General features: G+C 33.3%; 2 protein-coding genes, 1 non-coding gene and 1 pseudogene across 4 annotated transcripts; 2 read left to right on the plus strand and 2 right to left on the minus strand.

Moving 5' to 3' along the window:
• The first annotated feature begins 11177 nt into the window (after window positions 1-11177).
• LOC136419426 (neural cell adhesion molecule 1-like) lies at window positions 11178-120267 on the plus strand. Of its 2 annotated transcripts, XM_066405716.1 has the most exons (11): window positions 11178-11338; window positions 49474-49558; window positions 56016-56090; window positions 100586-100720; window positions 100774-100911; window positions 111205-111327; window positions 111382-111522; window positions 117915-118096; window positions 118871-118964; window positions 119015-119212; window positions 119262-120267. In XM_066405716.1, the coding sequence occupies exons 3-11, from the start codon at window positions 56039-56041 to the stop codon at window positions 119453-119455; spliced, it is 1257 nt and encodes a 418-aa protein (XP_066261813.1). In that variant the 5' UTR covers window positions 11178-11338; window positions 49474-49558; window positions 56016-56038; the 3' UTR covers window positions 119456-120267. The 2 variants fall into 2 exon arrangements, with proteins under 2 accessions (XP_066261813.1, XP_066261814.1); XM_066405717.1 differs by lacking the exons at window positions 11178-11338; window positions 49474-49558 and adding an exon at window positions 55898-55946.
• On the plus strand, window positions 68660-68767 carry LOC136419575 (U6 spliceosomal RNA). Its single transcript, XR_010753124.1, has one exon. It is a non-coding gene; the product is annotated as a U6 spliceosomal RNA (small nuclear RNA).
• On the minus strand, window positions 68751-68850 carry LOC136419574 (U6 spliceosomal RNA; annotated as a pseudogene).
• LOC136417485 (tigger transposable element-derived protein 4-like) lies at window positions 92498-95015 on the minus strand. The gene is made up of 4 exons (XM_066403193.1): window positions 94563-95015; window positions 93397-94425; window positions 93071-93346; window positions 92498-92662 (listed from the first exon to the last, which is right to left on the minus strand). The coding sequence occupies exons 1-4, from the start codon at window positions 94581-94583 to the stop codon at window positions 92498-92500; spliced, it is 1491 nt and encodes a 496-aa protein (XP_066259290.1). The 5' UTR covers window positions 94584-95015.
• Window positions 120268-127151: the final 6884 nt, after the last annotated feature.

A 127151-nucleotide genomic window follows, 5' to 3' on the forward strand; every position in this document is an offset into this window, starting at 1 on the left:
AAGGCAATTAATACAGTCTTCCTAGTCATGTTTGGTTTTTTGTTTTCTTCTAGATTGTTCTCAGATTTTGTCAGCTCTGTGTTTATTCTTTATCTAATTACTTCCAAAGAGTTCACGCCTTTCGAACTGATGTGTTTTTTTCAAGAACGCACACAAATAGCATACTCAGAACCCACCAGCAAACTTATACAATTTTGTGATTTAATGTCGAATTTCTGCATTTTCAATACTACTGAAACCAAATATTCTAAATGGACAATACTGAGAAATCGTCGTACAAACCAGAGCTTTTACATGAGCGACTTAGATATGCCATTGGATATGACTTTGAATACGGACTTCATTCTATTTCCATGTGGCCCACTAGCTGAAATAAAAGCGAAATATGATACAGATGAATCGTTATCGCCAGAACAAAAAAATAATAAAATTTTGAACCTTTCCGAATTTAGCGGGTACAACCTACATAATAATTCAACCTAAATAATAGGTAGGTATACCTAAGCTCTGTGAACTCTAAGGTTATGCGTCTGATAATATTACAATTCTCTGTTAATTCCAGCATATTTAGAAACTGAACACAATATGATGAATAGTTCACAAACTCATGATAATTCGAAATGGCTGCATCCCAATGTTTTATTCAGTTGCAGTTTATTGCTGTTACGTCAACGCTGAAACTCGAGTTAGTTTATTATATAGTTTACCCGTACGGTTTGAATTATTAGTTCATTGCGTTGAACGTTTAGTGTCGCATTTTATTACTAATTGGGTAAGAGATGTTGCAAATATCAATGCATTTTCAGATGAAACAAAGTTGGTTTTAATTTAAATAATGACCATCTGAATGGGAGACAAAGTCTTATCCATACCTTTACATGGCGACCTGTAGATGCTTCTTCGTGCGAATTCGGAGAACCAACTTCGGAGGAAGGAAGAAGAGGTGACAGACGCGAAAGGCCGTAAGATGAATCTACAATGGGTAAAATCGGGGAGTACCTAGACGCGGGCCTACCGAAAGAGCGACCTATTGTAACATCAGAAATCAGCCCTTTGGAACTAGTAGGATCATAGATAAGGACGGCCATACACAAAAGGGGTATGGATGTCTCAATGCAAAGGGAAGCATTTTGGAAAAAAGCGAACATGTAGAAATCATTTCAACTGCCGATGAAGAAAGCAAAAACTTCTATCCAATCTATAAATCAGGACTCGTAACACCCCACTACGAGATCAAAACGGCATACATAAAGTGATTGGAAGAAGAAAGAATGGCGTAGCTCCGTAACTTTAAAAGAAAAAATCGAGCAAAATCGAGCACATCGAAGGTTCCCGTATATAATATAATATTCCCGTATTAGTGCCCCTGTGGAGACAATTTGTGGTCAGAAATGGGTTACGTGTCGGTGCAATCGACGCATATAAGACATTAAAGACAATGATGACGTGATTCCCTATGATTTCTCCGCCATGGATTAGTGTCTCATTTGCTAAAAAGGGGAAATAAATTGCACTAATTCAAATTGCCTGTGTAATTCGCCAGTGAATGGTTCAGTATACCAATGAAAAACAAATACTGCTTTGTTGAACTATCAAATTTGAGAGATAAATGCAATTCTCTCTTAAAAATTCTGCAAATTCAATATTTGAAATTGATTCTTTTAGTTCTTCGACATACTGTAAATACACCCAAAAACTAAAGATTGCATGTAGAAAATGAAACGTGAATGTATCTGTGTCGTATTTCTTTTGACTTTAACAGTATATTTTTCCCGAGTACTCTGGAGCCTTACAGAAAAAACACTACAATCTACTTATCTTTTATTTTATATTCATACAGGAATATTGATTGAATCATCCTATATGATAAGCAAAGTATATTTATAGTGAATTATTACACATTCACCTTAAGTCAGTTTGTGAGTAATATTCGATAGTTGCTCGAACTCCGGTTTGTATTGAATTACTTACGTATTTCTAATTTCGGAAATTCAATTTTGTTATTAATCACTGTTTCCCCTCTACGTTACTTGGTCCAAATAGGGCTTTAATAGAAATTAATGGTCATTAGCTAAGGGCATTTGGGGCCTGTCCACAAATTATTAGGAGAGTGTTAAAGGATTATTAGAAGACACTTGTGAAAGTGTCTTCTAGAAATATTGTTTTACAGATATTTTGAAAGTTGTGTTGTATGAATTTATTTAGGTCGTCTGAAAAGATGAAACGTTTGAGAACATTTAATTGTTGAGACAATCGGAGTTTCATCATTGATGAAGAGAAGTTTACCCTTAGAGTTTGTAACAAGAACATATCAACACTCTGCACATATACAGATTGCGGCGACGATTAATGTCTATATCTATATATATTGTGACGTTGAATGTCTATGAACGCGCATCCACGTCGCGCATCCGGTACGATCGCTCTGAAGAAATTCCCGTACCTCTCGATTATTGTGGGAAGGACAGTCATCCTGTTGAAACCAGACGTTTTCTAATCGAATCTCTGAGGTATTAATAATTTTAGTTGGGAATTAGTATTTTTATTTATTTTCGATTTAAAAATAAACGATGTTGTCTATACGCAAATTTTTAATAGCGCAACTCAAAATTTACTGCATTATTTGGCGAGCTATAACACACTTCCTTCGAAAATTTTGGGTTTACTAAATTCAGTTCCGTCGCCGCTGCATCACAGATCGTACCAGATGCGCGACGTGGATGCGCGTTCATAGACATTAAACGTCACAATATATATACATATAAACACTAATCGTCGCCGCAATCTGTATACACCAAGTATATGGTATTTTTCGGGCCATACATCTTTTACATCAGGAAGTTTATGTTCACTGATGCACAATGCCAAAACAGAAAACAGAAGAAATAACGTAAGTAAATAACTTTTCCGTGGATTAATAGTTTGTTTAATGTACACAAAATAGTCGAAAATCGATCGTTAATGATCCACTTTAATAGTCAATTTTTCAATTGTTATTTGACAATGCACAATTCTATTATAGACAGGCATATAGTATACACAAAATCAACAAACACGATAGTATTATTATTACCTATTTGTAAAGGTTAATTACAGAACTCTACGTATTCACTTAGTGTAAAAATTATTGTAGTTAACATTAAATTTCGCTTTTGATGTTACTTTTGAATTAAGTAGTAAAATTGTTGCCCTCTGTTATTACAGATTTATCAGGTATTATATAGGGTTAGTTTTTTTCGATTTTTGCGAAAAGGTCTCAAGAACTAATAGAATTTCGAAGTCGGTAAAATGGGCAAAAATTTATAATTTCAAGAGACCAATTTATTAGGTACTTGAATAAATTCTCGCTGTTTTTTCGTGAAAATAATTACTTTATTGAGGAAAATTGGGAAAGAACTTATCATTCAAAATATTGTCCATCACGAGCCACCACTTTTTCCCATTTTTCGGGACGCATACTAATTCCATGTCGAACAGGCGAAACGTCTTTTGAAGCCATCCAAGAAGCAATTAATTTTTTGGTATCTTGATAAGAATCAAAGTACTGTTCAGATGGCCACGTGCCATGGATCAGAATAGATGGTAGTCAGACGGAGCAATATGTGGTGAATACGGTGGGTGGGGTAGGATGTCCCATTTGAGTGTTTCTAAGTATGTTTTGACAGATTTTGTAACATGTGGCCGAGCGTTATCATACTGTAAAATCACCTTATCGTGTCTCCGTTCGTATTGCGGCCGTTTTTCTTTTAATGCTTGGTTTACACGCATCAATTGCAACTTGTAACGATCTCTCGTGATAGTCTCGTTGGGTTTGAGCAGCTCATAATACACCACGCCCAGCTGATCCCATCAAATACAAAGCAAGAGTTTGGAACTATGGATATTCGGTTTTTCCGTTGATGTTTAAGCATGGCTGGGCTTATCCCACGATTTTTCCACTTTCCATCGCCAGTCACGATACGATGTAAGAAGCCATTTCTTTTCTGCCTTTGGAGCAGTTGTTTATATGTAAACAAACGTCGCTCGACGTCTCATGATTTCAATTCGTACGGTACCCAATTTCCTTCTTTTTAGATCATTCCTAATGCCATTAAACATTTGGAAACTATTGTGTGGTTAACTCCTAATGATCCTGCAAATACAGCTTGTGTTTTATATAGGTTTTTATCAAGTAAGGCCTCCAATTCTTGGTCTTCAAACCGTTTCGATGTGCCAGAGCGTGCTTTGTCTTCAACGTCAAAATTATTGTTTTTGAAGTGTCTAAATCAATCTCTGCATGTTGGTTACACTGTGGCGAACTAGCAAACACTGAAGTTCAAGTTTATCAACAGTACTTCCTTGTAGATGGATTATCATCTAAAATTAAAGGTATCTAGTCTTGATAATGCCATCTGATACAAAACAGCGAGAACTTATTCAAGTAGCTAATAAAAACACATTTGTTCTTTTGAAGAAATTGATGGCTTATTAGATATTTTAAAAAATGTCCTTTCTTTCTATCTTTAAAATGATGCCACATGTAGCTTTAGAATGATGTCACGTGTTTATTTTTTAATATAACGGACTTGCAGTCATTTGTTTTGTTTTAAAGCCAAATTTTGACGTAGTGTGCCATGAAATCAATCAAAGTCACTAATCTTCGGTAGATAATGATCACTGAAATACTTTATGCAAGATAAAAACTAAATTTTGTTTGTAAATATAGCAATTTTTTTAAGTTTTGATGAACTGCTTCTTCTAATAAAATATATTTTTCTTAATAAAAAGTTTGCATTTTCACCAAAGTTGTAAAGTTTTCTCTAGCCATCCTTTCATCCAAATTCTTTGCTTTCTGTTTTGTTTTCTGATGTTAACATGCTCATCATTTACGACACACTAGATGCTGGGACGATAATAATAGTTGGAATAGCACTTGAGGACATATTTGTCATTCCAACTCAATTTCCAACTTGTAACTAACGTTTTAATAAAATTAAATCAAGTGTATGAAAAATGTAATTGTGTAACTCAACGTTGCGTAATAGTTCGATGCACAATTTGTTTGATAAAGCATTGTTAGAGCTTGTGTAGAGGACAGAATATGCGATAATTGATTTAATCTATTAGTTCGATAAGTTGTATTCTACATAAGCCTAGAATTAAATCCGTGATTAGTATGTAAAGGACCTATGTGCTACGCTTATGAACATTACTCCTTTTTTTGCCACTTTGCCCGTATAACCAGATATTGGTACGTTTTTCATTTGAATTTAAACTAACTATGTAATAAAACTTCTCGCCGACCTTTTGTGCGTACCAGAATTTAGGCACATACTCCATTCTGGTCTTAACCGCCCTGCAATAAAACCCAATGATACTGTTAAAGTTAGGCAAGTTACAAAGACAGATCTAGAAGAAGTACTGATGATGACCTCCTGGTTTTTGGTACGCCTATGTGTGCTTACCATTAACTTTAGTATTTAAGATTTTGCAAGAAAAAAAAAACCTCTCTTCTTGTGCGTCTCCATCGACTCTTAACTCCATACTTTGCACGTTACTCGTACGTGAATGCTTTACTCACGGTTCCTATACACGGTTAATTAGTACACTAGTTAACTTATCACGGATATTGTTACTCCCTTTGTTAAATTGCTCGAAATTGTTGGTGAACAATAAACCTTAGTTACCGTTAAAAGGGTTTTTTGTTTTCTTCATTTGTACGAACACGGTGTCTCTGAGACCGCGAACTCATGGTGGTCCTTCGCAAGCATTCAGTCCATTGCTAACTAGACGTATCAAGAATTAGGCCACGTCTAATCAACATCTTAGTACCACGAATTCACGAATAAACAACATGGACCTCTTTAGAGAAGGGACTGAAATTCATTTCATACTTGCATTAGGAAAATGAAAGTTTTTATTGAACAGATAATAAATATGATAATTTCATAACGTACAATGATACTCGACATGTGCCAGTCATAGCATTCGAACAATAAATTCTATATTTATTTCCTTTATATGTTTATTATATTTATTGTTCTATATAGTTATATATATCTAAGCGTAGTATAAACTTTGACTAAATTAGAAATACCAAATATTACTTGGTTAGTTCTTTTATTCTAGCTGAATAAACTTTTTAAACTGAAAAGTTCCCAAGGATGCAGTGTTCGAAAAACCAGGAAATTCTCATTCAAACTGGAACGTTCGACCTCTAAAGCACCCTTTATTTCGCAAGCTTGGTCCGTTGCCAGGATCCATTTTATTAATAAATAGGTCAACTTCGGGCTTATATTTATAACAATTTTGGGGCAGAACTGTCTACTAGTATTAGAAAAAACATGGTGGTTATTATGAGTTTTGCAGTAAAAATTCATAAATTTTCGGTGGAACTCGACCACCCAAATTTTACACTACATTTCCCTGCAACGTTTGCACATCGGAAATCAGGCAATTTTGGTTTATGCGCATTCATATGCCAATAAAATATAAACCGCAGATGTGTGGGGATTAATGAAACTTGTCAGCTTTATTCAAATATCGCTGATGGGGTTTTTTGTGATTAAATACGTATAAAACACACATAAAGCGTGGTTTAAACTAAGCAGAGATTATTTTCCAGGCACGCAGGTAATTTATATATTTCAAGTTCATATTAGATATATGGCTTAGTTGATACATAGTGGTTGAATCATACTTGGTAGATACATGGCTGGATTCGTCTTTAAAAGAAAATAAAAAAGGGTATGAAAAAGGGAAAAAAATATTTTATTTGTTCTTTTGAAAGTTATATAAGAGACGATTCAAAATATATAGAGTGTCCCATTAATAAAATCGTAATTGTAGTTAATTGGAACTGAAACATATGACCCAGAAAAAAACTAACTACGATATTGGATTCTAGGACAAAAAAAACTCTTTAAAAGTCAAGTTTTTCTTTTTCGATATCTCGTCAGAAAAATAAACTACAGAGGAACATTCCACAATAAAGAGTTTTAAAAAACACCCTGTATGTATGAAGCCATATTTATTTTAAATAATTCTGAATGTTATGCTAAATACTTTAAGTTTGACTAGACCGACTGTAAATTCAAATATTTAATACCCTGCATGTTCTGAATTTTTAGATTTAGGAACTTCTTTATTTAATTCAAGAATTATGTGATTGTGAACTGTGCTAATTTTTTTAGAATGAAAGAAAAATGGTGCCTCCAGAATGCTATTTGATAGATAAAACTACGCATTTTCTAACGTTACGAAACAGCTTTTCATTTATATGTATATTTTAAAATACTATGTGTCTGATGTCTAATAATAACCTCTTCATTTTAGCCCAATTATGCTTACGATCTACTGTTGTCCGATTTATCAATTTCAAGATAACATTGATTATTACTGGCCTGGTTTTATTGGTACGGACATTAAGGACTTCAGTAACAACGTATTTCCAATGTTAGAAAGGGAGTCTTCGGAATTATGGGCAAATTTTCACTCGATTGATCGATTTTCCATTTAAGTAGATCCGAGTTTCCTTGATTGAGATATACAAAGTAGCAAACGAGCCAAGTTAGGTGGGTTACGAAACCGCAGATACGTGTATCAGGCCTTTGGGAGTCGATTCGGATAAATTTCAAGATTTGCAAAACTAGACACATCGATTTTCAATATATTTTAATGCGATTTAGTCAGGCCAGAAGAATTTTACTGTAAAATTTAAAACATGAATGCGAGCTTATCTTGATTTTAAGGAAATATTTGCATTTTGATAATTGGGTTTTTGAAACTTCCTCGTGTCTGATAAACTTATTCCCACGTTCTCCCGGATACGAGATAAAGTTTATGATATTCGGAAAGTTCCTAACAGTTGTCGAAACAACTGGCGACGCTTGAATTATTATTTGACTTTATTTCAGCATATCCAGTTGCTGTTAGTTTGAGGGGCAATTTGTTATAAAACGGGTTTTGATGAAGTAGTTCGCGTGTTAAACCTTATAAATGACTTAAACTAAAGCAAGGCATTTTGATGTCACTGACCTCATAATAGTGTTGCATATTTAGGAAAAAGCGTTCACAAAATGTCATTAAACATAATTCTAAGGTTTCAGGCCTTTCTTGATTGTCTAGGCTAAAAATTACTTAATGTATGTTTTCTTATAGAACTTATTTCTATTTATTGAACGATTTTAGCTCCCAATATGATGATATTAGTTACTAAGGAAGAGATGGCTATTACTATATGATTATTGTGTAGGATGGAATATTTAACACGTGTAAAATATACAAGATGTCCTAGATGCAAGTGTCAACAATCAACGCTATAATACAGCATCTTATAAGGTATACAAATAAGTTTTCACCGTTTGACAAAACATGGCCCCATCAGAAGATTATCTTGAAATTGTCGGATATAAAACGTACTATCGCAAGTTTGGTCGTCTAGTAACAACTAACTAACTTGAACTAACCTTGAAATATTAGTGACTTCTTATCAGCTTCATATAATTTGTTTCGTTCAATAATGTCAAGTTTTGCGTCAAATAAGCGTCATTTGCAGGAACTTTTAATTTACTCCTTTAATTTGAAGAAATCTGCAACTGAGGCGCATCGATTGCTTATAAAAGCATATGATGAGACTGTTTTAAGCAAGAGAAATTGTCGCGAACGGTTTCACAAATTTAAAAACGGTGAATTTCACGTGAGAGACAAAAAACGCAGTCAAAGACCTAAAGTGTACGAAGATACGGAATTGGAAGTATTATTGGAGGAAGATTCATCGCAAACGCAAAAAGAACTTGCACTTACGCTAGAAGCGACTCAACAAGCAATTTTGCATCGTTTAAATGTGTTGGGAATTGGGTTTCTTATAAATTTAAGCCGAAAGACGTTGAACGCCGATTTTGCGTCAGTGAAATGTTTCTTGATAGGCATAAAAAAAGGTTTTTTTTTACATCGAGTAGTCACTGGCGATGAAAAATGGAACTATTACGATAACCCAAAGAAGAAAAAATCACGGGCTTCAACATCGACAGTCAAACCAAATATTCATGGAAAAAACTTGTGTATTTGGTGGAATTTAATTAGCTTGGTGTCATATATTATGATTTGCTCAAACCGAACACAAACATTACTGGAACTCTTTACCGAAAACAATTAATGAGATTGAGCCGAGCACTCAAGAAAAAACGCGCCTATTACTACTCCAGGCACAACAAAATTATTCTCCTACATGATAATGCTCGTCCGCACGTTGCGGTGTCGGTCAAAACCTATTTGGAAACACTTAATTGGGAAGTCCTACCCCACTCGCCATATTCACCAGACTTTGCTCCATCCGACTATCACTTATTCCAGTCGATGGCACATGCTCTGTCTGAGTAGCGCTTTGTTGAATAAAACAACTCTAATGACAATTAGATTTGAAGTTATTATACTTAAAATAAGTTTTTTGATTACTGCTTTCAAACAACTCAGTTCGGTTATTTATTTCGGCTGATCTAAAGCGGTTGTTGTTTGATTATTTTTCGGTGAAATGATTATTAGGCAAAACGGCATCACAAGCCAGTCCGGCTCCAGCAATAATCGGAATAAGCATAACATAACGAGAACAATCCTTTTTTGTAATAGTAATACTTTTATTAATAAAATAATTATCACTGTGTTCATCATTATCCTTTTTTCTGGCAAATCGCTTTACATCATATGAAGATGCCAAAGATTGGGTCGATTCGTGGATAGTTTCAAAAGATGAAGAGTTCTTCCGACGTGGTATTCGAATGCTGCCAGAAAGATGGGAAAAAGTAGTGGCTAGCGATGAACAATACTTTGAATAAAACATAATGCACCGTTCTTCTACAATGAATTCCTAATTTTTTATATCAAACGGCGGAAACTTATTTGCACCTTTATATATTTAAAAAAGAAAATTAATAAAATTTTGGTCCGTAAGCGCTCGTTACCAATATCATGGTGTTAACGGTTAAAGACTTTTTTATTGTTTATTTACTTATCGCTCCTAGTGTTTTCATGATAATTTATTAACTAAACCATAATAACACCCATATATCAGGTTAAAACAAAGAAATATATTTTTTATTTTTAGGAAAATTTCAGTTTGTTTCGAATATCTCCGAAAGCAGTTAAGATTTTTCAAATTTTAAAACAGTATTTCATTAGGCTCTAAGATACACAATTAAGGTCTAGGGAACACACCCATAGGTCGTCATCTCTGTTACCTGCTCAAGCAAATCGATAGAGTGTGATACAATGTGCCATGTTGTGGGCAATACTTATTTCCTAGACACTACTTCTTTTTCCATTTAATCAACTTTATCTCGCCTACTGTTTGCAAGATTATTTTGCTGTTCCTTCTTATGTGGAATATCCTGAATATGTTTTAAGAATATTCATCACACCTTTCCATGTAAAATAAATTTATCTACTTTTTATTTGAACATTCGTCGTAAACGCACTGAAGAATTTTTTGAGATACTAAGAAAATATATTATAATAATATTATATATACATAAACGACAATTTAATTTAAATAACTTTACGCCATTGGAACACATATTTCATAATATTATACTTTAAAATGCCTCTCGCCGATTTCCTAACAAAGTATTCCAAACACCTCACATGTGATGATCTTGTCGCTTTATTTCCTTATCATATTTTTTTACATGAGTCATAGGGATTTTAGTGTAATTTATTTCACTATTTTTTTCCTTAAAACGAACCATAAGGAAAACTATCTAATACGTATAGTCGTTATTTATGAGGAGTTTTAAGTGCAGTTTTTCAACTGAGATTGCTTGTGACAAGAACAGTTTGCAACATGGTTGAAATGGAGTTTTTGTTAAACGTTTCTAACACAACGTCATTAGTAATATCAATGGAAAAGCACTACCAAAGCTATCATCATAGAAGGTAATTATTAAAACTTTAATTTAAAATAAAAATTATACTTGGTAAGTAATTTTCCCGATTAATTATTAAAAATATATATGTATATATTTTACAATTCTATATGAGTCTTTGACAGCATTGGCTAGAATAAGATCTAACTAGACCTTAAACGGTCAGGAAGTCATCCAAATAAATAAGTGCTATCTAGGACTGATGCCCAGAGCCTTGAATGGCCCACTGTGCGCCCCAACCAGAGATTTCGACTGTATCCAGGATATCCATGTGGCGCCAGTCGCTCTAGAGCGCTCTAACTTTCATCGTCTCCCTTTAAATTGCGCAGATAGAGCCGCATTTTATTCGTAAGAGTTTTCTTTCGCGCGCGGTAAAAGTTTTGTTCCGCCGGAGAAGTTCCGAATAACCCTTTTGGGAATATTAGTTATGGAAATTTGAGGTGAGAATAATAGCCTTTTAGGGATTAGCTCCTTTAAAATGAGATTATATCGCTAGTATTTTGGGGTAATTTGTTTCAAGGCTTATAATTATAATATTAAACGATTTTGGTATGAAAAACTTTTCGAGTTCATCATTCTGACTTGGGTAATGTTGAAAAATATTGAACAAACTTGACACATGTAGAGAGTAAAGAAACTTGCATTGCATTTCCTTGAAATTGCTATTCCTAAAGTGATGAAATAATAATGAAATTTATTCCCTTGTTTTCTTATTTCATAACTCTTATTTAATAACCTTTGTCTCTCAAACTACATTGATTTCAGCTATATTAATCAGATTTTTTTCTATTAAGATGCCCTTATACTTATATTTTTGCTATTCCTCCTTTCTAAAATAAAGAGTATCGACCATTTACTTTTCTAGTTTTGGTAAATAAATTCACAGTAGTATCTTCATTTCTTATCTCAGTCAATAAATGGGAGCAGCAACAACTATTGCTGCATTTGACACAGCCAGGATGAAGTTTGAATATATCACAATGTACAGTTTGAATTCACACCTACGATTTAAAGTACTTAAAAGGAGCCGGCGTGATTATTTCGACCACTTAATATAGAATAGTTAGAACTAATACCCCAAAACGGTGTTTCAGGTTCTCTAAAAGGGTCATGTTAACTGACACATTATAAATATGTAGGTGGATACATTGCTACTTCTAAATCTGTAAAAAAATTATAGTCTATCACTTTAGGCGTAAATTCTTCAACTGTCCTTAAAGTTGAAGATACTTGAAGAGTATCTAAGATACTTTAATTCGTATTTAGTTATTTTTTACAAATGTCTTACTAGGATATTTTCATAAATTATTTAAGATACTTACTTTTTGAAAGATAAAAAAACTGTCTAAAATAAAAATAATTAAAAATTTTGAATCTACATACTTTAGACTATCTTTGAGCAGACAATTGAAGAGTAAATTCGAAATCCAAAAATGCGAAAAAAAAACATAGACAATTTTTACACTAATAATTGGAAACTTCAACAAAGCTTTGACGGTATTTCCGCAAATTTTCATGAGCATTCAAGTAATCTGATGAAATCAACATGTAGAACCTAGATGGCCTAATGTTCTCTTTCACTTCTATCTAAATGTTCATGAAATTTTGCGGAAATGCTGTCAACAGTTTCTCAATAAGTTCAATTATCCGCGCAACCACTTCTTAGCTTGAAGCATCCGACGGCTGGTTAGCCAAAACAGGTATCCATTATAGTACTATCGTGGAGACACTGAATGAGTGCGGATGGAAACATTTTGTGGGAATCCACAAAATGGCTGAGTTGATACTTACCTATCGTTTCCATCTTCTTTTTTTTTCATCGTTTCCGGACTACACCCGCATGTATGCCTGTCTTCGGATATATGGCTCATAATATATGTGTACCTCTTTTGTACACACACATGCCTAATGAAACTAATAAGTAAAGGCATATATCTCAGGCTTGCCCAACATCTTCTTTCCTTTCTGCTTAAACGCCCATGAAACTTTGCGGAAATGCCTTCAACAGTTTCCCAATAAACATATATAGATCTGGAAATGGCTTGTTAGTGATTTGAATATGGTAGACAATAACGCATTATTAAATGAAAATTTTTAGATTTCCAGTGCTTCTATTTAATTTTTTACACGGTTTTACTTTTTCTTTGCTTGCATACCCTTTCCTACACCTTTCACAAAAGATTGAAAAAACTTACCTATGTCATGAAGCCAGTAATCACCCTGTAAATTGTATGCTCCAACTGAGATTTTATTTATACTCGTGAGAGTAGAACTCCCCTAAATTTGAAAATATCTTAGAAACTCTAGGAGTTGTAAAGAAAATAGCAATTAAGAACCAGTTTCAATTTCCGGACGTATGTTTAAATTGATCGAGTAACCTAGTTCACAATAGCCGGAACTGGACCAAATGTTTTAAAGATGATTATGGGAGATGTATGTTTTTTATACCCAGTTACAATCCGAAAATGAATTTGCACTTTTCACTTACTAAGAATATGGTTCCTTTAATTTTCTGCGTAGGTACACATTGGATGGAGTTTATAGAGCGATCTAAGTTTGGCTCTAGTCAGAAGCCAAAACGAGTACTTACATGATTTTTAATACTGATTTCTTATTTGTTCAATCCAATGTCTTTAAACAATGTTCTATAAAATATCAGCTCTCCTCAAATAATGGAAACTTTGACTAAATACCATTAATAAAAACCACGAAACTGATCAATGCTCTTCGTTTTAGTATTTCCATGTATATTTTCCTCTAGATCAAGTTGCCAGGACTGTGATCTATTAGTCATAAGATTTTTTACTGATTACTTATCTTGGTTATTAACTATTTGTAACGAATATGAAAAAGTGTTAAAATTGATGAAATTTTGAATACAAAAAAGAAAACGAAGTTGCGCCTATATGAAATCCTGATAAATCCAAAAGGGTTCATAGCATTAATGACAGTTGATACACTTTATACATAATGTATAATATATATATGGACAATAGTATTATACGATGTGCAGCCTTCCTCGGCATCAATATAAGTATTCTATAAATGATCCGGACAAATTAATTACCGAAATCATATTACTATCAAATTCAGTTTTGCATTGAACAATAGATTTGTCTGGTTTGATAATCTCCTAACTCGCATTGTGGAAAATTTCTGTTACATTCACGCTATTTTTTGTGGAAAATTGAGCGCCGTTGGCACACATCATGCACAATCGGGATGCAATTAAATTACAGTTGATAGTCAAAACATCTCGATGAATCCCACAGACATTAATTGAGATTTAATTGCAAAATTGCTCAGCTTATAGGGTAGTTCAGGTTTGCAATTATTTCAGCGAACGAGGAAATGAAAACAAAGGGGCTGTGTTTGAAATTGATTTTAAGCAAGCTTGTAATGCATCTCTAAGGTCCTCATATTTGACTTCGACGAAAAATCGTAGCATTATGGACTTATTCTTGAATCAGGTATGAAGCGAAAGCTGTGTTTCAAGCTACTGTGAATAAATAAGGGTTGGAGAGTCTCAAACTCGATCCCAGCCTCTAAAAATACAAAATTTGCAGGTGAAAAATTTCGAAGAATAATTTTAAAAATCAAGAAATCTCCAGTCCAGTTCCTCCACTCATCTCCAGTTCAAAGCAAATTTTCGAAACCAAAATTCAGTTGACATGAGAGTTCGGAAAAGTACGGATTTTAATATGTTCCAAGATAAAATAGCCGAGACTTAAGTTTTACGGTGAGATCTTAAGTAGCAAAATCATGATGGAAATATTCTCTACTTCAAGTAGACTTTAATCTTAACTCTAAATCATTTGGCATAATATATCTCGGAAGCTAAGAGAAATAGGTGTATTAATCCATATAAAAATGTGCACTGCAGTCTGCAGGTGGGTGTAAAATTGTGAGATTTTGCATTTATTACCTGAAAATTTTTATCTTTTTTCAAAGACATCGATGTAAAAATAAACAATCGCTGTCTTCATTAGTCTATTGTGTGAGCACTTTTTTGAAGCACAATTGCTTCTTCAGCTTCTTCAGTCAGTTAATCAGCAACAATTCATTCCCTCGAAGTGTGAAACAGTTACTGTTACGGCACAACCATGACAATCGATATTCATCGGTTCTTGGTCGCCATCAGAGCGCACTAATCATACTCTCATTAACGCCCGGCTTACTCATTGGATGAAAAGTTTTTAACCGTTGTATGGAGCGGTTTCTATCGATCGCCATGTTTGCGATAAAGCCATTAGGAACGAGATATCCAGCAGAGGCACTAAAAAACGCTATAAAAAGCCCTTAAATCCTTTTGATAAAAGTCAGTAAATATTTTCGGTTTAATACAAGTGCCCTGTTTCGTATTGGAAACCTGTTCATGTCAAACACACTGCCATCGGTGGGTTTTCGATGGTATATAGGCTATTTATTTTTACCTATATTTCATAAATTCAGTCAAATATAGCAGTCTTCTAGCCAGGTAATCATTTAGAGGACTAAAATAGGGAAAGGGTTTCCAGGAATGCTAGAATTTGTTACAATTTGAGCAGCCTATCTCTCATGAATAACCCCCTTTTTACTTATAGTGTGATTGTAATTCAACAGTCTTTCAGGTGCTTGAGCAACTGCATTTTTTCCATTCAAATGTAACAACGAGTTCGTTTCGTGTCATAATAGGCACTTTCATGCCTATTGTAATCTCTTTTTTACTTCTTCTAAATGCACTTAATGCGTATACACCACGTTTTTATCGCTTAAAAACAATTGTTTTCAAGTAAACTAAAAGCTGCCTACATTTGCAAAGAGATCACACGCAAGATAAATTAAGTGCTAGACTCGCTTGTCACACTTTACAAGCCCCACAATAGCTAATGTCTGAACAAAACATATTGTATATCAGGTCTCACATTAGGGCCCGAGCACAGGAAAATTAATGATTTGTTATGCGTTAACTTCAGGGAATTTTCGTCGATAGTTATGTCCTAGTTAGGGGTGTTTTCGTTTCCTTTCATGCAAATTTCTAATATTATGTGAATTTATTTTCTTGAGGTCGCAATGGCGTAACGTTCCGCCAGAGGAGCGGATTTTGTTTGTAAGTTCGTAGAAGCCAAATTGAATAAATTTCCTTTTGCGGCCTCCCATTGTATCATTTACCATTGGCACGTCAAATAAGTTTTTAACGTGCGTCATAGGGCCTTCAGTGCATATATTTCTCTGTTTGTTCAACATTTATTCTTTGAAGAAGGTTCATTAAAAATACAGATTTTATACCACTCAAAATCAAACATAAATGAGAGTACTTTTTTGCAAAAAATATCAGGAGTAATAATGTATAAATCCTTCGGCAATAAGATCCCATAATTTTGTCAGAGATATGAACAATTAACAATAAAACATATACAAAAGACCAAATTAACAAACATTCCTGATTATTCCACATGCATAAAAAAGAAGCAATAAATCACATGTCGAAACAACGCTATGATAGACCGATTTTTTTCCTCTATTATTACCTATGGTGTCTGACCGATGTAACACTGCTCTCTTGTTAAGGCTATTCGTGCCGAATAGACAGATTTTCATGGTATCTTATTAACATTTTATACACTAAATGCTATAAGTTTTTACGCTCTTTGTGAAACTGTATATTTTTGTAATTTTCTGAGTGACCGAGCATTATGTATGCGAAGGATAAGAGAAAAACGGTTACAGGTATATGAGAAGTTCACATGTGAAAATTTGTTATTCTTCTAAATGCTAGATACAACCCAAAAATAACAGCATAATTCTTTTGTGTTAAATGAAAAATATTAATAAATAATCCTCGCTTGGAATTTGCCATACATCAATCTAGTCATTTTCAAGATAATTTTCTTGAATTATAATATTTCATTCTATTCATTAACAATCTAAGTTTGAATTTTTAGCACTCAACAATGTATACTTAACAGATGAGCTTTAAATAAAAAAACTCTTGCGTGGTAGGTTTTATTTTATCAAAATAACTGCCACAGATTTCTAAATATGATTAGCAAATAATCGATAAAAGATTAAAAGAAACCATCAATATTTTCTTTAAAAAAAGTTTTTGATGTATTTGATATTTATGTAATTTCAATTTCCAATTGTTTTTACTGATCCTCCTCCTTGTAATTATAAAACATATCAAGCCCGCAAAGATAGTCAAAGCGGCTATTTCTGTTCTCTCTTAGATTTTTCCAAAGTACTTCCAAAAAATGTAAATTCAATTTTGTATAGAAACTCATGATTAAATTTAAGGAAAATATATACCTTTTAAACCACCCAACTTAGAACATGGTATGAGATGAGACTAAGTGGCATTCAGCGCTTTTGCCGCTTGAAGTCACCGCAAACTGCATTTGAATACACACACATATGTGAGGTGCGTGTTTTCAAATTATGTCTCTACGTAAAAGTTGACATTCTGTTAATTTGGCTGTTAGTTTATACATATAGACCCAACAACACAGCATATCATTTATGGCTATGCACCAACATTTATGTAGCAGCTATCTGTGACTGTGAATCTTTGATACATAATATGTAGGCAGGTACGAGACACTATATATAGTTTTTCACCCCCACTTTTTGATCGGTTCTAAGAAATTTCCTTAATAAGGTAATTTGATTCACTTCATTAAGATGTACTCTGCATAACTTTTTTATCGTTTCTAATATTATTTATTGCATCTTGAATACGTTACCATAGTTGTTCTTCATTATCGAGTTTTGTCTTCAACGTATAAATCTTTGTATGCGTGCAAATGGTGGACACTTTGAACAGCTTTTATGATATTTTTATTTCTTTGCATTTATGTTATTGTAATTAAGTTTTCTTGTAAAACTACTGCTAATTATTAAAAGTTTTATCAAGAGTACCTTTTTTGTAGTAAATAAGTTGTTTAATCTAAAATCTTACACTTAAATTACTAAAATGCATTTATCTCGTAAACGGCTCCTCCTAGCAACATCAATAAGGTATACCTTTTTTACTTAAAAATGATGACCAAATACATTACTGTATTCGAAAATCATTTATACTAGGAGACAAAAAAGATTCAATCAATTAAATACATGCTGTGGGCCGTAAGTAGCGCCTTCTATCAGATAAGTGCAATTTGTCAGTAGATATGATTTCGGCATCTTAAAAAACTTCCCTACACTAACTTCCACGTTTTTATGTTGTACAGCATAGAAAATATCATAAAAAATGTATTTTTAATTTTCAACTTTGATGTTCTCTACCGCTGTTATTATCAACTTTTGGATTAGAATAAATATGGCTAAATCTTCTTGTTTTGATCTGAAGATCTGTGGTAGAACGTTGTGAAGACCGTTTACAGACACCCTGTATATGTACATATGATGAATAGCTAACAAGACCCAAAATGAATTGCTCTTATTTGAAATGATCTCTTATTCCATCTGGAAAACCCAAATATTAGAACTGAAGTCATCTGATGGACTTTGATAAGGAATACATTCAATTTGCCATTTACACGAGTTTCCGAGTATTTACTCTTTTCATCACACAATGGCAAATTTTCTAAATTAATCATAAACTCTTGTTGAAAGGCGGGAGACGTTATCTCGATACTACGCTGCTTAATCAGGCTAAAATAATTAGGGCGATAAATTTAAACCCAATTTTAACGAACCAATATTTTCCCAATTTCCAATTTGGGGCTTCATCTCTCGCGGCGGCTTCTAGAAGCTCGTAAGCACAATAGGGGGCCCTCGAACCTTCAATTTAGTCAGTAGAACATGCTTCAGACCGAGGACGCAGTTGGTTTTTATGGCTAGACAAATTGGCCAGTTTTCCGAAGAGATCTATAGGTAGGGAGGTTCTACGTAGGGTGTTGTTACATAAAATATCGACAACACTTTCGGTAAAACCCGCCAAGATAAATAAGGGCAGCTTTGTAAAGCTTCCAGCTATTATCTCTCGCTTTTTCACGACAGCGCAGGCATGAAAGAAATTTTGTTTATTCATTCTAGGCTGGAAATGATGATTTTGCTGCAAAGGAGGAGTAAACTGGAATATTTCAGACACGTTATTATGCGAAGAAAAGACATCTAAGAACAGAAAAATGGGGCGGTGCGACGTCGCATTTATCAATTCTTAAAAGGGAGAACTTGATTTGAAATAAAACCTAATTGACGCATTGTAGCCAAGATTCAAAAAAGGTAAATAGTTTCTTAGAGCTCCCAGAAATAGACGACTTCGTCGCGCCAATTGGTCTCTAGTTACTAAATATACTAAACACAACGTTAAAAGCTTTGTACCCCCGTTATAAAAAAGATTTGGATGATTATTGTTGTATTATTCATTGTTTTGCAAAAAATTAAATTATTTTATTAATAAACAAGGTCATAAACGTCAAAAGGTAAGAAAAGTTCTGATACTTTCTTAAGTTTATAAATATTGTATTGTTACGTGCAAAATATCAGGACTTGAAATTACCGCATTTAGTAAGACTATAAATGTTGCTTGGTATGGAACTGGTCATTCAAATCATAAAATATAAAATCTTTTAGAGATTTCGAGATCAACCATTATTCAAATTGTTCAAAGATATGACGAAACGGATACAGCCGTGAAGTGGACGGTCACGGCCTCTAAATGAAAGACAGGACCGGTACTCGCTCCAATAAACAGGTTGTTTTTAGATTTTTAGAAGTGTCCGATATTTCAAAGGACGATTCCTCGGGTATTTTTAAGATAGAAAGTCCATATAAGCATGAGTCTGCAAGGACTTACTTGTCGAGCTATAGAGTGTTAAAAATTGATTTTTATTTTTGTTTTTTCTAAGTAATTTTTGAAATAGTATCGAATTTGGACGAAACTTGGTATTTAGGGGTTTTGTAACATGAGAAACTTAAATTTTATCTTTAAAATTAATAATTAATAATATTATTTTATCTTTTTTTTTCATTTTCAACATTTATTGTGATTTTTATTTCATTTTTTATCAATGTGTTTCTTCCTTTATTGTTGTTTAAAAATTAGCGTTTAAAATTTTTATGTTAATTAAAAAAAATTATTTTACAGAATATTGGAGTTTCACTTTTTAAAAAACACATGCGTCGATTACTTTAAATTAAAATACACTCACTTTCACATGAAATGCACCACCCAGTAATAATAATAATTAAGTCTTGTAATTTTGGCAAAATAATGCTTCATCATAGAGTATCAAATGATCAGACTTTCAATTAAAAGATACAACATTTGATAATGCAAAAATTAATAATAAGTGACATCGCCTCGTACGGCAATGCAAGCACGTACTCTTCACGGTATGCTTTGCAACAAATGATCAATATCTTCCTCGGGTATTTCATTCCATGCTACCTCAATATGATGTCGTAGGTCATCCACATTGTTTGGAGGCCTCGGTAAATTTCGAAGACAGCGACTCATCATATCCCAAAGATGTTCGATGGGCGATAGGTCCGGTCACCGTGCAGGCCAAGGCAGTATTTTCAATTGTGCTTCTTCCAGGTATCGTCGAGTAATGTTTGCACTATGTGGCCTTGCATTATCCTGTTGGAAAATGCCATTTGGTAAAGTTTGCATGAAAGGTACTAATACTGGCCTCAGAACATTGTCAATGTAGCGACGTGCGTTTAGGGTGCCTGGAACGAACACAAAAGAAGATTTTCGGCCAACACATATCGCACCCCAGACTATAACACTAGGTGTTAAAGCTGTGTGGCGCCTTTCAGAAAATTGCAAATTTCTTCTTTCACCTCGGTATCGTCTGACTCTTCTACGACCATCATTGATCCATAAACAAAATCGCGACTCGTCACTGAAGACGATATTGTTCCACTCATGATTCCAATCAATTCGTTCTTGACACCAGGCCAATCTGGAAGCTTGGTGTTGGGCGGTTAGTGGCAGTCGTAGATTTGGGCGATATGAATGCAGGCCAAAAGACGAAATTCTTCTGTAAACTGTTGCCATCGACACCCGACGATTTAGATCTCCCATCCAATCTACTGCAACAGACATTGTTGTTTGAAATCGATCACCAATGGCCATCCGTCTAAGAAGTCGATCTTAGCGTGCGTTGCTGCTACGGAGAGGACGTCCAGCTAGACGATGTCGCTGAACCCTTTCTTCAGACCACGAAGACCATATTCTCGCAATCGTGGTGTGGTTCCGATTCATTCTTCGGGCAATCTCACGAAAAGAAAATCTACCCTCCTTCATGCCGATAATTCGCCCTCTATCAAAAACCGAAACGTGGGAAAAATGTCGACGCTGTCTCACTGGGGGCATTTTGAGATGTCTTGTTCACAGTTCAACAACAAAATAAACTGATACTTCCATGTAAATATTATTTTATTTATTTATAATTGAATAAAAAATCTAATAGGTCGATGACAAAAAAACCACTAGCATTCTTTCTTTTTTACTGAAAGTCTCTGAAAACTGACTCTCTGAGTTCTCTGAAGTCTGACTTCTCTGAAAGTCATTTGATACTCTATTATGAAGCATTATTTTGCCAAAATTACAAGACTTAATTATTATTATTACTGGGTGGTGCATTTCATGTGAAATTGAGTGTATTTTGAAAACTGTTGTTCATAGCGACGTTTAATAAAAATACTTTTTTTACATAAAAATAATAGAGGAATTGAATTTTTAGCTAAAAAATGTGATACAAGCATGCACGAAAAAGTTATGACTCTTCGAAAGAGAAAAAGACATGTAGATAGCGCCCTCTATATGTGAGAGTGAAACTAAGATAAAATTTAAGTTTCTCATGTTACAAAATCTGTAAGTACCAAATTTCATCCAAATTCGATATTATTTCAAAAATTACTTAGAAAAAACAAAAATAAAAATAAATTAACACCCTGTAGCTCGATAAATAAGATCTTGCGGACCTATGCTTATATGAGATTTTTGTCTTAAAACTGCTCGAGGAATCGTCTTATGAAATATCGGACACTTATTAAAAAACACCTTGTATACAGGGTATTTCAAAACATGTATCGGAAAATGAAGAGTGTGATTCTTTGGCTCATTTTAATAAAAAAAGTTCCTATTATATTAATGTCGGCTGCAAACGTACCGTTTTCTAGATACAGGGTGGCAAAAAACAGTTTTTTTTGTCAGTTTTATGATGGTAACTCAGAAATCGTTTTGAGATACAGGAGTCACATTTTATATACCTATTATCATTAATATTAGTTACGTTTTGAGCGCTACTTTAATTTTTCCCCATATGCCAGAGGCAGAGATTTTAGGGTTGCGTGAGATTTTTTTGCTCCTAATTTTTACGTCACTGGGAAAATTAAGATTTTAGAGGGACGTCAATGTGTTCTATACAAAAAAAGCACTCATGGTCAAAAGCTAAATTGCGAACCTTTGTCGAGAAAAGACATTTTGTGATGAAAAATATGTAAAAAATTAGCAACATGATCAAAAAAATTTATTTATGCAAAACTAAGAAATTAAACAAGAATCACAACAATTGCTGAAAATGGCTTCATCCTATGGTAATGCATATGGGGAAAAATTGAAGTAACGCCCAAAACGAAATAATATTAATGATAATAGGTGTACAAAATGTAACTTTTATATCTCAAGCGATTCCTGAGATATCGTTAAAAATCGAACAAAAAATATTTTTTGACACTCTGTATCTCGTAAACGATACGTTTGCGGACCCATATTAAGAGGAACTTTTTTTTTTAATGAGCCAACGAGTCAAACATTTCATTTTCCGACACATGTTTTGAAGCACCCTGTATATTATATACAAAGTATATGTATTATGTATAATCCAGCTCCGGCCCTTAGAAATGATGTACATTTGGAACATTTTACCTTGCTTTATCGACCTCTATGGTAAAAAGAAGACTTCATTAAGCAAATCTTCGTGTAAGAAGGCATTTAAGAGTACCTACTCTATGTTCAAGACATCCATTTCAAGATAGCTTAATTGTCACGGTATCAAAGGAATGGAACAATATTCCTGAAGAAATGATCAACCACTTGATTGTGTCAACGCACCGTTATGTCAATTTGTTGATGAATAGAAGAGGATGTCATACAGTTTTAATTATTGATGTTTTGTTTTATTAATACATTAATAAATAAAAATACATTAATAAATAATAATTTACGATACACTTCATATTTCATTTACAATTTAAATAATTTAGCAATATCAAAGGGGAGGGGGGCGATCCAAGACATTTGACATTGTGTGAGTCTCCAAACAAGTGTGGATCACGTAGGGAATAAGTATATTGTGTATCTGCTCTGGCATAATATATGAGCATGAAATGATGCTAATTTGACAAAATGGTAATTTTGTGCAATTTGTATACGATACTTTTCCTACGACTATAACAATTTATGAAAAATAAAAGGGATTTAGTGCTCAAAGCTTCAAAATTCAATAACATTGTGTTTTGTTTTGCCTTACTGATGCAAGATCAAGTTACGCTGAACGAAACATTGGGAAATAAGCTAATTTCCTTATCGTTGTTTAACATCTTGGTATACCTAACTTAACCACTTCTATACTACTTTAAACTACTATTGACAAACCATTTTTCACTTACGTAAGGCCTTTCGATGTTACCAATTTCAGCTACATACGCGAAATCCATTGTTGACAAAAATGTCGTTTTCCTCCTTTATGTAAACTGGCGATGGGAATGTCAACATCATTTTGAACATATTGAGGCTGCAGGCCATAGGGCTCTTAGCTCGTATATTTTAAAACGTCGGCTTAAAAAGCTTATGCTCCTGAAGGTATTGATTCACATGCGACACACAACCCTGGAGTATTCCTTGAATATTCATAGCCATGCATAAATCCTCATTCATCCAGGTAGACACTATAAACGTCACGCCGCCATTAGAGGTTTCACATGGGAGGAGCAATATTTACTTCAAGTCCTGCCGAACTTATTTAAGCCAGATAACAGCAAAGTAAGTACAATCTAATTGCACTTTTCAAGCAGTTCGCAGTCCGTCACGGTTTCTCGGTCCCCACTTTTTAGTTTACCGGGACGCGTCTCTTCCATTTATCCCTTAAAACCCGATATGGGTCTTTTCCAGGTCTGATAATAAAAGTTTAACCGAGAAACGCAGTTGGTTTTTATGGCTAGGAGAATTGGTGAATTTTTCTAAAAAGGTCCTACGGAGCAAGGAAGTTTTGTGGGCACCCTGTGGCCGTACATAAAACATGCGTTCCGGGCCCTTAAAACGTCAAACGACACTGCAAAGTTTTATTTCAAAGTCCTATTTCTAGGCAAATAAAGTTTTCCCTAAGATGGAAAGTAAACTTCTCTGCTTTATGTGTCCGCACAGTCTTCCTCTTTACGTTTCATTTTACAGTAAAAAGGGAATTTGTATGCTTTCACGATTTCTTTTTTAGCTTTTGGTTGGAGGGTAAAATGTGAAGGGCTTCGTCAATTTCATCATCATAGAATAAATTGGTTTTAGAAATTTTGTTGTGTTCACGTCAACTTTAGTGCAGGTAATTGCTAATAAACTTGCTTGTGACACAGCTACTTATTTTCACACAGTCCCATTATCATACCAAGACAATACAAGAGCAATTTATAAGTTCCAATAGGAAACCCATTGAAGTTTTTGCGAAGCCTCTTGCAAATGCATTGAAACACCTTGAGTACACTTTAAAATTTTATTCGAAAAGATTTCAACCCAGCAAAACTCCACAAATACATCTGTAAGTTCGACAATTTGATCCGTGGACTTGTTAAATCTTCTTTGTTTTATCGAGGCGAAACTGCCGACGAGGCCCATTAGGTACCCTGTTTGTTAAAGTAAAATTCAACTCCGTTTGATAAAACTAAAATAAGTGAAATGGATTTGAACAAGATAAATAGCTATGCTGAACTGTAATTTGGTGTTGCTCTAATTCCCATTGCGACGGTAGCTAACGAGACTGTTTAACTTTTGTCAAAGTCGCAATGTACCAACAATCTGAATTGGTTTAACTTGAATTATATATATTTTTCGTCTTAAAAATCCTAAAAATAATTTTAAACTTTAACCTCATGCATCTCTGTAAGGGATCTGTGGTGTAATTATTAAGACCTATGCCTTATTAGAACCTTGGCAACGTGGCAACCGCGCTATTCGCCGCGGAGCGTTATTTTTATTATGGTTTTGCTTATGCATCTACCGACATAAACATCCTTTTTTAGGGACATCGCTGGCATCACTTGTATCGTGTAATGTCTCGTTACCGACTTCGTCACATTTTTGCTCAGATTTATCGATATTTTTTAGTACGTAAATCATTACTGTTCACCTTAGCGTTATCCTCAATAAACCTTAGCTATAGTTACATAGGAAGGTAATAATGTTATACAGGGTGTTTAATTTGCCGATACACACTCGAAAGAGGGTGGTTGGTAAGATTATTTTGAAAGTATTAGATTATATACCTTACATCTCACGACACCAGTGATATGAAGGAGTGTATGTTTCCGAGCATACCGCTATGGCGAAGCTGAGCTCTACAATGTTACCGACTTGCTTTTAAGCAGCCAGGTTGCTTGATTGTTATTTGAAGTATGATATCGAAATTATTTCAAATAATTTTTCTTTTCAAAATTAAATAAGAAAATAAATACAACTCTTAAACATGAAATGAAATAAAATTCTAGAAATAAAGAAAAATCAACAAAAGGTCAATCAATAGAAATTTAAGCAAAAACCAAAACTAAATTAAATGCTCAAATCGGCTCCCTTTTTGTACAGAACAGTAACCGAGCGAGTCATAAACATTTCGCCGCAAGTACTTCTGGGCTAATAGTTTGCATGCAATTTCGAATTTCAATTCGCAACTCATCCAAATTATTAGTCCTATCACTTTCATATCTATAAATTATAGATTTAACATAACTCCAGAAGAAAAAATCTGCAGGAGTTAAATCAGGGGATCTCGCTGACTACAAAATGTTAGCTCATATACTTAACATTATGTTTTTCGAAATTGTCTCTCAAGATTTTTTTTAGTAAGAGCAGCATTATGGGCAGGGCAACTATCTTGCTGAAACCATACATCTCCTAATTCAACTTCTAATTGTTAGATTGCCGGCATAATTTGTGGCTGGATTAAGTCGAGGTATCTCAATCCACTTAAAGTACGTTCAATGAAAAACGGATCAGTAACATGGTTATCTAAAATACCTGCCCAGACATTAAGTTTTTGATGGTATTAGATTTGAACATTGTATGTTGTGTGCAAATACTCCCTTGACCAGTAACGACTGACGGCTGAATTAACGTGACCCAATAATGGAAAGATCGATTCGTCCGTGAAAAAGATGTTTTCGATGAAATTTTCATCATTATTCATCCTTTCCATTATTACTTCATAAAAAACAACCGTTTCTTTAGGTCTTCAGGAAAAATTTCGTTGATTTTTTTCGCCTTGTATGAAGTATCCCCGTTTTTCCTTAAAATTCTATGGCCGTTTGTACATGATATATCTAATTGGTCTACTATTTCAAATAGGGACTGCCCAGGATTTTCCTCAAGACTGACACAAATCATAATTTTCTACTCTTTCCTTTCATTGTTATCTTGTGGAGGGCGTTTATGATGCAGGAGCGAAACTCATCCAATCGTCTCGAAATTTTGAATGACACGATACACTGTATCAACACTAGACACTAGACACTAAACCTAAAAGACAAGTGATAATCTCTTCTAAGAATTACCCTGAATAAAATCATTTAACTATGAAGACTTTTTCTTCAAACGTAAAAATTTTCATTTTATTATACTTTAATTCGCTATTCTAACAATACGCGGAAAATAAAATTATTCCAGAATTTCGATAGCAAGTGAAGAAAATATAATTCTATAAATTTAAAAAAACATTGCAAATACAATATCGAAATATTAATTATTTATATAATTATACAGGGTGGTCACTTTTACGACGCATTCTATGGGGATTTTCGAAACGGTTAAAGATACAAGGTTGGTTAAATGGAGAAAAAGTTTCGTATTTTTATGCTCTGCAAAAAGGTGAAAGCAAAATTGAAATATCTTATGTAATTACTAAGATATCAAAGAAATACCAAAAAAGTCGATTTTCTTTTTTTGTCTATAACTTATTTATTTTTCATACAATCATTTTGAAACTTGGGTGTTCTATATTTTCCGTCAGTGTCTTCAATATGGAAAGGTCAAAAATATCCTAGGCCTACTAGTTTACGTGAAAATAATACTAACTTTCGATTTTCTTATGGACGCCATATTGGATTTTCGCATTTTTGAAAAACACGAAAAATTTCCGTTTCGGCGAGGTGCAACACAAGGGTCTTCTGAACTATTTTACAATAAAAATTAAAATATTTAAATATTTAATGAAAAATTCAAGTAGCACTGAATTTGTCAAGGTCATAATTGGTTACCAAGTTACTGACTGTCTTTGACACATAAGTCAAGTAGTCAATAATACAACTTTTAAATAAGTAATAAAAAAAATTATCAAATTTATTTTCGAAAATCAATAACACAAACTTTAACATTAACTAACATTAATTAACAAAGAAATTAATACGAGGAGAGAAAATTATATAAAATGTTCAAAATGACCGCCACTATGAGTAATACATAATGCCGTTCGCTCATACTACATATTTGAAGTAGCTCTTCTGATAACAACTGGGTCAATGGTCCGAAAGAAATTTGTAATTGGGTTTCTAAGATAAGATAAGCGTTTTTTGAATGTCTTATGTACACATTATACATGTCTATTTTCTCATCTTTGGAGAAATATCATCCCATTTTGATAAAAATTAAAATTTACTTAATTTACAGAAGAACAAAACTCACTTTTTTACTAAATTTCTTTTTAAATAAAATTATGTTGACATAACAACCAATAATATTGGCTACTTGACTTATGTGTCAAAGACAGTCAGTAACTTGGTAACCAATTATGACCTTGACAAATTCAGTGCTACTTGAATTTTTCATTAAATATTTAAATATTTTAATTTTTATTGTAAAATAGTTCAGAAGACCCTTGTGTTGCACCTCGCCGAAACGGAAATCTTTCGTGTTTTTCAAAAATGCGAAAATTCAATATGGCGTCCATAAGAAAATCGAAAGTTAGTATTATTTTCACGTAAACTAGTAGGCCTAGGATATTTTTGACCTTTCCATATTGAAGACACTGACGGAAAATATAGAACACCCAAGTTTCAAAATGATTGTATGAAAAATAAATAAGTTATAGACAAAAAAAGAAAATCAACTTTTTTGGTATTTCTTTAATATCTTAGTAATTACATAAGATATTTCAATTTTGCTTTCAGCTTTTTGCAGAGCATAAAAATACGAAACTTTTTCTCCATTTAACCAACCTTGTATCTTTAACCGTTTCGAAAATCCCCATAGAATGCGTCGTAAAAGTGACCACCCTGTATATGTAGGATCCGTTAGTCAGATCACTTTAATCCTTTTGTATATGTATATGTAAATAACTTCCTTATTTTCCAACAAGGTCGAGGCACAATCGAGAAGTCGCTAAGTTATACTTAGTGATAACCTTAGTATTATTAGTTAAACCTTGAATTTGTAAGCTAATAAAAAGAAAGATGTAAATGAAAGAGTCGTTCAAATATCTTTAAGAACTTCTTTGATTATTGCTCTTTTGAATAATATACTGAAAAACGCACACTTAACGTTTCATAAGATATTTAATTAAAAAAGGAAAATATATTGCAGAAAAAATGCATATGGTGATTTAATAAATTAAATTAAAAAATAATAAGTAAATATTATTTGTGCATTAATTATACTATTTACATATGATTAATTATCATGCTCAAAATAAGAACCATCGTTTCTAATATAACATCCATGACTTCGTTGCATCTCTGTGATGATTATTCCTAGCTTAATTTCAACTTTAATTACTTCTGCTGTTCCATTAATTTATTGAATTAGACGTTCTTGATTATGATTTTCGCCTTTGTATAACAATTCCTTCATTCGTCTCTAGGTATAATAGTCAACTGGAGTCAGATCCAGACATTTGGCAGGCCATAATATTGGTCCATTTCACCCTATCTATCATTTAAAATCGTAAAAATATAGTAAAATACGTTCAAAAATTATCTTACCGACCACCCTTTTTCGGATGTGTATCGATGTACTAAACATCCTGTATCATACAGTCAAGCCAGTTGGATAATATTTCGACATTTTTGTTAATAGCAAATATATGGGTTTTACTGATTTACTTAAAGTTTTAATAACCCTTTAGTCCCTTTAGTTACCTATAGTAAAATCCTCTTTAGTAAAACCTTTAATTTTAATAACCCTTTAGTTAAGTCTTAACCCTATGTTTCCTTCATCGGTGAGCTGTGACTGATTCGGGCATAATCGACTTTTTTATCCCATATATACTCGTCACAAGCTCTTTGGAAAACGTTGATATTTTCCTCTATAACGCCAAAACGAGTGCCACTTTTCAATGGGTTTCATCTGTCTGTCATAGAATCAAATCGTTTTTCAACTGATGCGATTGCTTCGTATTAGCTCGATGGTTGAATGACGATATTTTACAAAATCCCGACATTACTGCCAACGTTCGGAAAATATTCGATGGATACTTTTTACGTTAATAAATTTGAAATCGCTCTGGGAGATAAAATTATAAAGTCAACAGGGCTGAACAAAATAAACAGGAATACTGGATTACCGGAATTCGATTTTCACGTGTTCATACAATTTGCCTTGAACTGGTAAAGGCAATTCAATAATGGAACACGTATGTACATGCTGAAAGGCTCAATTCCTTTCTCCGCTCAATTTGTCTTATTGCAGCGCCGTTTTTGCGAGATTGATAGCAACCACGTCAGCTGGCTGCTTTCAGTCGAACCGCAATTCTTAGATATGTGACACACCTGTGTTTCATAAAATCAATTAAGACACGTACCGGTCAGCTGCATGTGCACTGACCATAGTTCGTTTCATGGGAAAAACCTCTCTTTAGCCTCGGTTTGGCTAGCGATAAAAGCCAACTGCGTCGCAAGTTCGAAATTTCATCTCGGGATCGGTTTTGCTGCAAGGGCAGACCGGGATAATGTAAAAATAAAAGCTCCAGAATAGTAAAATGGCACGCCATATCGCACTAGAGTCGAAAACTCGTGTAGTAACTTGGAATTAAGATTGCATATTTATTGTTAGTGCTATAATAAAAGCTCCATGTTAGAGAGAATTACGTACATATTTTAAACTGATATATAAATTTGAGGAAACTTGGATTATCATGCAATCCGTAAACATCAAGCTTATTTAATACTTTAACACACACACATTTAGCCCAAAATCTTGCCATTATTCGGTTAAACGCCATTTAATGGAAATTAACATCCATTTCATTGCATGGGGCTAACAATAAGCTTAATAGCACCACAACGAGAAATGTAGCTGCAGTTAAACAGCCAGAAAGTAGTTCATTTATTCAGTTTTGGATTACAATAGATTAAAAACAAGAAATACGAATTGCCTATGTGTAATTTTCAAATTGATTTTCTGAGAAACCCTATTCGGAGTCTTACATATAATCATGGATACTACTCTGCAAAATAATAAAGAAATGCTAATAGGCCAATGGTCAAAAACGCACTATTTTCGACATACAAGATGGCAATATTTCACATTTTTTCTCATATTTTACGTTTTTCTCATATATGTCTTGAGTTAAATTTTTGAAATTTCGTACACCTATTTTCCTTAAGACCCTCTACAACAAAATGTCAAAATCTTAGGTAGCCATAATCAGGGTGTTATGTTTTTTGAATCATTTATTTTTTATGCTTTGTATCCTTTTTTGAACACCCTGTATGAATTATGATACAAAGTTTAAATCCCTTCTTCGGTTCTTTAACTTTTTGGACTCTTGAAGTATTTTCATATCTTTCACCGTTTAGTAGAATTTACAAAAATATCTATCGATGTAACTTAAGAATGTAAAGGAAGTGGTGAAAAAACATTCACCCAGTTGAATTATCAACTATTTGAAGCAGTTTGTAACATTTAATTAGATTTCTTAAAATGAAAATAAATTTAAATGAAAACAAAATTAATTTTTTTTTAATATGCCCCCCCCCCCCCCCCTCCCTCCTATCGACAATGGTGCATTTTTTACCATAGGTCTATTAGAGTATTCTTATTATTTTGCAAATATCTTGATAATGACCCTGTATAGATCCTGTATAGACTGAAAAAATAGAAAGGCAGAGCTTTAAGAGCAAATGAAAACGAGCTTTGCAATCGCTAGATGAATTCTTCGGGCGATCCTCATACGTGTTCTTTTAAGCTACACTATCAAGAGAACAAATGTTGCAGTAAACTTAAAGGGCAGCAAGAGGAATGGTAGAACTGGATAGGTAATTTATTTACCCGGCATTTCCAGAAAAATCGTTTTATCAACTGAAAACAAAATAATGAATAGGACGAACTGTTAATGCCGTTCAATCTAATATACAGTAATGCAGGTTTTTTATGTTATTCATGGGAAAGTAATTCGCTCAAACTTCAAAAGTATGTAAGTTTACAACAGAATATTTAACTTCAATTGGTCACCTGAATGTAATAGGTAACTCGAATTTTAGGGTTTTCTTAGTTATCTATTTATTTACTTACTTCTCAAATTTATATTATCATACAAGAAGTAGGTAAATGCCTCAATTTATTTATTAACTAATGGAATATATGTTGGAGCATAAAGTAAGAAACTATGTTTTTTTTTTATTTTCTTTATTTTTTTATCGTAGAAATAAAATTTGCTTTATTTAATTAATTCTGGTTATTGAAAACATAAGTTATTCAATATAAGCAAGTGAAAGTGCTTTAGAAACCATAATATTGCAATAAATACGAAAATTTTAAATTTTATTAATTTTATTTTTCGTCATATTTCAAAATCCATATTTGTCAAGTTATCTAGTTGTTGCATTCAAATGACTAATTATTCTAGAAGACTCACTTGACTCAAAATTTAAAACTAAGGAATTAATTGTTTTCATTCATCTTTGGTCAATATCGGCGATTTGCTATAATCGAATTTCAAGGTATGTTCTATTCGTAACCGATATTCATAATGAATTGACTGGATCTTTGACTATGAAGCTTTGAAAAATCAACAATGTTCGCCGACATAGTCGGTGTGATAGCCCACCTTGACCTTTTTAAAATCTCTTCAATCCAGCAATCCATATTGGAGATCCAACTGTCCAAATCGATGAATTTCTGGAAACATGTCGCAATAACAAATGATGTGCCTTATTGCCATTATGTGGACGGATTTCTATATTTAAAATTTCTTTAACGTGGGGAAAAGTAGGATTTGTTTTTGGTAGTAAAGCCTCAAATCATATGAAGCTCGTATAGAAATTAACACATCAGAGCGCTTTAGTGGCGAAAATAACACCAATGCTGTGCTAATGAAACATTAGTGAAATGCGCTCATTCCCAAGCACATGTGGTTTAACGTTCTAGAGTCCTATTAGAGTTTGCCATAAATTGTTTGGCGAAACTATCTACGAGAAAGCCGTCGGGATATTTTATTTCGTCCATTTCTCTTAAGTCGATGCCATAGTAGACCGCTTTTGTCAGTTTTTTTGGACATTTCGGCGGAGTAGAAATAATTTTGACTCTTGTAGGGGCATTCCCTCCTATAGCGCTTCGTCCATTATCTATTAAATTTATGTGACATTAGGTCAGTTTTGTCATTTTTTTGGAACACTCATACAAGGTAGCAATAATTTTGGTCTCTGTAGAGTTATTTCCATGTCCACACCCAATCATTCCCTGTAGCTGGTTTAACAAAACAGATTGCCATAAAAACGTCTAGATACTTTATTTAGTTCATTTTACTTTACACTCCTCATGACTTAGACCGATTTTCCAACTTTTATGGACATGGCTATCCTGTGAGATGCCCATAAGTTACGATTCCCCCGGGTTTTTCTCATACGTAACACCAAGTATTTCGTACATTCTTTCAGACAACAAATTCATTTACATTAGTATATAGTTACATCAATATGTTTGTATATTTACATATATATAAGGTAATTCTAGGGAAAGCTCTTTATGTGTGCTCCTTTTTACTTTAGTGTATTCTTATGAAAACTGGTTCCCTTGTGTTCACTTTTTTAGTGTTGGTATCAGATTTCTTTTGTGCAAAATGCCATCTGTATAGGACATTCAGATTGCCTCTTGCATTAGCTGATTGATTTGACGTTGCGTTTCCTGGAATTCCTATATGTCGAAGGTTTATTCTTCATCTTAACTTAATGGAAATCCTTTTTGATTTGGCGAGGGAGGATTGGCTTTCTCTTATTTCCTATATACTCCTCTCTTTTTCCGTTTTTACTTCTCTACATTGCTCCTATTGCTTTTGTATTTGTGTCTTTATATTCCTGTAAAAGTATGAGTGTAGAAAATGGCCTATTTCAATTTTCAACATGGGAATCTCGAAAGCCGTTGTAGATGCAAAGTCAGTTAAATGAATGATGAAAGTTGTGCATTTTTGAGGAAAGAATTTTCTTTGTGTAAAGTAGTATTCATTTTCACTTTAACTCAACTTTTGCAGAACCTCTGAGAACCTTAGAATTACTAATGAAGGATTTTAATCTACGTGGTTAAGCCAAATCTCCAGGAAACTTTCTGTCCTCGGTTTCACTATCTATCTAAAAAAGCACATTCATATGCAAATTTTTAGTCCAGCACTAATCACAGGGTAGTTACCAACAACATCTGTTTATATTTAAATATTAATGTATTTCTGTCCTGCGTGCAAATTTTAATAAGCTAAAAATGCGGGACAGAAAGGAAACAATATAGGAACAACTAGGCAAGCGATCTTAAAAGCTTTCCCGTGTTAACAAAAGATCTAAACTCTAAAGGACCTGATTAATTGAATTTTAGGCTCATCTCCTTTTGTGTGTTAATTCACGTTTAAGGATGATGCTATGGCAATACGGCGATAAGACCTATTACTTTTAATAGGAGTAATCTTTATAAACATGAGCATAATTGCACTGGTAATATTATGTTTGACTTCATTTAATTAACAGTTCAAAATTACTCTTCACGATAGTATGACAAATAAGGTTTATTTTAATTACATTCTAATTATTTATATCCTTGTGTCTTCTCTAAGAAATTCGTCAGAAATGGTCATAAAACGTCGACAAAAAGTTTTGTATATGTTTTTTTACAAACAAGCGGTAAAACTGCTTTACTACACGTATTAGCAAGCCTAAAACTTCACCGCTCCTGATTGGGGTATAGTAAAAAGTTTCCCAAATCAAAGTATCATGTGCTCTTGTCAAAACTTTTTGTTGGTATTTAGCAATGGTGTGCGAAGGTCTTTGTTGCACATATATGTATAAAAATTGTGCTACATATTAATATTTAACTGGACTTACAGAAAATATCAAATTTAAAACGTATTAAACTACTACTGTTGTTGAAAGTAAAAACATCTTTACTGCTTTCGATTATTGACCAAATTCCGCTTGAAACCGTTCGGTCAACAGCATATCGGTGTACGGTAAATTATCACTTTCCAGACTGGTGTGGTAAATAACTATGGTTTAAATTTATCAAAACCTGGTGGGAAGTCAATTATAAACTATATTATTATTTCAAGAACATAATCTGAGGGTGTATGACACATTTTTATATTTTTTTCAGAAAGTTTGAAGTAAAACTTGTTTTTTGTTGTCATTTGTTCAGTAACTTAATTAAGTGAAATTTTCTATCCTCTTTCTACTCTACTGATTTGTTATGCTCATTAAGTCTATAGGCTGTTAATTCGATCTATTTGTTGTATTACACGTAGTAATGTCAGTGGCAAATATTGGGTGATTAACTGTAGAACGAATTTTGGCGAAAATTGTAATTATTCCGAAAGTTTCATATTAACATTGAATTGGTGAATATTCCAAAGGTAGACAATTGCTGATAATAATTAAAGTAGAGCACAGGGTATATTATCCACAGTGATGTGACCAAAAAGTTTATCTGAACATGGGCGAGGAAATGATTAATTTTCGAATTACAACGTCATAAAATTTGGCTTTAAAATATATTTTTTCTATGCTATTATAGGTTTGAGATATTTCGTTGAATATATGAATATATGTTATTTTCAGGATCTGTAATAGTTAGGTGCCGCAAATGTGTTTAAATTGTACAGGGAATCCAAACTCGATTGAATAAATTACCTATCTATTGGCAAATTAAAGCCAAACAGAATGTAATGGGAACAGGAAGCATGTGAAACTTTAATGTCCTGTAATTCGAAAACACGCTCTTCTTAATTATGGTACTGGTACAGTCAGCTTCACTGAAATTCACTAAAAATTACACTATAACTTTAATGTATGGGAGAAATAGTCCATCGCATTCAATTACTATTAACAGTTTTACACATTTTCCTAAAAAATACTTTATATTAATATTTAATTATTTAATAGTTACTGATGCTACAGCTATTCTGTTTTTCTCCTAACGCTTTATCCAACTCATTAGCCAACTATTCACAAATTTCTTTCCTTCTTATTCATATGGGAAATTTTGGTTGTGATTTTGCTCAGTATATCTTTCAGGGGGATTAACAGGCATAAGTTCTAGTTACAAAAATGGACCTCTTAGAGAACGAAAGCCTTTTTATATGTAGAAAAAAAGGGTGTGTGATCGCATAATATGTGTTTTCCTAGTATGCGCATCGAATTCAGTTTATGATGTGATGTATACTAAAATTGAAGGTAAGGAATTGATCAGAATACAGTGACTGAACTTTCACTATTTCTGAAACTGCTGCTAATAAATAATACTTCCTCTGTTCAAAAATGATTGTCCATTTTAGAGAAAATTATTGTTTAAAGTGATTGTCTTATTGATTTTTAACACAATATGCTTCTATTAATTTTAATTTTAATTTAAACAACTATATTACTTATTAAATATCTTTTAACAAATTTTGAGAAATTTCAATTGCTTCCAGAATACATTTTAATATGACTGAAATTGATCAATTTTTCGCAGTCCTTTTTTTCCAATATGTGCTGGCTTATAATTATTGCCGCCTCCAACTAACATAGAATTTTCGAACACTTTCTGAATTGTAAGAAAAATATTTTCGATTTTTTCTACAGGTCATTCTTCCCAAAAATGTTGAACAACGTCAATATAATAAAAAATATTTTTCAGAGACTTTGGATATTGAAGAGACTGAATAGAATTGAAGTAACCGTAAATCGTGCTAGGAGTATTTGAAAAATGGCATTTCTTTCGTCATCACATAAGTTCTTCTTCATTACTCGAGAACGTTGAATTTCCATAAACTAAGAGTATTTGAACCTCCAAAAACAAATACAGCTATTTACTTTTTCAAGCGACAGAAAATTAGGAATTTCAAGTAGTAACACGAATACAACAAAATTACTGTATACTGTATTTTCACTCATTAAAATTTGTTTTTTTTTTAGATTATTACGCACAAATAAATAACATATTATCAAGTTATATGCTTAATTTTGTAAAAAGTGTCAAATGGGACAATCATTTTTAAACAGAGTATGAAATTTTTCTTTTAAAATAAAATTAAATGTCGTTTTCTATTTAATTATTATTAAATACAAAAGATTATTATTTATTTTATGAAGATCACGCCTTCATTCTCTAAATTTCTATTTAATCTAAATTCATTCAAAAAATGCCTTTTTTTAATTGATGCACTATTCTCTAGTCCTCTACCTGACTAAAACACATTAATTAAAATCTTTGGGGATAAAATTTAGTGTTACTGCCTATGTCAGGCAACAATTTCATAATCTTATATTTAACGAGTTCCACAGAAATATTAATTAATCCATCCTTGACATACACAAGAAAAGTTCTAAATTTAACTTCCTATTAAATAGCTCGTTTGGCGCTAAGCAGAGCTCTGTTTAATCTCTCGCTTTAATTATGCATTAATGGCAGGCTGCTCTGGAACCCCATGTGTCGGCACATTTAATATTTAAACAAGGAGAATAATGGAAAAGTATTTTTTTGGATTAAAATAATGATAAATAATTCATGATTCGATATTTTCAAAGAAATCGAGACATATTTGGAGTTAGAGGTCCTCAATTTTTTATTATCAAGAATTGTGTATACCTAGAGCTTGAGCAGCAAGCTATCTGTGCATAAGTAACCAAAAGGGATTTACCTTATTTGGGATTCAGCGGGCTTAAAATGTTCCAGCTAATAGAATTTTAAGCCCTACTCTATCTTTCTCAGCCGCATCCGGTGTCTATCTCAATATATAGAGCCAATTTAATCTGTAAATGGGATAAAACCTTCTATGGGTGCTTGAGTTTTAAGTTTAATTTCCAGATTGGGTGTATCTATCACAACGCATTGTTAAAGTTATTGTTTGGTTAGGCAATTTAGGTAATTGGACTAATAGTTGCACTGGAAGGTAGAGACCTAGCTGAGATATTCGTGATGTAGCTTACATAGGTAATTCCAATTGCAACTTAATTATTTTACTGTTTCTGTCTAAGCCAAGGCACAAACTACAATTAAATTTAATTATTTACAGTGCATTCGTCTCGGTGGAGATTCGAAATCATTTTAATTTTTTTCCCTTCTTTCCATAACAATACACGATTTCAAAGAAGCTAGGTTCTACTAGGAGGAGTTACTGCAAGCTACTTCATCGCATAACGAATGATTTCTTGTAAATCACAGAATCAACACTTAAACGTTGATTTTATGAAATGTAGTTCAATTTAGAGCGTTGATCCATCGATGTACATATACTTCAGAGTAATAGTAGGCCGAGTTTCTGGGACTATCTGCTAATTATTGCCAACGTATAGAAGTGATATGTTTCTATAAGAGAACTGATTCATCTTTAGGTTATTAGCACAAAGTAAATACAAACGAGCTACTTCTGACGAAGAACATCAATAATTGAAAATTATGGATATCAACGATCTCTAGAGTAAATTACGTGTAGTAATTGGCTTATGATTTTGGCTCTTGCCGGTGTAACATATTTAATAGCACCACACAGGCAAGAACTACATAAATCACACAAATGTGCGTGCAAAACCGAAGTTACGCATATTACATGCTATGAAATAGCATGTCGGAGTAACAGGGTGGTTTGACCAATTTGTTCACATAAAGTGGTGGACCGCATTGAGAGGAGGGGATCGGGTAGAATTTATTAAATTGACGTATATTTAAGCGAAACTGCTTTAAAATTGATGTTTTATAATATAAAAGAACTGCTCCCCTGCCACCAATGTCATTAAAATATTGATTTAATCAGTTTTGTCTTGTTCTCTCCTCGATGCGGTTCTTTGTTTTGTATGAATAAGTGCGTCAAATCATCATCCAACATGATACTTCCTAATTTATAATATAAATAGCTTTGGCAAAACCCATAACCCTTTTTGTCAATAACTTAGAAAGAATGGATGTGGCATTTTTTAAGAGAAATCCTCATTCATGGCGGCAAAATCAAAAGAAATGGTTTCACGCCTTATATATGCCTCGATTATGCCAGTAGATGGTATATCTTTAACGACAATATGCCGTCATAGGAACATTAATATATGGCTGTATTCAATGCAAAAATTAGTTAAATTTTAGTTCCTTTACTACGTCAATTTCTTCTGGGTTATTACTTTTAATGATAATTCTTCACCTCACCCTCGACAATGGCAATTATTCTTCTACAGTGGCAACACAGCTGTCACCTCTGTCTGTCAATAGCCAAAGGCCTCCTATGAAAATGAGGATTAATATACTTATATCAAAAACCGTCATTAAATTATAAAATACACGGTATTTACAGCATATACTCGGTGCCCCAAATACCACTATCAACGGGGGGATTTGTGAGGATGATAAGGATAATCATAAGAGTTAGAGCGTTTTTTAAATCGAGACCAAGTTACATTTTTTAGGCATTATTAATATATAGTTTTAACATTTTAAAAATTCTTATTATTTTCAAAAGATATCCTAGAAAAAGCAAATTTGGAAATTTTTATTTTCATTTTTACTGAACCTATTTTAGAAAATTCAGCAAAACTAAGATAACTTCCCTACAACATTTTTCCGAAAACCATAATATAAAGCGATCATTTTTGATATAAAACGTTTCAACTTTGACATACCATCATCAATTTTAAATATGAACGTGGAACCAAAGATGCGTTTTGGGATATTATTTTCTTCCCAAAACTTATATTCGCAATATACAATAACTGTACGCTCAATAAAACCGAAAAAGGCATACGTGCACTGTTGCATTTGTGTAAATGCCCCTAAAAATTATTTATAATTTTCGTTGTACTTGTTATATTATCCTTAAAAATTGATAAATTTGATTTTTCACGGATAATTTTGAAAATAATAGGAATTCACAAAATGTTAAAAGTGGAATTAATTACTATTGAAAATAATAATTTTACCTCCATTTAACAGACTCTTTATTGTTATATGGTTTCCCAGGTGCTCATATTGGAATTAGAATTTGGGATGTTCACTACAGGTTTTTTTTTAAATTAGCAGTAGCAAATGTAGAAAAAAAAAATTTTTTTCCTTTTTTTTCAGAGAACTTAAAAAAAGTATTGATTATTAGTATCTCCCCTACATAGCATTATATCCTTACAATAAGAATGAGGGCGTCGCACTTTGTAAATGCCTCGTTTCAGTCTAAAAATTCACCCTGTATTTGATATTCCACATCTCGCATACTGTAATTCATGTTATGGTAATAGTGCAACAATTTCATCCTATAATTCATGAATTATATTTTTCCAAAAATTTGAAGGAAGCCCAATTTGTTATATGTATATATGATTTTTACACCAAATGACTCATGCAGGAGTGTATCACATGCACTAACTTTTTTACAGTCAAGGGCTACATTCAGTAAATCTTTGTTTTAGATTTATGATAAATATGAAAATTCCGTTCAATAGGAAAAATAGTATAAGGCCCACGTTTTGTAAGCCAACTCATCGCTCCGCATGTCCATTGTCAAACTTGTCGCATTGCTCCATGACTGGTGCAACAACGACTTGAAATGAAAATTTTAAATGAAATTTATACTTGAAACTTGTATTTACGCTGTACGAATGAGTACATGTTTATCAGATCTTTTGAGCAATGTTCCTTATCGCCAGTAAAAAGTTGAAATTTATTATCCCTATAACAAGTCGAGTCAAAATGAAGTTTTTCAGATACCAACTTTGCTAAGTTGCAGCTTTTGTGGGAAAGTTGCTGACATACTTCAGCCGTCTTCAATATTGTCTGTACTTATAACAACTGCGAATGTACTGGAAGCTCATTGTTTTAACTTATCGAGCCAATAGGATTTGCTGACATCAGATTAGTATTACTTTACTCCAGGACTGTATTAAAATAAGTACACTGTCTCTGTCGAGGCTTATACTAGAATAATTTAAGAAACATTTAAGCGCACCAATAAATGAATGTCTAAAAGACTAAAAGGATCTGGGAAATGAAAACTAAAAAGAAAGGTGACAAACATCCTCCACCTAAAAGCATTAAACGCCGTAGTTAAATAAAGTTGGGCTTAATTACCGTAATTACAGTGACAACAATGGAAATGAATGTAAAGGGTGGATTGTATGTTAAGAAACCTCATTAAAAGTTTTAAGGCTAGTAAATAACCTGGAAAGGGATGAGGTCGCAGGCAACGATCATTTGTTGCTTTCCAGGGGTTTAGGCACTGACATAATAACGCATTGGTCACATTATTTTGAAACGCTCGGATAGTCCAAACGAATTTACCTTAACGAGAGGCTTTTTATGCCTGCTGGGACAATTTTACATTATACATTTTGAATACGGTTTAATCAAATCTGCCGATGTGAACTTGTAAATAATCTATTTCAATAATCCGCTGCAAACAGGATTTGCGATTTGCCAATTTTTAATTTAAAACTGAAATAAACCGTAAATTTATTATGCGTTGCTGAGTTTGCGTAATGCTAATAATTAAATCAATGTTGTACTAAAAATAATATGTTTTCTATTTGTTAAATAGGGCAAACAAATTGAACTTTGAATAATGCAGTAAGCCATTAGTGGAAAAATACATATGAGGACTCATATAATCTACATCCTTCATTTTGCGAGTGACTTAACACTAAACGACCCATTTCTTCCCAAAAATAATTATTCTGCAGGCTGTATGTCTCGAGAGCTTATTCTGTTTTTGAAGGGTCTAGAGAGAGTTAGATTTATCATTCAATTCTTAATGGAACCTTCATCTAAAATATGAACCAACTATTGCACACAGTTTAATTGGGAACGTTTTTTTTTGGTATTAGATTTCATAAAATTACCGAATTTGATTTTCCGTGATCACTCATTATTTTTGAACTTTGATCTTGAATTGAATTATTTACGTAGTCACATCTATAATTTTTAGGAATTTAAGATCAAGTTAATTGAGCTTGTACTTAGAAATTCAAAAAATTGCTTATTCAAAAACAGCAGAGAAAAACCGTTGCTTTACTTGGGATTGTTTAGATATTATCCAAATTTCATTTCAGGTCAGGTTGCATCGGTGTACTCATATTTAATTTTCAGTGAGATACCTAAATATTCTAAAAAATCTAATTTACCTTACATCAGGTTGGTTAAAAAATTTGAAAATATCGTTGCAGATCATCAAGGATGAGGAATTGGAAAGTTGATGAATTCGCTTCACTCCATGGTTTGGAAAAATTTTAAATATATAACTGCAAGTCATTTATCATTGTCACGTTATTGTTTTCTTAATAATCTTGTTTCATCAAGCATTTCTTCAAGTGGACGATGGGATGTGCCTCTGTTGTGCTGAACATGTGTCCAAAACGTTCTTGATTAGAATCTGTTATTTCCCACGTCTGTTATTGTTTCCTTACTCTTTGTTGATTTAGCTTATAATAACCTAACGTAACTTGCAACCTACCGTTGGACTTCACTTTATAGTACAAACACAAATCTATAATAGAATTTCATTATAATCTATTAGACCACTTCCAAATTGGGAACAGAGAGTGTTATATGAAAAATTATTTTCGCAGATTGGAAAAATAAAATACCTAAAAATAGAATAAGGATCTTCGTCCAGACAGAAAAGACACCTCTGATTTTAAACTTGAAGTCTTAGTAAAACTAGTAACTCGAAAATTTTGACAAACTTGTTTTAAATTAAACAACTTGAAGGAAATTTTCTTAGTTTAGTTGCCTAGAGAAACCCAATTACCTCAATTTACTTAAATGCAAAATATTTATTCGTAAATGTTAGAACAACGTAATAAAATGATGTTTACCAATATTTGGGCTCAACGGATTTTTTTGTGTGAGTCTGGGGCAAGCTTCTAAAGCAAACATAACAATAAAGCAACTTACAGAGATATTATGCAGAATATCATTAATTGTAAAAATTGAATTAAAATTTAAATTATTGTAGCATTTATAGTGATGATTTCACCACCTTGTAATTTTTAAAACTTCAAAATAAAAAATAATAATTTGTTAGTTTTATGAAATTTTTCATTAAACTTGGAAAAATTCATTTTAGAGAAGTCAGTGGTATCACTTAGTAGGTGTTCTGCTAATCGGCACCCATATCTTCCAAATTTAAATTTTAGGAAAATGCATATAAGGTGTATCAACACAACAATCATTAATTGTTAGAAAAAGCTTTTGATTGTTTTTTGGTTGATGGAAATACCTTCTATGGAATTTCATAATATTCATTTTCATGTTCCGTAGTCGGCGTAAACTGTTCAGCATCACGAACTTTCAAAATAAAATTTTTCTGAACCAAAAAAAAAGTTAGCATGGCGGCGCTCAACGAAGTGATTTATTGTTTCCTTTTATGCATGCCAAATATTCTGTATGTTTATTTATGTTAATGCTTTTATATTTATAACAAAATTGTGGAATTTTGTAGTCATCAAATCTTATTTTAGCTATATAGTAGGCGTAAGGCTGACTGGGCCAATTTCGAAAAAAGGACCCATAGAAAGGTTTCTCTCTCTCTCTCACATTATATGATGTGAAGGGGACACGTAATAGCACGTGTAAAACAGTTTATTTTTATACATCGAAAACTAAATTGCTGTAAGAAAAAAATACAATTTGCATGAGTATTACGAACGTAGTACGAATTTCGATGCGAGCTATTCAGTGAATCTGCACAGCCTGCCCTATAGATTAGTACTTATGTAACTACTAATTAGGACTGATCTTGCCAATTAAACCGCCCCTCCACATTTCGCATCGTATGATGTGAAAGAGAGAAATCTCTTTGTGTGTCATTTTCTCAAAATTGGCCTAGTCAGCCTTAGGTGTACTGCATAAGAAGTCAATTGTTAAGAGGCAGGCAGCCTAAAACTAGCCCAGTTACAAATAAATCATAGATTTCTAGCAAATGTGCCAGACGTAATTTTTTTTAAAATAGTTTTTATACCTTTTCGATTTTTAAACCTTCTTGTAATGCCAGTTGTACACATATTTGAAATACTATTGGAAAATATTTTCACTTTAAGGCCGAGTTGTTGAATCATGCCCTAAGCTATACCTCGTATAGGTATATGAATACACTTAAGGTAATTGGCTTATGCTGCTATATTGCTATTGCTGCTTTTATGTCAGCAACGCATTTCCTATGCACTTCAAAATTTACGAGAGTTCGGTTTAGGTTGATGGTTTAGATAGGTGACTTAAACGATGATTGAATAACTCGGCCTTAGCATTTCATATAAATACTATAATTTTCTTAAAGCACCCTTTATTATCGTCAAGAATGAAATTCAATGAAAACCAGTTCAAATTTTGAAAATGAAATTGCAATCTAATACCGTCTCCAAATCTTGTTCATTGTATTTACATTATGCCTTTTCAGCAACGATGATCTCGACCAACTTAAAACTACAATATAACTGCCCTATATCTGCTTGGTTTACCCGCCATAATGGTTGAGAAAGCCTCTCAATTATTATACAATAATTCTTGACATTCGATAAGCAGGTATGTCGCGGCTATTACTTAATAAAAGACCTTTTCGAAAATGACGATCTAGATCAAATTAATCCTTATCACCTGATTTTCAATCAGTCTGATTCAACTACTGTGAATTTGAAAAAGTATTTTGATAGTAATTGTGACATTCTTATCCATCTAGTGTCCACAACCACCCTATATAATTTGGAGTCTCTCTTTGCCATTACAATGGTAAAACCCAGAAGAAATGTAACAGTTATAATTTTGAGTTGGTCTACAGCTGTTAAGCCAGATTCAGATTTTTGTAGTATTTTGAATTTGGTGTTTGCTCCTATTAGGGGTTAGTTACTTGATATTTGACGTAGTGCCCAAAGCAGTAAAAATAATTTTATTTTAATGTGTATAGTGTAATGATTGCGTGCAATATTCCATTTGCAGAACAAAACGAAATAATAGCACGTTTACTTAATTTCTTGAAAAATACAAAAGAAAGTATAATCCGGTCGATTTAACCTTACGTAGGGTTTAGTTTATGAAGATGTAATCGATGATATTGAAGGAAAATTTGGAATAATTACATTTGGTTGTGTGAACTAACCTGATGCTTAAAATATGGACTCAAGAGTGTCCAACCACTGCCTTTTTAATGAATTCTAAGCAGTTAGAAAAAACGAATAATTATAATATATTGAGGTTTTTTTCATAATGAATTAACACCGTTTTTTGCCAAACCTTGTTTCAAGTTAAAAAATATTACTGATGCTGTGTCGTGCAGATGCATGCATACATGATAAAAGCATAATCAAATTTAAAAGTGTTTTATATCATGTATGTGTGTGTTTTATATGTTTTCATGGAGTCAATCATGTAGGTGAAATTATTCGAACACAATTTCCTTTATCAAACGATTTGGAAAAAACTGGAAAGAAAGTTTTTTGAAAGCTCCTTTGAGACTCTGCTTGCTATAATGCTAATCGTTTTGAGCATTTTAAAGCAATCGATACTAGAACTTTTTGGAACTAACTCTGAAGCAATCGTAAAGTGTCAAGAGATTGTAAAAAAGAAAGAAATTAAATGAGTTAAAAAATAGTGTTTAGGGAAGAGGTAGTATGCTGGGCTCATTTAAATATCCAAGTAGCAACAATATAAACGTGCAAATTCCGATGCATTACAGGCCTAGTCGATATTCAATTCCAGCTCGTTTTACCTGTCACGTTGCGATGTTGTTTGATCTGAATATATGTTGGTTTACGCTTTTCTATTTGTTTTATACCACGTTAGGTACGTTTTGTATTTATACTAAATCGTCAGTTCACGTTGATTTGGGACTATAAAATAATAATTAAATAGAATAAATAATAAAGATAGAATTAATTATTTTAGTAATTATTAATATTTGTTTAATGTTTTCTACTTTTATATGAGATATTTTCAAATACTTCCTGTGCTGAATATTAACTATAGTATTATTGTTTTTTTAGCATTGAAAATGACAAATACAAGATCTAAATTTTTATATCTATATATTAAAACAATTCATTATGTTTTCATTAATATCGTTTAAAAATTCTTGTATCGATTTTCATTTTTCTAGGGTACACGGTGTAAACCAAATGAAAACTTTACTAATATTTTTCCTTGGACATCGTGTACTCTAGGTAAGATGGTAAAAAGTATATAGAGGGTGTAACTGAATGTCTTGGCCAAACTTCACCAGCGTGATCTATGAAACCAAAAAGTAAAAAAGTTGCTATGAACATAAGTTCGCAACACCTCCATTTAAGAGATATAAGGTGTTGAAATGAATTTTTTTATTTGGTTTTTCTTGAATAATTGTGGACAAAGATTTGAGAATGGTACAAAATTTGGAATTTAAGGGTTTTTTATAGCGCAAAATCCAAATATTATCTTCATTTTTTGATTACTAATAGAGGGAGGCACATACAGGATTCTATCACATTTCAACCGGCTCTAACTTTTGTGTTCGACACTGTATATCACTTTTGACTAAAAATATCCTTTTTGTCACCTTTTCTGCTTTAAAAAAGTATACTTTATCGATGTCGCTAGAAACAACGGTTTCTGATAAAAACACATCTAAAACTAATGATGCATGCTGAATGCGTTTTTTTAATTAATAAGTATTTTTGATATGTGCCTAAAAATGCTTAGTTGGAAGATAATTTAATTAAAAATTAAAAACATTCGGTTAAGAAACAGTAAATTTTATTAACAATTAGAGATATTGTTCAAAATATCTTCCTCCGGCAGCAACAAAAATATTTTAATTTCAACAGTCTATATCTCTTAAACCAAGGCGTTGCGGACCTATGTTCATAGGAACTCTTTTTTATCTTTTGGTTTCATAGATCACGCTGGTGAAGTTTAGCCAAAACATTTGATTACACCCTGTATAGTAGAAAAGAGAGAAAAAGTTTACACCGAAATACGTAGCATCCTCACAGAAGAACTATTATATTATAGACGTTGGGACAACTCAGATTAGAAATTTTGTGTCCAAAATATTTGCTTTCAGATCAAATTTCTTCAATTACCTCAAATCTATTATTTATTGTACGCGACTTAAAATTGAGTTGTCTAGTAGGTATCACTTGTCTATGAGTCACACCCCCATGTGAAATGACATTATCCCATCAGGCATTTATTGCCTAAAAAAATTAAAAAGGAAAACATAATATTCGTGTTAATGCTATTTGCATTCATGCTATTTGGGTATTAGGCAAAAAGGATAATGATCCAGATCCAACTTTCTCAATTAACTTAGTAATATTGGTGAATTATTAAACTGAATTAATTAAACTCCAATATAAATTCATAATTGATGTCGTGACCTGTCGGTGGAACGATCACAAAGATTATGAAAAGCTTTCAATATTATCGAACCAAGCCACTGACAAAGTTAAAATGCTAATGTAAACCTTTAAAATATTCCTTCAAACACTGACTTAACTGAATTCCCGGAAATTTTCGCGTTCCTGGCTTAAGACAACAAAATTAAGGAAAACCGATGTCGACAAAAACTGAAAAATGGCTGAGCATTTATTTCTGAGTCTTATCTGTGAGACGCAATCCCTTATTTGAGAGAAGACAATCCCTTGAGCGCGTTTGACATTCCGGAGTTTATTTGGGGTCCTTTGAGTGACACTTTTCTTCAGATATAAATTGTGCCTGATGTTATTTCGACTCTGCCCTAGGTGATAATTGAATTTTTTCTATAAAACTTTCGAGCTGGACGTTCGTCTTTTCGGGCAATCCCTTGAGTGTAGTACATGTGCGAAACCTGCTTTTTTGTCTAGCCCTCAATGCTGTTTAATTAGGATTTTCGTTGTTTAACCCAAAGGAGATTTAGAGATTAGAATTAATTTGCATTCCAGAGACTGTTGTGAATAACAAAGCCACAGAAAACTATTTAAGATAATGGAGTCTTCAGACCGCACTCAACGCCTTGATTGTTTTTGTTTGTGCCCCGCCGCATAATTTACTGAAAATCACGTTTCCAATTTATTTAGCTAGAACAATTCTCGAATTAAACCTATATTCATTTGCAAATATATTCATCCGCAGATGTGCAGAATGTGCCTCAATGTGCCACAAATCCCTAATGTCTTGAAACCTAGCCAGGGGAACGTTAAAGACGTTTATATTGGAAGGAAATTTCATTGGTAAGCTGTCCCCTGATGAATCCAAAGCAAATACTGGCTTAAAGGCTTATAGCGTGCATATCCAATTTGCAGCTTAAGGCAAATAATAAATCGATCTTCTATCTCTGAATGTCTTATACCTACCTTATATAATAGTAATGCAGCAAGAATTAGTCGAGCTAAATAGCGAGCTTTCATTAATTTGCAGATATTAGTGTTTGTGACATGCGAAGCATTATTAGATAGCAGGGGAATGAGGAATATTCAAGTAAATTCTGTTATCAATGTCTTAATTGTTCAACGAAAAACTGCAATATCTTCGATCGTTACTTCGTCAAATGAGAGATTCATGTTCGAAAAAGGCGTTTTAAAAATAGGCATTAAAGTGTCCACATCCATGCATATGAAGTGAAAGCCAATTTTTCACACTTAGATAGTTTTACTTTTATCTTGAAACCAGTATATATTTTTCTGATATTTTTGGTCTGAGCTTACTCAAGAAATGCGTAATATTTAACCACTTAAATGTATAAAAGAAAAACTGCAAGCTGTGAAATTGGCTGGTTGCACGCTAATCCCCTTGCTTAGGTCAACTTGTCAGTTGATGAGCGTTAATACTTACCAAAATATCTAGTAGTATTATAATTTTTGTTATTGTTCGCTATTAATCGTTTTATTTCCTTTTTTTGGGGGAGGGGTGGCTATATATAATACAGTATTAGAAAAGTTATTTTTTCTTTAGTTAATAGAGTAAACTTCTAATGTAGTGAAAATCACAAAGTTGGCTATCAATTGACGCACCCCAGTATGAAAATCATACTTCCAAAGTTCATCAAAAACGGGATTAGTAGTGTTTTTGGTGTAATATTTCTCTAATTAACTATTTTAAGTTGTTTTTTTTTATATTCCAGAAAACATCATAGATAAATCCTCTTTCATGATGAATCCATAATAGCATTAAAATGAGCAGCTTTTTCTTAATTTATCCAATCCTGTAACTCTTACCGCTTCAGATATTCCCATAGTGTTTATTATAGAAGTGATCACCTTATGTTTTCGAATATTAGAAAAATACAATTATCAAAAATACAATATAATATGAATATCAGAAATATTCAAAAAAGAAAAACATTGTTGCTCAAATTGCTACCTGTAAATTACATTTTTCTTCCTAACACATACTTATTATTTCTTCACTGGCCTTGTTTCTCCTCTGGATGATAATACCATGAAAATATTTAATGTCACGTTTTGAACATTCGGAACCATCATCATGTTAATTTGTTAAGCCCCTGATCTTCTAAGTAAAATGCACTTGTATTCAAATACCAGTTTCATCCTAAAATTCAACATAATTAGTGCGTCCTAATTGCTATAAGTATCTACAGGCAATATCAGAGATGCTTTGAAAAACAAATCTAATATCTTCTTCAAGAAAGACATCAACTGCATTGCTAGTATTTTGTCGATGAAACGGATGAAAATAGTGTTCAAGCCGGATTATTTCAATTAAGTTGCAGGGCAAAACTAACGAAATAAATACGATTGGATGATTTGTGAAGTGAGATGTTTTTAAAATGAAAGTGAATGAAATAAAAAAACGAAGGGTTTGTGAATTTGTTAGGAGAGTATATTGAAATCTTATCCCTGAGTTGGCAGCAAAAGACTCATGGTCTGGATTTTTGGGTAAACACACGACCACAAATTTAATGGCCAAAAAAGTCCAAAAGACCAATGTCCTAGAGACCAAAAGTTTACTTGAGTATTATAGCTGCACAATTTGTATTAATCTTGTTTATGATTTTCTCAGATCATGCAAGACTGAAGAAAAAACGTCACGTGCAGACCAGGCTTTAGACGATATTGCATAAGGGCTCTACTTCTAGTAGGAATAGGTGAGTAAAATTTTATTGCAGCCTCACTTTCACATGTTCCTGTAGAATTAAAACTCAGATAGACAATAAAAAATTACCATCCAATTAAGCCACAGTGATTTAAACCACCTGGATATCAGTCATATACAGACTCCGGACTCGAAATGTGTAGCATTTCGGGGCTCCACTTTTTGATATAGGAAGCGATAGGGGAACAGGGCTAGTGGCAATTGGATTCGTTATTAAATGCAGCTATAGAGATTAGAGTCCCGAAATGGATATATCTATCTCCCAACGTAGGAGTCCCAGATTGTTGTTTATGGACATACTTACTTAAAGTCTAAAGTGGATCGTTAAGTACAATCGATGAGTTGACGAATAGTATAAATCAAGAGGTAAAATATATTTCTCATGGACTTCGACACGCAGTTTATGAACTAGTTGCCAGAATATATTGAAATATACCGTCTAATGATGGCTCTTAATAATAATTTTAAGAATAATTTTTGCATATTAAAATTTAACTCTAGTATCATACGAAACATCACATTCCTGGCTGGACCTTATATTTCACGTAAGAGACTTTTAGATATGAATATTTAATGAACTGACAAAAAACAGACGAAAATACTAAAATCATGATGTACTATTATACTGTGTTTATCAGGAAATCCCATCCCTGAAATAAAGCCAAAAGTACAGCTTTTAAGCCTTAATGGAAACGTCATGAAAGCTCCCTGAAACCGCGTTTGTCAACTTCTGCACTTATATTAGTGCAGCTGTTCATTGTTTATATTATATTATGTAGTTTGCCTTGAAGCACTTCAAGTCACAGAAGCATCATTATTGCTGCTTTAACTATGAATGAAAGGCGTCTGAATTTATAGTGAACCAAGTAAACTGCTTATAAAGTTTCAAAAGAGATCTTTTTGACTTTCCCAGAAGGCGCTTCAAAGGAACCTACATAATAGACATGACCTTTAGCTAAAAATGTAAAACCGTGGGATCATCAGCAACGTATAGAAACACTGCATGTTATCTCTTTAATATCCAGCCACCAGTAAACTGTAGTATACACTAAGCTCCTCGCTTATTTTCCCTAGGGCTTGAGCCTCTAATCCAACCCCGGCTATATTTTTTTTCTTTTGTTTTCATAACTTTTAATAAAATATCTGACAACCCCTGAATCAATTTTAACATTCCTGAAATTTTACGCGTTGTTTATAAACCCCAGAAATATTGTACGCTGTTTTAAACTACAGGCTTGCCAAAGTTATTATTTCGAACACTTCTTCCTAAGAGTCTCATATTTGACATCAAACATTCAAGCAATATAATTGAGTAAATTTTCATTAATTCTGGAAATTTATATCATTTACCTTAATTACAACCGAAGAAATCTAAAGGACATCGTTACTAAAATTATAGTCATTGCCTTCTGGACGTTCCAGTTTTCCGCTCCTAAAGAAATGCATTCACTCTGAATTCATGTCAAGCGTACAAGCAATTTGACGGTTCCAACATAATCCGACACATCGATAGACAGTAATATGCATAGGAAATACCTTCTCAGCATTTGAACTTGTACGTAAGGCATAACACATTTATTCGTTGGGACATGAAAAAGACCAATTCGAGAAATAAAATTGTAAAAATGAGGCTGTCGGTTGAAATAAGACTTTCTTCCTTTTTCCCTATTACTATGTTGAGGAATAACTCCTCACGCACACACAAGTTGTTGGGGTTGTAGGACCCGTGAAATTTCGCGCTAAAAATACTTTTAACATTCCTTGTCTTTATCGTTAAGGAATGGCAGTTTTTGACTGAAGGTATATTATAATTTTGAAAAGTCGATTAAGGTGTTTAGTTTTTATGCTTAATTTAATTTGTCTTTTAAAACTTTAATAAAATATATGCAGTTTCTTTGATAATTGTTTCTTGATGACATTATCAGCATGTTATGGATACAAGTTCTTTGACATAAGTTTGACCCATGAAATTCTCTATTTTCAATGTAATTCTGATGTTTTTGGATTATCTTTTTTAAAGGTCTAAAGTTTTCGCTAATATAAAGTTCCTTACATTCGCAAGGAATCTTATATACAGGGTGTGCCAACTAAAACTAAACAAAGTTGTTTTCTCGGTTGATGAAGAAGTTATTCAAACATCCTCGGACACGTCAACTTTAATATGGAGGGGGAAAGTTTTTTTATTAAAAATTGACGGTAATTCTTTTCACCTCCTAGGCAGAGAAAGAATCACCCCCAAAATTTTAAATGATAAGAAAAGTCGAGTGATACATCAAATTAAAGGTTTTTTGAAGGACTTTATGGTGATATCAAAATTTCGTACTTTGAGAAAATCGTTAACAAGTAAATCGTTTATTTCTGTATAAACACTACTATGATACATAAAGTGCAAAAACATCTACATTAATTATTCACCATGCTACCCATTCATTTCCTGGCAGTGAAACAAGTTTGCTTTGAAACACTGTCGCACCTTCTGGAAAATTTTTAAGCTTATTCGGCAACATTTATTGACAATGCGTTCTCGCAATATTTCCAAAGTACCTAGAGGAGTAGCATAAACTTTAAACATTACATAACAACAACAATAACAGTTTAATGTTTTTTGCTATAATACTGGTATCAAATGACTATAGGCACGTTTTTGCCTATAAGTATTTCGAAGAGAAATTTTATTTATTAGTTTGGCGTGTCAATTTATCATTAAAATAGTTTATTCGTTTGCAGAGACGATTGTGATGATTAAATTGTTTTTCCTCAATGGAAAATGTGGAAACCAAGCAGCTAATGTCGTGAACCAACGTCATAGAGACAAGCATGTGAGCCGAAAGTATGTGTTGGAATTAGTAGCGAAGTTTAGAGAAACTGGCTCGGTTGTTCATAAAAAAAATACGTGCACGCCCTTTTAGAATTGAAGCGGTGGAGAAGGAGGTTTTGGGGCAAACAGTTTTAGAACCAACAACTAATGCCAGAAAATTGTTGATTTTCATTGGAGTAAGTGCAATCAGCATTCAGTGAATCCTAAAAGTACACAAATTTCACCCCTGCAAAATTAAAGTTATACAAGAATTAAACGAAGACAATTTTGACCGCCGCTTATAATTTTGCGAACTTATGAGCCAAAAAATAACTGAAAATGAAAAATTAATTTTCAATATCTATTTTTCGTATGAAGCAAGTTTTGCTTTAAATGGTATTGTTAATAGCTGCAACAGCAGATATTAGTCAGATGTTAACTCAAACATCTTCCATGAAGTGCATGCACAACATTCTCATAAACTAAACGTTTGGGTAGATATTTTTGGGAATCATATTATCGGATCATATTTTATTCTCGGACATTTGACTGGTGAAACGTATCTACAATTGTTGAAAGACTTCGCTTATCCACAGTTAGTAGATCTTGTACAAAATAATCGAAATTATTTAGACAATCTTTTAACATTCCAACAATATAGTGCATCATTGCACTATTCCCCTGATCCCCGGTATTATCCTGGCAAAATTTCCTTGGTCCTTGGAACGGTAGAAGGAACACAATTGAATAGCCCGCAAGGTCCTCAAATTTGAACCCATTAGATTTCTTTTTATGAGGTCACCTCAAGCGCAAAGCTTATACCATTCTTCCACGTACCTTGGAAACATTGCGAGAACACATTATCAATGAATACTCTAAATAGGCCCCGAAATATTCCAGAAGGTGCGATAGCGTTTCGAAGCAAACTTTTTTCACTACCAGGAAGTTAACGAACAACATTTTGAACATTTAATTTAAATATTTTTACTTTTATTTCACGGGCAGAAAGACCACATTGGTCGATAGCCCATTTCTTAATTGAGAAATAAAGATTATATATATATATATATATATATATTTTTACTTTTTATGTACCATCGTAGTGTTTATACAGAAGTAAGCGATTTACTTGCCAACGGTTATTTCAGAGTAAGAAATTTTGGTATCACCATAAATCCCTTCAAAAAACCTTCAATTTAATGTATCACTCGATCCCTCTTGCCATTAAAATTTTCAGGGTGACTCTTCTTCTGCCTAGGAGATGAAGGAAATCACCTTCGATTTCTAACAAAATAAAACTTCCCCCTCTATATTAAAGTTAATGTATCCAAGGATTTTTGCATAACTTCTACGTCATCCGAAAAAACAGCTCTGTTTGGTTTTAATCGGCGCACCCTGTATAAAGTTTTGTGTGTGTTCATTTTCGTTTTACGATTTTCTCTTTGTAAACTTTAAATGCATTGGGGTTTCTGTGCGAAAAGCATTCAATTCAATTCCTGATGGTTTGTTCTAGTCTGATTTACCTGCCATATATGATATAAAAAGGTATATGTCGGAATAGCGTTTGACGCGTTTTCCATGTTTGAGGAAAGGTATCTTTTTAATAGCCAAAGAATGAAAAGGCAGACTAGCGAATTCACTACCCCACGACCGCTCTTCTGCTCTTCAATCTATCAACTTCCAGTTCTTTGTCCCTGTTGTTTTAACTTTTCCAGTTCTGGCGAGTCCTTTAAAACCGTGGGAAAAGTACTTACTAGTCCCTATTACAAAGGGACCAATAGTTTAATGTCACCCAAATAACTATCACACATGGCTACGTAGGAGCGTCGTGGTATTAGTGACCTCGCTCGACAATGCTTTTTCTTAAGAAGGCTACCAGCCTGCCCTTCATCTTATTATCTCTTCTAATGTTACATTTGCAGAACTCAAGAACTAATAAATCTCCGACATATGTAATAAGTCTATTTTGCTTTTGCTTCAGTATAGACTATGCGAAATTTTGAATGAATTGAAACATCCGATAATGAGGCAAAGTCCAAATAGATCTATTAGACTCTTTTTTCCATGTATAGCAAATATATCAAAGTAAATCGAAAGATTAGAAAATGAGTTCAATGTAAAGATAGTTTTCAGGATAGAAAGCGCATTACATTCAAAACTTACACAGACAAAACTATACAGAAAATGGCATATAGATTATATTATTATATATTATATTTACATATAGATTCTTTGAAAATATGAAAAATTTTAAAATGGGGAAATGTAGAAATCTTTAAAAAAGACTAGTAAAGTATATGAAAATTGCACTAAAAGTAGAGAATTTCATAGGTTAGATATACACGTCTTTGATAATAGCCACAGAATTAATTAAAACAACACCTTGCATCGTGACCAAGAAACCATTATCAAATGAGCATAAAATAAGATAAAATGCATATATGTTAGTTAAAATAAAATCCGATGGGTAACATCTTGTTAAGTAAGCATCGATAACACTCGATGATTTATACTTGAACAAGAGGTTTAACTCAGACATATTAAAAGCAAGTAAACACTAACTAATAACGTTTAGAGTAATCATTAAAAGCAATAATAAAGTTAAAAAAATGCCGTTAAATTAGGTAAAATGATAAAACAACAGTCACTTACCTCAAATCAGTCTGTGATTTTTTATTAATATACTGATTTGGTGGAATACGTTATGTACTTCTGGAGGCCATTGATGGTAAGCTGTTAATTGGCCTCCAAGTGTAGCACTCCTGATTTCCAATTTACTCACTAAACCACCCTTCCCACTCTCACTCCTGATCCCATCCGGAACTGCTGAAGAGCATTATTTCAAGAGGGAGGAATTTTTTTTTCGTCCTTCTGCAGTCCATTACTGTCTATCCCATGTGACCCTTTTCTTATAGTTTTTTCCTCCTTTTTCTTCTGACTAAATACGTCCCTAATCCATTTTTCTACCATGTTCCAGATCTCCAACATTATATCTACTCTTACCTTGAATGAACCTTTAAGAATAAGGACATGACTTATGTGGAAAAATTATAATTCCTCAGTGATTGATACCAAATATTTTCAGACCGTTTCACATATTTTATGTATTTACAATTCATACACTTTAATTCTATTTTTTTTCTGGACGAAAATTTTCATTAACAAATGTGTTCACAAGTGTTTTTGTCTAAGTCCTTGGTAAGGAGTGAACGTTATTCTCAATTAATTTTACCTAAAAATATTGTGTAACTCCGTGGTTCCAAAAATCCCTACTTGAATGTGAGGCATTATTCCTAAAAAAAAATTAAAAAAGCTCGAACAATCCGTCTAAAGCGTATATCACATGTTTATCTAAAGCTTGGCACAAATTTAAAAATCTGCCGCTTTATAATTTAGTTTAATAAATTGCAATTAAATTGCAATTAAAACAAATATACATGTTAATAATGTTTACTACAGATAAAAAAGCGCCAACTGTTAGGATATCTTTTTCACATAAACAGAAACCAGTTTGACTTTAATAGACTGTAATTTGCAACATATATTTTGAACCATGTAAAATTTACCAGCACTAAACCAGTTTGTATGTATTTGCTTCAATTATAAAGTTATTTTGTGCCTTTGTGCGGTAATATTTGTGTTCTTGTTGCAGATACGAGAGTTTCGAGTGGTGTAATGAAGTCAGCAGTAGTAAGTGGAGGACTTCTTCTTTTGCCGTTTTTGCTAGGTAAGCAACTCGCGCTGTTTTAGATAAAAGCTTCGTTTTAAAATACACCTCAAGGACTTTAATTAAAGTTGCATTCAGTTGCTGTTTTTAAATTTCTGTATCTGCATTGCCACACTCATAAAAATGTATGAAGTGAGTAAATAGTTTCAGTAGCGTGTCCTCTGCTTGATTTATTACTCAGATTCGGGTATCAAGACATGTCTTTTTATTGCGATATACCGCAGCTTTCATTAGATAACGTGACTTCTATTCGAGCAATCTATTATCTGATACGATTTATAGATTCGAATTTATCTATAAATCGTTTGAATGGATTACTTATTTATAGCTCAAGTTGGGATGATATTAAAAATTTCATGAGTATACAGGGTGTCCCAGATAAGGATGAACAGCATGGGGATCTTGGAAACGGTAATAGATACAAAATGGTTTAAATTGGGAAAAAGTTGGGCAATTTAAAGCAAATTAATAATCTGTTTTTATATCGACGAAATTCCGAATGGTTACGAAGATATCCGGAAAAAAACGAATTTGGCGGTTTTCGTTTTTTGCAAATAACTCTTATACGGTTATAGTTAGAGGAATAAAAGTTTTACATTATTAAAGCACTTTTTTGAGAACTGTTTAGCAGTGTTGCCAGTTTTCTTGTTACATCCTTACTTTCGGAGAAAAATGAGTAAACTTTTGATTTTCATATGGGCGTGATATCAATTATTTATATTTTCAAAATCGTCATAAAATTCCCTTTTCAGCCATGCATTACATTTAATATTTTTCTCAGAAACTCTATGAGTTATAGCCATTAAAGCATTTTTTGATAAGTAGGCCATGATTTTGACTTATAGTAATGGTGCACATTAAATAAATGAATGCTGTGGAAACGTCAACATTATTTAAAAGTATAAATATATTACTGGTATCACCCTAAAATTAAAAAAATAATTGTTTCAAATTATATATATAATATATATAGGGTGGATTTTGAAAATACTTACATTGAAATAAACAAAGCGAATTTTGGTATCAAATTTAAAATTTAAATGTTCAAAAATGATTCATTTTGATTATGAGCTCATTCCTGAAATAACATGTTTTGTTTGGTTCAATTTTTCTAGTGCGCTAAGTGCATTGTAATAGTTGCGAAAAAATATCCGAACTCATTTTCCTACATAATTGTGGTTCACCTAATACTAAATAGATTTTTTTCTTATTTCTCTAACTTTTCTCCACTCTCGCTGACCTCGTTTTATAGAAAAATTGCCAATAATTTTTGCATAACGACTTGTTTTCTAAAAATCATATGAGTGATATTATGCGGAACAGCCCAACATCGATAGTGGGGTGCACTTTTAGCACAATATGAAAATTAAAAAATGCAATTTTTAAAGAAAACACTCTTCACTGAAAAATTATCAGATTAATTTGATCCCCAAATATTATTTAGTAAAAAATTTCTGGAATAAAGAAAATTGGCGCCATACACACTGTTTATATAATTTCGAATATTTGTAGGTTCCCTTTCTATTGTTATCTAGACCTAAACGAAACATCTATAATAACTACTGGCAAAATTGAATTTTCACTTGGCATTGGTGCATTGATTGATACCTGCCAAGTACCTTTCAATAGTTAAAGGATAATTATTGAGATCTACTGAGAAATTACCGCTGTAGTTTTCCATAATTGCATTCCTCAAATGGACAGGTAAATATAGAAGGGAAATATTTCCTATGGGTTTAGGATTCGGTGCATCTGAAACCGGCTCACTTGAGAAAATCCGTATACGATTTAGAATTTAAGAGTGTCCTTGTGTGGTTAAAAGATGTTGATGATCGCGAATGTTGTAAGGAACTCTTTTATTTTAATCTTGACAACTACTTAAATAAACTAATTTGACAAAAAGTAACTATTCACAAAATACTCTAAAAAATAATAATAATTGGTGGTTTGCCAGACCTACCTATGACAACAACCAGATTATAATACACCTATAAATGAACTAATTATTAATAACGTAAAACAGGTACTAACAATTAGCACCTGAACTAAATTACGTGCACCACAATACTCCCCCCCCAATAACGGAGGTATAATGTTAAGGGTATTAATCGTTACAATATAAAAATATAATTTAATTATGATTAATAATTTATACATTAGCAAAACGTACGGTTTTATCTTTCTTCTTTGTATGGTGATGGATGATTGGTTGGTTGATAAGAGAATCGAATTGATTATTAATTTTTGGATCTTGTGAGATTAAAAATGCAGGTTTTAACCTATCCATGGAAATATTCACTTCCTTATCTCTGACAACAATTGTAAAATATTTGTCTTCACGTTTTTTAACAAGAAAGGGACCTTCATACGGAGGTTGAAGAGATCTCTTTATGGTATCATTCCGAAGAAAAACATGTGTACAAGTGTTTAATTCAGGAGATATAAAAATTTTTCTGTTAGAATGATGAGTAGTTGGAACTGGTTGAAGAGATTGCATTTTTTGTTTGAGGGTTTGTATAAAAGAAGAAGGATGGTCAACGATATTGCTGTCTTGAAAAAATTCACCTGGTAGTCTTAACGTTGTACCGTACAACATTTCAGCAGGAGAAACTCCTATCTCTTCTCGTAAGGTAGAACGTAATCCGAGTAAGATAGTAGGTAAGATTTCTGTCCAGCGTTCAGTTGCATAAGCTTTGATAGCTGCTTTTAATGTTCGATGCCATCTCTCTACTTTGCCATTTGTATTCGGATGGTAAGGAGAAGAACGGGCACGTTTACAGCCTAAAATTTGGGTTAAGGATTGGAAAAGAGAGCTTTCGAATTGACGACCTTGATCTGTAAAAATTTTAATAGGGGTGCCAAAACGACAAATCCAATTGCTATAAAAGCAATTGGCAACGGTTTCTGATGATATATTGGTCATGGGATAAGCCTCTGCCCAACAAGAAAATCTATCAATAATTGTGAGACAATAAGTGAAACCGTTTGAGGGAGGTAAAGGACCTATTATATCAATGTGAATATCATGGAATCTGGAATCCGGAATTTGAATTTGTTTGAATGGGGTAACAGTGTGTTTATGAATTTTGGCTTTTTGACAGTTAATACAACAACGAGTCCATTCTCGGATATTTTTATTCATTGAAGGCCAAACAAAACGGGATGAAATAAGTTTTGTTGTACCTTTAATACCTGGATGAGAAAGATTATGAAATTTATTAAATATAGCTTGTCGAAAATGTTTCGGTATGAATGGGCGAATTCTAGAGTTACTATCGTCGCAGTAAATCAAATTTTGTGTATTAGGAACTTGAAATTGTTTTAAGGTAAGTGATGTAAGTTGAGGATTTCTAAAAATGTGTTGAAATTCTGGGTCTGTTGTTTGAGCTTTTGCTATTTCATCGTAATCTATGGAATTCGGAAAAGAAATGGTTTGAATTCTAGATAGAGTATCTGCTACAATGTTGTTTTTGCCACTTATGTGAAGTATGTTGGTTGAGAATTGTGAAATGAAATCTAAATGTCTCATTTGTCTAGGAGATGCTTTATCAGATTTTTGAATGAATGCATAAATGAGTGGTTTGTGGTCTGTGTAAATTGTGAAAGGTCTTCCTTCAAGAAAATGACGAAAATATTTGATTGCTGAATACAGTGCAAGTAATTCGCGATCGTAAGTACTGTAATTACATTGAGTTTTTGAAAATTTCTTGGAGAAGAAGCTTAAGGGTTTCCATGAGGAATTTACCATTTGTTCTACAACTGCTCCCATAGCAAAATCTGATGCATCCACTGTTAAAGAAAGTGGGGCTGATGAACTGGGGTGATTTAATGTAGCAGCGTTTGCTAAGTCGTGTTTACATTCATTGAAAGCATTCACAGTTTCGTCAGTCCACTTGATTGGTGTTTTGTCATTTTTCTTACAGTTTTTGTGTAAGTCATGAAGAACACTTTGATGATGTGCAGCGTGAGGTAAGCATTTACGATAAAAATTGAGCATTCCTAGAAAACGTCTGAGATCTGAAATTGATTTAGGAAGAGGATAGTTTGAAATGGTGGATACCTTTTCGGGAAGAGGAGAAGAACCTTTTTCAGAAACTTGGTATCCGAGAAATTGAACTTTATGTTCGCCAAAAACACATTTGTTTAGGTTTATTGTCAACCCATATTGGTGGAGACGTTCGAAAATTGTTTTGAGATGCTCTTTGTGCTGAGCTTCGTTTGTTGATGCAATTAGGATATCATCTATATAAGAAAAACAAAAATCCAAATCTCCAAGTACTTCATTGATGAAGCGTTGGAATGATTGTGCTGCGTTTTTCAATCCAAATTGCATCCTTGTAAATTCGAACAATCCAAAAGGTGTGATTATGGCTGTTTTTGGAATGGATTCCTCTTCAACTGGGATTTGATGATAAGCTCTGATGAGGTCAATCGTGGAAAAAATTGTTTTTCCTTCGAGAAAATAAGAAAAGTCATGTAAATTGGGGACTGGGTATTTGTCTACCACAGTAATTGAATTGAGTCTGCGATAGTCTCCAACCGGTCGCCAATCGGAAGAGTTTTTCTTGGGAACCATATGTAGAGGGCTGGCCCAAGGACTATTTGAAGGACGACAAATACCTAAGTTAATGAGGTGTTGAATTTCTTGTTTTGCCAATTTAAGCTTTTCTGCTGAAAGGCGTCTAGGTTTGGAAGAAATAGGAAAACCTTCTGTGAGAATAGTGTGAGAGATGCTATGTTTTAGTGATGAGGGAGTAGATGAGAATTTTGTAATTTCTGGAAATTGAACCAAAATGTCAAAATATTTGCATGAAGAAGGAATTGCATGAACTGATGATGTAGAAAGACAAGAAATTTTACCATTGTTTGTCAGATTAGTTGTGCTGTCGATAATTCGTTTACTGCCCAAATCTAGTATTATGTTAAAATAGTGGAGAAAATCAATTCCAATAATCGCATGATTTGTTTGTGCCACAATAAAATTCCATGTAAACGTTCTTCGGAGACCTAAACTAACTGTAAGAGTCTTGGTTCCGAAGGTGGAAATACATGTGTTGTTGGCCGCAAATAAGGTGTATTGAGATTGATTTTGTTGTATTTGAAAAGATTTGGGTAACAACGAAACATCAGAACCAGTATCTATAAGGAAATGAATACCAGTTAAAGGGTCTTTGATAACTAACCTGTGACTAATTATATTAATGTTTTTTTGTCTATCTTCGTTGGTGTTCGTGGAGATCTTCACTTGGCAGTCCTTTGTACCCGCGCCGTCTGCTGCCCACGACGACGCGATCGTTAGTTTTCCTTCTTGTAATCACAAGGAGACACACACTTGCGAGCTTTTTCTTGGTAATTTTGATGGTACCAGCACCATGAAGAATTTTGACGATCTCTGCTGGGTGAATTGCGTCGAAATTTAGAAGATCTTAATTTCGAATGGGATCTGATTTGCCTCTCTAATTTATCCAAACGTTTAGTGATGTGTTTGAATTCTTCTGAAGATGTATTTTTGTTGATTTCATTGGGACTGCTTGTGCATACCTCTGACTTGATTTGGGAAACTTGGGAAAACTCTATATCAGCAATTTTATCTGCTATATTCGCCACTTCTGATAATGGCAAGGAACATGCCGTTAAAATGGTCTGCATATTGTGAGGTAATCTCTGCATCCAAAGGGTTTTCAACATCTCTTCTTGAAGTGAAGAGCCTCCCAAACTGTTCATTTCGGATAGAAGTATGGAAGGTTTTTTGTCTCCAAGTTGAAGTTGCGAAAAAAGTTTCTTATACTTTTTTTCTTGTGATTCTACGAGGGCATCCAATACCTTTTGACGAAGGGTTTGGAACTTGTTGTTCATGGGAGGTTTAATAATTAGATCTCTAACACAAATCAAACTTTCTGTGTCCATAATTCCGATAGTAGTGTGGAATTTCAAGTCGTCTGAAGTCACTCCATTGATAAAAAATTGTGATTCCAATTGAGAAAACCACAATTCTGGATCTGTTCTACTAAATGGTGGAGCTTTAATGAAGATTCTAGCTTCTTGATCCATAGAGGGCTCGATGACGTTAGCTTCTGGCTGGATGGTTCTAGAACGTGGCATGATTGGATGAGATAGCTTGTGTTCTAGAGGGTTGATGCGTTGAGTTCGGAATCGGGGTCACCAATTGTCCTTGTGTGGTTAAAAGATGTTGATGATCGCGAATGTTGTAAGGAACTCTTTTATTTTAATCTTGACAACTACTTAAATAAACTAATTTGACAAAAAGTAACTATTCACAAAATACTCTAAAAAATAATAATAATTGGTGGTTTGCCAGACCTACCTATGACAACAACCAGATTATAATACACCTATAAATGAACTAATTATTAATAACGTAAAACAGGTACTAACAATTAGCACCTGAACTAAATTACGTGCACCACAAGAGTTTCAAATTTGGTACTAAATATGAAAGCTACGTTTCGCCAGTGGATTAAGAAAATCTTGTTCCTAATAGCAGCAATCGTCGACTAAATTATGGCAACCACGTTGTGATATAAACCAAGGTTCAAATGCCAACTGGGATGCAACAGAAAAGAAAGACAAATATCTCCAAATTTCGTGGAACAATATGGTCTCATTAAAGCCAAACTGTCCCCTTTGTGTCTTTGCCAGTTTTCCATTTTGCAAAACTACCTGCACAGTAAACAGACGAATGTTTATTATATTCTTGTCAGTTTGAAGCCTTTGTTCAGGCTGGGCGAAAATGTAAATTTATTATAACGATTCTTTTGTAGTCATACTACAAATCAGGGAAAATATGTCGCTGAATCCTGCTCGCGATACAATGGAGGATGGAGACATAGCCTTCTGTCTGAATGGAAAGAAAAATGGTGAAAATTTTAGCTAATACGTTAAAAACATTTTTACAATAAATCGCGCTTTGGAAAAGTATTCATTTGAAAGATTAAAGAGGCAAAATGACTTCAGAATCTGTACATGTACGCCTGAAACAAACTTTGTACTTTGCCAGAGTAATTATCCGTGAACGGAAAAAGAAATAGGTTTAGCATGGAGGTCGTTTCGTGCTTCTGTACGATACCTACAAAGGGAAGACGGACTTTAAACAGCACACTGCAGCTGCTGGAATTAAAAAGCTTTCCTCGTTCTTTGTACAAAAAAAGTTTATGAAATCGCAAACTTTGTTCTGGTTCTTTTTTAGGACAAATGCTAACAAGTTTTGTATGTCGAGATCGGATAAAGTCTCCTAATCGAGAACTGTATTTGCTAAAAAACCTTGGTTGTATTACAAATTTGTTTATACCGTGTGTCCCCGGATAAATCAACCAACGAGGTAAAAAGTTTTCAATTTAAATTTTTATTTTTTGAGGTTCAGCCCTGCTTGTTTATAGACATTTTTAACATATTTTTACATTTAGAAAATCAAGTATGTCTTGGAAATTTTCAAAAAACCTATTTTCCTGTAAAGTGTCTCTTCTATGTCAAACACAACATAATGTTATTAAGAACAATTGTTTAGAATCGGAACCTAAACCCATACGCCAAATTTGAAAATTCTTGGCTAATTTTGATATATTTCATTTTATTGTATTTCCCAAATCAACGAATTTTATTTTTACTAATTTTTGTTTTAATAAAATGGTAAACTATTGTCATTAGATAAATTAAAAAGTGTATAATCTTATGCGGGATCCATTAGTCAGATCGCTTTAACTCTTTTGTATATGTAAAAAACTTCACTATTTTCCAACAAGGTCGAGGTACGATCGAGAAGTAGCAAAGTTGTACATAGTGATAGCGTTAGTATTGTTAGTAAAATATTTAGCGGAACTTTAGTTAAATTATCTCTGTTAGTTCTAAGGTGAAAAGAGATGTGAGGGGGTTGTTATACCCCTATAGGATGCTCATGTGTGTTGCAACCTGGTTAGCAGTATTCTCGTTAATTAAGAGGGTTTTGCGATCATCATTTTTGTGTAATATTTATATTTGATGATTGACGTCTCGTTGATTGACGTGCAGCCGCTCCTTGTTGGCACTGGTGAGAAAGTACCAACCAAGTACTATTAGTAGCGCTGTAATGCCGCAGGTGCTATCATAAATCAACAATTACTCTGTAGCCAGAGTACGACACTGTTTTATTACCCTTAGATTTAGTATTTAAGATCGCCCCGAACCTAAAAGGTTCTCTTTCTTTTTACGTACTTTATCTGTACCTATTATCCATGGAGCGGGGATCGAAATAGTGTATCCATAATTGGAACAAAATACTAGACAACAATAACAAAAACTTATACTTATATTAAACTTAAAGCTCCACTAAATTTCCTAAATTTGTATATTTTTCAATACGGTGTCGGAATTCTTTAAAAGCTGCCTGTACGTGTTCTCTAGGAATTAATTGAACTGCCAGTGTAATCCTATTTTTAAATATTTCTGTATCATTTGGAATGTGTTCTTTATAAACTATTTGTTTTATTCTTATTCAAACAAAAATATCCATTATCGTAAAGTCTGAGGATCTGGGCGGCCAAGATGTCTAGCACATTCTCCCAAATAATCTTTCATCGAATTGATTGATTTAGCCAATCAGTAATCATACATATACAGGGTGTTTCCTAACTATGTGTAAAAAATTTAAGGGCGTAATCTTCGATTGATTTTAAGTAAGAAATATCTAATAAACATATGTCCTCAAATGCTTCGTTTCCGAGATACAGGGTATTGAAATGTATCAAGAAAAAACGGTTTTATTCAATATTTCCAAAATAAGTCAATTTGGGTATTTCAATTTTAGTACACAATTATCTAGTAAAAAATATTTACAGTTGTTTTACTTCCCTTGTTCTTTTTTGATAGGGGCACTCCTTTTCAAAGAAAACACAATTTTTTGAGGGAATGCTTTAATGATTATTTATAAGAATTGCTGAAAATAATCATAGCGATTTTAATATGTATTACTATTTACTAACTTGTTTATTGTTTTTTTTTTGCTACTACCACAGCCATAACCCTGTATTTTGGAAACAAAGCATTTGTGGACATGTGTTTATTAGACATCCTTTACTTAAAATCAATCGAAGATTACGCCCTTATATTTTTTACATGTAATTAAGAAACACCCTGTATATATATACAGGGTGTTCCGTGAAGAATGCGCCAAAAAGGAATCTTATAATCTAGACATTAAAATAATAAGATTTAACCCAACTTGCCTCATGAAAATGTTATTCGTTTAGGATATACAGGGCGTTAAAGTTAATTTTTGTATTTGAATTTCTTTAAGTAAATCGAATAGTTTTGAAGATATCTTGTTCAAATTTTGAATCTATGTTTTTTTTAAGACCGGTAAAATGAATATTTCATGAAATTTGGGTTTCGAAAAAGAGGGCGCTAGTTGCAGCCTATAGGGCGCACATTTATGTCCATATTTTTTTACAAATGCAATAATTGTGATTTTAAGAGGTATTTTTGATAGATCTATCATTTCTAAAGATAAAAGGTATACCTCATTTATTTCGCTAATCCAAGCCATTTTCGAAATATGGCGAATTTAAATTTCCATAACGTGTCTAAGTAAGTGCTCGATATTAAGTAAAAACAAATTATTAATAACAATTATTAATTTATTGAAACAGTATATTTTATTTTAGCAAGTGTGAAAAATGTCCACCATTTACTTGAATGCATTTTCGTACTCCTTTTATTAAGTGTTGTCTTATTCTAAATAAATAACCGTCACTATTTTTAATCGCTGTGGCGGCATCCTGGATGCGTTGAAATAATTGGTCACGCGTATTTATCTCTGTATCATAAACTAAGGATTTCATGTATCCCCATAACGAGAAATCCATTGGGTTGAGGTCGGGACTACGAGCTGGCCAAGGTACATCACTTCCTCGTCCAAACCATCCATTAGGAAATTGTCTATTCAAAAAATTACGAACTACAATGGGGTAATGTGGAGGAGCGCCATCATGCATAAAGATGATATTTTGTCTTAACTTCAGCGGTACGTCTTCAAGTAAATTTCCTAATTCAGTTCTTAAAAACTCTAAATATTGAGTTTTATTTATTATTCAATTGTTAGTTCACGTTGCAGAAAACCCCCAAAAAATCACTTTCAATAAGAATTTTCTATTAATATGTGGTGTGGAATTTTGGACGATTTCATAATTGGACCTGTTCAATTACCTGCAAGGCTTAATGCAGAACAATATTTAGAGTTTTTAAGAACTGAATTAGGAAATTTACTTGAAGACGTACCGCTGAAGTTAAGACAAAATATCATCTTTATGCATGATGGCGCTCGTCCACATTACCCCATTGTAGTTCGTAATTTTTTGAATAGACAATTTCCTAATGGATGGTTTGGACGAGGAAGTGATGTACCTTAGCCAGCTCGTAGTCCCGACCTCAACCCAATGGATTTCTCGTTATGGGGATACATGAAATCCTTAGTTTATGATACAGAGATAAATACGCGTGACCAATTATTTCAACGCATCCAGGATGCCGCCACAGCGATTAAAAATAGTGACGGTTATTTATTTAGAATAAGACAACACTTAATAAAAGGAGTACGAAAATGCATTCAAGTAAATGGTGGACATTTTGCACACTTGCTAAAATAAAATATACTGTTTCAATAAATTAATAATTGTTATTAATAAATTGTTTTTACTTAATATCGAGCACTTACTTAGACACGTTATGGAAATTTAAATTCGCCATATTTCGAAAATGGCTTGGATTAGCGAAATAAATGAGGTATACCTTTTATCTTTAGAAATTGTAGATCTATCAAAAATACCTCTTAAAATCACAATTATTGCATTTGTAAAAAAATATGGACATAAATGTGCGCCCTATAGGCTGCAACTAGCGCCCTCTTTTTCGAAACCCAAATTTCATGAAATATTCATTTTACCGGTCTTAAAAAAAACATAGATTCAAAATTTGAACAAGATATCTTCAAAACTATTCGATTTACTTAAAGAAATTCAAATACAAAAATTAACTTTAACGCCCTGTATATCCTAAACGAATAACATTTTCATGAGGCAAGTTGGGTTAAATCTTATTATTTTAATGTCTAGATTATAAGGTTCCTTTTTGGCGCATTCTTCACGGAACACCCTGTATATATGTAGAATTCGCAGGGCAACCGTCGTTTTAAAAGAAACGAGACTGTCGATTATTTAAAGGAAGTTCGTCAATAAATAATTGGTAAAAATAAAATTCGTTGATTTGGGAAATACAATAAAATGTGGGAAATCAAAGTTGTCCGAGGACTTTCAAATTTGATGTATTTTCTTAGGTTCCGATTCTAAACAACTTTTCTTAATAACATTATGTCGTGTTTGGTACAGAAGAGACACTTTATTCTACAGGAAAATAAGTTTTTTGAAAATTTCCAAGACATACTTGATCTTCTAAATGTGAAATTATGTTAAAAATGTCTATAAATAAGCAGGGCTTCAAAAAATGAAAATTTAAATTGAAAACTTTTTATGTTTTACAAGAGTCGGTTCACCTATCTGGCGACACATGGTATAAGGCAAAAATTACATATATTTTGAAGGCTTTAATTATTCCGCAATTAATGGATAAGTCGTATTGTTTTATGTATATGTATAAGCAACAGTGCATTAATAGTAACAACATTGCGAGGCCTCTATAAACGCCGCAGAAATCATCTTCTCACAGTCTAAGCATTGATCCTTCAAACAGGATCTAATCGGTATGTCACTGCCAGTTAATAATTAACAATTAATAGCCATGTTATGAGTGAAGCATGAAGTGGAGTAAGCAAGCTGCAGTAGCTGCAGTACTTGACACGTTTAGCGAGGATTCTCAAGTCAAAGAGGTAAAATTGAGTTTTTATTTGTCAAAATCAAATTTAGGCCATATTTAGGACTCACACGTTTTTAAATAAATTTGACAGTAATAACCTAAATAAATAATTTAATTTCAACAATAGAAATGTGAATAGATTCTGGGGTTATCAATAAGGCAAACATTGTGTAGAAGAATAATGAGGCTAGTGATCAGGAAGTGATATTAATAATGTAACTTCAACTATCTCCACAAATGGTCATAATTATGTAAAATTCGTGGTAAAGCTGCCACCTAAATTTTTACCAACCTACAATGGTAAATATTGTTCGGCAAATTTTTAAAATGAACGACTCTATACATTGATTAGGCCTAGGAATTTTCAAATTAATACATCAGTAGCTACACACAAAACTAGCTATTCTCAACGGAAAGACAGCACTGCTAATATGTTGTATTACATTCACAGGGGTTTTCTTCAGTTAGTGCCAATGGGTCCACACTACATAACGGACACTTTTAGTTTTAGACATTTTTGAAAAATTTAAAAATAGGGCTCTTTCTTATTAAATTTAGAAACTACCTAGATGAGGAAAAATTGAATTTTCTTAAAACATTTTCCACGAAATAAAGTGTCTTACGGGACCATGGAGTGGAAAGGGGTGCTGGGTGGAGTAAACAAAACGTGATTTTGGTGTATATTTGCTTTGGTTAGGTTAGATTAGGTGGTACTCGCTTCGACGGTACATATACTAAAATTGGAAGAATGTAGAAAAGATTAGCATGGCCCCTGTGCAAGGATTACCACAGATAGTATTACCACCTAACCCAAGCTTCACGATTTTTGTTGTTATCCTTGCGCAGGGGCCATGCTAATCTTCTCTGCATCGTTCCAATTTTCCAAAACCACGTTTTGGTTACCCTACCTACCTTACCTTACCCCACCCAGCACTCCCTTTCACTCCACGGTTCTGTAAGACACTATTTTGTGGAAAATTTTTTGAGAAAATTTAATTTTTCCTCATCTAGATAATTTCTAAATTTAATAAGAAAGAGCCCTGTTTTTGAATTTTTCAAAAATCTCTAAAACTAAAAGTGTCCGTTATGTACAGTAGACCCGTACCAATTGATAACCTCCCCTCGAATATGAGATAATACAGTTTATTTGTCAATATTACATTGAGGAGACCATGTTTTTCTATGAATAGTTACTACTGTTTACTGAATGTACACACTTCAGTCTTGTACAAGTTCCGACTTGTCTCTGTTACTTTTCTATAGATAAATTATTGTATCAGTTTAATTTATTCAAAGTAAATCAGTTTCAGTTATTACTTAAACCATCTTTAGTTTTTGTACAGCGAATAAATCGCTCACAATGCACATCCAAAGTGCAAAAATGAATATTAGCCTGCAGGATTTCAATGAAACTTTTTAATCCCGGAGAAACTTAGGCAAAAGAAACATTTTATGAAGAAAAATTGTTGACACATCTATGTCATAAAAAAGCAAAAAAGCGCTGAATCTAGATCTAGAAGACAATAAAGAAACCTAAAAGAGTTGCCGCGGGAGTACTCTCAAAAAAGAATTAAATCCCCAAGACCTTGGCATCTTTGTAAGAGAATTTTATGTGCAACGTAATTACGTTTTGGAAGAAAAGCTATAAGAAATCGAAGAATAGATTTTCCCAAACTATAACAGTTTGGGAAAATTTGAATAACGAATATTGAACGAAAATTGAAACAAATAAATCAATATTCGATAGGAGAGACCTCATGGCTTTACCTGCTTCCAGAATGCTTGAAGTTATAAAATGCTTTCAATTTCATTCCAGAATTGGCAATTTTTAGAACTCTACTGAAAATTCTGGTAATTTTAAAAAATATTCTCCAGAAAATAGGATATTAGGAAACAAATTGCTCTATGTGAATTAGATTTTTAAAACTCACATTATTTCACTTTCATGAGAAGATTTGCAAATGATGCTAACAGAAGAAACCCCCAGTGAATTTAATACTACACATTATATATCTTATATCTTGGCAATGAGAATTTCTAGTTTCATGTGAATACACCAACACACTAATTGGAAAAGTCTTAACCCTCATCACTGTATAGAGCAAGGTATTTCCTACTTTATAACTATGCGTTCTAAATGGTTTCTAGGCATTATGCATGAGCCCTAGAATTGGTTCCTGTCAGCCAAATTTAAAGCACATATTATCATAGAATAATTCGATGATTCTAAGATTAATCCTGTCATGTAGTCAAATTTTTATTGCACATTGTTTATTAACATTGGTGTAATCTATTTAGATACTGTGACAGACTAGGAAATCATTCATAATTATACAATCACTTTCACAGAAAAAGTAGCTTAAAGCATTTCGCTCAAAAAAAATCTATTTTCACCGCAAAAACGTTGATCGACAAGGGAAACAAAACCAGCTGTAAACCTTTTCCTGCACAGAACTTCTTCACTTTCGTTCTGAAGTCGCTTTATATTTATAGCTTGTTATGATTGATTCCCGGCTGTTCTTATCTGGGGGTTTTTTAATATTTTACGAACCCAAAAAAAGCTTATTTAAATTGCTTGAATTCATTCGATCTCGAGATCGTGGATTTCTCACTACAGGTTGGCTCACGAGCTTCTCTTGAAATTCAATTAAAGGCAATATCTCAAAAACAAAATTAGAACGATTAAATTTTAAGTAATTATAATGCCAAACATTTTTGAAAATTTCGAGTAATAATAACGTCAAACTATCAGAAAAATTTGAAAAACAAGTTTAATGCTAATTTTCATTAACAAAACAACTAGGTACCGCAAGAAAAGATTATCCAAATATTTGGGCCATTATATATCTATATTTTGAGAACACTAAAGACTCGTGCAAGAATTCATAAGACCTTAAAAATATTTGTGGTTGCTTTCTCTACTTCTACTGCTGCCATGCACTGATACTTCCTTCCATTTAACTCTGAGTCTTTGCCATTTTATTTACAGATACGAAGAAGATACGAAAAATTTATCTGTCACTTTAATTAACTTCAACTAACTAAAATTTATCTTTGCATATTTTATTCTTCTGTATGTCGTTCTATTTCATCGATTCACTTGATATTCTCTCTACTTCTTCTCTCTAGTATCTTCTCTCTACTTTGCGGCGTTGTCAGGAAAAGAACAAATATGTCGTTTAGATTAGATCATGTTAGATGGATCGAGTAAACATATGGGTTGTTTCGTCATGAAATTTTATTAATTGATTAATTTCTTCCCGAAGATGCGAATTTTCAATTTTCTGTTTGTTATTGGTTGGCTTCTTGGCGACTCTGCGATTTTCCTCAAGTACTTTTTCTTCTAGTTTATGAGTCGAACAGACTGTTTCTTAAATTTTAAATCTGTTATGAAATTCGAAAAGCAAGAACTTTTAAATCTTGGTGCGCTTGTTATCTTAACCATTCCTTTCCTTTTTCTATTCTTTGATTATCCGCTTTGTAGGATTCAAAACCATCGCATTAAATTGACTTTTTTTGGCAAGTTTCCTCATCTTTTTTGTCTCCATTTTTTATTAAAAATTTGATTGGATTGGTATGTTTTCCATTCTATGGTTGCTATTTTCATTTTTAAAAATAGAAACCAGCCAGAAGCAGCCTGTAAGTTTCCAGATCGACAAGAAATGAAAACTCTGAAAAGTGATGTGGTTCTCGATGATATTTAAACTTCATGATTTTTGGATTTTTAAATAGTTTCATTAACTTTAACTTAATTTATTTTGTGGATGATTTGTTAAAACAATGTTCTAGGAAAGTAAAACTGGGAAACTACAGTGTGGCCCAACGTTGAACGGTATAATTGAAAATTTACATTCTTCTGATAAAATTAAGCATATTTTGTTCTATAAACTTTTTTTCGGTCCTTCTTCCTTTTTAAGATATTGACAATCAAAGATTTTTAACTCTTTACATGTTTTCAAACCCTTATACTAAAATTTCTCAAGAATTAAACCTAGTAGGGAAGTCCTGATTGCGCGTTCTGAAAGACGCTTAAATTCTTTTTTTCATCATGTTAAACATAGCACTTAGCATTACTGCTATCCATTTTTAGACGCCTTTAAACAAAAACATCATAATTTTTTCAATTATTCACTTTTATTTTATAACGCTGTAGATAAGCACCAGAAAAACTTTAGTTTGTCCTTTTCTGGAAAACCTGTTTATCATGAGTATCTTCGATTGGTTGCCAGAAAATCTTTTGAAACAATTTGTTATTAAATTCTTTATTAAATTAAATTATTAAATTAATCCCGAGGAAACGCTTCAAAATGGCCTCCATTTTGTACTAAGCAACTTCGACATCTTCGAAGCACAGAACGTGTTGCATTTGCTATCGCACCTTGTCTTATCAGTTAAGAAGAAGCCTGGATTGATGCAATTAATTCTTCTCTTGATTCAGGAGGATCTCTGTAAATCATATCCTTTAAAGTTACCTACAAAAAAAAGTCAAGTGGTGTGAGATCTGGTGACCTAGGAGGCCAAAGTACTGGCCCATTTCTTCTAATCCAGCGCTGAGGATAGTTGATATTCAACCAGTTTTGGACAAGTCGGCTGTGATGGACAGGACACCCATCCAATGAGTGTTTCCTCGGGATTAATTTAATAATTTAATTTAATAAAGAATTTAGTAACAAATTGTTTCAAATGATTTTCTGGCAACTAATCAAAGATACTCATGATAAACAAGTTTCCCAGAAAAGGACAAACTCTAAAGTTTTTCTGACGCTTATCTACAGCGGTTTGAAATAAAAGTGAATAATTAAAAAAATTATGATGTTCTTGTTTAAAGGCGTCTAAAAATGGATAGCAGTAATGCTAAGTGCTATGTTTAACATGATGAAAAAAAGAATTTAAGCGTCTTTCAGAACGCGCAATCAGGACTTCTCTACTAGGTTTGGTTCTTGAGAAATTTTAGTATAAGGGTTTGAAAACATGTGAAGAATTAAAAATGTTTGATTGTCAATATCTTGAAAAAGAAGAAGAACCGAAAAAAAGTTTATAGAACAAAATATGCTTAATTTTATCAGAAGAATCGAAATTTTCAATTATACCGTTTAAAGTTGGGTCACCCTGTATATAATTTTAATATCTTTAATTAATTTGGTCAGTGCCTTAAATCAGTTTTTTTTAATAATAAAACAGGTGCAGCTGAGCAATTCAATGTTCCGGACTCACTACTATCTATTCTGGACAAGAGTTTCCATTCACACCTTTAGGAGGAGTTCACACTCTAGTCTTCGTTGTCTTAAAATCGATAAAAACTTGCCAGAACTGTATTTAGAAAAAAAGATCTTGTTCATAATGACTCGAAAATAAGAATAAAAACGCAATTAAAAAATTTCGCTTTTTTACAAACAACTGGAAAACCAAAAATAATTTAATAAAAGTGCTTTCTTGATCGCCCTATTGTTCTCCTATTTAACATTACATCTATATCTATTACTGTTTACGAGATCTCCATGCTAGACATCCGTATCTTGGGCACACTATGCTATTGGATCACATCTAAAACAGTTCCTCGAAAATTAACGAATCAAGCTTTCAGAACTTCGGTGCAAATGACTGGGTGAAATGCCCTTTCGCCATAATATCAAACCCTTGGTTTGTTCAAGACATAAGACAAACGGCATTAGCCAGATGTTTCTAGGGAACTTAAAGCTTAAATGTTTCATTGCAAGTTCATTACTTTCGGTACGTCACTGAAGTTTCCGGATATTAACCTTTTAAGAATTAAGTTTGGCTCTGAAAGTTTCCATACATTTTGTCATAGTTCAAACGTTACTTAAATTGCAACTTTCTTAGAAATATCAATAAACAGATGAAAAAACATTTCTGATCAATTCTCCCTCTCTCCCTCTCTCCCTCTCTCCCTCTCTCTCTCTCTCTCTCTTTCTCTTTCTCTCTCTAAAAACGATTGATTCGAAGGAAATATTTTGAAAGGTAAGTTGAGGAAATAGTTCGGCTCAAGAATCTTCCGTTCCGCTGCCCTGGCCTTTTATTAAATAATTCAAACTAAGGAATGTAATCTGTTGTACTTTTCGTATAAGAGCAAATAAAGTTCAAAGGCGAATAGGAAAATTTACAGCGCCTTGATGAGCATACTACTAAGCTCTAGGGGAAATTCCAATTTATTTAGGTAAATGTTGTCTACGCCAGCATTGTTATATTAATTAAATAAACATCGCGAATGCGGAGATTTGCAAGTTTTATTCCAAAAGGTGAGAAGAAGTCTCGGTTTTAAAAATACTAAAGAGTTGCATATTTTCTTCTGGTGGATTAAAATACCACCCTACCCAGAACACGTTGATTCATATTTCGAAAAATCAATACTTTGTTGCCATTCAAGCAGTAAAAGCTTTTAAAAATAGCCGCTTCAGTTAATTACGTCGGGCCATCCCTGGTGCGATGTTCTCCATTTCCCCTCGAGGGACTACCGAATGCTATCTAAAGAAAATTTCGGCTATAATTTATGCCTACAGCATCGTTCCATTTCTCGTACGACTAACACATGCCTTTATGAGAACTTGAATCAATATTCCACTCAAAATCTATTCCTCTGAAAACAACAGGAAAGACGCGGAATGTCTTGATGCGCGCACAGCATTTTATTGTCAAGTTCCTTTGTGAGTTTTAAAATTAGTTGTCTTTGACAATTTAAGAAAACAATTTCCTCAAAAGTAAATAAGAGGGGGATTTCTTTTAGTTAACGTCCTTCATAAAAACATCAATCTAAATATAAATTTGCAGAGCAATTATTTTAACGCAAATGGCCAATACTGGCGCCATATGTGCACATTATCAGTTAATGGCGTCCAATATTTACAACGATTATGCAGCCTCTAAAAGTTATAGTTTTGTGTTTATTGTGCTGTGGGTGAGGACAGTGGAAATTTTCATGACTCACATTGTTTCAATATGTATAGGGTGTTTCGTAACTAGACCGACAAACTTACACCCTCCACTCTAGAGATCTTTTTAATAAAAAAGTTCGTATCAATTATGAAAGACTCATAATAAGCAACAACCGAAAAAGTTATTTAATTAAAGGTTGTAAGAAGAGAAAAGAAATTTACAAAAACTTTTCAAAGTGGGAGCCGACGTTTGCAAACATGCAGCTATCCTTTGAGCCATAGAACGTGGCCACTGAATTTCATCCAGTTCGAGGCGCAAAGAGTTTGGGGCTTTAATTATGCGGATTTCCAGGACTTCTCGCATATCTAGCGTACCATTGCTAAACACACGTGTGTTTAGTTTGTGCATAAATATTCAATTTATTAAATCCTATTTATTAAAAAAGACTCTACTTTTTCTCCAATTTTCTTCTCCAAATTTCTGCTACTCCGAAGTAAGAATTAACCTATTATAGATAATGCATTTATAACTAACTAATAATGACAAAAAAATTTATCTGTGAAATGATAAAAAATAACAACTAATAAATTCATTAGACAAATTTGAGTAATACATAAACTTAAAGTAATTAACTTAAAACATCATGGAATTATTTTTTAGTCCTATTTGAACATTTGAGTTCGTAAGTTTATGAGCTGTTCTTTTCAGGTTCTTCTAACTGGTTGGTTTTGAGATTTCACAGTTTTGCTAATTCTCAAAAGTTAAATTCCGATATCTCGGGAAATTGTACAGTAATTTTCTTTTTAAAAAATAGCTCAAATCAATCATTCCGATGTGTTCTACAATCTTACATAAACGAAATTACAACATCTCTTTTGGATTCTGAGATACGAAATCAAGTCAATACCTTTTTTTGCGATTTTGAAGGTGCTGTAAAATAAAGGTGTGCAAAAATGTTTTTCCAAGAATCCAGGATTTCAACTGAGGTACCTGAAATCAATATAAGATTCTTCTTTTAAAGCAAAAAAACGGCGAAAAAAGATTCGAAATTTTTCTAAATATGTCTAAAACACGGGAGGCACGTACTTTTTGGCAATTTTTAAGTTGTAAATTCCAATATTTTGGGAACCTGCAGAGCTTGAAAAAATAGCTGACATTAATTATCTGTGGTTAATATTACAATGTGTTTGGATGACGAGTTTCTGATTGAAGCAAATCACTTGTTCTGATTCCATGCTTTTCTCTGATTCAGCCCACCTACTTGAGCTTCAAAAGCATGTTGATCAGAATATCTAGTCAAGTATCAACCACATTAATTTGTTATTACTTTAGTGCTATCAGTTAATGTACATATAGAGGTCCCTGGATTTTTATTAATAAAAGTCAATTTTTTTCACGTCCCCCACTAATTTAGACGGTAATTAATCAGACTCGAAATCCTGCATCAGATTACCTGTGGCGTTATTGGGCGTTCTTCTTGTGGATTTATGTATCTAGTATTCCTGTGTCAAAAAAAACAAGTGCACACTTACTTACTGAACTGCTACACTGAATGTTTCGCCATTGTGGTTTTGTTTAAATAACTATCGGCTTGAATAACTGGAAATTGAATTCAAACAAGTTCTGAAGCCTCAAATGATATTTAATTTTTTGAAAAAATACTAAATTCTGTAATATTCAGAGTGAAGGTATATACTACAACATACGAATTAGGAAAAGTATCTGCGATACACGAAACAATAGTCTGTGTATTCACTGCTCACACTGCTAGTCCTCTCGCATAAGAACTCGTTTTATAACAAATAGATTGCTTGAATAGAAGATTTATTTTCTGCGAGAAAATAAATCCAAACTTGAATCCATTGCCATTGGTCAGAGTTATTGATTTGTTCCCAAACAGATAATACTTCTAAAGAGTTTTATGTGGCTGATATCAGACTCCTAATAATACAAATAGTGCCTTAGCTACTGATAACACTGTTGATATGGACGTCCTTTTTATTTTTTTGATAACAATTTCTCATACAGGGTGTATAAGAAACGATTTGCTTGACTTATCTCAACATACATTAATCTCACAATACTTAACTCTCAAAATACAGAAAATCATAATTATATTTTTTTACATTCTTTCTCTTATAATAATGAAATTTGAGAACAGTCTGATATTTGCAAGGTTTTTAGGTGTGACAAATCGGAGCCTAACTACGACTACTATATTTTTAATGTATATTTTCGAGTGCCATCTGCGAAATGTCAGGTCTGTTTAAAGAAGCATAATATGTATTTCCTACAATCAAGCGTAAAAAAACACTTTTATGGTTTAAACAGCGAGCACAAAATACGGATTATGCGAAGGATTTTAAGTGTTCGCTTAGCGTGCCAACATGAATTTCACCACTTATTCAGCACTAGCGACGAATGTAACAACTGATATAAGTCTGGTTGTTGTGTCTCTATGGCTTTAATTCATTTATATTCATTGCCATATTTCATAAAAGAGACATATCTAATTTAGTAATTTGCTTTTCTTTGTAACGAACGAGATGGGTATTACTTTTGGGGGTAATATTTCTAGTACTCTGCCCTATATATATGTAATTATGGATTTGTTCTCGGAAAAATATAAACATAAGTATGAGAAGCGATGTGATCCTTTTGTTAGATGGTACAATGCGCAGTATGATAGGTGTAAGACATTTTTCGAAAAACGTGATTATCACGTATTTGGCACAAAAAACCGAGGTAATGAAACTAGCTGCACTATGATTCATAAAAACTAAAAGTAAAAGTAAATAAAACATGGTCAGTGTCTTTTTGCATCATTATTGAAATATTTTTGGGGACACATAATTCTACAGAAAACCCACCACTAATGGTAATTATTCCTGACTCAAAAACAAATAGAATCAATTTGTTTATTCATTTTCACTGTAGAAAAAATCACATGTGCTTTTTGGGATTTCCTTTCCTTTCATTGAGAAAAAATGTATCACTTTGCGCTCTCAATATACAAATAGCTATTGCCACCCGGTGCTGAATTCGGTAACATGTTTCATGCATAAAAGGTAAACCTTTCAAAGGTCTCCACGGGCATCCCTTCTCTAGGTATTTTGAGGTAAAATCCAAATTTTCATTTCGTAGTGAATTTTGTCTCGGATAATTAGGGTCGGGATTTGGTTTATGGTCCGTCGACAGCTGACATTCACTTTCTTATTAACAATTTATCTTTAGGAAATAATTCTGTGTTTATTATAATTAGTTTTATATTTAACATACGGAGTTTAGACTAAATGTCTAAAAGAACAGTAAAAAATTGTATATTATTCACTGTAAACAGAACGTCCTTTTCAATTTTGAGTCCGACTATTCCAAAGAATTAATCCATACAGGCTCCTCAAACGTACTTTTTTTATTAAAAGCGTGTTGTGAAATAGATTTAAAAAAAAAGTTTTTCACCGAAAAAGTCCGAAATACTATATTTTACTCAAGTATTCTCTTTATCTACTTCCTTAAATTTACGTCCTAAATTTCGAAAATCGTCATTTTGTGTAGTAAAATATCAGATAATCAGAGGTAGAGATTTGTACAAATTATTTAAGGACATTCAGTAAACACTTACATCGAGTTTAAATATCGGTCCAATTCAATTATAGAAAGCCAATCTTTTCCATTAGAGTAGTTCTGGAATATGTACAATTCTTACTTCATGAACGATTCTATATTTCTCTAGGACGTCCATCATGTTTTTATTACAAAAACAACACCCACCTTCCCAGGAATTTGGTTTGCAATTCGTCAGTAAATCCACTGTGCTGTTTTATTTAAGCCACCAGAAATGACTTAAATCACATTAAATACCATTAATATTATCACTGTTTTACGATCAAAGACAGGTCCTAAGAGAACTCACCTATATATTAATTCTTGACGATGAAGAACTTAATATCATTTACCAGAAAAATAAAATCGCACCTCAGAAAAAAAAAAAGATAAAACATGCATCATATTATTATAAATTATGTGAAATGTATACGTTTCATTTTCAAGAGTCAGCCACTAATACGATTGATAAAGAAAGAAAAAGACATACGAAATGCTGCGAGGCTTCCACGATTCGTCCAATTTACGTAACGATGTTCAGCACGTGGATGGCCAAAATGTTTCTCATTATTCACTCCTCGTTTACGAAAACGAATACATGACCTGCTGATCTGGCACCAATGTGTGTTTTATGGTTTCTGAATACATTTCTGAAAGTTGGCGTGTACTGGAAATTTATCGGAAGCATATTTCAACATTTCATCATCCGAAAGCGGGAAGTTTTTAAAACGACCTGAATTGATTGATCCCTTTAATTTGATGGGTGTAGCGTGTGCTCTAAATTAAAAGTTTCACCACATAAGAGAGTTGCGTGTTTTAGCTTGAGTTTTCTTGTAAAAGAACAGATTATCTAATTGCGTGACAATTGAGATTAATGCATTTGCTCTAATGGAATACAAGTGTGAGAATCATCAGTGCAAGTGGTACTTGGTATTTGCGAGATTTGCTATGAAATTCCTATAAATCGTAGAGTACTCAAATAAAAACAGTTATCACTGCCAATTGGCTACTAATAGAATTAAAAATAATCGGCGAAAAAAGTTTAAACTCATCATTAACAGAGCTCCGGGCTTCTCTAAGTGAGTTTTAAAAAATTGCATCTACAAATCAACATTTAAAGCTCTAAACAGAGCGATTCCTCTAACCCTTTTCAATTTATAAGCTTCCGCTCGGCTCAGCTTTTTATTAAGTTACGATAAACAATTACGTGGGAGTTTCAATTAAATTGAGTTTCGTATTTCGTGTAAAATAAATTACTATCAATTTAGAAGTGCTGAACCCTTGTTTAGAATAAGGCTCACAGTCTATATTATCACAAACTTTACGCCGTGTGTTTAACAAGCTGCTGTCATATCTTTAGGAATTATATTAAGTAAGCAAGAGGGCGTCCTGACTACTGGGTGAATCTTTTTCCTTCTATGTAGCAAATTTTATTAAATGGGGTGCAGGCTCTTTGCCAAACAGCCTCCACAGCCACTCGCATTTTAAACGATTACGACTTGTTTCAGCGACATAACAAGACTCTATATTTCGAATGAACGTGATAAATAATTATGCAAATAGATTCTGTTAAGCCTCATCTCGACGTGCCTCAAATATGGAATGGGTTTGGAGCAGTCTGACAGAAAATTGGTAGGCATTAGTAGCTCAATGTTTGCATATAACCACGTGTAGTTTCGGTGAATCTTTGTAACAGGGTTAATATAAAATATCAAGCACGAGTTTATAAAGTTTGACATGGCGGAAAATCTAATTGTTCCCGAATCAATAATGGTTGGCCGAACAAGTCTAAAGGGTTTTGAAAACAACGTGGAAAGAATTGTACAGTAATGAATCAGGATTGTTGACAAATATTTTTAATTAAAGAGGTTCAGAAAAGTTCCAGGCAGTAGTTAATCGGGATGGTTTTGGCCGAGGAGTTGAATCGTGGCTTAAGGCCAGTGGTGCTAAATCCACCCCACGGAATACAAACATACATGTGTAGCATTAGGTTTGATATTACTATAGATATAAGATTGTGTTTATATCTTATAATAAAATCACAGGTTAGAAGAAGGATTATAAATGTGCGTTTATTAATATAAAATGAACAAAATGGAGGACAAAGTAACTTATGAATTTATGAGCGTGGACACGACTTCTGAGTTACCAACGACAACCGAACCTAGAAGGAAAGAGGGCTTGTACATGCCCTGTAAATCGTTAAATACTAAAACCCGTGGTGATAAACTATGGGTGTGCCCTAGTTAGGGTGCCATCTGCACCACCCGCCGCATTAAACCGTGGCGTCTTAGCTGAGAATTGGAACTGCAACTATAGGGCCAACGGAATCTATCAAGGGCAATTCAAATGCCGATAAAGTATATTATAGGCAGTTCCAATGCTGATCAAGTTTATTGCGGGGATTTCCAATACCGACAAGGCATAGCATGGGAAATTCCCATGCTCCAACTAATGCTTACCAGGGTCGTACCTCAGAGATACATCAACCTTAAAGAGAATACTTACTATCTAACATGTATCAAACGTAAAAGTAACACCTATCTACAAGAATACCCCAACAGTCAACTGTGATCCTACATAAAGTATTTGTTTACGTTAGATTATTATTATCGAGAGAATAAAGCATTTCTTAAGGGCGTCAAAATTTACGAGGTTCGAGTTTAGGCGATTTAAGGTTAAGCTATGGTTAAGCAACTTGGCCTTAGAGCGATAGTCTTCACATGTAGAATCTTATTCCATTCATAGAATATTCGTCCTTAGTCCTTAGTTAAATCTATGTATGGGGTAGATTGTTCATTTTTTATTATATTTTGTTTGGAAGCAACGCCTTAAACAAAATACAAGAAATAAAACAAGCAGGTGTTGTTCAAGCGGACTATTCTCTGGATTTAAAAAACTATCAACCTGGTCCCCAACTCATCTGGGAAATTATTCTTTCAGTGACAGAAAATTATATTTTTGTTATCGGTTAAACAATATACTGTTATATAAATTGTCTGTATATCTAAATAAGATATCAAGAGTGTCCTTAATTTTTTTTTCTATTTCTTAGTTACCGTGATCTTATACATATGTAGAAATTTGCCCACCCTGTATACAGGATATTTGGAAAACTTGATACAGAACTTAAGAAGGCGAAAGTAGAGCCAAAAATAATGAAAAAAGTTCCTATAAACGTTAGTCCGACGGAGCATCGTTACTGAGATATGGTTGTTCACAGAGATCCTACCATTTGGATATTTTTAAAAATAACTTTCGTTCTGATTAAGATAATGGAATGAAAATTGTAGATAACAATCATACAATAAAGGTATTTAACTATCATAACTACAGTGAAACTGTCACTGTGAAAGATATCTACTATGTGAAAATGCTACTAATCTGAGTCATAGATTATTTAAAAAATAATTATTTAGGACTAAACTACACAAAATTCGAAAAAAAGTAGAGACAATTTTTCTTCAAAAAAGTATAATTCATTAAAAAATAATATTATTTGCTTAACAATTCAAAGGAATAAAAAAAATCAAAAAATTTCTGTTAAGGGTAATTTTCTAACTACTCTTATTTATAATAGATTTTCATGAAACTTATGATAGTGAAAGATCTTTCTGGTATGATTATTACCTACAGTTTTCAATCCATTATCTTAATAAAAAAGAAAGTTATTTTAACAAGCATCCAAATGATTGCCTTTGGAGGGCCATATTTCAGTAATGATCCTCCGTCGGATTAGTATTTATAAGAACTTTTTTTACTATAATATTTTTGGCTGTACATTCACATTCTGAAGTTTTGTACCAACTTTTTCAAACACCTTGTATACAATAATAAAAGAAAATGTAGTAATAAAGTGTTATATTTTAAGGTTGGTGCTATTTTGCCCATGTTTCGATTGACTGTTTTGTAAGAAAATTTTTGTTGCGACTCTTATGAAACAATAAATTGACACTGTTGACTGGTTACTGGGTTAATTAACAAAAAACAAAAAACCATTAAAACCAAGAAGGTCCTTTTGAAATTACTTCCATATTATTTCCATGTGTCATTGCCACTGATTTTTTATGTGCTTTCATAAACTGATCGATTCTAATATAACTTTAAATGTCAACCATCTTATTACGTCCAGGCTTTCCTTAACATGTTTGCTCAACACAAACAAAAAATCAAGCCATAAAAATAAAACACAAGAATAAATAGTTTTCATTTACATTTAAGACACAATTAAATGTTAGATGTTTCCTATAATAAACCTACCATTGTTCCAGTTATAAATTAACTTTCAGAAAGTTGCTAAACTCCTGTCCCTCATCGCTTTGTATATGTATAGAAATACTGTATAAAATTATCGCACCACTAAAAATCTGCCACAAACTTCGTACTAAATAACTTCTCAACTTATTATCCGATTTTGGCCATTTTTTAAATTTAATTGTATAACTGTAAGCCCATTGTAGGTACAAAGGACGAAGGATACAGATCTTAATGAATGGGTCTAAAATTAAATTAAAATAATTATTAAAATGAGACAAAAGGTTTTGAAATTATCTAGCATCAGAATAATAGCATAGTTTAGCGATGCGTTAATTTTGTACAGCAGTTTGTATTAATTAAATATGGACTAAGTCTTGCACAAAGAATGACTTTTGCCGCAAGCATAGAATAAGAAAACATTATAGAGCATCGTTAAGGAGTACAGAAGTTTCTTTTTCCCTCGACTTGAGAATTTTCCTCCATAAGGATTAATGGCATAACACAACCATTACTCTTAATATTCAAAGAGTTGTATGTGTTATTTACGAGCTCTTTACGAACTTTCTCCCCTGATAAAAATATTTACCTAAGATAAGAAAATGGTTTGCTTGCTATCTTAAGTATTATAAAAACATACGACGCCTGTCTTTACTTCGAATTCAAGATAACAGTTTTATTAGTAAATTAGTATTTAATTGCAATGGAAACGACTTTAGGCTGGTAATAATAGATCGATGCAGGTATATGATTTTCCTGACCAGAACGCACTGCAAGATATTTCGAAGATCTGAAAGTAGTGGCTTCGCAAATGGGAAATTATTTGACCATATTGTCTGGGGAAGTTACAGAATACGAGAAGTAGTAACTTTTAAACTAGATATGCATAAGTAAGCGAATTTAGAGTAGGAAAATTAGAAGAATATATAAGAATAATGATATAGAGTAAGAAATTTTGGAAGATAATGTCAGAAATACTGTCTATGAATGCTCGAAAATTACTAGGTGCTAGTCTCAATGAAAAGCACAGTCTCTAAGCACAACCGTCTTTATTACTATTATTGCTTGCTTTCAATCCTTGTCCTAAACGAGATATAATATTGGACACACTTCTGTGGGCTCATACTGGTTGAAGTATAGAATCTATTCCTGCTCGATGCATCTGTTACTTATACAGCACAGTACTTTCACGTTGTAAACAAATTTACTAAAGTATTTTTGGTTTTTATTTATTTCGAAAAGACCAAAATGGTTATGCTAAGAGATGCATGACAAGTGAAATCGCTTTTCCACTGCAATTTTTTTATAAACTACCACAGAATCAGCTTTTTTCCCTAAATGCGACTCTGGTAAGTTTCTGGTCCATTTCAAGACAACTTTGCAAACTACTCCATGAATGCGCAACTTTTCTCCCACTTGACTAGGTCTAAATTCATTGCCGTTTACGAGATTCCCGTCTTTGGACTGTTGAATATCCTTGGATCCCCTATTTTGGACACACTGTCTTTATTGGATATTACGATGAAAATTATAGATAGACGTTTGATAGATATTATAATGAATCTATAGTGTCGTTTTGCATGAATCATCCTATCTCATCCTTCCGAGTAAGCCAAATAAACGGAATATTTTAAAATTTGGATCGCGTCTCCAACATAGCTTTGGCATTGTATCAATATTACGGCACAATAAACAGCTCATCGGTATTCAGACCTCGTTATGGGAGTGTGTAACATGCCGCCTCCCGAGCCCACATGACAGCCCATATCGAACCGGTCGAACCTACTGAATAAATGCGAATTTTGAAGAGAATTTTTTATTATTTGATTTAAAAGCGTTGTGACGTTCCAGAGCAGCATTACACGTTAAAACGTCGAGAAATTTTAGAGTAATCAGGAAAACCAAAATGGAAAAACTCTATTAACATCTTGCGTGCGAATATTCAGCATAGTTGGGGTTTAATTTTTATCTCATCCTTGACGACAAACTCCGGTGATTTGCCACTCAAATTCTGTTCAGAGCGGGTGACACCTCATTACTGAAGACAAATATCTCGCCAATGGTAATATTTCAAAAATGTCCGCAATTGGGCATCTTTGAAATATGGTAAAATTATTTTTATAAAATAGATAAAAATATTAGTATATTCACCAAAGCAGGTAGTTAATATCTTTCAAAGGGTTATATTTAGAAATCATTCATAATTCACTTACGGGTTGAGAGTTTAGAAGCGAGTATAAATCGGGCCGCTCCATTATGTTCATCGCACTGAAGCCAGTATTCAGGAGAAAAAATGAGCTAAATTTTTCTTCTCTTTACCTCCCGTAGACCAAGTTTATTAAAATGCTCTCGCCATAAAAAAGCATCGCAACTTCCCTGTTTATAATCGTAATTTGTTTCCTAAAAGCAGTAGAAAACTGAAAATATGAGAGATCGGGGTAAATTAAGGGCCAAACTGCAAGTCTTAATTGCTATTGAAATACCAATTATGTAATTAGTGTTGTAGTATATTATGTTAATGAATATTTCTGCGATTTAAGGCAGCAATAATACGAGTTTAAAGGAGATATTTTTAAGAAAACGTATCTGATAATATTAAAATTGTTTCAATCAATTTAAATCAGTCACAAATCTTCTATTATGCGAAAGAAATAGCACTTCATCTTCCACACAATAGGAGACTTTTTTGGTATTTGACTATTCGAAATTCCGAAATTCGTGTCTTTGGTAAAATCAAACTCTGCACTAATCAACGACTTAGAAAAACTAGATGGAGCGTTGTTTTTTTTTTAACTTTTTACACCTCTTTTTGACAAATAAGATACTGATTCATGTTGACGGAATCACGTTACCAGGGCCTCTTACGTCTACTTTACTCTATCTTTGGAAGACCAACGATAAAATAACGTCATAGAGACATTAATACCTTGCGACCTTCTGTCCAAAAAATGGGACCAATTATTTTAGTTAAATGACTGCAATTCTTTTCTACATCCAGTTTTTCTAGGTCGTTGGTGCCGACACTAAATCTTTCAGTCAACTCGATTACTCCGCTGCCTTCCTGCTTCAGTTAACCTGTTCAGTTGACCCGAACTAACCTGAACTTTAGGATTTTCGCTTACTGTAGGTTTCAAATACAAGGTGTCTCAAAAATAAATTTCCATACTTTAACCACGTATTCTAAACGGAAAAACAATAAAACTTTTATTTTTTACACAAATTACAATACGAAAGGAGGCAAGAGGTCAAGAAGTTTCTGAACTAAACAAAAATTTGAAGATTTAGGACTTATATAGTCAATAATGTAGTAAAAAAATTTTGGGTGAGGGAGAGGGGTGAAAGAAAGCCAGACCTGGCTGGATTCTGATATATTTTAGAAATCTAATGAAATTAGCATAAATATGATTTAAATAATAGTAAAAGTAATTATTTTTTCTTTGAATTTCAACATTGTGAGATTGGAAAATTAAACGGTTCGGGCCATATCTTTATAGGGATTTTTAACTAATTTTCTCCCAAAGAATATCTCCTTAAATTTGTACTGCTCATTTAGAAAATATCCTGTATAATTTTTCTATGATATTAAAGAACAAAACTTTCTAATTGGATTTGAAAAGTTTATAATTATTGTCACTCAACAACCACCAAAGTTAAAAGTTGTTTACGGATTTGTTAATGCTTGGGAAGTGAAGTGACATTTTCCTCCCGCTAATGAGGGAGGCAAATCCAATTTTCTATATAGAGAAGAAATTTTTTTTTAATTAGAGTTGAGATCACAAGAGTTAACTACCAATTACTCCGGTAAGTGGCCCAAGTTACTAAAGAAAGCGAATGTTTCAAGAGATAAGTTTACTTCACAGTAAAAATTAAATGGCTGAATTAAATATTAATGTATCATATCGAGAATTCTGAAGTTTGTATATCCTCCAAAATGGTATATTTTTCATGAAATAAGGAAGTCAATTTCTTCTTTGTAATTTTGTCTGCGTTTTTGTTAAGTCATTGTGGTATTGATATAAATCTCCAGCTTACATCAAGCAATTCCCTTCTTAACTTGAGAATGCCAAATATTTATCTTGAATAAATAGTCAAATAATCTATTCAAGGCAAAAAAATGCTTAACATAAATAGCCATTACTTCAATTAATCTTTTATTTCATATAACTATTACTTTCAATTCGTCCTTTATTTTTTATTTAAATGTATTATTAATTATTATTATATTAAGCTATTAACTAAGAAAGTGCTTGGGGATTTACATATTCAAAGCAACTATTTACGTTCTCCTGTACATTTTAACGCAATAAAATCTGCAAGAAATACATTAATTAGAAAACACCTATATTCAGTATTGAAGATATTTATGGAACCAAAATCGATTGAAACTAATTAAAAGAGAAAGCTTTGACCATGGTCATTTTAAAAATACTACTAAAGAATTTATCAATCTGTCGTATGGCAGTAAGGTACAGCACTCTACTAAAAACCAATGAAATATGAATGAATATTTTAAAACTCGTTTCCCTCATATAAATGTGATAATCGATATGTATCTCCGGAGAAAGTGACTTTGGAAGTGTAAAAATCCCTGTTCAAATATGCAGAGTATCATACATACAAAGGAGAGAGTGGAAAACTCCTAAAGCATATCAAACTCCCCAGAATTTCGACATCGAATTTTACTAATTCCAGACAAGGCAATGACAGGTAACTTTCTGATTTACCAGTATACATAGAAAATGTGAAAAACTTATTTGTATGTATGTTCATATACAGGGTGTTTCTGAATAGTTGGTAAAAATTTCAATGCGTGAATCCTGAGCCAAATTTAAGATGAACAGTTCATATAAAAACATGTCCAAAAATGCTTTGTCTTCGATCTACAGAGTGTTAAAAACACTTTTTTTTTCGTTTTTTTAAAATTATTATACTTATTTATTTTTTAACTAAATTTGCTGAAAATATATACATATCATACGCCGAGTGTTTCCTATAAACGGAAGTTTTCGAACTTTGATTTCATATACGGGATGATGGGGATTGATGAGTATTCAGCTCTCATCACATTTTTTTTTACATTAGTAGGTGGGGATCATTTTCAGCAGTTGATATATAAATTAAAACACTATCATATTAAATAGAGTTAAGCTCTCATTTAAGCTTGGTTGATGTTAATAACACTGACATTGATAATAACATGAACAATGATGTTAATAATTGCATCTGTAAGAAGCAGTTGCTTATTATCGCAAATATTACCTAAACCATCGATTTAAGCAAAATTTTGCGAAAGACTCAAAAGTGAGAACATGTTGAGGTTCCTTCGATAAACGAAAACCACGAAAACAAAAATTTGGTTTACGAAAGTGGACTGTATTAAATTTCACTTATATAAATAATGGTAAAGTATTGGTCTAAGTATGAAGTGGGAGTTTGCTTAGTTGGGAAGATTACAAACCACGTTTACGATCACATGTCTGGAGCAAGCACCGGTCAAAAGAAAAAGAGAACAAAATTACTGCGATCATCCCTTAAGTACTAAACCCGAGGAACTCCAACCAGGGGCGCACCAGTATCAGAAGCCCTTACGGGCAATGGTCGCGCCTAAGGTCATAAATCGCCGCCATCTGGCAAATACCTATACAAGTCGCTTTCATTGAAGTATGGCAAATCCGCCGAACTACGGATCGCGGCAATGGTCCAATTAAGAAAGCTTCCTTTGACGAGTAGCGTATTTCCCAGCCATAAAGAGCCCTTCGATATGGCCTGATGGGTACTATGGCCTGGCGCCCAGATGGAATCCTTCAAATACGTATCAATGCACATGGGCGTAAGGGATGAAAGTACAAAACAAATTAACTAAGCAAGCTACGCCAAGAAACAATAACCTAAAGTCCTTAACAGAACACTTAATGCGGATTTCAGAAATTTGTCTAAAAGGATCAAAATTTTAGCAGAAAAAAATGTGATGAATGAGAGCTCAAAACCTATCAATCCGTATCACCCCGTATATGAAATCAAAGTCTGAAAATTTCCATTTGTAAAAAACAATCGGCGTGTGATATATACAAATTTTCAGCAAAAATCAACAAGTAATTAAAAAAAAAGAAAAAGAAATGTTGAAAAAACACCTTGTAGATCGAAGACGAAGCATTTTTGGACGTCTTTATATGAACTTTTCGTCTTAAATTTTGCTCAGAATTCACCCATTAAAATTTTTACCATCTATTTGGAAATACCTTGTATATTTATATACTTTTTAGTATATACATATACAGGGTGATTCACGTAACTGTTTCATTAGAAACTTTTGTATCTGTAACTAATTTAAATTTTTCAAATTTTGGCTCCCTGTATACAGGGTGTAATGTATCGTGGAGATATTTCGGACACCAATAGTACTCTGCACAATAATAAAAAAAAACTTATAGAACCATGGTTAAAAACGTACCATTTTCGATATACAGGCTGGCAAAGTTTTACATTTTTCTCTACTATGAGACATTTTGAACCGTTTTTATAATTTTCTTTTTGTCTAGATTTATTTTTATTTTAAGAAATTTGATTCAATATTACGAATTGCTTCAAATAGTTAATAACTGTGCCTAATTATTATTTTTTTCCTTACTTCCTTTACATTCTTAATTTGCATCAATAGATATTTTTATAAATTCTACAAAAACAACGAAAGATACGAAAATAGTGTAAGAAAACAAAAGAGTAAAGAATTAAAGAAGCAATTTAAATTTGGATCGGAATTCATACAGAGTGTTTCAAAAAAAGAGACAAAATATAAAGTAGTAAACACGATCAGAAAAAGCATAATGCCCTGTATAGAAGGTATTACAAAAAATGTGTCGGAAAATGAAAGATGTGATTCTTTGGCTTATTTTAAGAAAAAAAGTTCATATTAATATGGGTCAGCAAATATATCGTTTTCGAGATACAGGGTGTCAAAAACAGTTTTTTTCCGGTTTTTAACGATATCTCAGGAATCGTTTGAGATACAGAAATCACATTTTGTACACCTATTATCCTTAATAATTAATAGTTATAATAATTAATTACGTTTTATAATTACGTACTAATAATAATTAGCTACGTTTTGAGTGCTACTTCAATTTTTCCCCATACGCCAGAGGCGCAAATTTTAGGGTTACGTGAGATTTTTTTGCCCCTAATTTTTACGCCACTGAGAAAATTATCATTTTAGAGGCACATTTTTTACCGCTGATGCGTTCTACACAAAAAAAGTACTTATGGTCAAATGTTTTTGTCAACAACAAAATACTATTGTAGGTTTTTCTATCGTTGTCTAGGGTTTAATATAATGATGGGTACACTATTTAGATTTATGCTTCACAGATAATAGGTACAGATGAGCCACTCGAAAAAAAGAGAACCCTTTAGGTTCGGGGCGCTCTTAAATACTAAAGCTAAGGGTAATAAAATGGGTGCTCTCTAGCCAGGGTAACACCCTGGCTAGAGAGCAATTATTGATTTATGATACCACCTGCGACGTTACAATGGTACTGATAACACCTAGGGGATGGTTAGACATCAATTACCAAATATCAATATCACATGAAAATAACGATTGCAAAACTCTCTTAATTAACGAGAATACTTCTAACCAGGTTGCGACATACATGGGCATCCTATAAGGGTACAGTAACCCCCTCACAGCTCTTTTCACCTTAAATCTAACAGAGTTAACTTAACTAACAATATTAACGCTATCACTATGTACAACTTAGCGATTTCTTGATCGTGCATCGACTTTGTTGTAAAAATAGAGAAGTTTTTGCATATATACAAAAGGGTTAAAGCTATCTGACTAATCAATCTCACACTATGTTACTATTTTTTTCGTGTTTTTCAAAGGCTGTATTTTTGTTGAAAAAAACGTAAAGATGTTTTTGAGCTGATTGTTTGATTTAGTACAGTGTTTGACGTTAGTATTATTCACTATTACCGTTAGTTAATAATGTAAATATCGTTAATTATTTAATTAATTTGTTCATCCTTAATATTTTGTTTGCTTAGTGATAGAAAAATGAATAATTGCACTAATGGAAAGATGTGCAATATGCATTTTGTTTATGGCGTTGCCGATGAAAATGCAGCAAAAGCTAGATAAATTTATCAAGAAAGGTTTCCAAATCGACAAATACCAAATAAAAGAATATTTATTCGCTTTCACGAACGTCTACATGAAACTGGAAGTTTTCATAAACGAGCTGTTGGAAATGAATGACCTAGTCTACTTCCTCCGCAAATTGAAGAAGTTATTCTTCAAGAAATTGAAGACGATCCAACAAGTACTAGAAAAATAGGTTCAGACCTAAACCTTAATCACACTACAATGTGGAGGACATTAAAAAGACAGATGTTATATCCTTATCACATACAGCGAGTACAGGCCCGTTTACCAGGGAATTTCCCACAAAGACTGGCTATGTCTTTGTGGAAAATGTCTTTGTTTCAAAATAGAATTGCACAAAATCCTCGCTTCTTAACACAAGTTTTATTTACTGACGAAGCAAATTTTTCTCGCGATGTAATTATAAACTTCCATAATAACCATGTGTAACGAAAATCCACATGCCATAACGGAAGATCATTATCACCAAACATTGTCCGTTAATGTTTGGGTGGGTTTGGTAGGAAATCATTTAGTAGGGCATATTTTTTGCCACCAAGACTAAATGGTCAATCATAACGTTATTTTCTTGAAGAAGAATTGTCAAGACTTTTAGAAGACGTTCCAGTTCAACTAAGAAACAAATGTGGTTTATGCAAGATGGTGCTCCTGCACATTTTACTTTAGTTGCGCGTCAGTTCTTAAATGAATAATATACGAACCGCTGTAGAGGTCGAAGAGGACAATCGGCTTGGTCTCCTCGGTCTCCAAATCTAAATGTTTTAGATTTTTTTGTGGGGTCACTTAAAAACTTTAGTTTACACTATATCAGTTAATACTGTTGAAGAACTGAGGAACCGCTTTATTGTATCCTGCAATACGATCCGCAACCCCCGGGCATTTTCGAACGGGTACGTCAATCGCTAAAATGTAGATTGGAGGTATGCACCGTAGGAGGAGGTCATTTTCAACAATTATTATGATTCTTATTTAATTTTGTTTGTTATTTTTTGTATAAATAAATTTTCTTTATCATGTTGCTAATTTTTTACATGTTTTTCTTTACAAAGTATCATTTTTCTCAACAATAGTTCGCATTAGAGCTTTTGACCACGAAGACATTTTTTGTGTAAAACACATTAGCATAAAACACACGTGCCTTCAAAATGCTCATTTTCCCAATGGCGTAAAAATTAGAGGCAAAAAATCTCATGCTACCTTAAAATCTCCGCCTCTGGCATATGGGGAAAAATTGAAGTAGCGCTCAAAACGTAATTAATATTAATGCTAATAGATGTACAAAATGTGATTTTTGTATCTCAAACTATTTCTGGGACATTGTCAAAAAACTGAAGAAAAAAACTGTTTTTTAACAACTTCTATCTCAAAAACGATACATTTACAGACACATGTTAATAGGAACTTTTTTTTCTTAAAATGAGCCAAAGAATCACACCCTTTATTTTCCGACACATGTTTTGAAACACTCTGTATAGCTACTGACCATTTTGACATTTTATTATAGAAATAAAAAAAGGTGTATAGAATTTCAAAAATTTAATTCAAAGCATACATGGGAAAAACATGGCTAAATATGAAAAAATGTGAAACTTTCCCCCCTGTATATCGAAATGGTACATTTTTGACCATGGATCTGTTAGCATTTTTTATTATTTTGTAAAGTAGTGTCGCTCCCTAAAACATCTCCATTATAATATTTTACACCTTGTACATAATAAGACATTTTAAGATAAAATATCAATATAATCTTATATGCACCGATACTTGGTTTTCGAGATACTGACGCCTTATATCTCAAAAACTACTATAGATCTAGGAAAAAATAATTTTTTAAAAATTTTACGGGGAATCCCTAAAAGGTCTTGATTTTTTGTTTATGTAATTACAATAATTTTTAATATACATATACAGTAATGTTCGCTTATAACGAACCCCAAGGGACCGTAGTAAATAGTTCGTTATAACCGAAGTTCGCTATAAGCAATAAATGGTGTTATGATTGTTTTTTTAATTAATACATAACTCACTTTATTTACATACATATATATTTTAAAAAAGTCAACAAGTAACATTCTTCAACTAGTAACCAATTTAAATAATACATATTTGTTAAATTTAACAACACTTTTTAGGAATTAGAAAGAAAAAAATCGCTAATTTTGGTTTGTTTTATTGTGGTGAAATGAATTTCATTTATATGTAATTCCACATGGGCTATTCCATCGAGAACATTTTGTGGAGTATTTCGCGATTGAAGAAATTGACGAATACTAGAAACATATCGAAGTGCTTCTGTGGTTGTAGGAACGGATATTATTTCATTATTCTCATATGCTGCATCTTCGTCTTCCTCATCATCATCATAAGTGTCAGATGCAGAAGACACAGACGTAATAATGGCATTATCGTCTAAAAACTCAACGCTCACAAGATTGTCATCCACATGAACAAATTCATGAAAATCGTTGTTGGTTTGAAGAAAATCCTCTTGAATATCGGTTTTATTTTTGCATTGATTTTTTTAAGCCATTCGACTAATGGTAAGTCATCATCTGAATCAAAATTCTCATTTTCGAGAAAACCGGCATGTCGAAAACAATTTCTAATCGTTTGCTTTGACACCTTTTGCCATGCCATATGAATAAAGCGTATTGCATCCAAAAGAGTAATAATAAATTTTTCCTTACCACTATCCATACAAGATATCATTTCCGAGAGGAGGAGTCGTCGATAATGACTCTTTAGACTATGGATAACACCCTGATCCATGGGTTGTAATTTAGAACTAGTGTTTGGTGGCATAAACACTAACGTAATCCACATCAAATTTTTAACATCGGGATGAGCCGGACAATTATCCACTAACAATATGATTTTTCTTTTTTTACGGCGTAATTCTTCATCCCATTCACGTAATGCATTTATAAAAATCTCTGAATTCATCCATGCCCTTTTATTGGACTTATAAGTTACTGGCAATTGTACAATATTCTTAAAATATCTAGGGTTTTTAGATTTTCCAATTACCAATAACTTTCTTTTTTCGGATCCTGTCAAATTCGCTACAACAAATATAGTGATTCTTTCTTTGGAAAGCTTTCCACCTTCACAGGTTTGCCCTTTAAACTTTAGTGTTCTATCAGGTGTAAGCTTGAAGAATAAACCGGTTTCATCTCCATTGAAGATGTCCTCATCCTTAAAGTTTGACCTAATTATTGGCCATTTGTTTTGCAGCCAGTCATCTACAATGTTCATATCAACTGAAGTCGATTCTCCAGCAATTCTTCCACTCGTAATATTATGCCTTCTTTTGAACCTTTCGATCCAGCTTCTATTAAATTTCGGTTCCTGGTTTCCGGACACCTTACTTGCAAAATCTTCAGCTTTTGATTGTAATATAGCACCGCTAACAATTGCGTTATTATTTCTTTGTTGAGAAAACCATTTTAAGAGTCTTTGGTCAACTTCATAATTATTGGGCTTTTTGATTTTTTTTACATTTGAATGTTGTCCACTTTCGAAGGTTTTTAGGATTGTTTCTTTATTTTTCCAAATTGTTGCAACCTAAAATTACATATGTATAGTCAAATTTTAATTCGTATTAATACTATTTCAAATTACATAATTTATTACAAAGCCGGAAAATTACTGGAATAACAAAAAAAAATATCTGTGAACATTGCATATTTTATTGTTCTTACCGTTGATTTACTTAATCCCATTTCTGAACAAATTTCACTCTGTTTGGCATGTCTCTGCAACCGTTTAACAATGTCATATTTACAATTTAAAGTTAAAGCTTTACGTTTTTTTTTTTAATGATATAACTCATGATTTTTTTAACGAACGAATTCTTTGAACGCTATCAATATACTGGAACAACTGTGTCGTTTGTGTCAGCAATTTGCTTCAAACGATTTTGGACTTTCCCCGAGAATTGTTTACTTTTCTTCTTTGGGATTTCGGTAAAATCCCGCGTTAAGTTCGTTATAACCGTAAAGTTTTTCTATTCTTCTAAAAATTTAAGGTTCGTTATAAGCGAAAGTTCGTTGTAAGCGGGTTCGTTATAAATGACAAAAATAACATACGTTTAAATGTACTTGAGTTCGTACTTCATAGATTAGTTCGTTATAACCGAAAGTTCGTTATAAGCGGGTTCGTTATAAGCGAACATTACTGTATTAGTTAATTAATAATAACTTAAAATCTTGGAGACATTCAGGATTGGAGAAGTAAACTCCTATAGGGACCCAAAATATTTTGTTGCACGCATTGCAGTTCTAAGGTTCATTTTACAATCATTTATCATGCAAATATCGTGCATATTGCAGGTAATAATTTATGGAACCACAAACCGTATACGCATAAGTTGCCGACTATCACATCTCCGTTAAAGAAATAAACTCAGAAGATCTCAAAATCATTCCATTATGCCTTTACTGTACTCCTGTATAGTCCTATTTTTGAACCCTGCAATAAATTGAAGTGAATTTACAGCAGATTCCAGTCTTCATCTCCACAACTTTTCAAATTTCTTTGGCCCACGTTTAAAAGCACGATTTAGTTGCCGAATTAAGAACTTTGAAGTAAAATTGGAATTATTTACGAACCGTTTCCAATACGAAGCACGACGACGTTTCATTTGCAAACTAAGCAACTTACAATAAGTTTAATTTAATTTTTAAACATAAACTTTCCAGGCGGAATGCTTGGAAAGTTGCATGGTGGCCTTTCCAAGTTCGAGAGCGCACCACTTATTTTATAGCAAGTTTTGATTAAGAATGTTTCGTTTCGAACCACTGTAAAGGAACTTTTAATGGAAACGTTGTAACCTTGTAATAAGATACTACTTTGGTGCGGTTTGATTGAATTGTTTCAGTAAGCCCTTAAAAATTTATTTATTTTCTAGGACGTGAGGCCTGCATCTTGAGATTAAAGGTCTTACTGCATTAAAATATGCCGCACCAACTAATAAATCTGTATGATGAGGTCAAATTAAGTTAAATAAAATATCTGCAAATTGTACGTAGTTTTTTAAAAATTTTATGTTTAATAACTCCTATCTTTTGCCTTATGAGTTATCGGCTAATTACCATAAGCTCTTCAATTACCATGTGGCTAATATGTTGATCTTGTCCGCATTGACGTGGCTCGCAATTAGGTACCTAAATAAAACAAACCTTTAATTTATAGAGCGACAGGTTCAGAAGACAAATAAACCAAACGATTCATGATTTGGACATTTAATGTTTGGTAATTGTTTAACCAATACAGTCAACAAGGAACAGCGGAAAGGCAATTTGGAGACAATTAATCTAGTATTGTCTAAAATTTCAGTTCAAAACAATCCGGCTGAATTAGAGAGAATGCATACAGCTATAACTGAGGACTGACAGTGGATGATTGAATCCTCCTAATGTGTAATTCTCTTCACTAACAGTAGTAGATAGAAGAATAGAACAAAAAATTATTTTAGGTCTTCTGAACAAAATAATCGTTGTGGACTGTTATGGGTTTTTACCGGATTTCCCTGATATTGAAAATTTGCGTTAGAGTAAATGTTTTCCAGGTAATCATGCCGAGGATGCAACACCACATTTTACCATACATATCTCTTATATTCATATTATATTTTTGAGTTTGTATCGAAAATACAAAACATTCATCTAACATATTCTATCCCGATATTCAACCCGTTTCTGAAGGACTAACCTTCGCAAAGCTATGCTTTTTGCTTTATCTACCGCCATAAATTCCAGACGGTATAAGATGTAACAAAACAGATTTCATAGTCACTTCTCTCAGATTTCATATTCACTATGCAAGACGACTGCTGCCAGTTACTTTAACGCTAGTTAAAAGTGTTAAAAAATTATAAGATTTCTAGGAAAATCAAAAAATGCAATAAGCCAGGATATCCGAACTCTATCAAGGTCTCAAATATTTTAGCCCCCGTATAGATAACACGCAATATTATGAGCGATTTGTGTCAGTCTAAATTAAAAGATTATGCTTAATTTTAACGAAAATTATCTCTAACTTAATAATAATTGAAATAATCTATGGAATGTGCACCCTGTACGTAGTTAAAAAAACGTGACAGGAAACGGCAGTCCATAGGCGTATAATTATACAGGGTGGCGCACTTCACCTCCCGTCTCCTATAACTCGGTTATCATTGACAATAGGATTTCGATATTTTGTATACTTTACCTGTGTCTTAGGACGTACTCCAGGAAAATATTTCTAGTTATACAGGGTGTCCCAAAAAAGTGTGACGATACCGAACTTTTTTTTTTTATAGAACACCCTATTTTTTTTCACATTTAAATGATTGTCTACATATTCCTAAAATTTTGTTGAGATCGGTTAAATAATACCAGCGAAAAAAATTAAAAACTGAAAAAAATTACATTTGCGCCTCTAGCTTGAAAAAATAATAAAAAATAGAGATAATGTCTATGTAAAGAAACTACTCAAGATGCTTATTGAGCATGGTTTAATAGTTTTATTAAAAAAGTTTCGATGATCGATATTGTACAGGGTCTCCAAAATTTAGCGTCTCATTTTTTAAACTTCAAAGTGTTTTATTTTTCTTATTTTAAATTGGGACCCCCGTATATTTTAATTTAGTTCGATGCAGAATTCAAAAACAAACATTTTTCGAATTACATGTCTGTCGCAATTCCTAACACTTCAAGAGTTGTTCGTGGAAAAGCATTCCAATAGTAATTAAATTGATTAAAAAACTACGGTTGCTATGACAAACGAATTATTTATAGGACTTATTTTATAATTACAAGTATCTTACAACCATTACACATCTAAAGTATGTGTTCGAAATGTCCTCCGTTCTGTTGAAGACGCAAATTAAGACGACTATGGAAGGTCTTGTAACCTTCTGCAATTCATAAAAAAATCGAGGGTGGCTTTGAACAAATTCGAAAAAAAATTAATGGTTGTAAGATAATTGTAATTATAAAATAAGTCCTATAAATAATTCGTTTGTCATAGCAATAGTAGTTTTTTAATCAATTTAATTACTATTGGAATTGTTTTCCGCGAACAACTCTTGAAGTGTTAGGAATTGCGACAGACATGTAATTCGAAAAATGTTTGTTTTTGAATTCTGCATCGAACTAAATTAAAATATACGGGGGCCCCAATTTAAAATAAGAAAAATAAAACACTTTGAAGTTTGAAAAATGTGACGCTAAATTTTGGAGACCCTGTACAATATCGATCATCGAAACTTTTTTAATAAAACTATTAAACCATGCTTAATAAGTATCTTGAGTAGTTTCTTTACATAGACATTATCTCTATTTTTTATTATTTTTTCAAGCTAGAGGCGCAAATGTAATTTTTTTCAGTTTTTAATTTTTTTCGCCAGTATTATTTAACCGATCTCAACAAAATTTTAGGAATATGTAGACAATCATAGAAAGCATTTAAATTGTTAAAAAAAAAATAGAGTGTTCCATTAAAAAAAAAAAGTTCGGTATCGTCACACTTTTTTGGGACATCCTGTATAATTAGATATATTTTCCTGGAGTACGTCCTAAGACATAGGTAAAGTATACAAAATATCGAAATCCTACTGTCAATGATAACCGAGCTATAGGAGACGGGAGGTGAAGTGCGCCACCCTGTATATGTATGTATATACAGGATGGGTCAAAAGTGATATTTTTTAATTAAAGTGATTTCAGTTGAATAAGTTAATTAAAGTTGAATTGATTAATTAAAGTGAAAATCCAATTTTTTTAAGAAGAAAATTACAATCAGTCTGAACATCTTTATATGTTATACATGAATGTATGACTGTATGATAAATGTTTAATTGAAAAGGAAATAATGTGGTTCATGTCGAAAAGAGTAATTTTGGCCCATCCTGTGTATTTTTATGGAAGGCAGATTACTTAGCCACACAGGAAATCAGTTTTAGCGCTTGAGTAGAGTTGATATGATGTTTAGATAGAATTTGAGGTAAACAAAAAGTGATGGTTATTCATGTTGGGTGTGCTGTTGAAAGCAACATCGGTAGATATTGACCTGAGTAAGAAAATAAATTTGATTGATCTATTTAATGGATTAGTAACTTCTCGTATATGATTCATTTGAAAGATTTTGATAATCAAAGCTGCAATTAATTTCCTGGCAGTGTGATGATATTTTTTGAGCAATGGATTGATAATTAGTTTCAACTAATCATGTCTTCAGATGATTCTCTTCGAGTAGTAAATATGTCAAATTATTGTAGATCGCTTCTCATAACACTGGCGGTAAAAAATTAGAGGTAGGAAAAAGATTAATCCTTCCCTCTTATAATCTTTTTGGATTAATAGACTAATGGGAAAAATGAACATGTTTGATCTTTGTTTAAAAATCAAAAGAATCTTACTGGAAAGGTGTCGAAGATTGATATAAAGACAAGCTTCAACAGAAATTATTACACTGAAATTTTCTAGATCTCGGATCACAAAATAAACTCGAATTAAAAATTAATTGGTATCTTCACAGTATTTCGCTGAATTAAGAGAGAAAATATAAAAAAGCCGATTTCTGTGCACTGAATTTCCAATAACCCTAAAATCTCACTCGATGTAATTTACATTGGCTCGATATCTCCCGAATGTTCGCAAAGTGAGCCATCAAGGAGGAGCTGAATTTTAAAATCAAATTACGCAAAATGGAAACTAAGTGCTCGAAATCGCCGACCCAGTAGCATTAATCATGGCGGAGTGTGCGTTTTATATTTCTGCTTCTTTAACTTAAAAAAAAAGAAACGAAACAAATGCTCTTGAGAAATGAGGAAGCATTTATTCGGTTACCATTTAGATTAAGAACTTTTTCATCTGGTCTGAGAGAACAATGGACGAGAATTGTTAAGCTTGTGTTCGTTAATGGAGAATATTTAAATATTTGGGTGTTTCAATTCGATGGAAACTATCAAACATCAGCGCGGGAATGCCTATAAATTTATTTAACGATACAAATCAGCTAATTGTTTTAGGATACTGGGAAATCGAACCTGAATAAATTGACGAAACGGCCCTTCTGGTGCAACTGGCATTAGATAAAGATAAGGTAATCCACACTAAATGTTTATTGGATGTAAAATTTCTCTAGTTAATTCTTGGAGAAGATGCATTTCCGACTTAATCGATCAATCTAATCACTTTAGCACTGAAGGCGAGGCATTTCTGGAAAAACAGATTTCTGAAGGAAAATCCACGGAGTACCAGAATAAATGGGTATCATCAAACTTTTACCTTTGTTAGGCCTCAGCAGCCAACATTATTTGTAAGGTACAAAATGATTTTTATGCCATCCACGCGCAACTTTTAGAAAAATATTGGCTTATCTGGATTACGACCTTCATGCCAAGATTGATGTGCCCTAAGTTAAGCGTTTTAGAAAAACATTTATCGATGTTCCCGATATTCAGGATAACAGTGCGGAGAAAAAGATTAATGATAGTCTTTTTAGAGACATTTTGGCTGTATAATTCACAAGTCTGCAGCAACTTTCGGGTGTTCTTATTGGAGTTTATTTGGTAGGCCAATTTAGCGCGTCGAATTCCTACCAGATAATTTAATACTAAGTTAAGCCGGGAAAATAAAGAAATAGCTGTTAGATCTAATTTTTTCGGTTCTTAACTTTGTTTCGATGAAAAGGTAAGTCCACATCATTCAGCGCTTAGGTTGTTATCTTGTTCCAGATTTCATAGCAGCAAAGCTCCATGTGTCATTCCAAACTGCAGTCAAGAGTGAAGGGGACTCTTTCAGTGTCTTGTGCAGCGATAAGGGTTCGGGTTCCAAGGTTGTCTGGAGAAACCCGAAGAATAGAGTTATAGGTAAGATTAACGGCCTTTTTAAATATCAAAAATGAGTCGGCAACATTTCGCAGGTGAGAAATCCGACCCCCACACGAGTTCAACCATGCACGGAACGCAGCTGAAATTCAACAAAATCAGGAAGGAGGACGCTGGGTTTTATATTTGCAGAAGCAACAGCGACAGTACTCAGTTTGAGTTGGAAGTCACAGGTGAGTAACAAACTTCAGCAGGTTTGTTTGAGCTGTATATTATAAAACTCCTGTAAAAAATACACGACCACATCATTTTCTAGAAAACACCATTACTGAGCCTGGCGAACCTCCTGAAATAATCCAAAAAACAGTTCACACACGTTATAAATATAATTCTTCCATCACTAATAGACTAAACACCACTTTATCTCCTACGACAATAGGTAATTTGTTTCGTTGAATCCTCGTAGAATCATTTTTACCACATTAAATACACTTGAGCCCCTTTCGAGTATAATTGCAGTAGTTTCATCCAAACTATCCAACTCTGTACACGAACGTCTAAGTTAACTCTTAAGGGTGTCAAGTGCATTTAAGTATTTCGGCAATTTGTTACAGCGCAAATTGCTATAACGTAGAACTGCATTTGATGCCCTTTAAGAGTAGACTTTGATGCTTTTGTAGTTGGTTGAAGATTAGTCCGACCATTTGTGAATGTTTAGTGTAGATTTCCAACCCATCTTCGACATTTTCTATTTAAGCACTCAGTGTGTGGCCACTTTATTTGGGAGTTTGAAAAGGAACAACGTTGAGATCCGTTTTCATATCTCCTGTGAAATACTGTTATTCTTCAAAAACAATTTAAAGATATTTAACATACATGTTTGCGCAAATTTTGCCATAAAGCAGGTCTTGGAACAAAACCTTTATTCGTTAATGTGATACTAGTATAAGATGACATGACAGCTAGATTTATCGTGTTAACATTGTAATGCCCTTTCCTTGGTTTAGATCAGATTGCGAATTCCTCCGGGCCCACGCCACTATGTTTTTAATGAGGCAAAGGGTTGTTTTACGCATTTGGTTAAGACTTTCTTCTTGATTTAGCTGCTGGTTAACTTCACCTTGAAAAACCCTTCATCTATGAGTTATTGGTTAACTGACAACTGTTGCTAACTAGACATTGAAGTACCGGAGTTTAATCCACATCTGCAAATCCACTCATTTGAGACATATTCCCAGTGATTTTTGCGGATATGTTAAGTAGCCCATTCAAGTATTGGGATTCATCAAGTTCAGTGGCTAGATGTTTTTATGAGATACTTGAAGGACTTGAAACAGAATCATTCGAGATATACACACTTGAATGAACCTTTACAGTAATAAAATACTGGACTTGGTATAAACTTTCCAAGCCGTTTGATGCTTGCCGAAAACATTTGTTCGATGAACATTCTATTATAATGGATTTTAAAACAGCAAACTCAGGAAAAGCTTATGAAGTAATTCATTTTACTGTTAAGTAATAATGCACCTCAATCAAGTTGTAAAATGAAGAAATTCCGTTAACGAAGTGCACCATGATGTGACAATTCGGATAAAAAGACTTAACACGTATTACAAAGTTCTTAACTACTAAAATTCAGGCCTAACACGTATAGACACACTAGGACTAAAAGGCAACTATCGTCTGGTTTATTATCAATATCTTGAAAGCGTAACATTTAAATAAATAGCAAAATTGGTCTTTTATTGGGGAGTTGCAGTTAGAACCATTCAACGAAACTTGAATGTGCTTAAATTCTAGTTCTTACAAAGAAAAAGGTGAAAGTTTTATTATACAGGGTATAACCTGAGTTGGGATAATTGGTGCTTACCTGGTATATGACCTAAAAAAGTGGTTCATTGGCGTAATATTACACTGTGTTCAGAATTTCTTTTTATTTTAATTTCAAGCTAATTTATATTTATTTTGAAAATATCATACTTTCTGAGTTTTTTCTTAAAGTTTCTTTAAGAAGATTTTAATAAAACTAACTTAAACTTTGACTTAAACTGAACTAAAGGTTAATGCTATATTTCAGATTTGATGTATTATATACTTCATTCATCATTTGTCAAAATCTTGAGATTAATCTTCAATCACCGAAAAATTAGCAATTTTCCAGAATATATTTAAGGCTTTTATTACTGGATTAGTGGAACTAATTGCTTGTTCAGAAACTATTTGCTACGATTAGAGAACACTCGAATATGCTAAAGCATTCTTTTAGTAGTAGTGGCGTACTTGGTCTTGTAAAGTGCCCCCTAACGCAACAATTAAAAAAAGCTTTCAACGGAATTCTTCTCCTAAAAACTATTCAAGTTTTCATTCAAGGAGCAACAATTTTTCCTAAAACTAGCAAGTTTTTTTTTGCTTTTGCCCCAGGCATCATTGTAAACCAGAAACAGCGCAGAAATGGATCACGATAAATTACGAGTTGAAATTTGTTATATTCGAAGTTTGAAGGTGAGGAAAGTTACAAGTTGAAGGAGCAAAGTTGCGGAGAGTGCGAACTGTGTAACTTATGCCAAATCCTGCCAAATAGAAGGTTTAGATAATTACTGTTCCTAGATAAAAAGTGAAATTTATTGTGTATTTGTATGTGTTAGCGTAGCATTAGAAGTTTTATGTGCTAATGTAAAATTTTAAGATTAATTTGAAAATTTTAGCGTTATTTTTAAATTATTGATACAATTTATAAGTGAAATAATTTTTTTTAAATCTTGCTCAATGCTATTATGCTTTAATGCTTATGCTATTATGCTTTAATTTAACTAAAGCTAAAGAAATATTTATTTTGATGTGTATTTTATCTAATCCCATGGAAAACCCCCACCCATCAAAACAAAAATATTTTTTTCTTATCCCAGTAAGGGTCTGTTTTAAAACAAACAAAAATTCGATATTGGATGTAGAAAGCACCTTCTGGCTGTAGAATGGAAACATTCCTAATTTTGGTAACTAAGATTATACTATACAGCAAAAATTACTTTACTGCGATAGCAATGTAGCTTTATGGCTTTAAATAACGATACTTGCCGTAACAACACATTGTGCTATTAGAAAAGTAATCAGTAGGTCAAATTTGTTTAGTACAAACAGCATCTTTCTATTAGTGAAAATTCCTGCCTGTCGTCTATTTGGATAGAAATTTCCTCTAGTTCAATTAGATTTCCATTTATAGCGGCAAAGGAATTTTTCAAAGCACGATACACACTTAGCGACATGATCCATACTGTGCACAGCGCCATCCATTGTAAATATTGACCTTTCAGTAATTTAAATTGCGTGAAATCAATAGCTTTTTCCAGATTTTCGTAATTGGTCCATAATTATTTTTATTTCTGTGAATTGCGAAAAAATCTTATCTATTTTATTCGCTCAACTCAGCAAGAAACCCAAATAAAAAGATCGCTAGAAAACATACGACCTTAACACAGCTAGACGTGCTGTTAGAGCTAAGGGTACCCCTGGTGCAGTAATGTTGTTTCCTCGACTAGACTAAAATGTGTTAATGTGCTACCCACTTTTTCTAGGTTGTTACTCCTAAATTATTAATGCACATAAAATAGTAATCCTCGTGCTGAAGGACATCAGGCAATTATTTGTGAGAGATACATGTTTTCAAATATAGTTCTTTATATTGCGTATGTATATATTTTATTGGAACTTGATGAAGCTTTGATTAAGAGGAATAAAGGTCAAGTTTAACATTTAAAACTATAGATAACCTCCATAGAGTGTAAAATCAAATCAATCCAGCTATCAAAACCTGATTCTTGCTGGACCACTCCCTGCTGGAGACTTCGGTACGCTGTTCCTCATTGAAAATAAATTGATTCTGTAATGAAAATATAAGAAAACTAATATTTAGTCCCTCCAAAACACTACCTATTATGAATTAGCCGGGATATATCCCACCATTTCGTTATAGTTTCAATGAAATCTGTATTTTTAAGTCTAACTGAATCTCCTCATTTACATTCCTCCATTGGCTTACATATTCATTTATCCAAACGCAAAAAATATTCTAAAGTAAGTTTTCTACTTTATTCCAGTTATCCAGTATATAAATATAGTGCTTGCAGCCATAATTTTACAACTCTAACTACAACACAAATAAGCTAAATAGATTGAATCTAATATTTGTTTTAATCCACTACTAAATTAACTGTAAAGTCTGTAAATAACCATAGTGCATGTGGAATAACTGGGAATTAACGTTTGTTTATCCTCTAATCCTCTTTCAATACATTAGCTGTTCGCAATCTCACATCTGGTTGGTTCTCACATAAAATAAAAACACCGAAAACTGTGCCTTTTCATCTCGCTTTTCTTTACATATACACGTACCGTCAATAAGTAGATGTTTCTAAAAAATTAACCATTAGAAGATATTGAAAACAAACGATTTCCTTCTAAATCATAGGGATTTCAAAGTGTAAGTTAGACTCAACTATGTCACATGGAGCGAAGTAGTCAGAGCTAACATATGCAATGGCGTGCCGTAGATGAAAATTTCTTTGTTTCCCGGATTAGTGATTGCAAATTTTGTGTGAAAAATTGACTATGTGTCTTTAGATGATTCGGGCTAGTTCAGGCTTCCTTGAATAGTTTCCATTATTAAGGGTATTTTCCTAAGTGTTTCTGGTACTCTGAACATTTTAGCTTAGAAAAACCTGGTTAGTTAAGGTTCCTTAAGTAATACAAATTGATAAAGTTGATGTACTGAAAAAATTAGCTTTTTGGCCTTACAAAATTTAAGATTAGTTCAGATTAATTGGAGTAGCTTCTATTTTCCATAATTTCTCCTTAAAATTTTATAACCTATGAAAATTAGTTAAATTTACCCTTAACCACTAATTAATCAATGCTATAATGGATTGATCCCAAACCAATCTCCTTTCTTGGGGTTTTCCCCGAAGATTTTTAATTCTTTAGTTATTTTTTGAGCTTAGAAATTTCAAATCAATTCGTACTGCTACTTACCCTGAGCTAACCTGAATTCAGAACGTCTAGTTTCAAACTATGAGGCTTTGTGTTATTGGTGGTTAATGTGCTGAGATCTTAGCAACTACAAAAGTAAGAAGTTGGCTAAATAGAGAGTATGTACAGCCAATGTAATGACAAAATCGTAGAAATTCTCGTTAGTAATATTTTTAAATAATTTTAAAGTAGCCGAATTGGTGAAATTTGACTACTCTTCTTTAGTCGTAGATAATTTTTTATTTTAGGTCGGTGGTTTGTCACACCCACCACACTAGGCAATTGACTTTTACTATTTATTGAATTCAATATATTTTTTATTTTTGGAAAAATATGAATTTTACAACAGATTTATCCAAATTTTAGAATTTTTGGTTTAAATTTAAGTCTGAGAAGATTCTAGTACCTAAATTAAAAAATATGGCACTTCAGGCTGGTTTCATTCTTTCCATTTATAAGATGAAAGACTCATTTTGATACTATTGAAACAAAATAAGTCTTATGTATTTTAAATGGAAAAAATAAAACATGTACTTGAATTTGGGTAGTACAAGCTGATTGGCAAATATGAGGTGCACATTCGTGTAAAGTGATAAATATAAATTCAAGTAATATACCTAGTGTAAATAATATAAATTATATAATAATATATTAATCTGTGAAGATTTAAAAAAAGTCGAGAAATTTTAACAGAAAAAATTGTTGTTTGATAGAAAGCGAAGGAGATAAAGAAAAATGAAAGTAGCAAAGCCAATTAATTAAATAACGGCAACAGTGAGGCTATTAGGGAGATACAAAGGAACCATACCCAAGTAACAAAATGATCTCAACAAGAATCACTTTAATAGAGAATTAAGCTTTCGAAAAGAATAAACACAAAATTAAATGAAAAAAAAAATGAAATAAACACAAACGTTTCTTCACTACAATTCTAGACACCATGTCGATTGCTTAACGATCTTTGGAAGATAATAATTAAATTCTGCACCACGCAAAAAACTGAAATATTCATCTACACTCTTAATACCTACTTTAAATTCCAAAGGCGAAAGAAAAATTGTTACTAACAACCTGAACTAACAAAGTAGGTTTATAAATGCGTCTTTTTGAGTAAAGTATGTATTTTTCATGCCGCTTCTCAAAGTAACTTACTTAACCTCCATTAGCGCAGCTTTTTCAACTTCAAAAGAATTTCATAATAAGTGGTGTATGCTCCGAGTCTATTGAACGCCTGAATACCATTTCCTTTCAATATCCGCAAAGGAAGCTGACATTCTTTCTTATATACTTTTCCCGAAAATGAAGTTTGTTTGTTTGGGAACTTGAAAAGTCGGAAATACCTCGAAATAACTAAACACAAAGTTGCAAAATTTAATGCCCTTAACTTACAAGAATTCAGACAGGAAAAATAAATGGAAAAAATCAAACTTTGTTGGTCGGCGAAATAGCCATCAAGTAATAAACTATAAGCTCAACAGCCATAAAGCCTTCGCTCAAAGTAAAATTAATTATTAGTCGACCAACATCCTGCTTCTGCTCCGTCTATAGCTACGGCCGTAAATCGTGTTCAATAATTCCATTTGATAACTTCAGGGTTAAATTTTAAATCGCCCTTATCAGCAATATATCATCAATAGATCGAGCTTTAATTACTTCAAAGTGACTCAGCAATCTATTTATTGACCTCAGTTTGTTCATGGGAACGCTGCTTTGTTACTCTAACGCGAATCTTTAATGATTTACGGGGTTCCAGTAATAATTAGGGGGAAATTTGCTGAATGTTAACATTGTTAGATAACTGTGTGAGCATTAATGCTTTATCACCATTAATGCTCTTGGGAAGTGTGGGATTGTATGGAAATAATAGAGCTCGATAAACAAACAAAATGCCTTTATTGAACTGAGTTAGAATTTGAGCAACAGTACTTGGATGGTTTTAAAAATTTGCAATTTATTTAGAAGCGATAAATTTTCTAAACTGTTCTCATTTAGTGTGCTGGTCAAGCGCAAGTACAGAGTCTTTTGGAAATCTCTTTAAACTCTTCTCAGAATAGAGTTTCTAATTCTCTCAAGAGCTTTCAACACAATCTATAACACCTGGTTAAATTTATTGGCGTCTATATAATTCTTTATCGTCGCCAGATTCAAATTAGCTGACTCTTCACTTTTTACTAAAGCCCATAAATCAATCTGGAGAAATTTCTGATGGTTGAATACCAGATTAACGCGTCATAAGTTAAGCATCATCTTTATAATTTGCGAGGTGCTACTTGCTGGTAAATGAACGCCTATAATGTTCCCTAATTTTACTTACGTATTTATCCAGTTTAAAATTCAGTAATATTTTGGTGTAAAACTAATCGGTATGATTTACTGAAGGGCCTACAAGTGATAAACATAGAGAATACGAGCAGACCAGGGCTATGAGAGTGTGTTAAATTCGAGAGGAAAGGAAATCAGAATATCTCTTGAGGAATTTGTTTGTAATTTCAAGTTATTTTGATTAGCTGCGATTGATCGTAAATTCTAGTTTTAGCCCTTTTGATTTTAGCAATCTCTCTTGAGTTAAATTTTATCAGAATTTTAGGGATAATGTAGCATAACACTAGGAACTTTAACTGGGAGGTAATTTCTATGGAAACCAAAAAACCAAAAAATTCTAAGTTTGCATATATCGCTTGTGTGAAAATTAACATCTTTGTAAAAATTCCTAGATATTTTCCAAAAATATTTGACATCTCGGGACTTCCCAGCACAAAATAAATTCCAGTAATAAGAAATTAAGTGAAGAGACAGAAAATAAAGGGAATAATTTTCTTAGGAAAAGTAATGGGCTACATTTTCATTTTATGGAAAATATCTTCCATATTAGATTGTCAATACTTTAAACTATTAACTAATATTTTTTGATATACATAAGGGAGGATAGTTTTTCTTACTAAGTTTAAACCGAAAAAAGTCGTCTTCAACTTATACAAAATTTGTGTAGAATTATCCCTGATGGACAATGAATCTGTGATGATCATACCAATTATCATTGTTGCTCACTAAGCTAATACATTCCAGCATTTTCTTACTGCAAATAATTTTTCATTATATTCAGATATTTATCTGGAATTGTCTCATCAAAAATAATACATTGGGTATCTAGTGAGAAACGTAACATATTGTCGGCCGACGATGTAAATTAATTAATGATGAGCAAAGTATCGGAAACTGAAAATATGGTTTTTGTACGAAATGTATGTACTATTTTTTCAGAAATTCAAAATTATTTACACCGTGTAAACTTTAGAAATAATCTATACAGCCGAACAAAACAGAAATTTCCTGCCACATATCTGAGCAAAACTTGGATCTATCTGGAATAATTCTACACAATTTTCAGCAAAATGTATTTTTATGTTCATAAAAGGGTATATTGCCGCGAAGGAAAATGAAATAATTTATATTAAATTTATAAATGTGAGCAAAGAAAGAAGAAACATTCAAATCTATCGGATTAAAATACGAAATCTTCAAGCTTCACGGTTAGGCAGAACTGTCTCTGATAGGAATTAATACTATGAATATTTATTAATTACAACATATCCTTACGTAGCAGAGAAATGATAGCATTTTCTAATAATGTATGATACGACTGTAAAATGCTCAAGGAAAGGAATTTTCTTTGCGGAAAAGTATGAAAACTTCTTCCAGTGATTAAAATAGGAAAGCCATCTTCAGTCGAAATAAAATTATGCAAAATTGTGAAATGACTGAATTATGTAATCAGTACAAATTTTCGTCTTAGAAAGATAATTTTTTTTTTCACAAGAACGAGAGAATCCTACTTTCTTGGATTTGGAGCGAGTGAAGCCAACCTCAAGTATATTCTTATTGCGAACAACGCTTTGATATCCCTGAAGATGAAATTAGACATATGTATGTACTTTTTCAATCCGCTATTGATTTTAAAGTCTAAAATACGTAGCATTCTAATGGTGGTATTAGTGTTGTGATAGTATAATAAATATCTCTATGATTGGAAGAAAATTCATTCCATTGAAATATAGCTCTGACCAGTAATAGCAATAATTATGAGGTAATAGTAATGGTAAATGATTATGAGATATCAGAAATATCGATTAAGGTAAATGATAAAAATAAAAAAAGTCTTGAAACAATCTATTGTGTCTCAGAAATTTGCAAGATTTGATTTATTACTTAAGGCAGTTATTTTCCTGTTTCTAATCTAGTAAAAAAACCAGACTAATTTCAGCAATCGTAAAAGTTTTACTTGATTAATTGATAACAAGCAATTATAAAAAATGAGGCGAAATTTTTCAAATTTTCACTCAAGGTTTAACAATAAAAATAAAATTAAAGTATGAAATTTTATCATCCTTTTCACAACAATTTGCCATAAATACGCATAATGTGAATACCTACATAACTTTAGTGCTTTTGCATGTGAAAATTAATTTTGCTGTTAAACGCCATGGTCCATGTAAGCGTATTTAATTTATAAACAAAACATTTAGAACTAGGACAATAGCTTTTTGTTACTAGCAACATATTAAATGAAATATTTTAACGAATAAACCGATTGAAGGTAATATAATCCCTCATGAATTTGCGTATATGAAAGTAAATAGTTATATAATATATTTATGTGTTCTAATCGCGTTTTCCATGAAACAATCTAAAATTCATTTAATGCAAACTTGTCATCAAATATTTTAATGGAAGTTTGCAGTAAGTAATGCATGATATATGTCTATAGGGCCACCCCGTTAAAACATAAATAAATTAATATATGGGAATAAGTATCATGGAATAGTTCCCTATCTCAAATCAATGATAAATCTAACTGCTAAAATGGATAATCTCTGGATTGAACTCTATAAAAAGAGAAATAAGCAACCTGGAAAAAATACTTTAGAGCACCAGAGAATTCGAGGATTTTCGCTGGACTATTGTGAGATGCACTTTTAAATCTTTAGAGCAAATCTGAAATCAATAACGTAAAGCTCTTATGTTGAAGCCAATATTTATTATTGACGTATTTCGGATTACACGCTAATGCTCTCAGGGAACCGAGGAATTCATGCGAAGTTTGAATAAATAATTACGTCAAAAACCTTAAAAATATTAAATTTTCAGTCGAATTTTTAGTTGCATTTTAAGTATTAAGACCGAATGTCTTTTAAGAAATACTTTTCAGCTTCCTGACAAAATGGCCAACGCTCGTCCGGTTTTCTTACCTTTCTAACCTGAAAGTACGTTAGAAATGCCAGAATAACTGTAATTTTGATGTATTATACGCTAGATTTGGTTTATTGATCTTTATCTGTATTAAAATCTCCTTCCTTCGTCAAAACTGATTCACATATAGAGTTAAAAATTTACACATTTAAAATCTTCAAAACATGGCTGGAAAGCATCTGAATTAGACACACTAAATTTGAAATCATGCAAAACCCATAAACACTTCTACTAATAAATATTTCATTTTCAAGTACCTATCACGTTTGCGGACACCCCTACCAACGTAAGTGCGAAAGAAGGTTCAGATAAAGTATTGAAGTGTGAAGCTAATACGAAATTTGAATGGATGATTGACGGAGAACCGCCAAAAAATGGTAAGTTTTTGAATTACAAGACAACTTTAAAGTACCAAATAAATCTGTTCACAGATATCAAGTATCAGGTGCTAGGAGATGGGCTGCTAATAAAAAACGTTACTCCCTGGGATAGTGAAAGGCACTATGCTTGCAGAGCTTTTCAACTGGATGAAGGACGGTTCATGCTGAAAAATATCACTCTCACAGTGACACGTAAGTGTAACCACTTTTGAGACCTTGAGCATCGTGTCTTAATTATTCTTTGATTATTTATTTGTATAGGATTTCCTAGAGATCCCTGGTTCTCGCAGGCATCACTTTGAAAATACATTTTTTTTAAAACTAAGCACTTCATAAAGCTGGTCAAAACTGAGTTACCGAGCAATTTGTATTGACCTAATGCGTTGTCATTATTACATAGTATTTTTAACTTTCCGAAACGCTTAATTTGAAAGCTATGGACAATGACATATTGGTACCTTCAGTTTTCAATACACAACAAGAAAAATGGTTTTATATCCTTTTTTTTTATTTGGAAGCTACAGGCCATGGAGATTTGGATTTCACTTTGCTTGTCTACCTTCTTAACATGTACTAAAGATAGGTTCAACTTTAGCAAGTCTGGCGCCCTGGGCAAAACTTTTAATCACCATCCTCTATCCCCAAGAAAACTCGCCAATCAGGAAAATGCGCCACCCTGGGCCGTTATTAAACCTAACCCCCTATAAACCCGGTACTGGCCGAAGGAAGATGAGTAAAGGAAAAATGAAAATTCCATAGTGTTACTGTTAGGGTTTGTATAGAGGGCTAAATAGCCAATGATCGTTTTAATCTGTTAGTTCGATTAATTGTGTTCTACATAAGCCTAGAATTAAATCTGTTATTATCATGTAAGGAACCCCTGTGCTACGTCTATGAACATCACCCATTTTTTTGCCGTTTTACTCATATGACCAGATATTGGTACACATTTTGTTTAAACTAAAAAACAGTTGTGTAATAAACCTTCTCGCCGCCCTTTTGTGCTAACTAAAATTTACGCACGTCCCCGAATTTGGTGACAACCGCCCTCTAATAAAATTCCAATTATCTTATTAAAGTTACTTAGACTATGAGGATAGATCTGGGAGAAGTGCCGACAATGACCTCCTAGTTTAGTACGCCTATGTGCGCTTATCATTAACTTTAGTATTTAAGCTTTTGCAAGAAAAAAAATCGCTCTCTTCTCGTGCATCTCCGTCAACTCTTAACTCCGTACTTTACACGTTAGTCGTACGCGAATACTTTACTCGCCGTTCCTACATACGTTTAATTAGTATACTAGTTAATTTAGCACGGAAAGTTTTTAATCGTTATTTCTTCTTTACTAAATAGTTCGAAATTGCTGTTGAACAATGAACCTTAGTTACAGTTAAAAGGGTTTTTTGTTTTATTCATTTGCACGAACACGGTGTCTCTGAGATCGCAAACTCAGGGTGGTCTTTCGCAATCATCAAGTTCATTGCTAGCTAGACGGAACAAGAATTCGGCCACGTCTAAATCAACATCTTGGTACCACGAATTCAAGATCAAACAGTTGCGAATAAAAACTAAACAGGAAATATATCCCTAACTGTCTATTGTAGTATGAGACCTATAGTCATTGAAAAACAACACCTATGTAGAAAAAATTATAACTTTAGTGTCCTCAAACTTACAATCCTGAAACCGTACGTTTTTCTTCTTCTAGGAGTTGCTACCCCTTATTCGTTAAAATTATTCTTCGGTTTCAGCTGCACCACTTTTTCTTCAGACCCATATTCATACTATCGTAATGCATAACAGCATTGATATGAATAGCATATCGCCAGACGATCGATCATACTTAGCAGTTTAAAGCCTGAAACCATATGAAGCTCAACACAGGACATCCAACTTTTAATCTCTTTGATGGGATGAATTCGTTTCACGTAACCTTCCAATATTCACTCTTGCTTGTTTGTATCTTAAAACTTTCTGCATTGAAAAGCTTCCTCTTTGCGTTCAAACCTCATCTAAATACCGTACGTGATCTAATTAAAAACTTTTCAAATTGGAACTTTAAAAATACAAGTTTTCCATTAAAACAGCCTGTGAAAGTAAGGCGATTTCGGGTGATTTTCATTCGTGTTACGTTTTTTCTTCATTTCCCCGAAAAGTTTCCCCGATGAATATGCAAAAGCAGAATTGGGACGTTTGTTACTCTTTCACTCACACAGAGAGGAATTTATTTGAAAATTATTTCAATCGTTTAGTTAGGAACATTTCACATGGGGAACATTGTGTAAGGCCTAAAAGTCACCCATAGTTCCACAGAGAGAGAGTTTAATGAATAAACTGCGGTTTCGATCTGTCTTTTATAAATCCAAAGCTTGATTTATATCGGATACCAACTCGAAATTAAACTACCGCAACTGTTGTATTGAGGTTTAGCTGTTATGCCGAAACTACCAATAATATTGGCAAGTTCTGGAACACAGAGGAAAATGTATAACGGTGGTTTCAACTTCATAATGGTGTTTCAATATCGGATTCCACTAAAAGACCCTATTTAATTACGGCAGATAAAAAGACTCCGAAAATCCAAACTCAAAATGCTCGCTAGTTAATAAGGTTAAGTCTTACCTACTCTCAAGGTTAAAAACTTCTTTGAAATCCAATAAATAGTAGTCGGGTAATCTCATCAAGGAGGAAACATCAGATTGGGTCAAATTGATTTTCACCGTCTAAATAAAAAGAAAATAATCAAAATAAGCCGAACAACCGACGTTTAATCTCTAAAATTAATGGAAAAAAAGGCGGCTCCGCAAATTCCAAATCGGATCCGGGACTGCAAATTATTCACGATTAAAGCCTTTACTGGGAATTAACGACATTAGAGAAGAGCGGCTTCTGCAATAAAGTTAAAAATATACCCTGGTATTCTTTGCCATGACAAATTGAATTTTGTTGGAGTTTTTTTTAAATGGCAGGAAAGGTTTTAATTTACGGCCAATCCTAGAAAAAAAAAACGAAAACCGATAAGACTTAATGAGGAACTTCGCCGCCATTGTTAGGAAAAAAATTTTACATTTTATTTCCACTACATGGACGTAGAAGGTTTCAAAATTCAACCACACAATTTAACTACCAGAATGGCAATTCTTCAACTGACTAAACAGTGAATGAATTCTTTGCCTACTCCTCACTTCGTTACTAGCCACTCTTAATTGACACTAACACAAGTAAAAACTTTAAGTATACTCATACTAGCGTTTAATCAAATTTTATAGCAGTTTTAAATCAGTACATTAACATATGCTATAAACTTTTTTAGTCTGGTGAAAGCAACATTTAGACCTCTTTGAACTCTTTAACTTTATAAAAGCTTTATTGTAATATCACAATAGAGCGTTAGATAGCAATATAACAATTTTGCTGTGAGTTAGAAGACTGTGTTTAGATTTCTTTGGACTTAAAACTCTTTGACTTTATACAGGTTTTATTATAATATAACAAGAGAACACTAGATAGTAGTATACTAATTTTGCTGTGAATTCAAATTCTGTGGTATAATAGTTCTTTAATATGAGACATACGACACTTTGTTTTTTAAATCACTAACTAGAATTTATTGCGTTATTTTGTGAAGATCTTGTGGAAACCTTTCAATTTTAATTTCTAACCGGATCAGCCAGCATGGTTTTAAAACTAGGATACAGGTTGATTTTAGTAGATAGATTTTTTTAATTTCCTTGGAACAGAATTTTATGATCAGGACTTCAGGAATGGCGAGGAAATGGCATTTTAAGATGGTACTTTTTCTAAGTTACAGGGTGATCACGTTTCCAAAAAAGTTTATTTTTTAATTATTTTTTGTTATTTCCTAATCTTCAGAGAGACTCAATCCAAATGTCTATATTATGACCCAATCAATACGTGATTTTAATAATATCCGTAACATTTAACTTGAGATATCGCAATATCTGGAATAATAAATGCTCTATAAAAAATATCTATCATGAAAGTTTAATTATTCCGCGAGGGAAATATATTAATGCTAAAATTGGTGGCCCTCTGTACCTCCTTGTAGGGAGATGGAGGGTAACTTTGATTTCTTAAATAGCATTCTCTATTTTTTATTGCAGATTCCAATTCTACAGCAAAAAACACATAGAATTTGTCTGGAAAATTTTTTTCAATTCACTATAGATGACACTGTAATCAATGAAATTTAATTTTCTTTAGCTTATGATTTACTGGAATGTTTGATGACATCTGCTTTAAAATCAATGTAAACAAAAACTTTTTGCAATTAGTTTTTAAAGTAAGTGCTCAAAATGATGGCCTTCAACTTTAATGCACTTATTAATTCACATTTCTAACGACCGAACACAACTGAGAAGTGCATCTGCTGGTATTTCGGCACAAGCATGTTTGATACGCACAATCATATTCTCACGCGTCGTTGGTACTTATTTATAAACTTTGTGTTTAAGATAGCTCTAGAAAAAGAAATCTGGCGAAATGAGATCTAATGATCTAGCAGGCCAGTTCATCGGTCCAGTTCTACCGATCCAACGATCATTGAATTCACGATTAAGAACTTCTCGAGCTATCACCGAATAGTGTACTGGACAATCATCATGCTGATACCACATGTTCCGTCGCATTTATAAGCTCAAGTCTTCAAGCAATGTTGGCAGTTTGTTTTCCAAAATGTTTCGGTACATTTCACCATTCAAGTTGCCTTCAATTACGTGGGAACCGATAAGTTTACTGCCAGTGATTTCACACCATACGATGACAGTTCAAGGACGCTGATGCTCACAGCTTGTCGAAGCCAATGTGGATTTTCTACACTCCAGTAATGCATGTTGCGCTTATTAACGGTGCCATAATTTGTAAAAGACGATTTGTCGGGAAACAATACGTAACGAAAAAAAATGGAGTATTGTTATATTTGTTCACGTGTCCATTGGCAAAACGTTACACGATTCTGAAAATCTACCCCGTGGAACTCTTGGTGTAAAGAAATATGATAAGGATGAAACTTGTGCATTCTTAGCATTCTCCACACACTCATACGAGAAGTACCTAATTGCAGTGATATTTCCCGTGTTCTTGCATGGGGATTATGAGTCACAGCACCTAGGACTGCTACTTGATTGTCTGCTCCACAAACAGTAGCTGCACGTGTTCTTTTTTTCTATTTTGTATTCCCTTCAGTAGAAAACTATTTGATAACTCGAGCGAAAGAAGCTCGTGACCACACTTTGTTCGGAAAATGTTGAAAATAGAAATTGACAGCATTATCAAGACGCCTGCCAGCTTCTCCATAAACAAAAACTATTTCAGCTTCCTCTTGCACAGTAAAATTCTCCATTCTGATATAGTATTAATACCGAAATAAATCTAAGTAAAATTAATTGTTTCTTCAAGTTATTTCTTTTTTTTATACGTTTAAACCAAAAATGTAAGCAAATAAAAATGTGTTAATATTTTTTGCCTGACAACGCGTGAAAACAAGATTTTGTTAAAGCTAATTTCTTCAAACATTCCGGTAAATCATAAGCGAAAGAAAAATTAAATTTCGTTAATTACAGCGCCATCTATCATGAATCGAAAAAAATGTTTCAGATAAATTCTACGTGTTTTTACCGTAGGATTCGAATCTGCAATAAAAAGTAGGGGATGCCGTTTAAGAAATCAAAGCTACCCCTCATTTCCCCCAAAATAAGGGACAGAGGCACTAATCTTAGCATCAATTTATTTCCCCCGCAGAATAATTAAACTTTCATAATAAACATTTTTTTGTAGAGAGCTTATTATTCGAGATATTGCGATATCTCAAGTTAAATGTTACATCCTGTATCTTTGAATAACTTTTAAACGAATTCTTGAATGTTTGTAGCGATCATGCAACAATACTAAAGCATCCTTCTAGAGGCAAAAGATGTATTAGTTTGTTTTATATTTTACTCTAAAATTGTTACTTTGGTAAGTGCACTTGAAGGATCAGTGTACTTAGTAGATTTATAATTAAAAAATTGAGATGAGCTTTTATATCCTTTTCATACAAGGTTAATCAAATTTTACTCATACGAAGTCCCGGTCCTAACACAATATAATCCCTAAGCACACGTTTAATACTTTCCCTGGGCAAAATAAAAACGGTTCAGCGACGATAAACCAACTTTTAATTTGTTTGGAAATAAACCCTTCGTCGTGGAAAATCCCTGGCCCTTTTAGGATTGCGCAACTGGACTTACGTTAAAATAACTTTTTCATTTAGTCTGTATTTTAAACCGGGGTCAAAGCAATTTAGAAGCATATTGTGATTTAGGTGGGGCTAATGTGTGTCCAACATTGAAATAATGGAATGAGGTCCAGAGACGTCATTTATGAATGTCCAGAATCAGTAAAGGATGATAAATATTATTCACTTTTGTGGTAAAAGTAGAGGATATTAATTTTCTTAATAAGCGGAAGCTCTTAGGAAATGTTATTTGTCTGGATTTCCTATGACACACAACTTGATGAGTCAAATCCTCAGTTTCGATAATGAAATACATAAAAATAACGCTTCTTAAGGATTTTATTTTCAGATCCCCCAAGGACGTATGCAAAAGAAGTCATCGTTTATGGATATGTAGGAGGAACTGTAAATTTGACGTGTAAAGTTGAAGCAGAGCCTCCACCTACGTTCGAATGGTTCCAAAAAAATAACAGGATTAAGATTATTGGAAGGGAATTGCAAGATTCGAACCCGAAAGTGTCAGTTCTATCGGTAAGATCTTTTATTTGTATGCAAGATATAACGAGTGTACACCTGTAAAGAAAACTTAACATCTATTAATGTCAAACAAAAATGCAGTGGTTGATCTCTGTAGTAAGAATTAACTTTCAAGTTACCTCAGATTAAGAATGTTAAAATTGATTTATTCATAAATTCAACAAAACCTGTTCAAGCCGCTAGAAAAATCACCAAAATTCAAAAAATATATAATAAAACTATCGAACATTTACAATTCTTTGTTTTTTAAATTCCGCTATGGTGCTCAAAAACCTCAAGCATTTACTGTAGGGTCATTTCGGAACCAACATCTAAAGTCAAACCGATAATTATCTGGAAAGTACATTTCGGGATTTTCGGGAGTACCAAATATTTCCAGTCATAATTTGATATTTAAAAAATTGAGTCCGTCCATATCTAATTGCTCGCTTACATATTCAGATATTCCTGTACCATATTCGTATCACACAAGAATTTTGCAGATTAATCACAAGATTAATCAAGAAGTTACTTAAAAAGCACAAATATTTCCCTTTTTCAAGTTAATATAGATATTCAATATCTCAAAGACGTCCAGCTTCAGGTTACTCCCGATTCTTAGATTAGCAAGTGTCCGGAATATTCCGGGTACGGGGTCCTAAATATCTGTGAAATTCCGACATTTTTCTTCAAAATACTGCAGGTTGGTCAAGCAGCTAAATAATAACCCGCAACGCCCCTCACCCCCAAAAAAAGTCGATGTCTAGTTATTACATTTTTCCGTTTTAGCTCTTCCTTCAAGATAATAGGGACTTTGGCGAGTACAAATGTGACGCGAAGAACACTGAAGGAACCATCCAATTGAGGTTTACCTTACTAAATGGTTTGCTAGCGCTCCAACTCAAAAGTTCGTATTACAGTGTAAAATTTCAGGAACGCAACCATCTCCCCCCATTGTTATGGAAGTGCAGGATTCCAGCCCCACTTCCCTGGTTGTTTACGTAGAAGAACCAGAAATTACTGACATGGAAAACAAAACTGGTATGGGACCTGATGGTATTCGCGTTGAATATAGAAGTGAAGATGATGAACCTTCTTACTGGCATGCCCAAAGTTTTACATTAGCTGAAGGTATGAAGTTATCTGTACCATAATGTATGCAGGATCTATTGATTTTCAGACAAACTATACATCGTCTCAAATCTGACTGCAAACACCACATACCAAGTAAGAGCTGCCACACTAAATCCTGCAGGCTCAAGTGAATTCACCAATATAACCGAATATACAACCACCTCTTCAGCGATGATTTTGTCTGTCAATATGCCCAACTTTCTTTATGCTTTGCTCACTATACTGATTTCACTTATTTGATGCTGCACGTAGGAGTTAACTTTCTTAGAAAGATACTAATTAACTAATTTACCAGGGCAAAATCAAGCGAGTTTACCGAAGGTGTTTTGCCTGTTAAATTTTGATTCTATGAGGTACTTGGTTCCGATATAGGTACCGTTAATAACACAAAAAGACTGCTTTATGCTAGTTCGTATACATAATGTAAAAAAGTCTCTTTGGTTGTATTATTAGACCTTTTTTATTCAACAGTTATAACTATTGGCAAGATTTAATGGAATTATTTTTCCTTTCTTTTTCAGAAACCTTGCTATTTAGGAGCACCGTTAAACATTATGTCAAATTACCTTTTGCTTCCTTTGATATGCCCTTTTTTCATTTAATGTAAATAAGGACACTTAGTAAGGGGAAGGAGATACAATGTTGTGATTCCGTAGTCTCTCTGCCTCTGAATCTTTAGATAGAATAAGAAACTGAATAAAATTATAAAGAAAAGTATAATAAAACGCAAACCCGTCGAAATGCATGTTTATTATAATATTGCACTAATTTACTGATTTCTTAAATATAATATAAAATAACGAAAACCATTTATGCTTTAATATGTATACTTACATAAAATAATAAGTATTCTTATTCTATACATAATGTGATATTTTTCGGTTTGACATGAATATTTTAGCTTTGTTGTTGTAAATGTTTACGAGATTCGTATAAATATTGTTGTGCCAATTGGGGAATCAATTATGAGCTTTTAATGTATATATGACCTGATGTATGTTATATAGTTTAGGCGACATGCGCTAAGATGTAAATAAAGTAATTTTAAACTTATTAAAGATTTTTTTTACATGTTGATACCAGTGAAATGATCAAAATTCCTTAAACCAAAGGCATTAATTTTATCTCACGCTTTTCTTCTGAACTCTCACTGAAATTTCTACAAGCGCTACACATGCACAATCAACTTTCTTGTTTATTACCTGTCTTCTTTTTTGCAAATTATTACACTGACATTAGCCATTACACTTTGTCGAATTTTGCAAACTTTCCTGGATAACAGCTACGAGTATTCAAAAATTTCGTGTTTAGTCGAATTAAAAAAAAAAATTGTCGTCTCGTAAGATTCATTTCATACCTAAATATAATTCAACAAAAAAAAACAAATATTTATTATATAACAGAGAATATGCTCGGAGCCAAATTAGCTCGTAAAAAGCCGTCAAAAAATGCACAATTATTACATTCATTAAGATATTAATAATTAAAATTAATAAATTAATTTAATAACATAATTTTGAATTAAAGATTGGGCTGATTTTAAAAATGGCAATAGAATTATCTTTGAATTTCTATTTAAGATCTTCACCGGGAAACTAATTTATTATTAGATTTTCGTTGTGAAAATATTTCAAAGAAGTTCTCAAATTCTCAAATTAATTAATAAAATAATGACTCACACAAAGACCCATATACGGTATAAATTTCGGACGTGCCGCACAGATACCGCCACCACTCTAACATACTGCATCTTCAGAGACAATTTCGTTCAAATATAATTGTTGGCCGAGGGTAGCCCGATAGGTTAAATCGAGATAAAACCCGGAAATTAAGGGTAAAAATTGACTAAACTCCCCAGTAGCCACTGATGGTGTCAAGTTATATCAAACCACATGACCTAGAAGTAGAAGTAACGGGTAATTAGTAAAATAAAACCTCTCAGTAGACGGAGAATTATACACGTAGGGTATTAAATAAGCCATTTGGTATTAATTATTAAGCATCTAACAGACTGATGATAACATATGTATATGTAAGAAAAAAATATTTCCTTCTTAAAAAAATAAAAAAAACACGAATTTAAGCAAGACTTCTTTATTCGACCAAGATTGGGAAAAAGAATCCCCCCCTCATACAAGGTGGCGGAGACATCCCCGCGCATCTGTTTATCTTCAAAAGATAATCGCTAAACCTTCTACATTCTTCCCACGCTTACATCCCTTAGTCATTCTCTTCACACCCCCATATGATAAACAAACCCTCTTTATCTTTCAAGGCAACGATCTACTTTAACTAGTACAAGTTTAGTCAATCTCCAATGGGCACTCTTAGGTGTCGGTGACATACCACATATGCCCAAGGATAAGACGTAGCTCCATCCTTGTAAGATAACAGGTTTATTGCTCTTGCCTTAAATGAATTAATATCCAACCCCGTATCACCTTCTATATGAAAGCTCACACGGCCAATCCTGACACCAAATTCGTTCTCGAATTTCCTTAACAATTATCAACAAAAAGTAATACACAGAGAACTTAAAACTAGGTATTAATGAAACTACAGAGTGCGAAGAGCTACAGCTTCCAACATGACAACAAAAGCACATATTACAAAGCGTGCCACCCCTAACATCACTACAATAAAGAACAGGAACTATACAGTGTTCCGCTCTTAACAGAACAACTAACATTAGTTGCGAAGCGTCCCGCTTCCAACAACTTTACAAAAGTAAAAAGATACTAACTGAATATGAACTGCAAAGCGTCCCGCTTTCAACAGAACAACTAAACACTGGTTGCGAAGCGTCCCGCTTCCAACAACCCTACACTAAAATATGAACTGCAAAGCGTCCCGCTTTCAACAGAACAACTAAACACTGGTTGCGAAGCGTCCCGCTTCCAACAACCCTACACTAAAATATGAACTGCAAAGCGTCCCGCTTTCAACAGAACAACTAAACACTGGTTGCGAAGCGTCCCGCTTCCAACAACCCTACACTAAAATATGAACTGCAAAGCGTCCCGCTTTCAACAGAACAACTAAACACTGGTTGCGAAGCGTCCCGCTTCCAACAACCCTACACTAAAATATGAACTGCAAAGCGTCCCGCTTTCAACAGAACAACTAAACACTGGTTGCGAAGCGTCCCGCTTCCAACAGCTTTACAAAAATAAGAGTAAGTAAATCATGCATTGTCCGATAAATCATCAGGCCATAATCTGATCATGTCCTTGGCCACAATTCGTTTTCGATTTGACGCAAGACTTTTCAGCGCATACCTTTCATTAGGGAGAACTTGAGTTATTTCAAATGGTCCCTCATACCTGTCGTCTAATTTTGCCAAATGACTATTGCCTGAAGGGTGATAGACGTAGTCACCTATTACAAATACCTTGTTTGACCTTCTTTTCTTGTCGAACAAATTTTTCGCCAAATCCGCTTGCTTCTTCATACGTTCGTATGCCAGTTCTCGATCGCTTAATAAATTATTGGGGACGTCCTTCAACGAAAAGGACGCTGTCAAGGTTTTTACATCGGAGCTACTGCCTTCAACCCCCGTTAATAAATACACTGGCGAAAATCCAGTTGTCTTTTGTACCGTGGTGTTCAATGTATTTTGCAATTTTTGAATTACATTCGGCCATTCTGTTCTATTAGTTATTTCCGCCCTAAGCAAGTTGGTGACTGTTCCCACATAGCGTTCCACCTGTCCATTGCCCCGTGGAGCACTTTTGGCAACAAAATGTTGTTGAATACCCAGTTCCGAGAGTGATCGTTGAACTAAACTGTCAGTAAAATTGGTACCCCTATCGCAGATCAGTCTTCGCGTGATACCAAACATATTTAAGTACAAGGTCATGGCACTGCACATCTCAGTACCTGACAAGGTCTTAAGTGGTACCAAAAATAAGAATTTCGTAAAAGAGTCAACCAAAAGTAATAAGTGCTTATAACCCTCGGCCGAGGTTGGGAACGGACCCACACAATCGGCATGGACCGTATGAAATGGTATCGGTCTTTTATCAATAGGGTGCAGATGCGCCTGTTTAGGACCAGTATGATTTTTGCTAATAATGCACTTCAAACAATGGTTGCAATATTTTCTTACGAACTTGGCCATCCCAGGAAACCAAAAATAGTGGTTTATTTTAGCTAGAGTTTTGTCGGGGCCGATGTGGCATTGTTCGTCGTGAAATAATCTTAGTAATCCTAAACGGCTACCCTTGGGTATAAAAGCGCGGTAAATAGGCGGGTTTCGACCAGGGTTAATTTTTCTAAATAACAACTCGTTTTGACAAAAATAGTCGGTCGTGAGTTTCCCGTCGTTTAGATTGCTTATAATGCCCTGGGTTTCATGATCTTTTCTTTGGGCCCTTTTTAACCAATTGTCCGTGGTCACAGCCTGAATTCTTACGAGCTCGGGGTCAATGACCTCAACAATGGGGTTCCTACTAAAGTAGTCCACGTGTTGGATATATTTTCCCTTGCGATATTCAATTTCAAAATCGTACGATTGTAAAAATAACCACCATCGGGCTACTCTCGGTATTAACTCCCTTTTGTTTTGGGATAGCTTAAGAGAATTACAATCGGTTACGACTTTGAACTTCGTGCCAAGTAAATAAACCCGGAAATGTTTAATGGCATAATATACCGCCAGGGTTTCCAGCTCGTAGGAGTGGTACTTGACTCCTCGCTCGATGTTCTTTTAGAAAAGTAAGCAACCACTCGCAATTGATTGTCGTGTTTCTGAAAGAGGATGCCTCCGTAACCCACTGAGCTAGCATCTGTATGGAGTTCTGTTCCCAAAGTCGGATCAAAAACGGCTAGTAGAGGCCTCTGACTAAGGAAGGCGCAAACATAAGATTTCGCGATTTTTTGCTCATCCCCCCAATCAAAAGGCACGTTATTCTTTGTCAATTTCGTGATGCAGGCCGTACGTGCCGCCAGTTCCGGAACAAATTTACGAAAATAGTTAGCAAGACCCATAAATTGCCTCACTTGCTTGACATTGCATGGATCAGGGGCTCTCAAGAGGGCGTTCACCTTATTTTTCCCTGGCCGTATACCATCTTCAGAAACTTCCTGGCCCAAATACTCGATTTGCTTTACAAAAAAGTTACACTTGTTGATATTTAACGAAAAACCTGCTTCCGTGAGACAATCCAAAACTCTAGATAATTTTCCCAAGCCTTCAGGTATGGTCATTGAAGGAATAAGTATGTCGTCTAAGTAAACCATGGCATCCTTATCCCTTAAATCACCTAGAGCGCCACAAATCGCCCGCTGAAAAACAGCCGGTGCGTTCGAGAGACCAAACGGCATTCGCAAATATTCATAGTGCCCATCAGGCGTCACAAAAGCAGTTTTTTCGATCGAACACCTGGCTATTGGTATCTGATGAAATCCAGATGCCATATCCAAGGTGGTGAAGTACTTATTTTTACCCAAACGGTCAAGCTGATCATCGATTCTGGGCAAGGGAAAACGATCCTTAACAGTGATTTTATTCAGCGCCCGAAAATCACAGCACATACGAGTGCTCCCGTCCTTTTTGTGAACAAGAACTATGGGGCTTGCGAAGGGGGAGTTGCTTTCGCGTATAATATTATGTTCGAGCAAATCCTTAATGATTAATTTGACCTTTTCTCGTTCAGAATGAGCCATCCGATAAGGACGAAAGTTAACTACTTTGTCATCCTTTAATTTAATTTCTAATTTCGCGGTAGCAATTGGTGACACTGAAATTCCAGTAGTGATGTATTGGCTATACTTCGTGAGCAATGCCAATAAATCCTCTAAATCTCGTCCCCGTAAGGGCGTCTTCACAACTTCCGCCGAAACGGAGATGGTGTTTACGGCCTTAGGTGACGACCCACGGTCATCTTTTAAATAAATACAGGTGCCCTTATCGTCTGTAAGAAGCTGGACCCCGGGGTGATTAAAAAAATCGCGACCTAATATGCAGTCGGGGATAATGGCGGAACTATCAACCACAAAAAAAACAGTTTCGAAAGCAGTGCCGTCCCTCTCTATATTTAAGATCGTTTTCGTGTTTACAACTACAGAGGACGCCCCTATGCCATGCAAGGTTAGAAAGGTTGGCTCCAAGTTACAGTTTAACTGCTTAATAATTTTTTCCGATATTAAACTGCACTCAGCACCGGTATCTACTAAGCAATTAACCGAAACATCTTGGATTTTAAATTGGGTGCAGAAATTCTTGTCTAAGTTCGCGCAAAAAAAGTTCACCTGACGAGAGGTGGACGGTTGCTCCCGTTTTCTCTGAAAACAGTCATCAACCCTGTGCCCCGTTTTATGGCAAAAACTACAGGTAAGCTTACTTCTATCTAGGAATTTACCCTTAACATTATCTACAGAATGACCAAATCTCGTTCTTTTTGGACAGGCACGACTGAGGTGTCCTGGATCATTGCAAATGAAACACAACTTAGCATCAGAGTTTCGTCGAACTTTTAAATCGAACGGATAATTCCTTTTAAGTTTACCGGAATCGGATTTACGGTTATTTTTATTATAATTCGCCAGAAGATCTAATAATTCGCTGACATTATTAATCTTACTGTTGAAGGCAGCCGTTTTGACTTGGACATCGTCAATGTCCCCAATAATGATTTCCAAATATTGACTTTCGGTTAAATTGACATTTAAAGATTTGAGCAAGGATAATTTTTTCCTGGCATACTCACAGTATGAACCTGCCAAATCACTAGTGAAGAGACTGGCTCTCCGCAATTTCTCACTTAAGTTCTTTTTTGTCGGAAAAACACTACATAGTTCATGTTTTAGACCTTCCCACGTTCTCTCATCTGGTTCCCACGTCGCAAACCATTCGGCGGCTTCACCTCTGAGGCTGGGGGTACTCCTCGTCAGCAACTCGTAGTCCGTCCAATCAAACAGGGTCCCCAATTTCTCTATCTCAAGACACCACTTTCTAGCATTGTGGACGTCCGATGAAGGGTCGAAAATCGGGATGGACACGGACGTCGATACTGCACTTTTATTTTTGTCCTGCAATGACTTCACGGATTCTGCTAACAATTTCACAAACTCTTCCATATTTGCACTCAGCGTGAACTCACAGCACTTCAGATTCGTCAAGCCGTATTTTTACACGGTATAGTTCACGTCGCGACCGATTTACGTCTCGATGGCACTTTACGTGAGATTATCCCACTTCTGATGTAAGAAAAAAATATTTCCTTCTTAAAAAAATAAAAAAAACACGAATTTAAGCAAGACTTCTTTATTCGACCAAGATTGGGAAAAAGAATCCCCCCCTCATACAAGGTGGCGGAGACATCCCCGCGCATCTGTTTATCTTCAAAAGATAATCGCTAAACCTTCTACATTCTTCCCACGCTTACATCCCTTAGTCATTCTCTTCACACCCCCATATGATAAACAAACCCTCTTTATCTTTCAAGGCAACGATCTACTTTAACTAGTACAAGTTTAGTCAATCTCCAATGGGCACTCTTAGGTGTCGGTGACATACCACATATGCCCAAGGATAAGACGTAGCTCCATCCTTGTAAGATAACAGGTTTATTGCTCTTGCCTTAAATGAATTAATATCCAACCCCGTATCACCTTCTATATGAAAGCTCACATATATATACAGATTGCGGCGACGATTAATGTCTATATCTATACATATTGTGACGTTGAATGTCTATGAACGCGCATCCACGTCGCGCATCCGGTACGATCGCTCTGAAGAAATTCCCGTACCTCTCGATTATTGTGGGAAGGACAGTCATCCTGTTGAAACCAGACGTTTTCTAATCGAATCTCTGAGGTATTAATAATTTTAGTTGGGAATTAGTATTTTTATTTATTTTCGATTTAAAAATAAACGATGTTGTCTATACGCAAATTTTTAATAGCGCAACTCAAAATTTACTGCATTATT

The sequence above is a fragment of the Euwallacea similis genome, chromosome 2 (assembly GCF_039881205.1).
Source record: "Euwallacea similis isolate ESF13 chromosome 2, ESF131.1, whole genome shotgun sequence".
NCBI lineage: Eukaryota > Metazoa > Arthropoda > Insecta > Coleoptera > Curculionidae > Euwallacea > Euwallacea similis.

Excerpts from the sequence above, each read along its gene's own strand:
- LOC136419426 (XM_066405716.1), top strand. The coding sequence starts at position 56,039 with ATGAAGTCAGCAGTAGTAAGTGGAGGACTTCTTCTTTTGCCGTTTTTG. Across the intron at positions 100,912-111,204 it reads GTTTGAGTTGGAAGTCACAG|TACCTATCACGTTTGCGGAC; the intron begins GTGAGTAACAAA and ends TTCATTTTCAAG. Across the intron at positions 111,523-117,914 it reads TATCACTCTCACAGTGACAC|ATCCCCCAAGGACGTATGCA; the intron begins GTAAGTGTAACC and ends TTTTATTTTCAG.
- LOC136417485 (XM_066403193.1), bottom strand. The coding sequence starts at position 94,583 with ATGGGATTAAGTAAATCAACG. Across the intron at positions 94,426-94,562 it reads TGGGATTAAGTAAATCAACG|GTTGCAACAATTTGGAAAAA; the intron begins GTAAGAACAATA and ends ATGTAATTTTAG. Across the intron at positions 93,347-93,396 it reads CAGATGATGACTTACCATTA|GATTTTCTTCAAACCAACAA; the intron begins GTCGAATGGCTT and ends GATATTCAAGAG.